The 102339-nt window shown below is 41.2% G+C and overlaps 6 protein-coding genes, 1 long non-coding RNA gene and 2 other non-coding genes across 17 annotated transcripts; 4 read left to right on the top strand and 5 right to left on the bottom strand.

The window, feature by feature from the left end:
* Window positions 1-5498: 5498 nt before the first annotated feature.
* LOC116322707 (neurotrypsin-like) lies at window positions 5499-38393 on the bottom strand. The gene is made up of 14 exons (XM_031742853.2): window positions 38179-38393; window positions 33498-33540; window positions 22400-22642; window positions 20115-20253; window positions 19848-20026; window positions 19546-19693; window positions 14943-15121; window positions 14474-14615; window positions 14094-14314; window positions 12721-12862; window positions 12347-12625; window positions 11537-11659; window positions 11156-11424; window positions 5499-9057 (listed from the first exon to the last, which is right to left on the bottom strand). The coding sequence occupies exons 1-14, from the start codon at window positions 38275-38277 to the stop codon at window positions 8522-8524; spliced, it is 2742 nt and encodes a 913-aa protein (XP_031598713.1). The 5' UTR covers window positions 38278-38393; the 3' UTR covers window positions 5499-8521.
* LOC116322708 (E3 ubiquitin-protein ligase TRIM21-like) lies at window positions 24204-31558 on the top strand. Of its 2 annotated transcripts, none has more exons than XM_031742856.2 (3): window positions 24204-24794; window positions 26224-26328; window positions 28374-31558. In XM_031742856.2, the coding sequence occupies exon 3, from the start codon at window positions 28376-28378 to the stop codon at window positions 30092-30094; it is 1719 nt and encodes a 572-aa protein (XP_031598716.1). In that variant the 5' UTR covers window positions 24204-24794; window positions 26224-26328; window positions 28374-28375; the 3' UTR covers window positions 30095-31558. The 2 variants fall into 2 exon arrangements, with proteins under 2 accessions (XP_031598716.1, XP_031598714.1); XM_031742854.2 differs by having other exon boundaries at window positions 26060-26328.
* Window positions 38394-49080: 10687 nt separating the features above from the next.
* LOC116322713 (cerebellar degeneration-related protein 2) lies at window positions 49081-55189 on the top strand. The gene is made up of 6 exons (XM_031742861.2): window positions 49081-49552; window positions 50224-50336; window positions 51662-51810; window positions 51910-52077; window positions 53426-53645; window positions 53819-55189. The coding sequence occupies exons 1-6, from the start codon at window positions 49471-49473 to the stop codon at window positions 54419-54421; spliced, it is 1335 nt and encodes a 444-aa protein (XP_031598721.1). The 5' UTR covers window positions 49081-49470; the 3' UTR covers window positions 54422-55189.
* Window positions 55190-62542: 7353 nt separating this feature from the next.
* polr3e (polymerase (RNA) III (DNA directed) polypeptide E) lies at window positions 62543-73595 on the bottom strand. Its single transcript, XM_031742850.2, has 21 exons — window positions 73330-73595; window positions 72473-72577; window positions 71122-71172; window positions 70886-70963; window positions 70526-70641; window positions 70360-70442; window positions 70067-70174; window positions 69449-69498; window positions 69245-69364; window positions 69031-69116; window positions 68821-68865; window positions 68633-68724; window positions 68300-68420; window positions 68089-68170; window positions 67942-68001; window positions 67470-67627; window positions 67312-67373; window positions 66758-67218; window positions 65193-65270; window positions 63948-64070; window positions 62543-63868 (listed from the first exon to the last, which is right to left on the bottom strand). The coding sequence occupies exons 2-21, from the start codon at window positions 72509-72511 to the stop codon at window positions 63812-63814; spliced, it is 2070 nt and encodes a 689-aa protein (XP_031598710.2). The 5' UTR covers window positions 72512-72577; window positions 73330-73595; the 3' UTR covers window positions 62543-63811.
* LOC120441466 lies at window positions 68016-68781 on the top strand. Its single transcript, XR_005614127.1, has 3 exons — window positions 68016-68146; window positions 68275-68441; window positions 68646-68781. It is a non-coding gene; the product is annotated as an uncharacterized LOC120441466 (long non-coding RNA).
* A 57-nt stretch (window positions 73596-73652) lies between the features above and the next one.
* Window positions 73653-73734, bottom strand: trnal-aag. The gene has a single exon. It is a non-coding gene; the product is annotated as a tRNA-Leu (tRNA).
* A 1174-nt stretch (window positions 73735-74908) lies between these two features.
* On the bottom strand, window positions 74909-87954 carry eef2k (eukaryotic elongation factor 2 kinase). 8 transcript variants are annotated; one of them, XM_031742863.2, is made up of 20 exons: window positions 87698-87954; window positions 86860-87119; window positions 86280-86345; window positions 85364-85464; window positions 81775-81835; window positions 81650-81687; window positions 80732-80903; window positions 80050-80199; window positions 79826-79958; window positions 79611-79738; window positions 78880-79084; window positions 78054-78112; window positions 77884-77961; window positions 77618-77674; window positions 77334-77399; window positions 76697-76828; window positions 76281-76469; window positions 76057-76181; window positions 75702-75880; window positions 74909-75494 (listed from the first exon to the last, which is right to left on the bottom strand). In XM_031742863.2, the coding sequence occupies exons 2-20, from the start codon at window positions 87106-87108 to the stop codon at window positions 75385-75387; spliced, it is 2298 nt and encodes a 765-aa protein (XP_031598723.1). In that variant the 5' UTR covers window positions 87109-87119; window positions 87698-87954; the 3' UTR covers window positions 74909-75384. The 8 variants fall into 8 exon arrangements, with proteins under 8 accessions (XP_031598723.1, XP_031598729.1, XP_039472141.1 ...); XM_039616207.1 differs by lacking the exon at window positions 77618-77674 and having other exon boundaries at window positions 75355-75494; XM_031742865.2 differs by lacking the exon at window positions 86280-86345 and having other exon boundaries at window positions 75355-75494.
* Window positions 87955-88612: 658 nt separating this feature from the next.
* On the top strand, window positions 88613-88694 carry trnal-uag. The gene has a single exon. It is a non-coding gene; the product is annotated as a tRNA-Leu (tRNA).
* A 365-nt stretch (window positions 88695-89059) lies between these two features.
* tha1 (threonine aldolase 1) lies at window positions 89060-93671 on the bottom strand. The gene is made up of 7 exons (XM_031742849.2): window positions 93279-93671; window positions 91980-92063; window positions 91805-91893; window positions 91533-91718; window positions 90411-90548; window positions 90113-90305; window positions 89060-89838 (listed from the first exon to the last, which is right to left on the bottom strand). The coding sequence occupies exons 1-7, from the start codon at window positions 93565-93567 to the stop codon at window positions 89531-89533; spliced, it is 1287 nt and encodes a 428-aa protein (XP_031598709.1). The 5' UTR covers window positions 93568-93671; the 3' UTR covers window positions 89060-89530.
* Between the last annotated feature and the right edge of the window lie 8668 nt (window positions 93672-102339).

Below are 102339 nucleotides of genomic sequence, written 5' to 3'. Positions count from 1 at the left end.
AATAATGCTATAGTGCTGACCTGTTTTTGACTCTCGGATTCTTTAATGTTGCTAAATTTTTTTTAACCTCATGAAAGTCCCTGTCGAATGGAAACATTTTTGTCCTTTCTCTTAAAAAGAAAAAAAATCTTAGTAGAAAGGTATCCATCGCTTGCACTCCATCCATTCCCAGACAGAGGAACCTGCCAAAAACCCTTTGTGTTTACCCAGTGTGCTTTCTGTCACCATGGTCGCTCATACTTGTCCTGAAATCACCAAATTTGGCGCTAATAGAGATGTAACACACTTTGCAGATTATGTAACACTGCAACATTGATTAGTTATGCCGAAAATCTCTGCTCCCATATTCGCTTTGGGGGAATTTTAGGAAGGATACTAGTTTGTCCCAGGCGACGGTAAGCAAGGAGACACTGGCTTGCTGCAGGAGGAAGATTTTGATTAGAGCAGAGTTAAACAAACTGGCAGTAGGTTGTGTGTCACTGGTTGGCAGGATGCACTGAGCAACAACAGCTGGCATAATATTTGCCCTCTGTACAGGACATCACGAATTCAGATTAAGCCCCGAGTAACACTGCAAAGCCTGCAGGCCATTAACATACATACAGGCTAAAGCAATCGCTGCTCAGCAGCTCCTGCATCTTCCCTTCTCGCCACTTCAGCCTTTACCGTCTTCCAGTGGTCTTTTTTGAGCCGAACACTGAAGTGTTGAGTAATGCTTCAGCTTCGTTTAAAAAGGTTTTGTGCTGTTATTTATGATGGTCCCGGTTATTTTAAGGGTCTGGCTTGTGTGTGTGTGTGTGTGTGTGTGAATCTGGGATGTAGGACAGCTCCCCCTGGTTCCTTTGCTTTCTGTGTGATTAATGAGAAGAGCTCTGCAGTTGGTTAACTTCCACACTTATACTTACTTTATCAAAGACAGAGAAAGGGAGGAACTCTGGAGGGAATGTGTCTTGTTAGCTCTCTCTGACCTCTGACTTTTTAGTGCCAATGAAATTAGGAGAAAAGCCAGAACAAGTCTCCTGAATGTAAATTACTTTTGACTTTGCTGAGGTCTTAAAGGACTTTTCCCCGTCTTTCATTCTTTCATCTCAGAGTTTGTAAAAGTCTTTTCAATCATGCTCAGCTTTTGTGGCAAGGTGATCCTGCAAAATGCTTGTAACTACTTAAAAAACATCATATAAAATCACACATTTTCCACCAAGGCGTGCCGGTATCCAGTCCACAAACCCGCTCCACCCATTTCGGTTGTTGTCAGCCTCGCACAAACAAAATCCCTCAGCCTAAGGTGGTAACCACTGATGTCACTACCACAAGAAACTCACCAGTGAGTCACAGATACAGCCCACAGATTCTATCCACAGTGAGTTTATTTGGTTAGTTTGCAAAACTGGAAACATTTTAAAATATAAGTTTTGAAAATAATGGTGAAAAAAGAGCAAATGTCCCAGCTTCCAACATCAAGTGTCCAGGTGAAATATGTGTGCTCACTGACAGCTGCAAGTCCCAACAGTCAGCACATTTATGAGGTCAAAATGCTTTTAAAGTCCATCAATGGTTTGTGCCCAAAATCCAGCTGTCTTATAACACCTCAGAGCATTTACTGGGGACATAAAACTGAAATCTGCCAAAAACCACTTTAAAGGTTTGCTGACTTCACCCCAAAATAATGTTTTTAAAATCTTTTTTACCCCTAAAATTTAAACTTGTACCGCTATCTTTGCTGTTGCAGAGGTCGCTTTTAGATTTCAGTGTCTCTGGCAGTAGAAAAAGCAAAGTTTCAAAGGCTATCACAGGAAACAGCACAGCTGAGAGGGGTTTTTTGTGTGTGTTAGATTAAATTCTGTATCTTCACACTTTTTACTCCAAATCTTTTGTCTCATAAAGCTTTTAAAGTCTTTGAAGCCCCAAAACTTTTAACAACGCATCAGACTATTGCATCATGCAACCATGAGCATCAGCATTGCAGTTTATTTTGCGTTATTCCTGCACACAGCACCCTGATACACTATATCCTCTCAGTTGTTTATTCTTGTGTAGATTAGCCACGCCACGATGTTAGTCTACTAAAATGGAAACTGTTTGAACATATGAACGTATTACCTTAAGTCTGACAGGACTGAAAGGCAGATTTCTGAACCTTAATCCTGTTAATGTGTAGAATATATATCTTGATATTAAGCTTTTACAAGGATTATAGCCATAGGATCTGTGCTACAGGGTAAATATGGGTCGAGTTCTTCATTCAAAGTCTAGAATGAGTGCAAATACGCTCCTTATCCATCCTGCTAAGCAAGTCCAGAAGAAGGCTGTGATTCTTGTGCATCCTGTGGTCCACAGTGACCTTAAGATTGCACAGCGTGTCTTTCTCTTCAGGCCTTCAACCCTGTGGAGGCTCCAGGTGACTCTCACACAAAGATGTCAGGCATTCAAGGAGAAATTCTGCAAAAGTGCAGTTCTCACAGGCTTCACCTCCATCCGCTGCAGCAGGTTTGTCTGTGCTTCTTTATTTTATTCCTTTAAACTGATCCGAAACACCCTTGCAGTTTGCAAACTAGCAGTGGTCATCATTGTCCCAGCAGGCCTCACAGAAGTTGAGGAAACATTGCAACAGACATGGGCTCAGTGAAGACCTCAGAGGTTGAGCACTGAAACTGTTCTTCACACCAGAGACTGCTGCAGGAAGCCATGGCGGCAAGCTTACGTAAACCACAATGTTACTTCCTGGAAAACAATATCAGCTTTTGTTTTTCATCTCCAAGCTCGTGTTTTCTTTGCCCTGATACTCAAACATACTGAATAAGCCAGATTAACTTGGCTCTAATCTTTCAGTTAAAGGTGAACTAACATATTATCTGGTATCCAACCGAAGACCCACATAACACTATTCAGTGGCTCGCACAGATGCATCCACTCACCTGAGGGTATGAATGCAGCCCATACACGTGCTCTGCAAGCTTAAATTAGAAAATGACACAGCAATTATCCGTGTGCACGCACCACTGTGTGCTGTTTCTCTATAGCTCATCATTATCTGTCTGAACTTTTGCTCTGGTGTTTGTGTCAGTATTACCACTGCTGACCCTGTTTTAGGCAGGCGTGATTAACACTTTGAAGGCAAACGTTGAATGTTGAAACTCCAGAGGATGAAAAAGGCCTGTATGAATACAAAAGTGTTAATGAAAATTTATATCATTTATTTATGTATTTATATTTACCATTTATTTCTTACATTTTACAGATTTATCAGACAATTTAACTTCGTATTAGTTTGTATTATCTGAAGGGGTTTTATCACAATTTTGCTTCATTTCTATCATGTATACACTCATCAGACACATTATCGACTGATTGCTGATCAGATATCTTATCCTCCCATCAATGCATTTACACATGTAGACAGTAAAGATGTCCATCCTTTTATAACCAGCAGAGCGCATTTGGGATGTGGTGGAATGGGAGCAAATGTGTGACTGCTCAGATGCCCAATTTTACCATTTTTTTTCTATTCTTGGCTTTCTATGACATTGGAGGGAGGGGATGTCCCTAATATGGTCATCTGCTGTTTGTGAGGGGCAGCCAATCAGGAGAAAGGCAGTTTAAAGGGAGAGGAGCTAAGGCAGAGGACCCAGTACAAGTTAAATAAGGATTATTTTAAACTGTCAGATTAAGCTACTTTTTTCTTTTTTTTTTGCATTGTAGTATAAATACTCTTAAGTGAGAATAAATTGTAGTATTTCATCCAAGTCTGAAATAAAAGGAATAAAGGGAAAAGGAAGGAAAGGTTACAAGAAGATAAACAGTAAAAAAGATAAAAAGCAAAGATTTTTATACACTTTAATTAAAGTGTTAATCCAATATTCCCAGCCCAAATTTAAATTTGTATCCCAATAATCGCATCCCATCTTGTTCAAATCATTAGCATCATTAGTCAGATTTATAAATAATCAGCCTTGTCCCAACAAAACCATCTCAGTTATACGCGTTATAAATCACTCGTTCTACAGTTTCCAATAGTCTGGTCAATCCAGTCCAGCAAGGGTATCCTCTGATCCCCTTTTATTTCAGAGGGGAGCCCATTGCAACAAAAGAAGAGATTAACAGCGCTCATGGGTGACTGAGAGCAGCAGCTAAGCAGATTTACTTTTCAATTACTTGGACGGTAGAAACGTTTTGTAAGCAATCTCCCCCCTCAGTTTATAAAATCCATGTTTCTAGTATGGAAACCAACCAAGATTATGAAAACCAGAAAGATTTTTTTGTAGTTTAATATTTCTTAGTGGAAAGTGTTGAGACAACATAATCTAATGCAGCGCCATCCCCGGGCCACGGACCGGTGTTGTGCCAAAAACTGATTGTCTGCCAAAAACTGATTGCTCGTATTTAAACTGCTATAAGTAACTTGTTGGGCTATAATATGTGAAATATATGTCAAATGCATCCCTTATGGATGACATAAAGTCATCTTGAGCCACAAACAACATTCGTGTAACAAGGTAGAAGCCGCAATCAGTTTTTGGCAGTTACTTTTATATAACCTTTATTTATGCAGTTAAAAAAATCTCATTAACATTAAAAATGTCTTTTGTAAGAGTAAGCTGGCCAAGAGGACAGCAGAAATGGCAGCAAATATTACAATAGTTCAGTAAAAATATTTTAAGTGGGGATAAAGGAGCGGATTGGTTATAATGTAAGTACAATAACACAGAGTTGTAAAGATACTTGAAAAACAGATCATTTTTTAATTCTATATATAACCCCTTGTTAAACCCTGTTCACCGAAGTCTATTTACGAAGATACGTAAAGATATTACCCATAAAAAAAATACACAGAAACATTGGAAATCACTTTTTGGCAGGCAATCACTTTTTGGCACAACATCGGCACCGGGCCGCAAAGTTGAGGCTCGGGTGTAAAATTGATGGTTGTCAGGGTTTTTATCGTTATTTTTTTTTTATCGTTAACTCTTTTTCCCTGGGCCTTTGTGTGTTATGAATAAATCTTCTTTTTTTTGTTACCGTTACTGCTTTTATTTTGTTGTATTTATCCTTAAAGGACGGTCCGTGAAAATATTGTCAGACAAGGTTGGGGACCGCTGCTCTAATGGACATGAAAACATAGACTGTAAATAAAAGATGGACAAAACCACTAGTTTAGATCTTTTGCAATTTGAATTTTAGCATTTTGGCCACATTTTTCTTTTCTTCTTGGCGTGAGACGTGACCATGTGTAGACTAAAGTGCAGGTGAATTGGGATAGAGACAGACCTGCTAATTAGTGCTAAGTAATAAAATAGTCAATAAAAGTAACCAAACCACCGTTTCAGGTTCTAAACATATTAATTCACTCCCTTTCAGAGCCTCAGGTGGTCATTAGAGGAACTGCATTTCTTAGCTCTTTTCTTGTTTTCTTGCCACACGGGGAAAACAGAGTTCAGGAAAGCTAATTAATAAATATCCGGTGCTATAAAAAGAGACGACAGCAACACTGACTTGTTCTCAGCAGGTACACATTTTTAATACTCAACCATGATTCAGCACATTACACTGAGGAGCAGCTGATGGGTTTAACACAGGTAAAGCAGGAGTAGATCTGAAACCCTTTAGCCTGTCTGCGCCCTCATCGCCCAGCCAGAGACATACAGTATTTACATGAACCAACAGGATCTGCATGGCCAAACATCAAGTCTGTGGTAGCAGGGCTTGAGTTTATGTACAGGATTATAACAACAGGCTTGGAAAAATGTTGGAGTTGAAGGTTACAGGATGCTTCACAACACAATGGTTCACAGTATATTAAGCACAAATCCATACACTTACAGCAGAAACAGTATAAAAAGAACCACCAGGGTCCCTGATGGACCCTGTTAAAATAGAGCAATGTCGCCATCTTCTGGTCAGATCACACATCTGCTCAGAGAACAACAGTTCAGACAACGTTTAACTTCACCAGCTCGGCTATCTAATTCAGTCAAGAATGAATGCAGAACACGTACTATCTAAATGCAGAAGTAGCAGCTAGCTATCTGTCTATCTGAGGACCTGTCTATTTATCTATCTAGAGCCAGTACAAAAAGATATTTATGACCCAACAGTCAGCTTCCAATGGCTTTAAAAGGAGAGTCCTGTACAATTTTAAAGGACCATACCAATGTTTTTGCACATTTTAGCTCTTTAACCAGTACACTTAATGCAACTTTGGACTTATTTCTAAACAAGGTTGTTGTCATTCAGCCACCGTTTCCTTTGTTTTCCTGCTCAGATATAAGAAATCAATGAGCAGACTCCTGAAGCTGTTTGTTCTATGCTGTTATCATAGGATGAGCGGCCTGGTTTACCCCTCAACTACTCTGAGAAAATATCTACAGATAAGACATTTAGTGTGAGGGATTTTGATTTTGTATTGCACAGAAATCACATTAATTAATAACACATTAATCACACTAGCAGGGATTTTTCTTTTTAACCACAGCCAAAAGAAAATCATTGGCATTATTATAAAATTGTATTTTAACCATTTTTTAAAATTGATTTCATTTAACCAAGAATAATATGCATTTTGTTGTTATTAAAGGTTCTGGCATAATAGAAAAATTCATACATTTCTGTCATATAATGTAACACACAGTGATTAAATATCTCATATGTATTTCAATTTTTCTGATTTCCTATTGGTTGTACTGGGTTAGTCTAAGTTTGTGTGATATTTGCGGCTTACTGCAAATATCAATGATCAAGATAAAGCACATAATAATCCCTTACTTTGCACGATTGTACTTTACCACTACATCAGTTTGTTAAGGTACAGGTCTGTCCATAAATATTTGGACAATAAGACTTTGTGTGTAGTTTTGCCTCTGCACACCATCGCAGTGGATTTTCAATCACGCAATCAATATGTGGTTAAAGTGCAGACTCTCAGCTTTAATTCAAGGGGTTTTACAAAGGTATTCCATTAACTGTTTAGGAATTACAGCTATTTTAAAACATATTAACTGGACAAACCAACATTATTTTCAATATAGTGGTTGTTTTTAATTCTTGGATCAAATCCCCGCCTGAAGTCTAAAACCTATGGACAACAACAAATGCTGTGTTTCCTCCCTTGCAAAGCTCTGACAGGACTTGATGAGTTGTTTTTCTCCTTCTTCATGCATTTGTCTTCTCATCATTCTGGCACAAGTTAATCTTGGTTTCATCTGTCCCTCTGTTTTCTGGCAAAGCCTAATCTGGCCTTGTTGTTCTTGAGTGTAATCAGAATGTCCCAGATTGCTGATTTGGCCATTCGTAAAGTTTTTCCTGTCTCTCTGATGGGTTTATTTTGGTTCTTCAGCCCAATGATGGTCACCTTCACTTCCATTGCTTTGTGCCTTAAGTGTTTCAGTGAACAGCTACCAAATGCAGGGTCAACACTTAAAATCAACTTTGGATCTTTTATCTGTTTAATTTATCATAGAAAAATTAGGGAACTGCTTATCTGGTCATGAGACTGTTTCTCAGTCAATCGTACAACAACTTTGTATTAATAATTCCCAAACAGTTGATGCAATAGCTTTTTTACTACAATGATCAGACAGTCGCCTGTAAGTACAATGTTGGCAACAGTGGGAAGGCAGAACTCAATTTTACCAGGAAGAGACCTCCGGGTCAAACAGGATAGGGAGAGACCGTGATTGGTTGAGAGGTGAGTGAAAGGGAGGAAGATAAAGGAGATTACAAGGAGATTGGCTCAGTAAGGCATTAATAAGCGCTTTAAAAGGGACAAATAAGGTTAATCTATCCAAATAAGAAACAAGCTAAAGGAGAACGTGTGTAATGCAAAGTGACCTCATATGTAATAAATGCACTAAAACTTGCTAAATCAGTGGTATGGTCCTGAGTTAAGTAGCTTAGTCATGGGTCCAAATGAACAACTGCACTTTCACCAGTAAAGGTATAAGACAACAGCCTGAAGAGAGAAGCCCTGTTTGAAAAAGAAAACCACATCTGGATTTTTATAAAAACCTAATGTGGGACAAGCCTCACCTGCTGTGAGGAGTTTGGAGTTTATCTACATTAATCATTTCAAAGGGACATTAGTGATGGTCAGTCAGCCTTTTTACTTGATGTTTTGCTCTTTTTCTTAAGCTCACACAATGTAAATAGGTGAAATTAGCATAGATTCTTGAGTGACCGTCTTAAAATTTCCCCCCCGGAATATTTTACGCGAGCAATAGATTCCTTAAAGTACATGCAATTCTGATTTTTTTTATTTTCAGTAAAAGGACCTGATCGGCGTGCTGATAAATCTGTCGACCTGTTAAACTCTAATCGGGCTGAAACTCACACATCGAGCACTGTAAATGACCCGTACAGCTCAGGAAAGCCTGCCCACAGCACACACCCGCGATTCACGAAGACTGAGTTCAGATTTGACAGACGGCCGTTTGCACTGACTGAAGTTTGGGAGCATCTTTCTTTTCTTTTCCTCACCCTCCTCAGGCGGTCACATGGCACAGGTGGTAAGCCAACAGCACGGCCTCAATCAGACCAGAATCTGTGTGTTTGCGTCCTCCGCCCGGTGTGTGTGTTTGTTTTTGGTGTGTGAATGATGAGAGTGTGTGTGTTTAATCTCACTGATTTCATTTGATGGCTGCTGATCGTGTGTGTGTTTGCCGTGCGTGTGGAAGGACGCATCTTTTCCCTCGCTGTGCGTGTGTGTTATGTCGTTGTGCGGCAGATCTTCTTGCATATGTGCGTTTGGCGTCTCCGGGCGTGCTCGCGCGTTGATGACCTCGTCGATCCAGCTCCTGAAGCGGCTGACTCGCGTGTAGAGCGCAGGCGAGGAGGGATCGGCGCAGCCGTAACCCCGGGCGACAACGCCAGTGAGGATCCATCGACCTGTCTCCACCTGACACACTAACCCGCCTCCAGAGTTGCCCTGGCAACTGTCGTCATGGAGGAGGCTGGTGTCTGGAGGACTGCCAGCACACAGGGTGCCGTGACTGGAGAAACTGTTGCCATAGCGCTTCTTACATTGCCATGACGACATCAGAGGGACCCAGGAAGCAAGAACAGAGTCTAGAAGAAGAGAAAAAGGACAACAGGATTACAAATACTAAAGCAAACAGCTGATTAAGGCGATGCTACAGGTGTAAATGTGTTTTTATACTCATTTTGGGCCATGGTGTATAACGTGTTAGACCAAAGGACTCATTAGTGCTGTGTTTAAGCACATGAGAGAGTACCAACAGAGCACGCTCACATCTGCAATCGATAACTTATAAACTGATTTTAGAAACAGAACATAAAGTCATCCGTCTGCCCGGCTGGTCTCATGTTCATCTCTGATGTCCGACCATCTTTCAGGTGTGTGTCTAGAAGAGTCGCATACGGTGGTACCAACCCTTCCTGAACCCCCACCCCACCAAAGCCACTGGAGTAGAGTACCATTAATCTTATAGTCCCTAAAACCATTGGATGAGAGCATGGATAGAGCCAGCAGGAATGTTACCGAGTATATTTATTCAAGTACTTGTACTATGCTGCGTTCAGATTTTACTCCATCCCATTCTGAATGTGAATATTCAACTTCATACTCCATTTATTTAATGTTTTAGTTACTTATAACTTCTCAGATTAATTGCATTATTATAGATCAAGCTGCTGAGGAATATATATAAGTATTTAACATCATCAACATATCACAAATTCAATAATTAATAATAACAATATTATACTAATACTTCACTAAGTTTGGGTTTTGCTGCTGTCTGCTTTAACTACGGTTGGATAAAGGTGTTGTTGGCATTCACTGTATGAACTGCTGATCCTTATAGTAAGAATCTGTTTAAACAAAGTCTTGAAAATTGATGTTGTTCTGTGATCAGTACCTTAATTTTTCAGTTATTCAAAATTATTGTCACATTTTTCCTCGTATGTTATCATAAAAATGGAATCACTTTGTGAAGACCTTCAATTCAAAATATCCCAACAAAATGAAACAATAATTTTGAATATGGCTTTATCCAATATTTATATTTCTGCTTTGGAAAAAGTCTGCAAATTAGAGCATTTTTAGAAAGATTACAGCAGCTCTGTGAAGCCGTGATTATGCGGGGGGGGGAAAACACAAGCTTACAGGCTTAGTTTACCTTGTTAGTATTCTAATGTAAGCCCTAACTTTTGCTAATTAGCACCCGACAGAACAGAAGCAGCTGATGGAAATGCCATTGTTGTACAAGTATTTGAACAAAGACGATGAAACGTGATGGGATCTCCAGAGTTATTAAAATTCATCTTGTGGGAGGGCTTAGATGTGCGTGTGTCATGTTTTGTATCTTTTCGTTGCCTTTTGTGTTACGTAGCCTGATGATTGATGTGCATTTTGCTAATTTTTTTGTCAGTATGAATTAGCTCTACTGCATGTGATAACTGAGACAATTCTTTTTCATTTTCAAGCAGCTGCTGTAACTGGCTTCACCAGACAACAGATACAAATGAACCTTTAGAGTCATGGCTCATTTACAGTTATTTTCCTAGTGGTCAATTAGCACTTTCGCTGTTAATTAAACAAAATCAAATCACAGGGAATTAAATGAAATGCAGTTTCCTGTTAATCCATGTACCATTGAGGTCTAATTTCATCAAACACTGCATGTATTAACCACATGGTGGCGCCAGAGGAAAAGTTAGGAACTCATTGATGTCATTAGGATTCATTTGCATTGGAAAAATGGAAACCTGTATTAAATTTCATAGTAATTTCATAGCAATCCGGCCACATGTTGTTGGGGTCCTGGTCCTGACACTAGTCCAGCTCCTCTGCTCTCTCATTTATATTCTGTCCTCTATAAAATACTGATGTGAAGATTTGCTGATTTTTACTGTTCTATATGTTTGTTTGTTGAATGTCAGACTTTGTCATTAAAGATGTTACTACAGATGTAACTGAACAGATTTTCAGAATGAAAGTGTTTCTGATTTGTGGTCCAGCACCCTCTATAAAACTTGCTAGTCAAAGTAAACCTCAGAAATTCCACAATTCCAGGTTATTCTTATACTTCTGCAAATTTGTGCACCTGTGTTGAAACACACTGTTCACAAACTGGTGATCTCCTCCACCCAGATGTTTCATCTGAAACATATTTTTAGACTTTATCTTTATATAACTGCCTACCTGGACCCGTCCAGCCAGCTGTAACCGTGACCACACAAGAAGATGGAGTACTTCCCCCTGAGTCTGTGTCAGCGGCAGGAAGGCATGCTGCATTGGTGTTGGGGTCAAAGGTCAGACAGTGATTCTTTGAGCTAGGTAGCTTAAGCAAAGCCAGATCGTGTCCTCCGCTCTGACCCTTAAACTTCCTGTGAACCACCACCTGCTCCGGAGTGAGACGTCGCTCCGACCCCCCAACTATCACCACGTACCGGGACGGATCGCCGCCAAACCTTCAGCAGAGAGACAGAAGCAACGTAAGGGTGATTTACACTCGTGTATTACTGCGTTGAGTGGTTCCACTGCAGTGTAGAAACTGATTTATTAATATTGCTTTGGATTTACCTGGTGACACAGTATGCAGACGTCAGGGCCCAGCAGGGGCTGATCAGAGTGCCACTGCAGAGAGGACTGCTGTCTTCTTCCTGAGACCGAAGCCACACAGACACCTGCCATGGCCACGTGGTCCTGAGCAAGAAAAATGAACAGATCAAAACTCCTTCCTGCTTCTCTTTTTGGTCTTCGAAAGTTCAATTTGTTGTTTCCCATTCAAATTAACTTCAGTTCAACATACCGATGTCAGTTTAACCAAAATAACCACAAAACATGTGATGTTTTTGAAACCAGAAGCAAAGGTTTGCGCAAGATTCACCAGCTTGCGAAACGTTTCACATGTCTGCTCTGGGAGCAGTGGGTCAACAGGTCCATGTCAGACACACCATGAAAAGGAGGAGCCGGGGTGGAGGTGGGTTGCAAAGCAGCTTGCAGGCAAGCAAAAGCAATTTAAATAGTGTGTCTTATATGAAATTTATTAACTGGATGTGTAGGAAGAGATCAACTCAGCTATCAGCTTTTTTCTACTTTTTATAAATTGCATATAAATTATTATAAACTAAGAATCTCAGAAAACCTGTTTTTAATAGTATTTGTCCTGTAATCCTGCATGTGCTGTGTGCTGTGGTTTCTGTGAAGGCCACAGGTTGCATGAATAATCCAGCCGGGCTGGGAGGTGAGCCAAATATTTTGAACCCTGTCTATCCAGTTAAGCCACAAATAGAATATTTTCGAGAATATTTTAGAGAAAATGGTGTGAGAAATGAAGTAAAACAGGTTTAAATTTTCATTACTTCTATTTTACCTGACTTTTCTCCCTACCTGAGTATGTTTTCCTCTCCCTGATTCGTCCTCTTGCCATCCTCCTCAGCCAGCTTCCTCAGCCCACAGCTCGGCTCTTCAGGCTTAATCTGTGCCGCTGATTCTCGTGGCGTGACGTCACACCGCACCCCTGCATCCTCCCTTCGTCTGCAGCCCTGGATGCTCTGGCCCAGAGAGGGACACTCGCCTAGGAACTCCTCTTTCCCCGTGCACCTCACCTGGTCCAGGTGGACGGGTCCTTTCCCCTGACCGAACCCTCCAGCTGCGACCGCTCGACCGCTGGGGATGACACACATTTGAGAAGATGTGGCTTTATGGGATGTTTTTGTTTTCACTAAAACTGTCGTCTCTCATTCACCCACACAAACATTAACCTGTGTCCAAGCTGTCTGCACACCACGGCTGCGTTCAGATCGTTCCAGCCTGAGTCGCAAATACTTCCCCAGTCACCATGGAGATACACTTCGACTCGACCTTCCTTCCTGCTGCTGCCACCCACAAGACGCACCAGGGGACCTTACCAAAAAAAAAGAAAACGAACGCTCATTCATATTCATGTATGCGCATCTACAGAGACGGAGGTAGCTGTATGTCCACTGACAGTGTTAAATGTCATCCAGTGTCTCTTTATCCGGCCGCTGTTCTCATTCTAATGGACTGTGTGTGTCGACAGGAGAAGCAGGACCTCTGGAGAACAGAGCCAGTAACATCGCTTTATTTTCACAGCTGTCAGCATGTGACATGTAAACCATTTGGACAGAAAAACACCAGTGTAAACAAGGAAGGCAGGCAGCATGCGAGCAGCGGTCTGCAGCGACAGCTTGCCCTTTTGTGGCAAAATAAACTGCAGCACTACCAAATTTCTGCAGTGCGGTGCATTGATGGTTTAGCTGCGTTATTTCTTCCACTATATGAAAAAGAAAATAAACTCTTTAAAATTATGATTATCTTCTGAGACAGGAAATATATCTTTGTAAATTTCAAGGTATTATTTTTAAAACCTGATCTTTATTTTTGTCCATACAAACATTGGGCATGAGTGGCTTAAAGGGTGAGGAGGAGAGCTCTGGAGGTTCGCCAGTTTGGAAATGAATCTAAGTGGTGAGTGCTGCTGCTGTGATGTCCTTCAGCAAGGCAGCAGTCTCAAGTGGTTCACAGCAAAGACTGTATATAAATGATGACTTACAGTTGGTTTAAACCTCTGCATTCAATCTGCACCGTATGTGTGCCATAACTCCCCTGAAACAGCTGCGACTACTCCGATTGGCCTGTTCAGTACCGCAGATTCCTCCGATGCATTTCTGACTACGTTTTCCTTGCAGTTTTTTTTATCGTTTATCAGTTATTATTGAGAGAATAACAGCCACCGCCTCAATATAAGTTCTCACAAATGTCAGAATCTGTCAATTCCTGGTGGGACACTGCCGAAACTATCAGGAAGGATGTGATGGAATCATAAAAAGTGGAAACACTTGAGTGTCAAACATGTTTGCCTCAAAAGATGCTCATAACACAAAGCAAGGATCCAGCAGCGAAAATTTTCCCAGGAATGTATTTGTCTACTTGACTCCCTCTCACCTAAAAACATCATGTGACACTACCAGAATGTATTAGAGGTGTGTAAAGGGCGGATCCTGAGGACACACCTGAGGAAAATTATCCTGAAACTTAAAAATGTTTCAGAATTTAATAAACTAATCGGCTGATTCAACCTAAACTACCGCATGAAATCATCACCATCGCTCACCTGTGGAAGGTGCAATGACCGGCACCTCATTAGTCTCCTCGTCGGACCTTCCTCTGCAGCGAACACCGACGTCCTCGCTGTGAGAGCAGTCGGTCCGTCCCCAGATACCATGTTGGCAATCCAGCAGCGAGGTTTCAGATCCCTCACACTGGACATCGTCCAGGAGGATCAGGCCCACGCCCTCGCCAAACGTCCCATCGGATACGACCTCAGCGTGACCCCTGGAGATGGAGAAGAGTTTATCGTCTACTTATGAAGTGTTAAAAATGCAAACAGCAGTCTTCTTAGCTGTAACTGTGGCAAGCTTGGGGTGCAAAGAGTGCAGGTGCAGTTTTCACTGAAAAAAGCTGCATGCAAAAAGACTAAAACTGTGTTTATACCTGTAACCCAGCTGTCTGCAGACCACCTCTGCATGCTGCTGGGTCCAGTGGTCGTCGCACACCGTCCCCCAGTCACCGTTATGAAACACTTCGACTCGGCCCTCCCAGGGACTGTCTCCTCCAACCAGACGCACCACACCGTCTGAAACATTTTGTGGTTATAAGCAAAAATCAGATCCTCTTTTCTCAAAGGGAAGATTCTGTTTTATAGATGCTACATCTGAAATTAATATTAAAATGTGTTTTTTGGCTTAATTATTGATCAGAGTTTGGCCACATATATTGATATGTTACTGCTCAGCTCACATGAATCCTGTTCCTACTTGTCACAAACAGGATGTTGCTGCTCTATGCAGTAATGATTTAATGATGTTCGGAGCCCGGCGGCTATAAATAGCAGCTTTAAGCTCATCAGTGTGTACAATGGCTATGTGTGACTGTGTATATGTGTGTGTTTGGGTGTGTGTACCTGTATAAGGGCTGCAGGAGACCCCAGCGTCCTCCATGTGGTCACAGTTGTGCTGCTCCCAGTCGCCATGAGGACACTGATCCAGGAACAGCTCGTTTCCTGTGCATTTCACCGCATCCAGCAGGATGGGACCTGAACCCTGACCGAAGTGAGCCCAGGACCAGGCTTTCGCCACACCGCTACAACACACACACACACACAGAAGGTTTTTACAGAAGGTTACTTAAGATAAGATAAGTGTATTGTCTAAAGGAGCAGAGAGGGCAGACCTGAGAATAAATAGGCCATTAATAAATAGTTAAAAACCAATTACCTGAAAACCTCAGTTTATTTATCAGGTTAACTGACAGAGGGAAAATCTAAATTGATGGCAGTTTTACTTCAACAAAGAGATCAGATCAAATGCCGTCAGCCAGCCAAACAGTGAATAGTACAAAACTGTCTTTCCCACAACATTTGTGTTGGGGTGATTTTGTTAAATGTTCCCATTGTTGTGCTTGAATTTGTAAACCTTGTCTTAAACTGCATGTTTAGATGTTCTTCTGTTCTCCTCCCCCCACATGTAGGATGGTGGAGGAGGTTATAGCTATAGTGTTTAACTGCAGGCACATTCCATCTAAAGGTTCTGGTTTCCTTATCTGGTAAGGGATGGTCACTCCCTGCCATTTAGGGGCTCGCCTATGCTTGTATATGGTGAACCATTAAAGGGGTTAAGCCATATACGGGTGAGGGGAGATGACCTCTGGATAAATAGAAAATGTGGTTAAACAGTTGTAAGCATATATTGTGTGGCAGAAAGTCACATACACACACACACATGCATGCACGCACACACAGTGCCTTAGGTTTTACGATACACCCCCAGGGGTTTTACGGTGAGGGGTTGTGTAACTGAGTAAAAGCTGTGGGGGGAGACTGGAGCTTTGGAGTTGGCTACAGGTGTGCTTGTGTTAGCTCTGTGAGCGCAGTCTCCCCTTGCAAACAAACCTTCGAGTGGATCTTGTGTTCTGTTCGCAGTCTCTCGTGGTCTGATTCCAGCAGGGTCGCGTGTTTAGACCCAACAATTTGCCATTGATAAAGCTACACAGTGTCGCACAAAACGATCAGCTTTCCCAGGAGGACGATTCATTGACACAAAATCTGTCAGTCTACTGGACATAACTCTGAAAAACACGACTATGACAAAAAATATATAATCTAAAGATACTCTTTGAATAAATAAAATCATCCAAAATGCTGCTTTATATAGTGATGTCTTCTTAATGCCAGCTTGCTATAAAAAGCCCTTTTGTGTTTCTGCTTGTGCTAAAACTGATGTTTAACCTAAAAATAGCATGCAGCAGGTTTGTTAAAAAGAAAAGTAAAACATATCAAACTACAAAATGTTGCAGGAAAACCATCAACTAATTAGTGTTATTTATAAATATGGAAAAATAGGAGGAATCAGAGTACGGGAAGCAGGGGGAGGACAGGAAATCTATAAATGATTTTATAAAGTGAAATTTATTCAGTACAGCTTCTTAAATTTTAAAAGATTCTGAACACTTTGCCATCAGATCATAAACATTTTAATTCACAGGCAAAATTATGGCTTGTGTGGTCTTTGTTGCTGTTTTCTGTTTGATCTGATATTTGCATTGATATATTGTGTCTTTAAAAAGCCCAACCAGGGACAAGGTCTGCAAGGTAGCTGTGGCTAAACCTTTTATATGCACTGTATAGTTGCATTTTATTTAAATGCACTCATGTTAACATGTGTTGTTTAAATTTTACAAATAAATATTGTATAAATAAAATACAAATATGGGTGGTTTGTGTATACTGAACATTTGTGATTACAGCCTCTCAGATATAAATTTTAAAAAATATTTTCTTATTTTCTTTCATATGAATCATTTAAGATTCATTAGTGAATTATTTATTATTATTTATTATTATTTACTTTTTTAATCAGTTAAAAAAGGTAAAACCCTGTTTTTTTTTCATTCATACATACATTTAATGTTTTTACGTCTACATTTTCCTCATTATATTTAAAAACTTGCACTTCCAATTAAAGTACTAAATGCAGAACTCTTATTTGTAATTGATTATTGTCACAGATTTGAGTTTTTCTTCTTCTGCTGTTTGTTCACAGGGAGGAGGAGTGTTAGCTAGTGCCAGCATGATAAGTGTCTAAATGTTTGACACATATTCTCTTTCTATTGCAGAGCAAAACAAAAAACAAATACAATCCATGTGGGGAAAAACAAATCGAGTTTGCTTCGTTTCATTTTGCGTGTCAAAACACATCAGCGCACAGCTGTGTACAGCTGTGTGGGAACCTGTGCATCAGTGTCAGGACATCTATTATTTACAGGCACAAACACAGATGGTGAGGTGTCCCCCAGTGTTTCGGGAGATGAAATGCAACCTCGTGTTAAACATGGAGGAAATTCTTTCTCTTTGCAGCTACAAGTTCACTTTCTTCTCCGTAGGGTTTACACTCTGTGTGTGAGGAAGTATTTTCAAGATGAGACAAACTGCAGTCTGCTCTGCTGGAGAATCCTGAACATCTCTAGCTTACTCAACGGCATCTGATTAATAATTCAATTTTAACTCATTTTTTGGATTTTAAAGATACTGGCATCTTCTGTTTGTCAAGTGATTAGTGAAAATTCCAGAGCCGAATGTTCCCTGTATGTGTGTCATCCAAAATGGCCCACTAATTCTGTCATTTTCAGCTGCCACACTGCAAACCTGTAAATCTTGTGTCATTGTGGTTCCATTACAAGTTTTTCCACTGAGAGAGAAACATATAAACACCTGCCAGGTGCAGTCAAAAAGTTGTGCAACTAAAAAGCATAAGCTGGACCGGATTTACATTTGGCTGCTATCCCCCTGAAGGTCGTCTCCTTGAGCAGCCCTGCAACAACTTGCACACTTGGGATATGTTCTGGATCTCCTCCACTGAGTCAAAAAGGCGACACTTTAAGGACAAAGTCACAAGGAGCCAAAGCGGGCATCTAGGGCAGGTGGCGTGATACATTTGCTTTGGCTAATAAAAAGCCTGCATTTCCAAATCTGCCATTCGCTCTTTCTCCATCAGACACTTCAAGCAGTTACAGTAATCTAGATGCAGTCAGAGACCCTGGGGGAGTTCAATACATAGCACACAACCCCATGTTTATATACCATGCTCAAAAAATAAAGGGAACACTCAAACATCACAGTATACACAACGTTAATTAAACTTCAGGGATATCAATCTATACAATTTGGAACCATAAACCACTGTGAATCCATTTCATCTGCTTTAGTGCAAATAAAATTGACAAGAGGTGCACTGGAGAGGCAGCCACAACTGTCCCAAAAAAGGGAATGTGTCATGGTCCGTGGAAACAGTTAGTGTTCGGCTTGCCTCAGTGGCCACGCCCTCGGGTTGGACCGTCCTCCTGCCTGTTTTGCGCGCAAGAGAACTCCCTCAGTCTCCGTGTCTCCCTACTTGGATTTTCCCTCCCCTCCGAGCCCCACGGTCTGACTCTGATTGTAAGCCGCAGCATTCTAATTCTGGTTTAGTTTTGACTCTCTCCTTTCCTGCACACAAGTAATTGTTCCTCTTTCTGTTGCAGCTTCCCACGGTCCAGATCACTGCTTCCCAGGGAATTTCAGTTCCTCAGCTTAAGTTATATTCTTAAGTTGTTCCTGATCATTTATGTTAGAGAAATAAATCTGTACATAGTTGTGAATTTTGTATTGAGTCTGCTTTTGGATCCCCACTGTGTGTATGAACCTTCGATCATGACAGAATGGTTTTGCAGGTGGTGGCCACAGAATACTACACTCTGAGTGTTGTACAGATGGCCCAGTTCCTTCAGGGTGGGGTATCCATACGTCCCGTCACAGGAAGGTTTGCTGTGTCTCCGGGCTGTTACAAGAGGAGAGCTGGGCAAGGCTATGGAAGGGCAAGCCAGCAGCTGAACCAGTATCTGCATCTTTGCTTGAGTACGATTGTACAATCAGGAGGATCACTGTCAGATCGACACAGGGACCTGCAGCGGGCTACTCAAGTTCTTTCATCTAACCTGACTGTCACAAACAGACTTTGAGGGATGCATGAGCACTCATCATCTTTTGGCAGTGCCAGTGGCACCCAGTTCTCTTCACCAATGAGACCAGGTTCATGCTGAGAACGTGACAGACATAAAAGAGTCTGCAGGTACCGCAGTACACATTATGCTGCCTGCTACTTTAGGAGTACACTTATCCCCTGAAAACTGTTAGGCCTCTTATTCGTGAGCAGAGACCGAGCCGGTGACGATCCTTGACATAAAAGTCGGGTCAACTTGCCAGGTGGTGAGAACAGGACATACAGGGAGTGATCTAGAAATAGCAGCAGTTCTGGACCTGGTCCAGAGGTGCACAAGGAGAAGACCTTCAAGGGGATAGAAAGCCAATTTAAAACAGGCATAGTGTTTGCCTTCTTCATTTGTACATTTGTGGCTCTCCTACTACAGTAGGTGTCTCTGTGACCTGAGGCTCATAACGTAACCTTTAAACTTGGACAAAGATCAAAATGTTACCATACATCTGTTAACTAGTTGTGGTGGAGGTGTGAACGTACCCAAAACCGAGCTGTCTGCACACCACCTCTGCATCCCTGTCGTCCCACTGGTCATCGCAGATAGAGCCCCACCTTCCTGCGTGAAACACCTCTACACGACCTTCAAAGTCTTCCTCACCTCCAACCAGTCGCAGAGGAGGGCCACTGCCTGAGAGGAGTTTGAAAGATGGCATGAGATCCAGCAGCATCCACCTTGAATGCTCTCACACACATTTTATTGGAACCGAATCGCTCTGTGCCTCTTATGTATGGGCCGAAACATTCAGGTGCGTTTGCCGCGACATTGTGGAAGTCACACTGACCTTCTGGTGGCGCGCACACCACTGCTGCTTCGTTTCCATGGCTACAGTCACCAGTGACGAACATCCTGCTCCGGCACTTACTCAGGGTGTTCTCATCGCCGCGGCAACCCAGACGTTCGTAGTGAAATAGGCCAGAGCCCGAGCCAAACTGAGAGTGCTGCAACGCTGTGCCGATATCGCTGAAATAGAAACATCACCGGTGAGAATGAACCTTTTACATCAGTCACACGTCACTGTAACTCTTAACAGATGTTTCATCCGACCTACCCCAGACCCAGCTGTCTGCAGATCACACTGGCATCCCGGTCTGTCCAGTGAGAGTCGCACACCGCTCCCCACTGGCCGTTCAGGTAAACCTCAACTCGCCCGCTGCCAGAGATCGAGCTGCCAACCAGACGTGTAGCACCTAAAATCACAAACACGCAAATTTTAATGATCAGAAAACTCAAAAATTCACAATGGCAACGCGAGTAGATAATAAACATAATTTTGACATAATAACCCAAATAAGTTCAGTACAAACTCGTCTTCACAGGCATCATGCATACTGTGAGGTTAGCCACTCATCAAGGTGTTTGTTATGATTCAGTTATTAGATTGTGATCATATCTCTGGCAGAGCTCCACTGTTTGATTCAATATTCAGCACTGAACACCTCTACATCACTTTATCAAGCACTTGTCTGTTGATGCATCCTGCAGACAAACATTAGCATTCCTTTGAAGTTTGGTTTCAGGTGTATCTAAAACCGACAGTCATCCTTTAAACTCGTTTGTCCAGAGGGGGAATATCTGTCTCTTCAAATGCTAATCCCTCCAATACATCCAACAGCTCGTAATCATCTGTGGCTGTCTGTTGTTTCATAGCAAATATATAGCTATACAAAACTAAACTTGTTTTCCCAGTAGGCCACTTGTGCAAGATGACACAAAACCAGTGGCCTGTTTAAAAATAAAAAAAAGATTTACATTTATCAGATAAAATTAACTCAACAGACAATTTGTTAGGTACACCATGTGGAAACAACTAAGTGCATTTAGTCAAAATGACCTGTTGAAGTTAAAACTGAGCAACAGAAAGTGGATAAAATGTGACTTTGAATGTGGCATGGTTGTTGGTATTAGACAGGCTGGTATTTGAGGAGCTGCTGACCTACTTGGATTTTCCCACACAAGCTCTAAGATTTACAGAGACTGGTCTGAAAAAGAAAAAATATGTAGTGAGCAGAAGCGTGGACCTCTGTCCTGCTAGCACTCATTACAACCAAGGTATGCAGAAGAGCATCTCTGAACATACTACATGTAGAACCTTAAAGCAGATGGACTAAAGCAGAAGAAGAAAACACCGAGTGTCCTTCCTGTCAGCTAAGAACAGGAAACAGAGGCTACAGTTTGCATGGGCTCACCAGAAGTGGGCAATTTGAGATGTGAAATACGTTGCCTGGTCTATTGAGTCTTGATTTCTGCTGCAACACACACGTTAGTGTTAGAACATTTTGTAAACAACATGAAAGCATTCCAGCAGGATAACGTGCTGAGTCACAAAGATCAGATATTCTCAAACTGGTTTCTTGAACTGAGTGAGTCCACAGTCACCAGATCTCAGTCCAACTGAGCACCTTTGGAATGTGGTGGAACAGGAGATTCACATCACTAATGTGATGCTATCATGTCAGTAGGGACCAACATCTCTGAGGATTGCTTCCAACAACTAGCTGAATTTGAGCCACAAACAATTGAAGCAGTTGTGAAGGAAAAAGGGGGATCCTCAGAGTCAGGTAAGTGGAAGTAAATACTAAAAGTCCCACAATCACATGGATTTGAAAGTAGTTATTCTATTAAATACATTGAGTTGATAGAAAGACAATGTTGGTAACATTTGAAATAGTTTATACCTGGAACTCTAATGAGTTTAGAAATTGGTTGTTGAGCCAGTCAGTGGCTTAATTTTAAATTGAGTAATACTGATATAGAAAGTTTAGATTTTACATGCCAGAAACCAGATTTAGAAATTATTCTCCATTACAAGAGGAACTGGTGTTCAGTTTGTGACTGTTTTACTGTAAATGGAGCCACAATTTACAAAATGAACATCCTGCTGATTTAAACAACTCTTCAAACTTGCAATTGAGAATATAAACTCACCAGGAAAATGTTTACTAAAATAAATAAAATGAAAAACAGCGTCATATTCTCCTTTTGGACATTTAAAATAATGCAGGTTAAGGAACTTGTCAACACGTTATTGCAGCTCAGTCATTAATCAGTCATGAATGCCAAGTATCAATAGAATTTTATCTTTACACACCAAATTTGATGGGATTTTGAATTGTTGCAGTTGTTCTGCAGATATTATATTTTACATTCAAAGAGTATCTTCCCTTCTTTTTGGTGTGAAAACCTTGTGAACAGCTTAACCAGCAACTAACAAATGTTTCATTTGAATATGCTGGGGGGGAAATGAGTACACCACTAAATGTGGAATGAAATCATTTAAAGGTTAACTCTTGTTTTTAATCATGCATGAACTGTTCTGAGCGTCTGTGGACATACCCTGGTGGCAGTCGCAGTAGGCCCAGCCAATTGCTCCTGAGTTCTGTCGAAAGAAACACCACGGGTTGGACTCACGATCCGGGTTCCTGCAGTAGTTGTGGTCACCCAGGCCGCGGCCCGGGTACTGCATGACATAGTCTGGAAACTCGGTCCATTTCAGACAGGGGGCACCAGAGTCCGTCTGCGACACGGTGCCGTTGTAGTATCCCAGTTCTGTGAATCCCTCAGAGCATGACAGAGGCACTGCACACCAAAGGGAGAGGAGAGTAAGTAAATGTTGAGGAAGATGAGAGAATGAGATGTTTTGGATAAAAGGACGGGTATTTGGGTCAAAGAGGACAATGTGAATAAAAGAGATAGTCTGGGAAAAGAGAGGTGAAATGGGAGTGAAACGGGTATTATTCAAATCACGTTATCCCCGTGTCTTTATTATATCTTAACATAAAACCCTACATGGATGATTCTCCAGTACTGCAGCAGGATCCCCTCTAAGGCATTCAACCACACTGATCCATGGTGAACTGGGGAAATTTCCATGACCCTGAACCTCCTTATTTAACACGGTGGTGGCCAGATACTGCCAGTAATCTTCTCTGAGAGGGAGGAACGGGTGAGTGAAGCTTCGACAGACTGAGAGGGAAACTGCTGACATCAAAGTGTAGCAAAATTAGGCCACAAAATGTAGAGCAGGTTTTGTGCTGCAGCTGATTAACACGCACACGGAACGCGCTAATGAAAAGAAATCATGCTAAAGAATGTAATGGGCAGAGTGGTGCACATACAGGCACTGCACAGCGCACTCAGAGGAGCAAAGTCACTTAAAAAGGTGACTGATTTATACAAGCAGAGTGGCAAATAGGATCTCTCTGACTTTGTTTACTTGATCTTTTTAAATGTATTTCCATATTTGTGGGAATGTTGGTCAGCTGGGCCACACTGAACTATAACATGTTAAACAGAGGATGAACTTATGCTGATTGCGTTAGTCGTTTGCTTCTGTAACAAATGTGGGAAGGGTGGCTGAACTTTGGTACAGATATCCAGGATGTTTGCTAATGATTTTTTTGTTTTTTCTTCCATTCTGTCACAGCAGCAGCACCTCAGACTCGTTTCTGTGAAAGATCAACATCTGCTTAATGTGGCACAAACAATCAGTCACTAAATTTTTTATTCACAGCACAACAGCAAACAAGCTGAAGACAGTTAAGAGGAAAAAAATAAAACAATCCCGGTGAAAATTATGCCAAGTTAATTACAAATATCAACAAAATGTTAACTATAATACACAACATGTCTGTCTGTCTGTTTGTGTTTTTGTTGGCCAACTCAGGCTACATGCTGGTTCTTATCTATATCACCTTTTGTTGCCTAACAACCACCTAGCAACAGACTGAAATGAGCAGTTTTTAGTACTAATGCGCTTACAACAGCCTACCATCTAACTTATATTACATACAACAGGAGCCTGAACTGCTGTTTATGCCATTTTCCTCCTGCATCAGTAAGGCACAATTCTTTGTCAACCCTAGAAATAGTTGTGAGTACATCAGCAGTTTCTGAAATAATCAGATAAGCCCCTCTGGCACCAACAACCACAACACGTTTAAAGTCACTTAAATCACCTTTCTTCCCAATTCTGATACTGAATTGAAGTTCAGCAGGTCATCTTAAACATGTTAACCTAAATGCAGTTTCTGCTATGCGATTGGCTGATTAGGTAGTTGAACAGCAGCTGCATCCAATAAAGTGGCTAGTGAGTGTATTTTTTTTTCTTTGATTTCTTCCTGACTTTCTTCTGTACTTTCTTGTTTCACTTTGGCTGATCTGAAAGTATGAAAACCCCCTAAACCAAAGAAAAAGCTCAACTGAATGTTGTTTTCTACAGATACAGGAGTGTTTTCCTCTTGAGTCGTTGCATCTTCCTCTGAAGAACTTCAGTACTTTTCCCGCACCAAAGCTTCGGGGGTTTCGGAGGCCAAGCGGCTACTAAACCATGATTAATGGTGGAGGTGTATCAGCAACCCCCATCCCTTATCTCTTCAGCACACACCGCTCTGCAACCCTGAAGCTCACCTCACACACTAAACCTGCACAGCCATAGATTTCACTGCAGAGTGACCAACACTGCAACACACAAACACACACAGACAGACTGGAGGCAGATAAGAGGAAAAGCAATTCTGAAGTAAAGCACAAATGTATCCTTAAGAATTAAAAAATTTAAATCACCCTCATACTGGACTCAAAACCTGAATGCGGAGCAAGCAGCAAGAAAAAGGGTGCCTGTCCCTTTAAGGAAATTCGACACCGAGGAAACCAAAAGCAAAATACTTCTGGAGAAAGGGAACTGAGCGATCCTCATTCTTCTCACTCCCCCACCAACGAGGAGCAACAAGTAAGTAGCCACTAGTGACCTAAGCTTTCTTAATAACACATAGCTACTGCCATTAGTATTATTTATGTGCTGTACGGTCATAAACCTCTTTGCTGTTGAAAACTTTTACATGAGAAATGTTGCCACAGCTGTTGTCTCAAAAATATGATCACATGATCTCTTTATTGATATTCCTGATCAAAGATATTTGTTGTCTAAATGTCGGAGTCGAATTTCCCACGTTTCACCATGTTTCCAGTGTCAGTAGTGAACTCTGAACTGCAGCTTTTAAGGCAGAAAGCATGAAAAGTGAAAGTAACAATAACAACATACTTTCCAGCTGCATATGCCAAGGATACAAAGGCCAGGTGGGATGAATTTTATATGAAAAAACTTCTCTTTTCCTTTTTTTTTTTTTTTTTAAAGTTTATCTGATTATGACTCCAACAATAGCATAAGGTTTAAGGAAGTTGCCAGTCTATTTTAAGGTTACTTACTGACAGAGTGGGATGATACCTGTGTACCACACATAGTTGGCCAAATGAGTAATAGTTAGTGGTTTCTCTCATTCATTGCCTCATTGTGTCAAACCAATTCTGGAAAGGTTGATAAAACCGAGTCCATTAATAGAAGTGCTAGAAACTAAAGTTCCTCTAGTGGCCAGTTGATGCTAGCTTTAAAAGAGGAGCATGTTAAGATGCCTAAACTTACAGCCGGAGAAAAAGCATTTGTACAGCCTGGGGAAAAAATAGATTTGGTTCTTATAGATGATTTCCCCCATTCATGGCAGCTGTACAAGGTGTGGAGTTTGTATAAATCATCCTTTTTTTCTACTTGTTCAAAGGCTTAAACATATGGATCATAAACACTGTGATGTGTGCTTTTCTTTTTCCATGAAATAATTTCGAAACCAGACAACAGCGTATACTGTGCTGCGTAGTTTCTAAGTGAAACTAAAATGTGTAATATTCTCAGTCTCACATTGGTCAGCCAATAAAACGAAGCAATAGACTGTTTAGTTTGTGACTTCTTTCACTTTGTGCTGTTTGGCCAGCTGTGCCAATTAAAAAACAACACAAAATATGATATTTTGTCACAGCAGATTTCTTCTTTCTCTGCTTTAATGACATATTTTTTTCCCATAGAGGAAATCTGTCATCTGTAAACCCTCTTTTACCCATATCTGCGAATCTTCAGACTGAGAAGGAGGCAAACGTGTTCGTTTGCTGAGATCAGCGAACTAATAAATGTGTGAAAATGACTCAGCTCTCTAATGTGTTTTACAGCATCATGGACCACAAGTTCTAAATGTGAAAGATGCACTAAATGACAGTTAGATTAGGGATGATTTAACGCAGAAATGTGGTTGCTACCTCCCCATCAGCCCATCACCGCAACTCCATCATCAACTGCAAAGCCAACAATCCGTGCACATAACTTTTCTTCACAGGCGTCCAGAAAGTGACGGTTTCTAACTGCAGAATGTGAGACAGCTGCCTGTTCAGCGATATAAGAAGACCTCACCAGTGTAGGAAATTCTGATGTCAACAATCAGGCGAGTATTTGATATATTTGACACTCTGAATCCTTTTTAATTCTCTTTTATTTGATTAGGAGTAGCGTTTGCTCTAAAACAGCTGAGATCATGCTTTCTGCTAGTCTTCTCAGACTGAAAGTGAAAGTCAATTTTATTTACACTTTAACCCCACTGGGAATTTCTTAAAATTTTAGCAGAGCCAGGGACACGTAGACCAGCCTGATTATGAGGGGTGTAAGCCCTTTGATTGACAGGTGGGTTTGCCCTATTCAGCACTGAGATATAAAAAGAAAAGGAATCGGCTGTTTTTCCCCAGTAGGTACATTTTGTTTCAAGTCTGTTGTTTGGTTGCCAAAATCAGCCTATTTAATATCACAGTGACAGCTGGTAACCATCCACCCAAACTAGTGCAAGCATTAACTAACTTCCAAATATGATCACATGTGATTTAAAAATGAATAAATAAATAAATAATGACGTTCAAGATATCAAACAAGCAGTTCCTCTTAATGCACAACTACAATCATCTTTAATAGCTACTAACTCCTTTTAGTAAGACTCAAGATTAATCAATCAGTCAATCAATCAATCAATCAATCAATATAAGTCAGTATAAATCAGTAAAAGTCATCACATTCACATGGAAAAAAAATGTTGGCCTTATCCAGTTCAATGTGTATTAATTCCCACACTTATTAATTCATCATATATATCTACTTTAATTATACAATCTAAAATATACATATATGCTATAAATATACTTATATAAATATCAAATGCACAGTCCTGTGTTATATTAACATATACACCTTTATACACTGACCTGTAGTTATTTAACTACACCTATCCAAAAGTATTGCTTTATTATAATACGTCATTCTTAATATAAAGATTTAACACCCCACCTCTTCCATATAGTGCTTTATTAGTGTTTTTATATGATTTTTTTTAACTGATTTATATTTGTATAGCCTCCTCCACATTACTCCACAGACTGTTAACTGCATGCTCCTCGCTGTTGTCCTCGCTTTGTGTTTTTTAAAATTTTGCTCCCCTCTCAGCTCATAAACTCCCCTCTCTGTCTGTGAACACTTTTAATAATTAATATTTTTGGTAACAAATTATTTCTTCTTCTGAATATTGTTTGACCAGTTTTAAATTTGACCAGATCCATGAATTTCCACATTTTTGAATTTAAAAATAATGAGTTTGTGTTTTCCAGATATCCGACCTTATTAACTATCCTTACTGCACTTTTTGTGCATGGTGACTGTAGTGTGCTTTTATATGTGTTACCCCACATCTCCATATAGTGAGCTCTCACATTAGCTCATCTAATCAGTCTATTTGTGAATAACATCAGTAGTTATGTTATTAGAGACCTGCAGCTCAAATCTACACAGCCAGGTTTTTAAGTTGGTCAGTGGCTTTAAATTCATAAGGTTAATCAAGTTAATAAAGGTTCATGAAGTTAGCAATTAATACAGGAAAATGCCTACTCAAAAGCAACAAGTAAAAAAAAAAAGGACGCAAATACATAATATGAAAATGAAACGAGAAAGACCGGCGTTTTTTAAAAACCCAGTCTATAAGCATGGATCCACTTAATCCTGAGTCTCGATGATGGTGCAGTTTGGTACTTTTGCTCTGTGGTTTAAGTGCGGACTATTTGGTTATGAACTGATTTGAATGTTATCAGGACGATGCTGGCTGATACAGGAATAATTTGTCCCCGGGCAATACTGAGGCTCATTAAGGTGATCACATGGGTCGCGTCCTGTTCTGCAGCCTGAAAACAACAGAGCGAAACCTGCCATTCGAGTTTAAACTTTAATGTTTAAAGTCAGCGTTAAATCATTACAGCACTAAATGCAAAGATAAGCCTTTTGCTTATATAAGGAAACTCTGTGTTTTTTTACAGAGCTGGGCAAAAATATAACTTCCACTAAAAATGCAGTGACAGCTGCCGTTAAAAGCTCCAGAACAGCTCATGAACTTATTTTAGCTAAAGCAGCTAATCTGAATGTTGGCCTAGATTTAATAGTGTTTGTCTGTTTTCTTAGAAATGGCATCTGGCAGCAGTCTCTTCTCTGAGGACCAGTTTCTGTGTCCCATCTGCCTGGATGTCTTCACTCGCCCAGTTTCCACTCCATGTGGACACAACTTCTGCATGTTGTGTATCAAAACCTACTGGAACGATGTGCAAGTCTGTCGGTGTCCTGTCTGTAATCACACTTTTGAAAGAAGACCGGATCTCAAGGTCAACACTTTCATTTCAGAGCTCGCCTCAAACGTCTTGTCGCTTAAAGGTAAAGTTTTTGACACCTGGAGTGCTCATTCACTGCAGGCCAGCCCTGGAGCTGTGGTGCTATGTGGCATCTGTACCGACACGCCGCAAGAAGCAATTAAATCATGTGTGGAGTGTCAGACTTCATACTGCGACGTTCATCTGGCGCCTCATCACCTTGCCCCTGGACTGAAGAAGCACACGTTGATTGAACCTGTGGCGAGCCTGGAGGGGCGGATCTGTGAGGAACATAACAGGCTGCTGATGTGGTTCTGCAGAGACGACAGCGCTCTGCTGTGTGACGTCTGCTCCAGCTCCCACCACAAGGAGCACTCCGTTGTTCCTGTGGAGCAGGCGTACGACGAGAAGAAGAGCCTGCTGGAGCACACTGAGGGTAAAGTGCAGCGGATGATCCAGGAAAGGCTCCAGAACGTCGTGAAAGTGAAGGAATCAGTCAAGCTAAGCAAGACAGAAACTGAAAAGGTGATTGCCAGCGGCATGCAGGACCTAACAGACCTGGTGTCTGAGATTCAGAGGAGTCAGACAGAGCTCATCGCGGTCATTGAGGAGAAACAAAAAACTGTAGAACAAAAAGCAGGAGGGGTAATTAGTGATATGGAGAAGGAGATCACAGAGCTGCAGTTGACAAGTGTGAAGCTGACTGAGCTAAAGCAGACTAAAGATCAGCTCCATTTTCTCCGGCACTACCCAAACTCCTCTGTCCTGCCTCAAACAATAGATCTGTTGAATCTCAGCTTTAACCGACACCTGGAGATACAACACATAGGCGAATATTTGAGAAACTCCGTCTCCCAGCTGCGAACACTGCTCAATAAAATGAAAACAGACATACAAAAACTGTGCGACAGCTCAGACGTGTCAAATAAAGCCACACTCAGATATATGCAGCGGTACGAAGTGAACGTCTTGCTGGATCCGGACACGGCTCATCCTCTGCTCATGATATCAGACGACTTGAAAGAAGTAAGATACAGCATGCGCTCAGGATGGTGGGCAAACCAAATCTCGAACCCAAACATGTTCACTGAGCATCTTGCAGTTCTGGGAAACAGAAGCTTCTCATCCCGCAAGCTTTACTTCGAGGTTTACGTGGGTCAGAAGACCGAGTGGTGTCTGGGCATGGCTGCTGCGTCGGTCCAGAGGAGAGGGTCACTCAGTCGGGATTCGCGCAGTGGGCTGTGGGCCATGTGGTTCCTGGAAAATAAGTTTGAAACCTTCAACTCTCCGGATGAGCCGGTACACTTTGGGAAAGTGGAGCGGATCGGGGTTTTCGTGGATTACGACAGAGGTCAAATATCATTCTGGGACACGGAGGCTGCAACACTTATTTACTCTTTCTCTGAGTGTTTCTTTACCGAGGAGCTCTATCCGTACTTTAATCCCTGTGACAATGAATTTGGCTCCAACTTGGATCCGATCATAATAGTTCCTGTTGGTGAAAGCGAGTCAGCCGGGCTTCAGAGACTCACTCTTTGAATCAAATATAATATTTTGTTTGAGTCTTTGTGGGTTAAAAGCCAAGTGCCTTACATTTAATGACATATATCCAATATGGAGGACGTCTTTAATAGATATTTATCAGTGAGATAATGTGAATACGTGAGGTTTTCTTGCTAAGTTTGCTAATCGCCTATCCAGGTACAGATTTTTTTTCAGTTTTGTTTGGTTTCTTTTTGCTATTAATTAGCTAGAGAAAAATAGATCAACAATTCTAAAGTGTTTCAGCTCCTCGTCAAACTGACACAACATTCGGGCGGTTTTCTCTCCTCTGAAAATGTTAAGGTACAAGGACTGAAAATGAGTGAAAAATCTTCCAGAAAGTCTGAACAACTATTGCTGCAGACCACTTTAAAATTACAAGAAAGACTGGCTCCTTGGAAAGAAAATATAAAGAAATGACGGTAGAATAAATACGGTTTTGACAAGTAAAAAGAAAAAGCAAACTGATAAAAACAGTGAATGTGGATCTCAATACAAAAGTCTCTCAATGTTTGTTTTAAGGAGGAAAATAATATCCAAACCTTTTAGTTTAGATTTGCATTTAATGACTAATGAGTTATTTATTATCACAGTTTTTCGTATAATAATTAAATTGTTTTGTCTATCACGTTTTGACACATTGCCAGGCAGCTCCATAATTGTCTTATGAATGTAGGATGGTGGCTTCATCTTATAAACAGGCAGCAAACAATAAACACTAATTCATTACACTACAAAAAAAAAAAGAATAAACTATAGAGGGTTTTTTCCTGGTACATATGGTGACGTCAGTTTAAGTGTGAAAGGTTCAAGGCTTGTAACGAGTTCGGCACTTCGTGCACAGAAGATATTACAGCAAGTTAACGAGGGAGGACAATGGGTGGAAATAATACAATTGAGGATTTAACTGAAAAGAAAGTGGGGCTGTAAATGGGAGCAACACCTGTGATTTCAAGTCAAAATATGAATTCACCAGGTGTTCTTACTTATATAGCTGACATGAAAGTACGAGTGGAGTCAGTAAAGTGGTGAAAGGACTTAAAGGATGTGTTTTTGTAAGTCACGAATAGATGCACATTTTGCATGTATTTACGGATTTGTAGAAAGAAATGTTGCTGCTGAGTAGTGTATTCTTTTGTATGTGTTTTTGGGCACTGTGAGCACTGCTAAAGTAGATTCCAGTATATTAAACAGACACAACAGATATATCCACATAGCAAGTCAGAGAAAAAAACTGTCCCTTTAATTTTGATATATTTAATATTATAAATATACCTGATTGAAGATTATCTCATTTAATTTTCAAGTGTCAAACTGGAGTCATTAGCTTATAATGTGTTAAAATGATACAAGTGTAATTCCCTGACTCATTGCAATGGGTTTTTTTTTTTTTGCAATATCCAAATAAATAATATTTGTGAGGAATGAAAGTCAAAATAAATGTCATTTTTTTGCCTACAATTTGTGGATTTTGTAGCTCCTTTTTTCACCTCTCTCACATCCAGCACAGTTTAGAAGTTTTGTAATGTGTACAGAAAGAAAGTGATAGGTTTTTGTGTTATTTGTTAGTTGGCAGTACTCGGCAAACAAATGAGGCTTAAAATACTCTGAGAAGTCAAGGAGGAGCCAAACAATCATGTCCAAGGCAAATTAGTGTTGTTGCACTAAAATCTGGCCAGTACCTACGGAAGAGGATTAGGGCCACTGGAAAAAAAAAAAAAAGTGGGCACGTCTTTTTTTTTTTTTTCTGCTTTTCCAGAATTCTCAGAAAAAACTCATAAGTCTGACTTTAATCTCAGAATTTTGACTTTTTTCTCAAAATTCTGGAAAAGCAGGAAAAAAAAAGACGTGCCCACTTTTTTTTTCGGTGGCCCTAATCCTCTTCCATAAATACCCGAAGTTGAAAAATGGTAAAATTTCCGATAAAGTGACAAACATCACTTTGGCCTTGACCATAACTTGGGTGAAAATCCACTATATGATCACTGTGCTCAAGTACTACACCTGCAGTTCTTGTCCATCTGACACTTATACGTGGCATAAAAACATCAGACATTTGGCCGGATGAGCTAAAAATGATTGAAAATCAAAATAAGTGGAGCATTTTAGAATATCGGCTAGAGAAAAGAAACAATATAGATAAGAGGTCATTTTAGTTACTAGTTTGGTCGCTGGAGAGCGCTGACGTTTTGTTTTGTGTTGATGCTGATGAAAAATAAATGCACAACGTTATCTCTGAGCCATTTTTCCTTCTGTTTAAAGCAGTTAGGCACAAATACAAACAATTATCAAATATTTAAAAAAAACACAGGATGCACTGCCATACGAGAACGACAGAACAGCCGCCATGTTTATCGTTCCCTTACTGCTTTGTAATTCGTAATCTCACCATATAAATCATGTAATATTTTCACATATATATTTTGCGTTTGTTGTGCTGAATGGCAAAAACATGCTTAAAAGCTGCACAGTAGCATTAATCAAACTTTTATCTTCAGCTTCATAAAATTTTAATAAAGTAAAAAAGCGTTACGTAACTAAACAAAAGCAACATTTTTAGCATCCTCAAAACTAACATTTACTATGATTTTTCATGTCTCAATATGATCCCCTAAATTCTCCCCTTGTTTATTTTTTTCACCACTTTAATATTTCACTACGCTCTTTAATGCATTTCACACAATACTCGACACCCTCCTCATTGCCACGACAACCGCACTCTGCCCATCGCCATGGGAACACTCAGTCTCCCTTCTCCCGTAATCCGTTTCCCAGCCACAATGAGTATTTGACACGGTTCACAGTCGGAGGCTGGCTGTATGGGGGGTGGGTGTGTAGCAACAACATCCTCTACACAAAACACACTAATAAATCTGGAAACCTGGGGAAATTTCCTTTTATACCATTTATCCTCATTTCCACCCAATAAAAAGAGGCGAATTTAGCAGTATGAATATATGCAGGTGTTCAGTATTGTAAAAAAGCCACAATTTGGATTCCATATGATGGATGGTGTGTTTCTGACTGCATGCGCTTGTCTGTCAGTGTGTAGCGACTGTTAAAGCCCAGATATTTCACTGCACTGGAAATGAGCCGAGAGGGAGGAGTTCTTTGCCCCAACCCCCCGTCCTAGCTTCATCATGCCCTTCACTCCTCTCAGGGATGCGGAGAAAGAAAGAAGAGGAAAATGAAAGGCAGAGGGGTGCAGGCCAGGATGAGGGGGAGAGGAGAGGTAGGAAAGAGTGGGAGGGGCTTTGTGAGAGTCTGAGTCAGAATGTGGGTTAAACTGGAGGGAATGGAGAAAAGAGCAGAAAGGAGAGAGATGATGTAGGAGGAGAGGACAGATGGGAGGAGAAAGTAAATGCACAGAGAGAGGATGAGAGCGTCACCTCTCGCCTACCTGAGTTCTGCACCTCGTTTAAGTAGCTGTCTTCAGCCACCACCTGCATGCACAAGAGAAAGACAGAGAGTGAGACAAAGGACCAGAATTTCATCTTGGTATAATAGTAAACAAAGAACAAGAAAAAAACATGAAATTCATTTAAAAGCAAACATTCTGCTAATATACCAGAAACTTCTAACCAAATTTGGTTGAAAACTGGTGGAAATTAGGCCACCAGCGCATGATTCATTTTCCACCACAAAGTCTGAACTTTAGTGAGTCGTGACGCGTAAACAACATTCTAAAATATGCATGATGATTAGTTACAGGCCGTATCTGACTTGTCATAATTATGAATTGCAAAATGCTAATGTGAAAGCACCAAATCAGCTGGACTGCAGCTCGATAATAGCGCCTTAACACCCACAAAAAAGGGGGGGAAATCCTTTCATTGAGTCTAATTAGAAACAAATTTAATGGACAGAGAGTCATAAGGTCTCAAGATTATCTCTACAATTACCATCACTGAGCACGAAAGCAACTGTGGCCATTGTTAGAAAATAAGAGAGGTAATTTTCTATCTATAAGGTGTATATTTTAGATAATTTAGTTTCATTTCATGCCTTATACACGGATGCTCGTGTTAAACATGGCTCTGTAAGACGTCATAAGGAGTGGATATATCTGAAGCACAGGTGCCCTACTCACCCGCTGTTCCAGCCTAATACTTGTGAGGGACAGCCACTCAGAATAAAAGTTAACTGAAGAGTAGAGAAGCTGAAACTCTCTATTTCAGACAGAGGATGAACTGAGGGGGTGCACCAAGGCCCAGAATAAGATAAATAAGGATTATTTTGATCTGTGAATCATGCAAAGCTACTCTTGAGTCCTGGAATAAAAAACACGGAGCTAGAGACGAGCAGAAGAGGTCCTCTTTAATGGTTTACCGCACACCGGGGATCTGACTCATTCTTCCACAAATCCCATGAGTACTGCATATATTTAGTTTTTGTACAACTTTACATGCAGGTTCAAGCATTTCCCCCTAAAGTATTCTGATTTGTTGGTATTTATCCTTGAACATGAAGTCGTCTCGATGTACTTTCGATGCATGTAATTAATGAGTTTACTCCCTGACGGTAATTCTCACCACCTGAAGTATGAGTATAAGCAACCCAGGGATGAGAGTACAGCACAGTAACTGCAAACACACACAAAGTACTAGACAGCATCAGAGTTTATATGGCAGCGTTTATTTCATTTCAGATATCAGATACACATTTACACAACACACAGCCCGTCTGCTCTGCTGAGAGGGCAGCGATACACAGCACATTTCACCGTCACACAGGTGAGTTCTGCTCTCTGCTTCCTGTCGCTGTTTTTGGCCACTGCACACGCACACGTGAAACCAACACGCAAACACCTCCCAGACGACTCAGCCTAATGGTATTACATCAGGAACAGGCGACCTGTGATAGCAGACACGGGTGCCGATATCTCCACTCATGTCAATCACACGGCTCAATTACGGCACTAATCTGCTTCGACGCTCTTGCACCTGCGTCCAGTGTTTGGCCATGCAAACAGACGCACCACACCAGATGGAAGGGCAACAAATAAATAAGCAATAAGCGAGACCACTGCAGCACCGAGATAGGAAGATGCTCCAAAGTGATGCTTTTAGTCATAAATGATCATGCTCGTGCGAGCCACCTAGATGACTGTCGCTGGTAAGGTTTCGGGATATTAATGATGATTTTTGTCACTTTTATGATGCGAAACCTTAAAAGGGTCAAAACCTTTAAAGGGTAGAGTGATTTTACTTGGCATTTCCTATTATGTGTTATTACAAGGGAGCCTGGGGACCTGCAGAAGACTTCACGGTGGTGCTGAAAGCATAGTGACACAATGATTGTCAGGCACAGATAAGAAAAGTGAAAGTATTTATCAGGTCTGACAGCAAACCAGCTGCAGAGAGGGGTAGTTTATAACCAGCAGAGCAGGATTAGGGGGATTCTTCTCCACTAACTGACCTGACTGTTAAACTGAGGTTGAATGCTGATGTTTAATATGACAATTTGGCAAAACAGGTGATGTTTTTTTTTTATTCCCCCTTTTGTGCAAGTCAAACAAAGAAATCTTGATTATAAAAAGTTCCTCGCTACAGTAACCTCAACGTTTAGCCAGTGCAAAATCTATCTAAGCATCAATTTATATTGAGGTTCAGCTGATATATACAGATATCCTAGCTGACGTATGAGATGGTAATAGTTTTATAAGATCATTTATTTTGCCCTACACAGCTCTTGGTGACCTCTGTTTGGGATTTTCTAAATGCTTTGCAGTTGCACGTCCATGTTTAAAGTAAAGTAAATCAGTTGATTATAATACATGAGCATGCTTCCACCAAGGCCGAAAGTCCTCTCACACCACACATTCATTGAGTCTTTGGATCCAGATTAGTTTATGACTTTTTTTTTTTTATAATGTCAAGACAACGTCTCCCAGTTTTTCTTCTTTCATTGTGACTATAGTGAAAAAAGGGTTTCAGATCCAGATTAAATTCAAAATGTAATCACTTGTGGGTCAAGCCACACCTTTGGTAAAAAACTAAAACAACTAAAACAGTCTGCAACTTTTTATTAATAACTCATAAATCTTGCACAGAACACTGAACATTGGACATAGGATGGCTGAACGTTCCTTGACAATTAAGGTTTAAAGGGTTCAAGTCCATTGTGACTCTATACATTATGAATGTATCCATACTAATTTGCAGCTTCACTAACGTGCATGTCGTTATGCATGTGTCTACAGGATTTGTGGTAGTGGTGATGTTTTACTCCATTTAACAGTTATGATCTTCTTGGCAATGAACACAGGAATGCGGTCTTGTCCTAAAGCGTTCTGAGGAGGTCCTGAAAACACCACCTATACTCAGTACTCAACTGTTTTTCCTCCACTCTTTTATCCAACCAGTATCCCTGGAGGACTGCAGTCCCTGAAGACATGCGAATGATCATTCATGAATCTGCAGTTCCTCCAACACAAAAGTGATGCAAACACAGGACCTAAAAAAACCCTCATTCCAATCTTCCAATCAAATTCCTTAGATTCCATAGATGACTACAAACAGCTTTGTTCATGCACATGTCCTCACTGACCAATTCAATTTAAGCTCCCAGTTTTATTTCACAGTGGGGGTGTTTTCTGCCACCCTCTGCTGTTACTAGCATCCTGTAGATTTGTGAATATGATTCTTAGTTGGATGTTTCAGTTTGTGTGATAAAATATTGTTCAACCATCCGATACATCAAATAACCTCCTTGGCAGAGGTAAATCATAAAGCAATTTCATCACAGATCCCATTAACTTTGATGGTGTAGCCTCTAATAAGGGTTCATAATCTGCAGAAACATTCATTTTATTTAACATTATGCTACTGTAATATTAATAATATCATTTATGTTAGTAAATCTGCTGTATATTGGCTCTTCATTAAATGAAGCTGACAAAAAAATGTATTTTGTGATGTAAATTGGAGGCTGGTTTCTGCCTACTGTTTACATACACGTATTTTAGTCTCCACACACTGAGCCAGAGGGAAGCAGTTTGCAGGGTATAGAGATCTGCAGATTAATTTTTTGTTTTGTTCACGTTTCCAACAAAATGAAGAGCTTCTGAATTCCAAGAATTCCTGCCAGGGGGGGGAAACAAACTGTCTAATAAAGATGAAAAATTAGGAATTCATCTGCAGCGTGCTCGGTGTGCTCGATGTGCACGGCTGCTTTCAGTGTTAGTGGGTCTAATTAAATCCCGCACACCGCTGTACTCCACTAATGACTTCTACACTGGCTACTCGGCTCATATGCTGCATATTAACGCAACACACTCCAACTGCAGTGAGAGGAAAACTGGACGAGTGTGACGATTAATTGATTGATTGATCATTAATTGATTACGTTGCTTCTGCAAGACACAGAACAAATGAGTGAACCTGACTTCCAGCTGCTGCAGAAACGCGTGTTTTGACCCACGTATGACAGAAACACCTGCTTCCTCGCGTTTCGATTTTAACATATCTGCGCTGACATGCAGTGACAGCTTTAACACCCCGTGCTGGGTCCGTTCCCCAAACACCGCGGGGGCAGAGGAGGCACCGACGGGTTCCTCTCATGATAGCCTGCCGCGGGGGGTGGAGGAAGAGAATGAGGAGCAGGAGAAAAGAGAGGAAGGTGGAGGGGTTGTGTTTGTCACCCAGCACGAATGGGTGTGTGCGACAATGTAGACTCCGCTTAATTGGGCAGTGCACCTTCATGCCACCATTAATTGGCTAAAATGTGGTGCTCTTTAAATTTCTGACCTGCACTTGGATTGTTGGAAATGCGGCCCAGAGAGAAAAAACATGAAAGCATCCTTTCTGTGATCCAGACCTTACAACGTGGCGGCACAGCCCTGAATTCTTCTACAGGCTTATCAATACAACTGTCAGTTTAATCAGGCTGTCGGACTAATTAGGTTTTTTAATGAAATGCAGCAGAGGTCAGCAAAGCGTGACCGTCACGGGACATGGTTTCAAAAAAAAAAAGGAAAGCACACACAGAGAAACACACAAAAGAAAATAATAAATCAGGGCACATTGCACTATAAAGAAAAAACACATTCTCATCAGCAGCAGGCAGGATACAGTACATACCTCGGCTAACAGCGGCAGCCAGAGACAGGCGGTTCCGATCAAGCACAACATTTCCCGGCTGGTGAGAGCCATCCTTCCCGCCCGCTGTGTCCGTGTCATAGCCAGAAAAGCCGCCGCTCCTCTCCCATCTCTGTCGACCTGCCCGTGAGGTGGACCGTTATCCTCCGGCTCGTCCCGCTGCTGGAAGAAACGTGGTGTGTGGTGATGATGATAATGATGCTGTCGGCTACGTGGTGGCTTTTACGCACAGAAGGCAGGGTGCGGCACTATAAACGGGATGAAACACACAGAGATACACACACACACACACACACGCTGAACCAATCCTGGGTGAAATAATGTTGAGCTCTGCAAAAACTTGATGCCACGAGCATGTCGCGCTCACACGCCCGCGCGCGGACACATTTTTTTGTCAGGCTGAATTACTTAACTGAATTTAACTTCATTTTATGTCGTTGGTCTCAAGCTGTAGCAGGTTTAAGACTATGCAGAAAAATTTTCTCAAATACTCTCCAAGTGACCTTTAAAATGTATGAAAATGAATACATTTCTGAGTAAGACATGTCACTTAGGCATGATTGATGATGATGGCTTTTTAACATCTTAAAGGGGGCAAATGGACTTGTGGTGGTAAACACAATGTGGTAAACACATTCGAGGATTACCTGTAAAACATTGCCTGGGACGTTTACTAGCAGCTACAAAGTGAAGCACACTGAGCAAATTGCTTAGATGGGACTTATCTCACTTATTAGTTTCTATTAGGAGCATGGTTCTTCTCAGGTCAGCAGAACAGTGGTGTTTTGCTTCACAGCTCTCAGTTAGTAATGTGTTTTAAGCAGCATTTTTAAGCCAGGGACTGCCATCGGTCCAGTAACCCACTGCACTCACGGTGTCACAGCTTCACTCATCTCTCATGAAGATAAAACCTGAATGTCAGTGATGTGGAAGCTCATCCAGCTTAATATTGTACATAAATCACAGATTATTGTAATGTGTTAAGTACGGAAAAAAGGGGTTACCTCCATTGCACAAACTAATGAGAATTCCACTGATCTGCACCGTCTTAATGTTGGAGTCAACCAACAGGACCATTCCTTATATGATCATGAGAAAAAAGATTCATATAACAGGATGCAACAAGGAACAGGATTAAAGCTATCACATCACTTAGTTCCTCATTTCAGTACAAGGTCTTTATCAATTTGTGCATTGAGAATCTTATGTTAATGAATGGTAAAGGATTTGAATTGAATATTGTTCAGTACATCATGAGAGAGAATGTGGTGAAATTAATAGTGTCCATGAAGATCATCCTGCAAAAATGGAAAAGTACCCATAAAGCGATAAATGTGACCTTGATCTGGGGCACAATTTGGGTGAAGACCCATTAGGTGACCACTGTCCCCAAGTTTGATAAAATTCTGATCAGTGCTCTTGGAAGAGCAGTGATTCTTGTGAATTTGGATGGAGAGACGGAAGACCAACGCCTCCTCATGGCACAAGCTTGTCAGTCCTAAGGCCGGATGAGTTACAAACACAAACTGAGAAACTGACCATCAAGGAACAAACACAGAATCACTTTTTATAATAGAAAATACACAACATTTAAACCAATGTCCATAAGCATTGCTGCTACAAAGCCATATTATTTATTGCAAATGCAGACAGTATGTGTTTTTCATTTGTATTTACTGTTTACTCAGTAGCATTGTGGTGGTCTTTAAAAGTAATTTTCCCAAGTGGAGAAGATCAGTTTATCCAGATATTCCTGGTTGTAATGGCTTTAGCTTACCTTAAAGCTTAGTTTGGATTACATGAATAGACCTTGGTATGTTTGATGTTTTAAATCAGTTTTAAATTACTTAATTGCTTGCATGTCTTTTCCATTTATTAAGTTGCTGTGTCTTTGGCTTAGAAAGATAATAATCCTTTCACTAAATTATATAAAATTTGCAATTAGAGATCACAGGAGTTTGAAACAAAACTAGGACCTGAAGTAATTCTGCTTTTAAATATTACAGGAGTAAAAGTTAACACTAAAACATATAATGGAATTAAGCCTCGTGGATAGAAACATTAAGGTTATTTTTGGACTCTAAACACCAGTTTATAACTTGTATTTGGCTTAAAACGACCCAGGAGTTCATAACCATAAAAATCTTCAAATATATACAGAATTGTGACTTTTTTTTTAATCAGTAAATGAGCAAAGACATTTAAGCACAACTCAAGGAGTCACTGATCATCTGCTGTGAACTTGGACCAACATGTTAGAGCTCCACCATCATCAACAATGGGAAGCTATAAAACATATTTGTAAAACTGATCCAGTGATTTGGAGAATCTATGAGTGTAAGCACTGAAGCAGTTTTTCCAAAGCTGGTTTTAGACAAACCCCTCACCCAGACACTCATGAGTCATTCATCTATAAATATACAGTTTCAATAAAGAGAGCCACACGAGGCCCTGTCCCTGTTTGTGCATGAAAGGTGCTCTTCTTCAATTATTTAAACTGCTGCTGGAAAATACTTTTTTCCTACTATTTCCTTTTTATTGCTGCAGCTCCAGTTTGTAAAGCTAATAAAACATTATCAGCTTTGTAAGAGGAAACATCCAAAACAGAAACTGGCTGCAAAATAAATTCAGCACAGCAGCAGGTTTTGGCTGACGGCGGCAAAAAGTGTTCCAAAACAAAAAAAAATACATGTTTTGATTTGTTGTCGGTAAAATTGTCTGAGTGTGTTGCTTCAGAATGCTGCATTTGAAGCTGATCCAGGAAGAAGCATTTCACATCAGAAGGGATAAAACAGAGCGAGCTGCCAGGCTGGTTTGTCTTCACTCAGCAGTTGGACTGCACCGCACTGCTGGGCAGAAGTGATCTGCTCAGCTTTTTCCAGTTTGTGAGCCTTAAACTTATCAGATACACAGAAATGCAGTCACAACAAGGCTCGGCTTAAAGCAGAGCTGAAACCTGCTTCTATAAGGACTCTGATGCTAGATTTGACCAATATTTGAGAAAAGGGAAATCTAAATGATCAAATAATATCAGGGACAAAGCACATGTAAATTACCACCACTGTGCCAGATCTGTTCTGGAAACCTGATTTTATCTACAACAGCAGTAAAGGTAGGTGGTCTGTGAAGCATGCATGACTTCAACTCTGTGTGCGGGTAGAACACATCAAGTACCATAACAAAATATTCTGCAATAAAACGTTATGATGCAAAATGCTGTTTGTGTTTATCGTGTCCACAATCTCAATTTTGCATGTAAACAAGTAGGCTTGATGGGGATATCATCAGTGAAGATATTTGGTTATAAAGCAGTGTTTAAAATGTAGCCCGATGATCGCTCTAAATTAAGAGGAAGAGTATCATTTGGGTTTCAAGCTTCTACAATCTGAAGGAGTCCTAACAAGACTACATACGTAAATTTTGTGTGTACAAGAAGAAGAAGAAGAAGCTACTTTCAGCTGCTCCCTTATTTACAGAGGGGTCACGGAAATGTTTCATTTGGCAAACATTTAATGCCCTTCGTGACAACCCCAAAGGGATTAGTGTCTCTTCCCAGGATCAAACCAGGGTCTTTTTCTTGTTAGTTAAATATGTAATCGAATAATAAAATTCTTGGTTCCCACCTTTTAACAATGTAAGAAATCTACACCCTGTAAGTTACTGACACATGCAGAATGGGACAGTTTGTTGTTTATACCGGTGAAACCTGAATCAGTTGATGTAAATCAGTTGTAAATGTGTAGCTTGGTTTGGTGGTTTGGTATCTTGTCATATAGAGAAATCACTACAAACTGCATAAAACTGTTCAAAATGTTTCATGGTAAGTTCAATATGGGGCAGGAACAACATACAGGAAGGTCTAGTGGATATGTGGAATGGATTTTGTGGAGATGTCTTGAAGTTAGTACACTGCCTCATGTGCTTCAAAGAAGCTGGTAGCTGCTTGCTACAGTTTGTGCACTCTTTAGTTCTGCTGTACTGTGCTACATACCAGAATGCAAAGCGTACCTGGATGTTGGAAGGCTTTTAGCTTAAACTTGCAGTGTGCACCTGTTATGTGGTTGGGAAGGAGATCAGATTAAGTTCTCACCATAAACAAAAACCAACTGAGACGACTGTCTGTAAAGCAGCTTGTACCAGATAGATGGAAAAGTAAAAAGCCAGTGCTTGAGCCCCTAAAACTGTTTTCTTTTTAACTGCCAGCAGGGGGCGATTAGTTTTAAAAAAGCAGTATAGAGGTCCATAGAAGAAACATCCTCCCTTCGTTTTTATGAATAATCTTTTCAATTGTTACCCTAATAACTCTGTGGTCTAAAATTCTAGGTTCACATGTACTGCACTGAATACAACATGGTGCTAGTTTTCTAAATCATGGTCCCAGAGGTCGAACTGTGGCTACATCCATCTTTCTTGTACAGTCTATGTGGTAGCGCTGCAGACCTCAACAAAATTTCTTGGCCATCCATCAGTTATTCTGATGGGATATTATTCATTGACTCATCGTTTCAACTCTAAACTGGAGGCTTTTTCTCAAACCAACATTTAGCGTCTGGCCTCACACACACCATCCATCATCGCTCCAGTCTGCTGCGTCAGCGCTGCGCATTGATGCAACATCAGCCATGTCGCTTTTCATCTGCAAACACCAGAAAACATCTGAACAGGAGACAGCTGCCAGTCATTATTTTCAACCTTTCTTCTCATCCTCAGACTCTACAGTTTCTCTGGATCTTGATTCAAAAGCAGGGCAAAACCGAACCAAAGCCATGAGATGTCTCTTTTTCATAAAATTTCAGCACCAAATCAGGCACTTGGGCGATTTTCTATCCCTGTGCCTCTGTGATCCCCCTGAAGCTGTGGGAAAGAGATTAGTTAAATTCATCTACTTCATAGAGTTTTGTTTTACCCACGAGCCCCAGGCTGGGAGATTGCTTATGAAATTAACTTTTTTTCTTTAAAGTTTCATAGTTTTCCCAGCCAGCGATTGCTTTGATGTTGCTGTTCAGTGATAACACTTTGTTATCTTTCAGACAAATCCAATTTCTCTTATCGTAATCGTCATCTGTCTCTCCCCATGTTATCTCTCCTTCTCTTTTCCCCCTCATTTCTCCCATTTATCATTTTCTGTTTATTGCATCCTGTCCGTGTAAACAACATGGAGGAACCAGTGTAATATAAAAGTAATATCTTCTTTAAACACACGCGCGGATGGCTTCTGCCACCGTCTTTGTCTTCCCATATGCGATCCTGCATGAGAGTTGGCATCATGGTGATTTTTTTTTTTTTTTTTTGCAAACGCCTTGTTGTCACGGCAACAGTCCTCTCCGCACCAGTATATCTCCCCATCCTTGGCTGTTTGTGCATGTGTCCAGAACAAAAGGCAAGAAGAAAGAGGAAGCGGAAAAGAAAATAAGAAATCACAACAAATTAAAATCGCTGCAGGCTCTCTGCTCTCTCCGCCTGTCAGGGAGGATTTCTGCTGAAAGCCAGAGCTTTGAAGATTACCTTAAAACAAGCACACGCGCACACACACACACATGCACACAGTCAGCATACAGTATGTATTATATGTGTGTTTTTGTGTTGAGGTTCTTCCCACAAGCACTTCCTCAAATCCCATTACACCCCCCACTCCCAAAGACTGAAAGGATCCAATCCCCACAGCCAGGACAGTTGGTATGGAAACGGATCAGTAAAGCTCCAAATCTCTCTTTTAACGACTCATTACTGTTTGCTGTCGCCCATTAATGTCACTACTTCCACGCTGTGGCAGCAAGAAACATCATTACTAACCCAGATCGCTGCAGGGATGAGGAGGAATATGTGAATGGGGTGGTGAGCACAGTGGCAATCATCTTGTTTGCCTTCACTCTTGACTGTAATATTTCATCCCCCCCCCCTCAACCCCATTAGTTTATCTGACTTTCCTTTATTTGCGGAGCTATTATTGTGCTGCTTCCCTTTACTGAAACACAGAAAACATGAGTGGAAATCTAGTCTGAGATGCTCTTCTAATCGTTTTCTGCCAGGGAGATAAGACAACAGGCCAGGCTGAACGAGCGCATGGGGTCCCATTCTGCTGTTCTGATATTTCACACCCCATAAAATGTAAAAGGCAGTACGGCATCAACATAAAAGTAAAAAAAAACACGGGTGTAAGTGCAGATTGGAGAAACACAAGCCGTGTTGATTTTGCAGAAAGGAGATCACAGCTTTTGTATCACTCTGAGCATCCGAAGCCCCGCCGAGAGCCCCTGCTTCCTGCTCTGCCGTTGCTCTCATCTCGCTGACAGCCACAGAACAGAGACACAGAAATCAGGAGGATGGTGGAGGCTGGATGGGGAGAGAGGGAACATGCTGAGGGTGGAGCGCAAAAAAGCGAGAGCACGTTGAAGATGAAAGGGCTGGAGCTAAGAGGCCTTAAAGGAAAAAGCTTATGATGTTACTGCAACTAATCCTCAACCTGCATGAATAATCTTGCCTGGGGTTGAGGAGGCACTGAGACGTGACAGTGTGACTTCTGCTACGACGGCTAGCACAATCAGCGAGCTCTCCGGCCTCACGACTGCTCACACAATCTTGGAATAAAACTTCCTCTGACTCAGCTGCCTGGCTAAAATGACACGTAGTAATTAGGATGTTTACTCATGGATAGTATTGTGCAGATGGCTGATGAATGAATTGCACTGTCAACATGAGAGTTTTATTAGAATTTTTCTCAGTTTACTTGTTAAACTTACACCCATGTGCTAATTACCCTTAGCATTTGAAGCCTAACATCTCACTCACGATCTTTACCTCAACAGAAGCAGATGCTGCAACTGACTGAATCTCCTGTTGCACCACATCCCAAAGGTGCTCCACTGGATTGAGAACTGTGGACTGTGGAGGCCATCTGAGTACAGTGGACTCATTGACATGTTCAAAAACCAATTCTGAGATCATCTGAGCTTTGTGATATTTGATATCCTGCTAAAAGCAGGAAGATGGATACACTGTGGTCATAAAGGGATGGACATGGGCAGCAACAATACTCAGACTGCCTGTGGCGTTTAAAGGGTATTAAGGGGTCCAAAGTGTGCAAAGAAAATATCCCCCACACCATTATAAATCAGCAAAAGGCTGAACAATTTATACAAGCAATGGTGGATCCTTGTGCTTCTTCTGACACCACCTTCCAAATGTTGCAGGAGAAACTGAGACGCATCAGACCAACATTTTTCCAATCTTCTGTTGTTAATTTTGATGATCCTGTGGAAAATGTAGCCTCAGTTTCCATTTCTTAGCTGAGTGGCATGCAGTGCTGCTGTAGTAGCCCATCTGCTTTAAGGTTTGACTTGTTGTACCTGGGTTGTAACGATTTACTTTTGCTTTCCTATTAGCTCTAATTAGCAGCTTAGCCATTCTCCTCTGACCTTTGACATTAACAAGGCATTTTTGCTCAGGGAACTGCTGCTCACTGGATATTTTTTGTCTTTTTTAGATCACTTTCTGTAAAGCCTGGAGATGGTAGTGTCGGAAAAATCCCAGCAGATCAGCAGTTTCTGAATACTCCATGTCTATATGCGTAAATGTATTCAGTGCATCCATGGGATTGGCTGATTAAATATTTAGGTTAACAAAAAAAAGATTTCCTGACAAAGTGACCTGTGGGTGTATGTATAGATATAATACTATAATACAATATAATCAATATATTGTTCCTTGTACAGTGACCAAGGTTCCCCTCACCGACACAGAAATACTGAAACCAGGTTTGTTTGGTTATATCTAAGTTCAAAGAGCTTTGTATAGAGGAAGCTGCAGAGCAAATCTGTGGATTACTGTTAGCTGTTTCTGTCATGCAAATTGGATCTTATTTAATGTAAACTAGACACTAAAAACATAAAAGGTTTATCATGTCTGTTCCTTCGTCTATGTACTTTGGTTTGGAGCTATTTTCATGATTACATAATAAGTGTCTACATATTTTATTTGGCTGTGCTTATACTTTTGGGCTTAAGGTGTACTTCTGATTTTTTTTAACTACATTATAATATATTGTGCAACTGTCTGCTGTTATTGGCTTGTTACAACATATGCAATGTGCATAATATTGCTATACAGCCATAAAAAAGAATCCATCTGAGGTCTCAAAGTCATTCAGCATATACTGTTGTTTCATCTGTTTTATGCACAATAGTAGAAACAGTGATTAAACAGATGAAAGATTCACATTATTTTACTAAATAAAGAGAAAACCTGTTTGGATAGGAGGATATACAAGGTGAAGGCGCTGAAGCTGTACTCGTCATCATCATCTCACATCAAACTATTATTTATAACCAGCTGGCAGGATGGTTCCCAAAAGAAATCATGGAGAATGTTTCATCCTCTGCATCCAATAACAAAACTGATTTTTGACTTCAGGGCTGATCAAATGCTTGTTTTGTGTACACTGTGGATCAGCTCTCTGTGGTGTGTTCATTTATTAGAGCTTGGTTAGTTCATTTGATGTTTTCAAATAAACAATTTATTACAAATCAGCGTGCATGTATCGTCTTTGTCTGGTTTAAATGAGGACTTTCATGTCTGGTATATGTCATGCTTGTCAAGCAAGGGATTTAAACTAAATTATGAAACTACACTGCCACCATCTGATGGTAAGAAACAGGACACTCAGTGAGATGTAGAGTAAAAAAGTCAGATGCTTCTATTTGAAATGAACAGTTTAAAAACATATTTACTCACAGTGGACTTATGTTTTATGATAGCTAGGCTTAAGGCTAATTTATTTAGTTTTCTGCGGTTTTACAGGAAAGTTTTTGTTTGTTTGTTGACAGTTGTAAATCGGGATTTTCTATAACACACACAATCAGCTTGTTAAATGGGATGAATTAAAGAAATGGTGAGGATAAACACTCCTACACTTGGTGGAGCTTAAATGTTAAATACTGCATATTTTTCATCATTATCAAGATTTTTTTTTAATATCACTGACTAACAGAATGCATTTTTAATTGCAGCACTTTCAGTTGTAATGGATTAGTTTTATGTGATATCATCCATTAATCATCCATTAAAATAAATAAATAATAATAACCTTCGACTTACAAGAAGAACCTTTTTTTTTTATTAATTAAACAAATGTAACAAGTATAACAAATATGGCAACATTTTCAAAGACTTTTTCCAACTTGAGAAAATACCAATACAGGCTGTATTTCAATATATAAAAGACAGATAATGAAATTAATATAAACATAAGTAACTAAAGAAATGAATAAATAAAATTAATAAAATTAAAAGGAAAAGACAAAATAAAATTATAAGAACCGTTTTTCAACCACTTCAGTTAAACCACAATGGTACGGTCGGTTCTGGTTGCTATGGAAACGCGTAGCTGCTGGTCAAAACAGCGCAGGCGCAGAAGCTGATCTCCTGGGGGGTTTTGCCAACCTTTATTTCAAGATTAGTACAATAAAAAGTAGAATTAAACAGTATTACATAAAAGGTGTTGTACTTGCAGAAATTGTAAACCATAAGCAAACAAACAAACAAACATTATTCAGAACCTACATTACACATACGCTAGGGGGAGAAGTTTTAACTGATTAAGCCAAAAAGCGAAGAGATTGAAGGATCTTCATCTTTTTACATACATACATAGTTTTTATAGCTTTAGGGTTAGAAGAATTCTTAATTGAATTTAGATATTGCAAAAGCTCACAGGAGTATACATAAAAGGAGGGATGTCTTCCTAAACATCTGGATTTATGAATATGAAATTTAGCCATTAAGATTAACACATTAATCATATACCTGTTATCATTGTTGAATTGTCTTTGGTTTTTGTGGAGACCAAATAATACATATTTCCAAAACAGAGCAAATCCTTTAAATACATTTTCTGAGATAAAAACACATAATCTCTGCCAGAAGTCTTGTACAAGAGGACAAAACCAAAAAAGTTGTACAGTGGATTCCTTGCAAGTCTTACAAAAGCTACAGTTTGCATTAATGTCTAATTTGAATTTGCTTTGAAGATCATCTTTAGATGGGTAAATTCTGTGTATTAATTTATTTTATTTTTATTCGTTCCACATAATATCATCAGTCAACCGGTTCCAGAAAAAAATTACATATGGTAGCGTGGTTATACTATTCTGAAATAAATATCTGATAGATTTATTGTTGTTTTTTGAATGCTTAGAAAAGCATATCTTACCAACAGTTTGTATTGGAGATGCCAATGGCCTGTGGTCTGATGGGATATTAGGTTTATTCTTAAAAAGCATACAAACCCCTGAAGGTATAGAGCCAAATACGTTAGTATAATCATCACGATTTATAGCTAAATTGAAATGTAAATAAAATTCTTCATTGGAGAAAAGCATACCATTTGAATCGAATAACTGGTTAACTAAAATAATATTGTTCCTAAACCAACTATCTAAGAAGAGAGATTTTCTTTTATATCGGACTAAAGTTATGCTTGTAAATAAGAGTCCATGAGATCTGCTGTTCAATGATGACCGCAGATCATTAACCTACGGTATTTCTGCGGTTCTACCTTCGTGCTGTCATGTTTCTGCAGCGCCCCCGTGTGGTTGTTGTTCATCTTTGGCGGACCAAACTCGGAGTAGCAGGTGTGGCGACCTGATGCCGGAAATCACGGGTGCTAATCTTCACAATAAAAGCACAATTTTGTTTTACCTTTGTTAACCAGACATTACTACGCCACTGACGTTTAAATATAGAGGAATCATTTTTTCTCAAATTAGTTAACATCCAGACCGCACACGTTCCTGTTGCTTTTTCATCTGTTATTGACAGATTCCACAATAACAAGATTTAGTTTTTCAACCCAAATTTATAAGTTTCTGCTAAAGGTCATACCTGCTGATCATGAGCCCATTACTGTACTTTAGGTTTTACTTTTTATCTTTTGTTCTCTTGCTGTTTATCTGTTTCTTCTTTCTTTCTTTAACATATTTGTATTTTTACATTTTATACGCTGTCGTCTTCTTTTTCTGGTGTCTTGGTGCAACACTTAATCTGAAAAGCCAAACCGGAAAGCGGTCCTGCGCGCAGACGATTTCATGAGCGGTGAGCTGGAAGTAAGACTGTCCTATGATGAGCGCGCACCGGTACCGGCTGTAGGGGGGAGAGGACGCTGACTGAACCGGTTATCTTCGTATATCAAAATCCTTTTTCATAGTGTTTCATGTTTTTAATGTAGATAAATCCTTAAAGAGTTTGACTGATTAAATAGATTAAAATAAAATCCCGAGGATGCTTACAGACATGATTGTGGAGGAAGAATTTGAGATAAAGGAGGAGGAACCGTGGTACGACAAGCAAGACCTTGAACATGGTACAGTTTCCTTTCAGTCTTTGTGTCTCAGTGCTTAAAGATAAAGATTCGCACTTAGTCTTTATTTACCCTGCAGGCAGAGAATTACAGGGCTGTTACAGCTGATAATGATGCGCGGTGTTTAATATATGAATGGCATTATAAGTAATTTTTAAAATATGCACGGGCAATATTTTCATCAATTTCTGTGGGTTTTAAGTCGGGGTGGTTTATTTAGTCTGAAGTCTGATTTAGTGGAAATTTTGCGAGTCCTGGAAGGGTGCGAGAAAATCCAGGAGTCAGCAGCACACTCACATATGCGGCAAAGTGGGGGGAAAAAACAGAAACGCTCTGCCTGAACGTGCCTTTGACTTTATTCATCCTTTCTGCCTGCACGGGCTGCTTTTACGCTAGTGGCCGTGGGTTTGTGTGCCTGTGTGTGCAAAAATTACCTTCACATTTTATCGTGGTTTTGTCCAGGTAGAGTGAAAAAGAGCTTCGCGTGTTAATGTAAAAGTGCATGCCTTTATCGTTCCCTTAATTGAGTTTCTAAAGAGACGCTTTGTGTTACTGGATTGCTGCCAACACCAACAGCACCTCTGAAAGCTGCTTGTCAGGTCTCCTTCACCATTAGTGCTGAGCCATGAATGCTGAAGGACTTGTGGTTTCACCTCTCTTCATGTCTCCTGCAGACCTGCAGCTGGCAGCCGAGCTGGGGAAGACCCTTCTGGAGAGGAACAGGGAGCTGGAGCAGGGGCTCAAGCAGATGTACTCCACCAACCAGGAACAACTGCAGGAGATCGAGGTAAATACCTCCCTTCTCTCACGAAGTATACTCCTAAACAGAGCTCTCATTAGACCAGGCTGTGGTGAAAACATCAAGAGATGAACCTGCTTCTCTCACGCAGCACTGATTTCCTCTTTAATGCTTTCAGGGTGTTACTTAAAACGAAACATGTTGCTGTACACAGCCATTTATTCTTCTGGGGATGGACAGACATGTGCCCTTTGACCTTCAAACTCCCTGAAGGCTCGCTGAACTCTGGTCCAAAACAGTACAAGCTCAGAGTCAAAACCTTTTCTAAGAGACTTCTGACTTCCTGCTAAACATAAGTAAACAGGCTTAGTCTGGAGGGAGTCTGCCTCTAAATCCATCCCTGCATTAAACTGCTGACATACACAATTAATCTCTTAAGACCTGCAGCAGACACATCAATGTTGACCAGTGCTAGGATCGATTCACTGATTTACGCTCGCTGTTCGCTGGATTGAAAGGCGACTAATAAAATGAAGCACCATGAAAACCACATTTTAAATGTACAGCTTGCCTTGTTGACTTTGGACTGTTTATGTTAGCGTGTCCGGGCAGAGTGAAGTTACTTATCAGCTGGGGCTTTTTTTTCTGTCTTTTGATTTTACGCCAACTGATTACATGACGAAAGTTTCCTGGCTGTGGCGCCCTGTTAGATAATACGTCCTCAATTAATCCGGGACTTAAGAGAGGCATTTAGGTGTTACTGGGAAATAAAATTGTCGGGCTGTTAACCTGCAAGAAAAATGCTCAAATAGCAGCATGTGGATAATAATAGTAGTTAAAGGTTTATGTTTACACTGTCTTACTTACTGTTGGTCCTCACATCAAACATGACCAAAGTTTAAATATTGAGTATCTGCTCGAAGTGCTTGGTTAAGATTTTTTTTTTTTTTTTTTTTTTTTTTTTTTTTCAAATCTACTCTCGACTCTGTTTGAGTCAGTGAGAGAAGATTCCTTAAAGGTGCAGAAGTTTCACCTACAAGCTGTTCAAACCTTTTGTTTGTGAGGGGCAGCCAATCAGATGAAAGTGGGCTTACAATAAGGGGAGGTTGGAAAAGAACTTCAAGCTAGGCTTTAAAGGGAGAGGAGCTAAAATATCTGTCAGCGGGATAATGAATTATTTTAAACACTGAATCATGCAAAGCTACTGTAGAAGACGGCGAACATAAAAAGATGAGTTATCAGCGATTTTGTAATGATTTAATCATTAAAAATAGCTGCTCATTTGACCTGCTAATGACTGATAGTGTAACTGTTAACATTAATAGATTTGTCCCTCCTTTTAAGCCCTTATCACCTTGTTCTCTCGCCTCCAGTACTTGACAAAACAGGTGGACCTCCTCAGACAGGTTAACGACCAGCACGCAAAAGTGTACGAGCAGCTTGACCTGTCGGCCCGAGAGCTGGAGCAGAGCAACCACAAACTTGTTCTGGACAACCGGGCAGCCCAGCAGAAGATCCAAGGGTGAGACATTTATCTCCAGTTTCTTAGTAGAAAATAAAAAAAAAAAAGCTAGTTTTTAATAACTTTGTTTTCATTGATTTTTATGTTTTTTCTGTGCAGGCTTACAGAAACAGTGGAGCTACTGCAGATGCAGGTGGAGGAGCTGCAGCATCAGGTGGAGGAGCTGAAGCTGAGTCCCTTTCCACCTCAGAAACCTTTGCACAGAGAGAGCTGGCCTCGCAGCACTTACAGCGTGTCCTGTCTGCAGGAGCTGCAAAACACACTCAGGTGGGTAATGCACAAACACAAATTATCACAGATCAGTGGCGCTTAAATGAGGAGTCGAGAGAGCTGACTTCAGACAGGCGGGTCTGAAGCTTACATGTGTTTACATTGATGTCGTTTTCCATCTTCCCCGCCTAATGTTACACGCTCACAGTAAAAGGGGCCAAAACCTCCAATTATGAGGTAAATGTAAGTAAAAATAAACACTGTTGCCCAAAATTGACGACTGATATAACGATATCTCTGCACTGATTTCATTACACGGTCATCTGCTGCAGGCACAACATGCTCCATGATCAACAGATAGATCAACACCCGTAGTTTCAAACTCTATAACAGGTGAAATTTTATATATTCTGGAGACTGTGGACGGTAATTTGTCAGCTTGTTGCTGTGTTTTTGTATTTTACTCTGGTAAAATCACCTTAATTGCTCTTTGTAGGTCTCAGGAGGAGATCTAAGCCAATCCCCTCAGCTTTAGCTTTAACCTATCTGTGCTGATCCTGCTCTTCCTGGCAGCGGGTCGTGTCTATCTTGCAGAGGCCTGCGTGCTTCATGCCCCCGTCACTTGTTCTTGATCTGTAGTGTGACGCGTTCATTCACAGCCTCAGTTTAGTCTCTGTGGTGTGTAATCCTGTTAGCAGGGCTTCTTCACAACATGCAGGAAGTCTCAGTGAAAAAGTCAGAGTGCAGTGCTGTGGTTGAGGTTGGAAGAAAGGAGGTCAAAGTCTCAAGCTGAGAGAACAAATCTGTCTCAATATCTGTCTGAAGTTGATGAACTCTCACACAGGCTGCCCGGTGCTACTGATAAGGTCTTGATTCCTTGCTTAGTGTGCTTTCTTTTCACCGGTCGTTATTTATTTATTTGTTGATTTCAGCTCTTTATTATCTTGGATATATGTAAATTTTCACCCACACATCAAGACAAATGGATGAAGCTGCAGATTCGGTTTAAATCGTCAAAACGCTTAAATGGTCACTTTAAATGCCAGATTGAACAACCTGGCTGCTGACCTTTGACCCTTCTCCCAATTGCATTTACTGCCACCTTTTAAGTTGTTAAGCAACATTTATCAGTAAATGCATCACAGATGAAAAAGAAGTGATAATGGATGAGATTAGCTGAGGCAATAATCTCATTAGAGATTCTTTCACCGGGTTCCTGTGGAGCTTTTAGCCAAATCACATGGTCTCTATCAGCCAACAGGGTGTTCTCCTGGGAGTCACTGCTTTGGTCAGGACTGTAGCCAACCATCTGCTGGCTGTAGCTTCATATTTAGTATCCACACATCAGTTCTTTTATTTAAATACTGTATATGGAAATCAGTCTAAAATGCACCTGTTTCTGCAGGTACGACTACGATCCCGACAAACCCTCAAAGGATATCGAGCCGTCTACCACATCATGGCAGGAAGAGGAGCAGGACTCGCTGCGACAGTCCCTCCATGCTCTTCAGACACAGTTTGCCATTGAGCGTGCTCAGAGGGAAGAAGCAGAGCGAGAGGCTGAGCTGCTCGCCAGAGAAAATGCAGAGCTGGAGCAGCAGCTGGCCGGGATGGCAGGATGTCAGGTAAAAGTGACACCAGTATCTCTCGCTCTTTATCACTTCTGTCCTTAAATTTGTTTCTGACTTGCATCCATCCACTTTCTTGATCACTAATCCAATTTAAGGTCACGGGTGGCGGGTAGCACCCTGGACAGGTTGCTAGTCTAAGAGTTTGTCCAACTGTCTATCTTCATCAGGCCAGACTGTCTGAGCTGGAGCGCGAGGCGGAGGAGCTTCGCCAGCTCTGGAAATCAGAATCCTCTACAAGATGCAACAGGCCGGACGTCCTCCGCGGCCTGCTGCCGCACACAGTGTTCCTCAACCCAGAGGAGGAGAATGACGGAGAGGCATCTTTGGCTAAAAGCCCCGCGGTCCTAAAGCGCTGGAGAAGTGAGCGGCTGATGAAGGCGACGCAGATGCCAGACTCTCCTGACAGGGTCTATGACCACGAGTGCTCCTGTGTGCGCCGAGCCGAGGTAGTGAAATATCGCGGGATCTCGCTGCTCAACGAGGTTGACGCCCAGTACAGCGCCTTGCAGGTGAAGTACGACGAGCTGCTTCGGCGCTGCCACTCTGAGGAAGACGAGCAGGACAAACTGAGCCACAAGTCAGTGCAGACTGCATCCCTCATCGCCACCACATTCCCTCCTCTGACAGACAGGGAGGACTTTGAGGATGACTTTCACCAGCCGGAGTACAAGGAACTCTTCAGGGAAATTTTCTCCCGCATCCAGAAAACCAAAGAAGACCTGATTGAAAACCGGGGGAAACACTCAGCTGGGAAAGCTCTGCCTAATTAAACACTTGTAAAAAGTTAAAAGGGGAAAAAACAAGAACAAAAATGAAAGACTGATAAGCTTTTGAAAAGCTTCAACATAGGCTTCAACATAGCAGCCTATCGGTGCTCCACCAGCCTCTAGTTAACGGTGCGTCTCAGAGGTGCTGAGCAGAAAGGGAACAAAAGCAATAAAAGTTGTTGGCCAGGCAGCTAAACAATGACTGCATCTCGTCTCAGCTCTGTGGGGTCATTATCACATGATCACAATCGCTTTTATATATTAACTCCAAATGGCGTTGCTGTTTCTGGGAAATTTCCTACATCATTATTAGGAAATTATGGACCTGTGAAACAGAAGACCATCTCTGTTTTGGGATTTTTTTGTTTGTTTGTTTTATTTCAGCTCATGTGAGCTGAAATACTTTATAATTTATAGTTTTCCTCACCACTGTAGCAAAAAAGTGAATTTCTCGATGGTAGTTTTCCTGCACTTGTTAGAGTCACCATTGCAAGATTGACTAATTATAGGTATACAATGAATGACGTATTTGTGATGGAGTTCAGAGGTGATTTTAGGTGCTCTAATATATTAGGATTTTGTAACTGATGCATTATCCTCCTGAATTTATACTTGATTGTCTTATGGTAGTTTAGATGGCTGTAAGCGAATGTTATAATAAAGTTTACCAAAATATTAACTGTGTACTTGATAATATAATCTGTAACAGTGTCTTGAAGTATGATTAGCTTTTTCTTAGCAGCAGTTCTGTTGCTTCTGCTGCCCGATGTTCACGAGTCCTTGTTTAGCTTAATAACTGTGCACTGCTGTATCTGTATCTCTTTTTTGCCTGTTTCATGGTTAATGTTACTTCAATGAGCGGCTAGGCAATGCATTGTCAATTAGATGTCCCCACAAGGGTATGAAAACACAACAAACAGTTTATGGGTTATGTAAACATCTTTAACCAGCAGCACAGTAGGCAGAGACATAGTGGGATTTTTCTAAATGCTTAATTTTAATAACAGACCATCCAAGAAGTCTGTGCTTACAGTAGGTTGAAGGTGCAGGTGTGCATTAGGCTACGGATCAGAAAGGACATCCTGTGTTTGTTTGCTTTGCATAAGAAGAGAAACTATGGAAGTTTTATTATGGTCAAATAGTCTGAACGTTTTGGCATTAATTGCGTAAATGTTTATTAGGTTTATCTAGATTACAAACAACCAACAAAAGAGGGAGGGCAGCTCGCTTCCACGGGCTACCTCCCTCCCTACTTACCTCGGAGCATCTACTTCCTTGGAACAATCCTTGTTCCTTTGCGTCCCTAGAAGGTGAATGTGACTTTTCCCAGTAACCCCCCCACCCTGCATGGTCCGGACCAGGGCCGTTGCTAGCCATTTGGGTGCCCTAAGCACAAATGCTTTATGGTGCCCCCCCCCCCGCCACTTAAAAAAAAAAAAAAAAAAAAACATTAATACTTTTGAATTTCTCAGTGGAATTTGTTTAATTAAATAACAACAAACATGACAGTTAAACAAATAAATAAGGTTAAAGGAGGTTAAAAATACTGTTACAAATAAATACTCAGGCCCCTTTGGAAAATTAAAATCAGAGCTGACATTAAAAGGACCTCTCCGCACAATTTCAACACGATCAGCATCTACAATGTGAGCTGGCCAAAGAGCAGGATCGGTTGAAGGGGCACACATGTCTCCACAGTGTCACTTTCTGATAGTCTCTCAGTGACAGGACTCTCAGTGGTACTTGTGTATGGAACTGTACCTGAACTGGTGGTTGATGGTTCTTGTTCTTCTTGGCTAGGGATTGTTGCAGGGTCTACAATGGCTGGTGGTTGATGTCCAGGGATGGCACTACTACTGGATGGTTCATCCTGTCCTTGAGATCCTCCTTGAACATATTTAAGCATTGACCCTGCATACAAGAGAAAATATTCAGGGATTTTACAGAAATACAATTTTGAATTACAGTAGGCCTACGAAAAATTGCATTATAAGACTAATAAATTAAGTAAGTCACTGGTACATTTAAAATTACTAACTATATTTTACATGTATAGATTTTCATAATGGCAAATGGCAATATAAACATGCTGTACATAATTTGATATAAATGCGCAAGTAGGAAATATATATTACTGGAAGATATAGGTTTCATATTACACTGTAATATGAAACCTATATCTTATTTATGCCGCATAAATAAGATATGCGTCTTTATAGATATCCTGAAATGCAGCAACATACAAAGTAATCTTGTCTAATCTGATAATAATACTTGACTGCATCACTGACCTATCCCAAAGTTAAGGTTAATCAGTAGCATGCATGACGTTAGCCAGCTAGCAACCTGAGGAGGGAAATGCTAGTCTCACGATTGCTAACGTTATCTGAAAACCGTCAATTGAGTGACCATGATGAGTTGCTTTTAGTAGTCCATTCTATATTCATATCCACAACGTAAACAAACTACCCAACATCAATCATTTGCAACATTTGCGAACACAGTATGAACACTGCTAACAGGAGCTATCACAGAGTTGACGGACATGAGCGTGCAAGCAAGGGCTACAATAATGAACTTTTTCTTATTGTTATTATTTAAACATTGCCTTACCGGCAAGCGACGCCTGAGTTTCATCACGCTTCCTCTTCTTCTTTCTTTTCTCCGCTCCCGACTCCTGTTGCCGTTTCGAGGCCATGTTCAAACAGGTGTTTACCAATACCGAATTGAGGCATTATAGAACAGACCACTGGGAGTGGGGGGGGGGGCACCAGGAGGAGACTGGAGACAGGGCACAAAGCAGATTCACCCCTTTTCTCGGGAAAATTGTTTTATGTTGCTTTTGTATTGTTTAACCATATTAATGCATATGATATTTATAGTATTAATATGGTTTACTTTTTTTATTTTTTACGACCCTGATTTTTTTGGTGCCCTACCGGCCATTTGGTGCCCTACGCAGTGTGCGTTATGTGCGTTTGCGGAGCTACGGCGCTGGTCCGGACCAGGGAGGCCCTCCGTAACGGGTGTGAGGAGAGCAAGGGCCCGGAGCGACCCCTGGCTTTTTTCGCTACAACGGACTCGCTCCCCACTCCGTAGCGGCAAATTCCGCTTCTACGGGCTTTCCTACCTCCCTGGTCCGGAGCACTGTTCCCCTCCGTAGCGGGTGTTTTGGCCTGTGAAGAGAAAGTGAAGAGAGACATGAAATTCTCAATTTCCACTGCAACTCCGAGCAGCATGGGACTCGAACCTGCGATCTCTGTATTTCGAGCCGGCTATAAGGCCCACCACCACTTACCGCCAAATGTAGCTATTTAAATTTTAAAAAAACCACATTCTCCACATTCAAAGCTTTGGAGCGTGATGTCACGTTAGGGGGCGTGGCCACGATTTTTGGTCGAGGCGCCATCTTAGTAGGCCAAACAAAGGGCTACAGGAGCGAAAGCACACGGAAACATCAGCTATTGTCGGTTGCAATGTTAGATCGCACGATCGGGAAGGGAATAAGCTGGAAAATGGGCTCTCTTTTTATCGTTTCCCCTCCTGGAAGCAACGTGAGGGATCTCGTGTATCTGATATTACCAAACGAAGACGTCAGGCTTGGATAGCAGCGGTGAGACGAGCTGATTTCGAGTCTCTGCCATCAGGCAGGGATGTTTTAAAGTGCTTTATAAATAAAGTTGGATTGGATTTGAGTAGAATTAGATATAAGGAGAATATAATATATTCAATTCAGCGTAGCCTCCTAGAAGAGTCTGATAGACCGAGTGCAGTTCATGATTCAAGGTAAGATTTGAAAATAACCTTTGATTATTAAATATCTTATTTGCGTCTTAACTTGCATCATTTCTTTAAGTTAAACAATTACAAAGGTATTTTTGACTAAGTTAAAATGCACAATCACAGCATAATTTTCTCTTGTAACTCTGTGCACTTGGGTCAGATGTAGTGCAGTGGGGGGGACTGTGCTGATCAGTGCATGTGTGAGTTAAGGGTGGTTATGGCTTTTGGGAAGAAACTGTTCTTTCGTCTGTCGGTCTTTGTGCTGATGCACCTGTAGCGCTTTCCTGAGGGAAGCGGGTTGGATAAGTTAAAACCAGGGTGGGAACTGTCTTTGATGATGTTTGTTGTTCTGTTGAGGCAGCGGGAGGAATAAATGTCCATCAGGGAGAGGAGAGGGCAGCCTTAGTGCAGCTGCAGTATGTCAGCAGGCTCTCAATGGATGAATGGTAGAAGGTCAGCAGCAGGTTGGAGCTCAGTTTGTGTGTTCAAATGTGAGAAAAATCTGTTATGTTCTGTGTGTCTGAAACAGTTTTTAAAAAATTGCAATTTTGACGATCTCAAGATATCAGTTGTGGTCTGTACAGAATATACATTTTATGTGTGTTATCTACAGCTACACCAAATGGATGCACACTGAGATTTAACATGCTACACTTGCAAAATGGAGTATGTCGAACCATTGGCAGGATGTTGTCTACAATAATTGTGCAAGGTGGAGAAGCACCTGCACTCCTCTCTCCACATGTAGTAGAGTCCATTGTGTCAGGAGACATTCTTCAAGTACACCTAACACCGGGTGATATAAGTGACCCTGAGTAAACAGAGAATCTGAAAAATGTGATTTACAATATTATAACAAGAATATTTGACTGTTTAATATAATGCATTGACAAGTCTTCTTTATCACTCCTGAGAGAGAATCCCAGTTTGCTTGTTCTGTTTGACCAATCGGGGGAGGGCAAAGATCTGACAGCCAGTTTCTTTGCTGGTGTTCTCAGGCCAAGCTGTTCTATTGGGAGCAACAGAAGAGTTAGGGAGGAGCTGATGGCGTCAAATTTGGGGAATTTCTCCAGTGTGTCTCCAGCAGAAATTCACATATGTAGTATGTCCATGAGATAATCCAGGACATTGAAGTAAAACTTAATTTGTCTTTTTATGTGACACGGACACACAAAACAAGAGTATAGAATCTATACTCTAGAATCTACGTGGTTTTGTTCTTCCTGTTACATGGCAGTTGTTGTTTTTCTCATCATCTTGACATCCTACAGCACCAGGTTTGAACTTTGTAAATTCTCACATCATTCTTTGACATATTTAAACAAACTAATTTGAAAATTTTGAATTTGTAGCCAAAGGGACAACACTTCTGTTATCAGACGTTTCCTGGTTTCTTTGCAGAGTATTGATAGAGTATTGATCATGTGCTGAAAAACTAAATTCAGTGGTCAGGCTCAAGTCAGGCCCGAGGCCCTTTGCAGCATGTTCTCCTACTTGCTCGCTCCGCTGTCCTGTCTCCTCTTCACTGCACTAACTACTGAAGACCCAAAAATAATAATAAAGAAAAAACCTTTTTATAGTAGCTCAAAAACAAAAAAGAGGGAGGCGCCATCTACTGGCACTATTCTGCAATTGCACTTTGTAAGATAACTGCCTCTCTTATGTATCATGTGGCCTGAGAATGCCTCGGGATCCTCTAGGAGGAGCTGAGAAGCACTGATGGGGAGAAGGATGTGTGGGATATCCTGCTTAGTCTGCCTCCAGCACAACCAAACTGTGTGTAAGAGGGAGATGATGGATGTTTAGAAGTTATTATGTAGATGTTCAGATAAGATGTCCACTAAACCAGACTCCAGATGTTCGGCTTAGCCATTTCTACTCTGGCACAGCAACAGCCAAAACATTTCTGTGATAATTTTGTCAGAGCAGTCAGACCAGGAACAGGACCTGAATCAAAGAAGAGTCTATAATTAAACGGACATACGCAGAGTAGGTGTTGGTTTCATCATAACCCGTGCCGTCCACATTTAGGGCGATTTGCTCTCCTTTACTACGACAGTAGTTTGGACTCACTGTGTCCATGGATATTTCCAGCTCCACCTGTATAAGGAGCCGTACATAAATGATAAACAAATACAAAGACCAGACTCTGGCTTTGTCCAAACTTTCAGCTGCACATTTCAACATTTCTTAAAACTTATAATACAAAAAATATATCAATTAACTTGAGAATTTGGTGATATCCAATACTTTAATATTTTATCCTGTTCACACATCTCCCCTGAAACTGAAACACATTTTCAACAAAACACAAAATACATCAACATCAGGTTTCTGGTTACACTTTGCTGCTTGGGTTTGATCTTAGCCGCCAAGTGTGTGACAATTTTATGACTGTCAAACTGTGTTATGTTTGGCATTTTTCACAGATTCAACGAGAGAAATGAGAACAAATAAATATGTTAAATCAAAGATATAATTTAGAAGAGGTTCTTTCCTCGAGTTTGACACATTTTTATGCTTGAATGATTCCTAGGTGAATGTTAAGTGGTCAAAAAAGAAAAAAAAATTTCTGAACATGGTCAGGTAGAAGGACTGGACTCTGAAATGAGTGGAAAGGTAGCCAGTGTCCAAAGAAAAACTCTGAAAGAGCTTCAGAGAGCCAGGGGAGCTGTTGCTCAAGACGACTTGAAAAACAATCCAACAAACTGGGACTCCTTGGAGACAAACTGTAAGAAGGAGTTTTGTAAAGTACTGTACATACTGAGTTTTTTCCAGATAATATTTTTGACCAAGCATGTGTCGGCATTCTGTCGATCTGATCTCATATTTACTAACTTTTACTACAAATAACCTTACGTGTTACAAATGTCCTCTGACAACAGGCTCATCTCTGTGCTTGTCCTGTCAGACCTCAGTGCACTATTCAATACTGCTGCAGTACGTCATTACATTTTTGTGGAGTCCTTATTTTACATTATAAAGTGCTTAGAGCCAACTGTTGTTGGGGTTTGGTGCTATATACTATATAAATGAACCTGAATTGAAGTAAAATATCAAGATTCAGTCTTTCCACAGTTTCGGATAAACTGTTTTGTGCAATCAATGACTTTGCACCAAACAAATAATATTCCATCCATCCTCTTCCACTTATCCAACTCATTTTCTCTGCTTTGTCTAACCTCTGCAGAGCCTCTGTCAAGAAAAACATATCTAAGCATAGAAGATGTAAGATATACACTTCATAACACGGCACTGGACAAACCTTGGCTCAGTTGATTTCCTCTGTGCAGTGCAAAAAAGCATCAGTCAGCAGGTCAGGGTGGTGAGATGAACTCGTGCCGTTTGTGACTCTGGTAGTTCTTCTGAGGAAACACCACCGTCTCTCCACACCGTCACCATCCATGAGCACAAACTGCTGCTCTGCCAGCATGTAGAAAATCACATATCACACACACACACAGGTGAAAAATATGACAGCTATGAAACATTATAGCTCAAGTTTGGATCATTTAGATCTAGAACAGATCAAACTGACTTTTCATTTCAGCAATCCAGTGAACAGACAGGCAATGATACCATACAGACTCTCAGAGTTACAAGAGAAAATTATGCTTGTTTCATAATCTTAACAGAGCCTTAATATCTCCTTATATTAATTCTAGTGAAAGTTGGACACATATTCCTGCTTGGCTGTAATCACCTGTGATTATCTGTAAACATTAAAATCAGACACATTAACGATGCCCTCGTCAAACAAACCCCCCAGGAATTATGTTCATACTCAGCAGTCACAAAGTCTAACTGGTCATTGAGTTTAAAACCTCAATAAGTTTTCATTCAGCGTACTCTCCATTTTCATTTTTCAGACGTACCTGATCTTTTCTGGCAGACTGGACTTTCAAAGTCACCATCAGAAAGCTCCTCTGGTTCCTCCTGAGGGAAAAAAGCATGTTCTGCATCAAATCTAATCCAGTTGCACCAAATCCCCGGTAACACAGAGCCACATGCCTGCACTAAAAACTGTTTACACCAGATAAAAGTGCAATATTAATTATGAAAAATAAGTTAAAGGAACAGACTCACTCACTCACACACACAAAAAAAAAAAAAAAGTGAAAAATCAAATGCAAAGCCATCAACTGCGTTAAAGTGTTCCCACCAGCTCTGTAACTTGTGTTAAAAGAGCACCTTCTGCATCAAATGTAAATTTTCTGTATTTTCAAATAAATGAACCAAACATATTAAAGATTTGGATTTGGTACCTGGAAGAAATCCATATACAGCAATGCCTGTTCCACATTTCACAAAAAACTACAGCAATAATGACAAAAGGCATCAAACATTTAAAGTGTTTATTGAGCAAAATAACAAACCAATAAAAAATAATATTACTTGGAATATTTGATGATGGAGGAAATCAGATTTGGCCTGAATTTCAGCTCATATGTCCACAAATACAATGTGTTGGAAATCAAAGCGTTACCTCATATGAAGGGTTGGAGTTTGTCCTGAATGCCTTGTGAGGCAGAGGCACTTTAGACGGAGGCTCAAGATAGCAGCACGTGGCGATAACATGGGCGTATCAGCTGCATCGCCACTTAGGAAGGTCCAGTGTTTGCGTGCTGGACTGGTGTTTGCACAGAGACAGATCTACATCTTATTCCAAATCACATCTTTATTGGTTCTCATCAAGAAATCGGTCACTCAAAGTTCTTCTCAAAGAAAGGAAAATCTGAAACTCTATATTTAGCCAACAAAAACCTCGACATTCATTAAAAAGTGTAGAAATCAGTACGTGTGACTGAATAACAGAAATGTAGGAAACCATATTTGATGAAGCAGCTTTCAGGTCCACGATTGCCAAAGATATCAGAGATTTCAGTTCATTAATACTTTAGCTTGGTTTGTTTTTGTTTTCCCTTTTTTTTCTTACAGTATTCGGCCATATTTTATCTAAGCATTGAAGCCATTAAACCCAGCCTTCCTCTTTTATGCAATAAATAAAAATATCATACTCGGCTGATACACCTTAAAGTCAGATTGGTGAAAGTGTAAAAACTAACGGAGAATTTTGGTGCCTAAAAGGCCTTAAACAACATTTGCCTTGTTGGTGAAGCAATAAAGTAAAACGTGTTTTTTCTCCGAGGGAATTTACAACCAGGGGTGAAGTGAAAGCACTCTGAGCCACAGCTGCTTTCAATTGTAAACAGCAAACTGATGTTTAAAAGGTTTAACTAAAGAATAATCAAATTTCAGGTCATAAATGCAATAAAACAAACAAAAAACTACCAATAAACCGCAAATATTCATCTTTCGAGTTCTTCATTTTTTTCCTCCCTCTCAGGCTTTCGAGCTGTCAGAGTACGTGGGGAGCTTCAGTCCTCCCACTGAGTCGGGGCGCTCACACGAAGATCAGAAATGCTTCAGCTGAAATGAGAAAAGCTTCTTGTTCTGAGCACAGCTGACCATCTTTGTCCTCTAGTCGCCCACTCTCAGAGCGGGGCGAGCTGCTGTGATTGGCTCTCATCTCTCCACTGCCCTCCCATGGGACACCTGAGAGTGGATATGATTGGCTGGGGGTGACTGCATGGGGGGAGGCTCCCGGGGTCAGGACTGTATTGTTCCCTTTAGGTACCACATCCCTGCGTGGCTGCTGCAGCACTCCTGAAAACCAGACAACAGGTTAGATCAGTGGACAACATCTGGTTGAAAGGCAGACGTTGAGACTCAGAACTGGGCTCACATTAAGCAGCCGGTCGATGTCGGCTTTAGACACGTCTCCAAGCTCCTGAGCCAGTCTGGCCTGGATTATGTTCCTCCTGACCCGGTAGTTCTTCGTGAACACATCATAGAGCAGCCGGCGGTGCTGCAGGGAGAACAAAACCACACAGAAGTATGAATTCAACTCTGCAGACTGCAGCTGAAACACGTGAAGTGAGCAGACTACCAACATATAACAAGGTGGTAAATACATCAGAGGGTTGCTTGGGCACACTGGTGGTATAAAAGACGTACAGAGCTCCTGGGTCTGAAGTGTGAAGCCGCACACAAGTGCCTTAAATCTGCATTCCTTCTAATGGACACTGACTTCCAGTCCTATACAAGTTTCAAGGAAAATGCCCCTCTGCCCCATGTAATCATGTTTTTAGTTTAATGGGCTCAGTCACTCATCTGAGGTCATCTTGCATAAAAGAAAAATATGGTTCACTTTGGGAAATTCTGGTCATACTATGTCTCAGACAGGAGGCTTATCCGTGGGATTAGCTAATCACTTATGGGTGACAAGACGTGAGCCAATGAGACCGTGAGCCAAGATGGGGATGGCAGAAAACAAACAAACAAGATACGGTGACCAAAATGCTAAAACTGATCCCCCAAACAGGATTTTACAAACCAATGCGTGGCACAGTGGCTTCACCCATCTTTTATATACAGTTTGTAGTTAAATCGTAATATCACTAAATCAGCACATTAGGAAATATGGATAAATTGCAAGACTGGGTCAGTAGCAGCTTGTTTTTCAAATATAATTAGTGTTTTTGTAACTCCTGGCAAAAGAAATTCTTTCACATGTAACAACACATAAAAGCATAACTTGTTTGATGTAATCGGCTAAATTTGATGGGTGGGTTGTTTTATTTCTCCTTGTTTCCAAATGCTGAGCTGAGCCAACTAAGTAGTGACTGTATTATATTTATTGGTCCTTTTTAATTCTGCACTAGCCCTTTAAATAAATTAGCAATGCCACACACTGATTGTAAAGTCATTTGATCAAAGGAAGTCTATGTCAGAAATCGAAGAAAACAGTTCACAGAACTGCATCTTACTTTAGTGTTCCAGTGAAACGATAGCAACAAACCAATCGTGACCCACACTGAAACATCACTGATTCGTATAAAAAAATAATAATGATAATAATAATAATAATAATAATAATAAATTATTTTTCAAATTCTTGTAAAATTCAGTGATTGCTGTGAGTGTTTACCTTATCGAAGTCCTCTCCGGTCTCCCACAAGCCAAACACCTTTTGTTCATCTGGGGCTGCTTTGGTCTGAGCAGGAAACTGAAGTTAGAGGGAAACAGAAATGTTAGGCAGGAGGATTTGATCCTTAAACCTGCTCCTAGCTCAACTGTCTGCTCAGCCTGAGTCTTCTGAGATTGTCTGGACTGTTTGGAGTGCTACACTCTGTAGCTGAAAAATGAAACAACAGTTCCTCTAATGATCATCTGAGTCTGGCTTCACAAACTAGCAAAACACAAATACTGAAGCTTCAAAGTACAAACTGCAGAGACCAGCGGGTGGCTGTGCCCATCTTTGTGTACAGTCTATGTTTTAGCCATGCATCTGAGTATCATGTTATGAAACAGTGTTGTTTTTCTCATCATTTTGACATCCTGCAGCACCAGGTTTGAACTTTGTAAATTCTCACATCACTCTTTGACATATTTAAACAAACTAATTTGAATATGTTGAATTTGTAGCCAAAGGGGCAACACTTCTGTTATCAGAAGTTTCCTGGTTTCTTTGCAGAGTACTGACAAATCATGTTTGATCAGGCTTTGGTTGTATGCAAGTGAGAACTTTGTGTGGAGGGCAAAGGAAGAGCTGCAATTGCCAAATAGCATCATAAAACCATCTGCTACTAACTACTCTTTTTTTCTTATTCTTATCTGCATTTTTAAACAAACAAAGTCTTGGCCCAGATTACTCATAAACTACTCTTGTTGCTCATAAACCCCTGAAAATGTTGTCATCACCCTCAGTGGTCAAGTCTAGATTCTCTGTGGGTCAATAATAGGTGAGACGAGCTGATGAGTTCAACTGTAGCTAGACACTGGTTTACAGATTGTTGCAGCTTTAAACAAAGTCTCTAGTTAATAGCCAAATGTCCTATTAAAAGCCATTTTAGCAGCATGGGTCAGTGACATGTTGTTTGCTGAGTTCATATAAACTCTTCTCTCTGCGGTGCTGATGTGCCTCACAGATTGATCATATGCTGAAAGACTAAATCCAGTGGTCCAGGCTCAACTCAGGCCCGAGGCCCTTTGCAGCATGTTCTCCTACTGGCTCGCTCCGCTGTCCTGTCTCCTCTTCACTGCACTAACTACTAAAGACCCAAACACCCAAAAATAATCATAAAGAAAAAATCTCTTCATAGTTGCTCAAAAACAAAAAAGAGGGAGGCGCCATCTAGTGGCACTATTCTGCAATTGCACTTTGTAAGATAACTGCCTCCCTTATGTATCATGTGGCCTGAGAATGCCTCGGGATCATCTAGGAGGAGCTGAGAAGCACTGATGGGGAGAAGGATGTGTGGGATATCCTGCTTAGTCTGCCCCCAGCACAACCAAACTGTAGTTAAGAGGAAGATGATGGATGGTTAGAAGTTATTACGTAGATGTTTAGATAAGATGTCCACTAAACCAGACTCCAGATGTTAGGATTAGCCATTTCTACTCTGGCACAGCAACAGCCACAGCCAACTGCTTGTGGTCTAAAAACATTTCTGTGCATTTTATTCCAATATATGACATACAAAAAAGACTCACAGGCACCATTATCTGTTTGCACTGTTGGCTGAGCAGTATGGCGTCCTGTAGCATGTGATCCGAGATGGAGTGGAAGACGCTCTGGCCGACCGGCATGGACGCCACGTGGAGGTTAAACAGCCTCTTCAGCTCATTCAACGTAATCACAAAATGCTTCCGGAAAGTCTTTATCACAAAGTCCTGCAGCTCCGGGGACGCCGTGTTGGCAGGACTCCCTCCGTTGGTGTGATCAAAGTCGGGGGAGGTGGCACTGGGGTAACCATTGAGAGAACCATTGGGGATTGAGGAGGAACAGGATGTGTCCATTGGCTCGTCTTCCCTGTCGCTGACGGGCTCCTGTTTGATGTGGATGCTGCTTCCTGCGCGTCTGGCCTCCAGGTCCTTCTGCAGGGTCGACTGGTTTTCTTGCGCTCGCTCCTGAGCCATCTTCAGACGCTGTTCCCCGCTGATGTGGACAGGATCTAGAAAACACCGCACAGATCTCTTGAATAAGCTCAGCAGAGTATACCGATATCATTTGAGGGGTATTTGACAAACTGTAACTCAGTACAAACCAGGCTGAGCGGACTTCTTTGGCACAAAATCTTCTTTAGAAAAATTAAACACCTTTTCCAGCCTTCAAGAAAATAAACAAGCCAGATTATTCCACTGCAGCAAAAACATTTAATAGCGCGAAACTGCTGATGTGCTGCCCTTTCAACGTGTCGCTTACTTGCTCTGGATGCCAAGCCACAGCATGTTCTGCCTGTGGGCAACATCTGGGTGTTTCTTAATAAAGTCTACATCAGTAGGCAACAGGAACTCCCAGCCCCGGTTGGCCCGAGGAGCCGCCACGTGTTCCAGGAACTCTTTCACGTCTTCTGGGGGAAGCTGAAGGAAGCAGAAGGAAGGAGGTGTTAGTTCTCTTTACCTGAAACTGCAGCCTCCAGGTCACAAATGCTAAATAGAGCAATACACTGAGGGACATTAAAGATCCAACAACAGCATCCTTCCACATCCTGATTGTTGAGGATGCAACACAACTTAAGGGACTAATTCAAAGTGCAATGAACCTCTAATAAAAAAATAAAAATATAAATAAAAACATGCACCCTCAGTAATTAACTCTGCTACTTCTGAGCCATTTCAGTTACTAACAAACAGAAACATTCAATCAAGCCATCTCATTTTGGTCTTGTCCTTACTTTGATGACGGATGCAATCTCCTTTCTCATCACAGAGCGCTCCAGAGTGAACCTCCACATCTATAAAATGAAAAGACGACTTAAACTGTGCCTGTCAAGCATTATGCTGCAGCTTCATCAAAGGAGAAACAACAGAGAGAAGCTCACCACAAAGTCTCTGCCACGACAGAGCACCTCAGCAGGAACACCGCTGTGAGCACTGAAGGTGTTTTTGGGATACAGAACATCACTGTGGAGGAAAAATTAAAACCCACATCAGTCATTTCTCACTCAATATAAAAACATGGAATTAGAAAAGGCCTACTTGACCTGTGGTTCATTTTAACGTTTCAGTTAGATCAAAGATCCCTGGTCCTACCTCTTGACAACCCAGTTCCCCTGAACCAGCAGCGCCACCTGTTGGATGCAGCGCAGCACTGAGGTCGAGTCTGTGCCAGAGGCGAGCAGGCCCATCAAATTAGCAAATGGCATTACCTTCACTGGAGAGGAGAGACAGTGAAGTGAGTGAAATGAATGGGATGATGATGATGTTGCTGTTTATGCTTTAGTGCCCCCACGTGGCACAAAGAAAAACTGCATGGGAAATGTTGACTACCATGGATGTTTGCATGTGTGTTAAAAATAATAATAATACATTGTTTAAAAAAAAAAAAAAAATTATCAAAAGCTGTTCTTAATCATGTTATCCTACCATTCTTCATCAGAGTCTTGACTTGCTCTCCGAGTGGCAGAGTGCGGAGCTGGGCCATAGAGAGCACATTACTGGGACCCACAGGCTTCACCCTGACACAGAGAGGAAAGCGAGTTAATGACACAATTCCCGGACAGTCACTGAGTTTACATGCAGATGTATGGGCCAGAAGAGAGGGGCACACTTACACTTTCTCCTCTGCAAGAGGCGGCATCAGCATCGCCAGATACTCCCTGAGAAAATGAGAGAGGAGTGAGAGAGGAGAACAACAGAACAGCAGCAGAACTAAAACTGCATCAATATACAGCTCATCAGTGCCTAAGAAATAAACTACACATCCCATTTAATTCAGATAATAAAAAAGCGTAAGTATCAAGAAGCTATTTATTTGTACTCACTTTGGAGTTTTGACCAGTTCAGAGTTCTCCGAGGCGTCCACTGACTGACAGAACAGGTACTGCCTTTCATGATCCGAGCGCCCGTCCTGAATTCGATGTTGCAAACACAAAGCGCTTCATGATGATGCATAACCAGCACAATACAAAACATCTCATAACGTTAGCGCTCAAGAAAGGAGAAAAATTCATCCTTAATGATGAATACTCCCTCTACCTTGACTCCGTGATAGGTCAGGTGAACCCAGGGCTCCTCCGCCTGCTTCTTCTGAAGGAACTCGTATGACTGGATCCTCCTCTGTCGGGCCTGTTCCGACTCGGGACGAGCAAACCTCACCTGGAGCACGAGCAGGAGAAACTTTAAGACTTAAATCAGTGTAATTATGAGCTTGTATGTAAGCGCGTGTGTCTAAGCATTTACCGTAATAGCCTTGACTTCCTCCTCAGCTTCATCCTGGGAGGAGTCTCCACCTGTACACACAAGACTCTGGTCAAATAACTGTAATCATACCTGCTCCTACCATGATGTTTGAAGAAACATCTAAAAATAAACATAAAATACTTTAAAGTGGGGATGGGCAATTAATTTCTCCAAAGGGCAAATATTAAAAAACTGGGACTGTTGTGGAGGGCTTATTGGTGTGGACCTCCACAACAGTCCCAGTTTCATATAACTGCCCCTCGGAAAAATGTAAAGAACAGCTAAAATCTGATTTTAAAACAATCTTAACTCCAGTAAGGATGACATTTGGCAACCTCCCTTGTACCCTAATAGAAATGTTTAAAACCTCGGTGAAGAGTTTCTGGGGTTTTCCCCAAGGCTAGCTGCATAGGCAGAAACTATCCTTACTAACTTCTGATTCACTCACAGTCAGTTTGTTCTGTAAGCAGGTGTGGAATGTGACAAAAATCACTCAGTTCAAGAAAGATCAAGGTTTTCTAGGAGTAAACAATTAAAGTTTTCAAACAAAAGATAAACTGTGTATACTAACTAATCCATCTCAGAATTTAATCTGGAAAACAGGAAAAGCAGGCACACCTTCATTGGCCGCCTCCCTCTCTCTGGTTTTGTTGTCAGCCTTGTCCAGGTAAGAGAAGCTGGGCCTCATCTGAAGAATTCCAGTCAGAGGTGTGACGTGAAGCTCACCTGTTAACGCCATCAATAAAACAACCAGATCATAAATCCTACTCTGATTGGAGTGGACTCATCATAATATGTGTGGTTCAATGGCTGATTGTGACCTCGCACCAAAAGATAAAAACAAAGCCAAAACACAAACATGGTGCCACAATGAACTGCACAGGCTGCTGAACACGTTAATCAGGTCAGACCTTTGCGAAACACAGCAGCTGCGTATCTGGAGGTGTTGGTGGTGGCCTGGATGGAGGAGAAGGTCTGCTTGTCCATCATTTTACTAAAAATGGGGGGGGGGGAATGAACAGTCAGACCAGAAACAGGACCTGAATCAAAGAAGAGTCTATAAATAAACGGACATACGCAGAGTAGGTGTTGGTTTCGTCATAACCCGTGCCGTCCACATTTAGGGCGATTTGCTCTCCTTTACTGCGACAGTAGTTTGGACTCACTGTGTCCATGGATATTTCCAGCTCCACCTGTATAAGGAGCCGTACATAAATGATCAACAACTACAAACACCCGATTTAATGACTTTCAACATTTCTGAAAACTTCCAATACAAAAAATCTTATCTTATAATTTAACCTGATGTAACCAATTAACTTGAGAAATTGGTGATATCCAATACTTTAAAAATTTATCCTATTCACACATCTCCCCTGAAACGGAAACATATTTTCAACAAAACACAAAATACATCAACATCAGGTTTTTGGTTACCCTTTGCTGCTTGGGTTTGATCTTAGCCGCCAAGTGGGTGACATCATCATAGGTCATGGTGGCTGGTCGCACAGGGTACTGCATCAAGGGAAAGCGGTGAACTCAATTAGTGACTCTTTGAACATTACACATCAATCCCACCCCAGACGGTCCAGATAAGTTAGAGAAACTGCTCACACGTGGGCTCGTGAGGTCGTGCTCATCAGCGCACGGGTACTACAAAGGGACAAGCTCACCTGGAAAAGATACAGCTTATCTGCAAGGCTTTTGGCGAGGTACACGTCGATCTAGAAAAAACACAAACGTAGATCAAAGTCAAACAGGCTGACGTAAGGAGCCAACAGCCAAACCAGACTTTCCTCCAAAGTTCCCCAACTCAGGGTCATAGCAGGGTGAGAGGTTGGGTACACCCTGGACAGGTCGCCAGTCTGTCGCAGGGCTAACACAGAGAGACAGACAAGTAGGGCTGCAGCATTTGAATATTTAAGTAATTCAGTTTGCATTGATCCAAAGTGTTTGTGCTGACTTTATGGTGATGTAGATGTTAATAATTTGTGTTAATTATAATTCAGTGTCCAACCAAACAGCCACAGGTCATTGGCTCAGAGTTTTCCTGGCCATTGTATGTTATAAAAAAGCTTTTGTTTTTATATTTTAAATATTCATAAAATTTAATTAATGCAATCTTTTTTCCTTGATTCTAAAAATTTTTGTTAGGAGAGCCCTTAAATAAATATGGCTCAGTACACCCCATGCCCTCTTTAGATTCCCCTCTGCATGCTGCAGGTATCACTGCAATACAAAGTATGAAAGTTGTCTTTAGCAAGTTGCCTGATTTAAACATCGTATCAGACTTAGTTAGCAGTTAATCTCCATAGTTTAATGTAACGCCTGTAATCTCTTTGTGGTGTGTTTATGTAGACAGAGTCCGGGCTGAGGGTCGAGTACTCTGAGAGAACATGCAAAAACCACAGTAAGATACTAAATTCGAACCCATGACCTTGTTGCTGAGAGGCAGGAGTGCCTCATAGCTAACCACCGTGCCACCAAGTAAATAATAGATTATTAAAATCAGCTGTCTCCACTTAGCTCAAACAAATCCTTTTTGTGCTGACAAATCAGCTGCCAGAAGTAGTCAAGCCATGATCACTAATGAGAAGTTAATGAACCTTGTCCCTGTCAAGTTAAAAGGCACTGTAGAACCTTCAGCACCAATTACTAAAGTACATATTTAAAGTAATTAAATATGTATGCTGTACAATCATTCCACGCTGGAAAATGATCACTTCAAAGAAATAATTAAAAGCCAAAAATTGCCACGACAGTCATGCCGATGACGACTGTATGTAAACTTCTCACTACAACCATGAGTATAAATGCTGATATTTGCTGCCAGGTGATTTTATTACCTGTTAATACACCTAACAGAGACTATGCATGGGAAACACCTGGGAATTGTTTACTTCCCGTGAGGCTGTGTTTATCAGAACAGCAATAAAAGGTGCACAGGGCAGAGAAAATGCTGTATCATACTTGATTAGGTCAGTGAGACGTCTAATATCCTTTCACTTAAGCCTGTAAACATACCTCCTCTATAATGGGGTCGTCATCATCACCGCTGGCCATGTTGATGTGATCAGAGCAAGAAGGTGAGAGGGGCAAATCTTGGGGGAGAGGGGAAGGGGGTGCAACCTGGAAAAATAAAAGACAAACTGGGTTACAGGAGCTCGATGTCCGGCTACACATTCCTGTTACTGTTATGGAGTGGCTACACCCAGACTGGCAACAGAGGCACCAGATGACAGGAACTTAGTTATCCGGCACATTACAGTTACATCACAGTTCAATCAGGAGGTGTCAGTATCGGTAATAGCCGATACTCTTCAATTAACCCAACAAGTAAACCATAAGATGCTAAAGTAGTCAACTTCCTATGGTAATTGTGCCGCCTGTCATGTGATGCTTTCAGGGACACACAGGTAAAATCCACATGATGCAACACAGCAGTAAAAAATTCCTCCTCGTAGAAACATAACCCTATCAAACACTGTGTCAAGCTAATAAAAAAAAAAAAAAAAAAAAAAAAAACGTATGACGCCAATTTACTGGCTGCCTATATAGAGTGTTTATGGTTAAGTTAGCTCCATTAGCAGCAAACCCTGTGAGCATTTATCACAGGCCTACACAACACACCGGGTGATTTTTTTTATTCCTATGTAAAAACAACACCAAAAGAAGATAGGATACAAAGCACTAAGTTGAAGATCTCTGTTTCCTGCAAACAAAAGTACAAGCAACGACATTAGCTACCAAGGCGGTAGCTAGCAAATGTAGCCTAGCGTGAGCTAGCTTAGCATGGCGTGCTTAGTTAAAATAAGACAGATTCAATCAGCGGGCCTGATTTTAAATGTTCTTTATGTAAGAATAGCAGATTCCTCCCTCACCTGCACACTTCACCGTTCAGCTTTAGCTATCTCATCCGGGTGTAGCTAGCCCAGGAACGTGATGCACAGAGCTGCCGCTGAAGTGGAGTTTAACTCAAGACAGCTGTAGTCTACTGCCGATGTGATACCATGTTGACTCTGCTCCACACAGACACGTGGGGAGGAGCCCGCGCCCATAATGCACAGCGAGTCCGCTATGCGCTTGTGTCATTATTTTTGTACGCTTTTTTATTCACTACCAACTACCCCTAGGTATTATTTGTGGACAATTTAAGTTTTCAGATGAGATTGTTTCGTGAATAGAACGGGAAAAAAATGTATCCTGGCAGCGGTGGGATTCGAACCCACGCCCCCGAAGAGACTGGAGCCTTAATCCAGCGCCTTAGACCGCTCGGCCACGCTACCGTTGTGATACGATGTATCGAAACAGAGGCTAATAGCGAATATGAAGCCCCCTGACTATAAAGTTTGGGTTGTACCCGTTTTAAATGGACTTGAGACAAAAATAATGTAATATAAAATCCAAGGACATGCAAAATATACCCTGAAATCTCCTGGGCAATTAAAAATAGAAAGTTTCTATTACTGCACTTCTATTGAGTTCTTTTTTTCAGACTGCAGCAGCAAATAGAGGATAAACGTGTCCTCAATAGACAGAGAGGAGTCGTTACAGACTTTAACTTCAAATCACGTCTGCAGCACAGAGTCAGCCTTCCCAATCAGCTTCTTCAGCTTCCTAGTGTGAGTGGATCTGCTGTTAATACAACAAAAAAAAAGTGTAAAAAGGTAGAAATTTTCATCGGGGTTGAGGTTGGGGCTTTTGGGAAGGCTTTTCCAAAAGCGTAAAGTCAGTTTTAATGTGTGTTTTGGATCATTTTTCTGCTGGAACATCCAGTTGTGTCCGAGTTTAGTTGTTAATTTCAACTGAATCTAAAGTAATTATTCATTATTTCATCCACTTTGTGCAGTATACCCCAGAGCATGATGTTACCTCAAACATGCTTGACAGTTTGCATGTCATCTGTTTGAAAACCTCATGTTTATTCTGAAAACACGCCTCTTGCCATTGTGGTCAATTAATGACATACTGCAGCTCGATCTTTTTCTTAGTTGACCATCAAATTTCTTTCAATAAGGGATTTGGCTTGCCCATGTGGGACACTGCAAAATTCTATCAAGCTGATTTTGGGGGCTTCTTTCTTCCTCTCAGTTCATGATGTAAAACCTGCACTGCAGCAGTTTGGAGTTCATGGCAAGCTTTAAATCTGGTGGTTCCCGACTACACCGACCAATTTTCCTCTCATCTGAGGATAATAATGTGGGTCTTCTTCCAGGACTTGGCAAAGTGGTGACATACCTCTGAGCTCTGGGATCAGAGAAAAGTGCAAAGAAAAACAAGACTAGTGAGCTGAAGCATTTCACTGTTTTCTTTTGTCCCGTAACCAAACTGACTGCAAATTAACTTATTTTAGTTAATGGTGCGAAAAACTAAGGTAAATCGTTTCTGTTATGATACAATACACCCTAATTTTAGGTTACAAGAGTCCTTCCACTAGTTAGAAAAAAAATCACAACAGGATCATGATTGGTAAAAAGAAAGGCAAACTTTTATTTTACAGTTTCATATTCCAAGCACTTTTCTTTATCACATATATTCTCTTAAACATAAACATGTTAACATCTGGGTCAAAATAAGTAAATCTTTTTTGATAGGTCAGACCTTTTCATTCATAGAATCACATTAACTTAACTCTAAAGGTTAATATAGACATGAAATGAAAGAAATGAGGAGCCAGGAAATCTAGCTTTACAACCATACAGAAAGAATTCTGAAGATAAAAGTCTGATGCTGAATGGCTGAACACACACCAAACGCGCACACAAACAAACCACCAACAGCAAAAAAAATCTGTCATAAAAACAGTAATGTAAACTGAAGTCATTCAGGTTTTACCCAGAATGTGTTAAAAAAAAAACCGAAAAAAAAAAACCAGCCACACATCAAGTCTCGTGGCCTTTTTGGAGGTTAAAATTAATTTCTTTTATGTCGTGGAGTTACTCCTCCATTTGTGCCCAGGCTTCTTCGGCTTTCATGTAGTACTGGTTAGCCAGTCGACCCTTCATGGCCGCCATGGCAGCTTCTGCAGCTTCAGTAAAAAGGTCACCTGCAGGAGAGAGACAGCATGAGATGTTACGGGCAGTCGCTCCACCAAACAGAAATGAACACCAACCCCACGACCATCATGTGAAACTAAAGCTTCTCCGTGCCACAGATCAAAATCACAAGCCCTACTGCTTCACTGGGAAAACAACGGTCAGACAGAAACTGGTGCAGGATTTCTTGAAGTTAAAATTCTGCACTCGGGTTGAACCTGCTCTCTGTGGGTCTGCAGCGAGGTTGTGGCCTCCCGCCTGGTACATCTCTGCCTCTCTGGCCAGCAGAAGGTGGCGAGGCTCGTCCTGGGTCCCATCGAACTCTCCTCCCTCGTCGTAGTCCATCATGTTCAGCGCACTGTTGTACCAGTGAACCGCTTCGGCCCAGTCCTGCTTTCTGTGAAGGCAAGAGGATAAAATGCTTTAACTCACAAATCACCACCAATTAAAAAAAAGAAACTGTAAAAACCCAACCGGCCACAAGAGGGCAGTACTATCGAGTAAAGTCATCCCCTTGGAGCAGGATTCCTATGTCTCACCTGAAACATCTGCTTTGAATGAACCTTCACTCACCTGTCAGCAGACAGATTGACTCCAGTATCAAAGGCTCTGGCCACTATGATCATAGAAGATCTGTCGCCAGCCTCAGCAGCCTGCAGCAGATACTTGAAACCTCTCATATTGTTTCCTGCATTATCCTGCCAACAACACACACACACACACACACATCAGAATATAAAGCCACACTTGTGAAGTTAAGCTGAACAGTAGAAAGGAAAATAGATGGCGCACAGTACCTCTAGCTCCATGTCTGGGAGTATATGATGAGGTAGCTGCAGAAGGCACTGTCCCAAGGCTACGATGGCCTCCAGCTCTCCACACATGGCGGCTCTCTCCAGGTGGTACATGGCCGACTCCTGGTCCCACTGCTCGTCCTTCTCGCAGAAACGACCTGCTTCGTGGTACCGCACCATCGCCAGGTGGACCTGGGTGGGAGATCCAGAATATAAGCGCGTGAAACATGTCGAGCTGCCTCATTGTGTTTGATTTGCTATAGGAGGAGTTTGGACTGAACAGAATGCTTTGCCTTTTATTGCTGGAATCAAAGAAATATATCAAAAATGGTAACAATGTAAGTGTTTTTAGTGTTGATGGGACCAGAGTTAAATAGCGGCACGGAAACATTAAATTAACTAATGTTTCCTCCTCTTACTTTTCCAAGAATCGACTGGCCGATCTTCTTCTGCAGCAGGTTGTTGAGTCGTTCCACCTCGGTGGCCACACAGGAAGGTCGGTGGACGTGAGCGCGGGATGAGTGATAGAAGGTCCACTTCTCCTCTGTCAACTGAACAGAAACAGGCGCCAAAGATCCAAGACAGAAAAAAGTTACCATCTGATATTCATTGCATGAAATATATTATGGTTGAAAAGTCACACTGCAGTCTCAGAGGTGTACCCGTCCAGGAAAGTCTGCTTTGAGCTCAGAGCTGGAGGAGTACACCCCTGTTAATGCAAAAGGAGCGCACACACAGACACACACAGTTACAGAGGTGAAAATAAGCGGGATGGCAGAGCAGGCGAAGGTAAAGGAGGTAGATGGTGTTTCAGTTCCAAGTATCACTTTTTATCTCCAGTTATTCTGTATTTTCAGATCGTTTTCGTTCACTGAATAAATAAAGCAGGCGTCAACAGGAAAATAGCGACAGTGAGTTCAATCCACACAAATCAGAACCGTTTGAAAAGCAGAGCCATCATGCTGGAGGCAAGGATTATGCTTCACGGCCAAAAAAAGACTGCAAAGCGCTGCACAGGGAAACACCTGGCTCAGGAGCTTCCATGCAAATAATCACCCATTCGTTGTCAGGAGTGTTTGAATTTAAGTTTGCAGAGACTCTTGGAGGAGCTACCATCTTCCTCTAGTGAGGGGAAACAAAGAGTAGGAGGAGTGGAATTAGAGGAGAGGTGAGGAGGGGCTTTCATGATTAAATAAGTGATGGGAAAACAAAAGTAAAGATGATGTTAAAAGGGAAATTAAAGTAGTGTTATTTGATTACAGTGGTGATGATGATGATGATGATGATGATGATTAAGAACGAGGTGAGGAAGGGATTTAGGGATATTTATGTTTCTTTACCCGTCTGATACTTTCCTCATCCGACTCTGAATATTGCCTGTTGTAGCGATGATGGATCTATGTGACAATATGACATGGACTGTAAAACCAGCTGTCACGAAATCTAACAAGTGTTGAATAAGTGCATCAATGAGGCATGTCGAAGCTTGTAAGAGGACGTTCACAAACTGGATCCAAAAACGGGATTTAGATCACAGGAAAAATACATTTATTTAACTAAAAGCTTCCTCTTTCCATTCCTGTTGAACAAAGACAAAAATCTTTACCCCGTCTATGTGGTCATTTGGGTCTCCTTCACTCCTCCTCTCGCTCGGGTAGCCGCTGTCCCCGCCGTTTTCTGATTCCTAAAGACAAAAATTAAGACAAGAAATTCTGATGTGTTTTCTTTAATTGTCTGTGCTGTTTAGAGCCACTCTCACCGTCAGTTTTTACTTACCCTGTGTTCGCTTGTGTTGCTCATTCTGTCGTGTTCATACATTCCGGTAAAAGACGAGCCTGTAAAATGGAAATAATATGCAAAACCACACCATTTTAGCTCCTCAGCATGTAAGTGATGTCTGAATACTCATGTATCTCAATCTAGATACCTTATAGTTAGCAAATTTCCAGTAACATACAACAACATAAATGTCTACAGTAATCGACTCAACATGAGTACTGTCAATGCTGAAATCCTCCTTCTTGCTTAAAATGGATTATTGGTTCCTCTTGTTTTGCACCAAGTACTCTTAGTGCACTTCATTTACATGTAGCTGTCTGTGTGAATGCTTCTATTCATTCAAAATAGCGAGAAAATGGGAAAATACCAAATCTGAGAATGAATCACAACATAGACTGTATATGAAAGATGGACATGGCTACTGCCTTATCCTGCCATTCTTTATACTAGCCAGCAAGGGCGACTCCTCTGGTTGTAAAAAACTTTCCAGTTATAAAGAAGTCTCTGCTCACATGATTTGTGATCTCAGTAAACACTTTCCTGATGGGTTTAAGGACTCTATCACTACTTTTAAGCTTCATTTAATAAACCAAATAAAACATGTGGTTTCAGTTAGAATCAAATAGAGTGATAAGGAACGATGCGTTTTATAGTTTTCCTTGGTTTATGCATTTGATTCACTCCTCGCTCATTACATCCCGTTTTAAAATACCAAGAGCTTCATGACTGGACGTTACTAACCTACGTCCATCTTTTATATACAGTAACATTTTTGCGTGGTATTGTAGTAAATTGGTCTTGCATGTACTGATTGCTAACTTGCCTACAGAGCCAGCTGCAGTTGGGGGGGAGCAGGGAAGGATAAGAGGGGAGCAGGGGATAGATTCCATGTCGCTCATGCTCTCATCTGCAGACGAGGTCTCAGACAGGCGGGATAGGAGCGGAGGCGCCCGGCTGGCCGACATGGTGCGAACACGAGGAGAACCGCAGTGCTCCTCTGAGCCTCTCAGCACAGTCTGGGCTGACTTCTACAATGAAAAAAAAAAATAAGGAAGAAATATGAAAATTAAAAGAGGAAGAACTCAGAATTTCTCTTTCTTTTTTTCTCTGCTCTTTTAAGCCGCAGACCAACATCTTCTACCAGGAAATAAACTTTCAGCAGACGTTCATGCCTAAATATGGAAACTGTGAACAAAGTGAGATACAGCTGCAAGCAGCAATGAGGAAGCCACGCAGCTCAGCAGGACAAGTGCAAGAGGAAGCTTTTGTGAGTTTGGCTTTCCAAAAGAAAGAAAAACAAAAAACCTGAACCAGTCCACACAGGAAGTGATTCGCTCTCACATCACTTTGCTACTGATGGTTGTTTCCAGGTAATAAACCAACCAATAAGTTGGTTTATTACCCAATGAAAGTCAAACAAAAGTTTCTTTCACTTTCATTGTTATTTAATTTAATTTAGGAAACTATTCCTACTGCTACTGCTGCTACTTCTACTTTAAAGGCTGCTGATTTCAGTCCCTAATATTTAAAGCATGATTTAAACATTATAATTACGAGCAGTTTGTTGGTGCCGTCCAGCTGGGACATCTCCGCAGGGGAAAGGTCGAAAGGCGTCAGGCCCATGCTTTTGCAGATCTTGTTACACAGGTGCGAGTGGAAGAACAGGGCCATGCCTCGCACACCTGAAACACAGGTGTGATCAGGTTGAAGCTTTTTAAACACTTACTGATCTAAGTTTGTAGCAGCAGTTTGCCGAAAGGTAAGCGTACCCAGATTTCCGTCTCCAAAGTCGGTCCCCTTCGCTGTGTGGATCTGAGGGTCGGTGTAGAGGTCACCAACTCCCTGGATGTCCACCACGATCAGCTGGTGGCCCGACCGCTCAAAGCTGAAGTGACTGAAGGCCTGATGGAGAAAAGAGGGAAATTATATTTAACTGTGTCTTCAGCTTGCGTCTTTAGCATGTATTCATACCACTCCACAGGTGACCACTCACCTGTGGAGTGAGGCGGATGTTGTCGTCCCTCACAAAGCCGGAATTGGAGTTGTATTTGATGTACTTGCCCTCGATGTAATGCTCCAGGTGGAAGAGAGGTTTATTGGGCCGGTTTGTCATCTCCACCACACACATCTGCATGATGTCCACCTGAGGATTTAAAACGGAACGAGGATTACAAGGAGGCATCATCTGATTCTGATACTGGGGGGTGAGGGTGATAAGAGATGACAGGAGGCAACTTAAGATAAGACCTGGATCTTTTAAAAATATTGGTAAATGTACAAATATATACCTGCGAGCCAAAACTGCAGGCTCCAGAGTTCGCTAAATACTCCGTTAGAGACAGTTTTTTCTGGTCTTGGCTCTGTATGATGTCACTGAGAGCCGATATCCCTAATATGGTCATCTCTGAAGCCCCACCCACCTGCTGTTCAAGTCTTCTGTGAGGGGCAGCCAATCATAAGAAAGTTAACTCAAAGTGGGAGCAGCTAAAGAGTCAGTATAAGATAATAAAAAGAAAATAATTTTGAGTTTTGAATAATTTTCACGTTTGAGTCTTTTCTCAACCGCTTATCCGAATAGTGTATAAATATTTGGAAAAAAAAAAGAAAAGCAATCAAAAGAACTCTTTCTGTTGACTTCCCCTGATTTTATCGTTACCACCTCATTTCTCCCGTACCTGTTTGGGAGGTCGGTGGCGATTGTACTCCTCGCCCCAAAGTTTGGCCTCCATCTGCAGCCTGACGTCCTCAAAGTAAACATTTCTATCCACCGTCTCCATGTAACGCTTGGCCACATAGTTGGACGCTGACTTCCAGTTGCTGCTGTGTGAGAAATTCGACAACTTCTTCCTGCAGGGTAAAGGAGTCACAGTAAATCTACATAACTTTAAAGATAAAGAAACTCCCTCGCTGCTTTAAACCTTAATAAAAATACATGAATAAAGCCTTTTTCATAAATAATAGATATCAGATGTGCCCCAAGTGATCCTGGGTCACAGAAGAAAAACTGATTTAAATCCACATGTGTATAAATCCAAGAGGAAAAACATACCACACTACAGAATTTCTTTTTTTAGGACCTTTAATGTTTGCGCTGGTGGATGCTGGGAGATTTATTTTTATGCTCAGAGGACGTTTTCTGTGGGATACTGCAAACGGAAAACAACTAAAGTGGGAGGGGGGGTGTTGATGGATGGCTCTCTTACATTCCCAACATAACAGAGGATTAACCTTTAACAATTAGAGTGTTAGGCCTTTTCTCTGGGATTCTGCAATGCCATGCAAAAGCCAGTGCAGCCGTGATGGTGCCGCCCACTGCGATTTTAACCAATTAACATTCAGGGAACCAATCCTATGAGAAAGAGTTAAAAATGAGCTCCATGTCCCGCCACAGGAGACTTCACAGAGCCTGTTTAGTGTGTTTCTCAGAAAATAATGAACATGTCAGCTGCTGCTATCCTGACTGAGAAATGTGAGGAATGTGGACCTGCGCTGCTTTCTAATCTAAGAAAGACATGTTCCTCTGTTTTGTTTACAAAGAGACCAGAACGTCATGAGGGCAACAGTTGTTAGATAAGAAGCGAATATAGACTCACGCTCTGAAGCACTCCCTCATGGCCCCTTTCCCAAAAGGCTGTGAGAAACAAGACAAGGGGACATAAATTAGATGAGAGAGAAAGACACTGTTCCTAAAGTACACTTTTCCACTGAGGTGTAGTACCTGTGTACCCATCTTCATGTGGATCTGGTCTTGAACCCATTCCCCTGTAACAGCATTGTACCTGTGAAGATGAACAGCTATATTAATTATCCATTTAATTACATAATATTAAAAATTTAAAAGAGGAGGTGACATCTATGTATTTTTTTAAAAACTCAAATACTTCAATCTAACCCAATCAGAACGTCTGCATTTCAAAGAGGCAGCAGGATTTCATTAATGGGCGACTTCAAAATAGCGTATATAGAACGGGTGTAATTCTGAGAGATTTTGAGTAGTTTTGAGAATAGGACAGAATAAAAAACAGTATCCAAATTTTTCAGGGAGATTTGAAGGGGAGATGACACACTAAAAAAAACAACAACAAAACAAAACATTAAAGCTACTTCTTTCTGCAAATTTTTCTTAAACTTTCAGCATCACGATTTTACCACTTGGCATTTTGAAATTTACATTAGTTTGTCTCCACCACAGAAAAACAAATAAAAATAAAATAAAATAAATTAAAATATCTATCTTGACATTTTAAAAAGACAGTTGCAGAGACAAGCTTCCATACAAATGTGTTCTTTAAGATTTTAGTGGTTAAATAAAGTTTACGTTAACTCACTACGCCATCTGCTGGTCTAAACTGGTATAACATGAAAATACAACCCAGGCCTAGTTCAACTTCTGTTAACATCTCTTCCACACAGCACATCTTTTGGATATAAAGTTATACCATTTGTTTCTTTACATTATTTTGACAGTTGTAGATCATTTTGTAAGGTTTTAAGGGAATTTAAGACACAACAGGCCATAGTAGAAGTGTTGTATAATGTATAGTGAATGCAGTAGAAAAAAAACAAAACAAACAAAGATGCGAGGATCACTGTTTTGTTTTGCAAAACAAAAATCAACTATAAACTTGTGTTTTTCTTTTTCTACATGCTAATAATATGAGTTAACAACATTTAGGCTTAAGGCTTTTTAACGTTTAAAGCATTAGCAGCTACTAACACGTTGTTCAGCTGACTTAACAACGTGCACAGCACTTCTGTGAAGAAGTGGGTTTGGTGATAATGTAAAACAGGAACACTGACATTTTGCTTCTGTAACCTGATCTGCACCTCCCTGTAAATATAACTATTCATCACACTGGCAACTGGACAGACATAAAGGCTAGCAATGATCTCAGCCATTAACTGGAGATTAGAAAAAATGAGGTGGACATTTCTTTTTAATAATTAAATGAAGAATGAATTGAGGAAAAAAAAGTGAAAGTAGAATAAATTTTAGGTGTAGCCAAATCTATCAGCGTCTGCTAAGGTCTGCTTGTCTCCAAGTGGTGTAAATTTCATCGAGCAGCTTTAAAGGACTACAAAAGAAATAAATACTCGCTCGTGTATCTGCAGCTGCCCGCGTATGAGCCCCGCCTGAGTGTACTTCAGCTCTGCAATCGTGTCTTCTCGCTGTGACACATCTGTGGCTCGTGTTTTTTAAGTCACAGAGCAGCACCTCGGACCCGGCTGTGCCAGGGAGAAGATGTCCGTGTTTATTTTCTCAGATTGTTTTCCACCTTTTACTTTGTTAATCATTCACAGGTTCATCGCCTCGCTGACCTGCCTTTTTAAAGCCATTCCCCTCCCTCAATCAATAACCCAGCACACCAAGATAACAGAGATAAAACTATTCATCACAGACGTTATTTGAGCTTCTTACTTCTGTTCATGTTTGCCCAGTGCAGTCTCTCCATCAGCAGCCCATTAATTATTCTTATCAAGGAAGCACATACAAGCATCGAGTTTCCTTTGCACACAAAGACAACAAGGAGAGAAAAATGTAGCAGGGAGGGAACGACTTTTCATTAAAGGTCATTTTGACCTCTCTTACCCATTTTGTTTTGGACTGACGTTATTTTGGAGTGAAGGGAGTTGACTATAGTGATATAAATGTGGGTATGAACACTATCAGACAGGATCAGACTGTCTGTTTGGCCCGTCTGGGCGTGTGTCCCGAGTTAATGTATGCTGGGTGTACTAAAAGTGCAGCTGCACGTCCTAAAACTCTAAACTCTGTTTTTCCGCCCACGGAAGCACGAGCCCTGTTCCCTTTCCAACATCTAATCTCTGCTTTAGGAACGCAACGTACTATGACTTTCATCCCACTGAGTTCCTCCTGCAGGGGGGCAAAGAGGAGTGAGGCTACACGAGGGTAAAATTAGCACATGTAATGGGAGCATGAGGGCAAATCCCACCTCCTGACGATCCCCTCCGCCCCCGCAGTCAAATGCAAGCTCTCCGTCTGGTTACGTAACGGGATTTTTCCTCCTGCTTTTTGTCCGCACCCAGTGAACTCATGTGTGCTTCTGCAGTTTGGACTGTGAGAGCTGTTCATGCAGCAGCCACAGGATTCTGTGGTCATAATATCTGGATGCACATTCAGCATCACACCCAAGTACTTGAGATAATAAAAATAGAAGCGCATGGGGCCAACAGATGCCAGAGGCTCGTGTCCCCATCAACGGGGCACAAATGTTTGTGTACAGTTAACAATAGCAGAGCATCACTGACCGAGATATGAGCAACAGAGATTAAACGAGGTCTGCTGTCGGTTCAAGACGAGCCCAAACGACTCATCGAAATGATTTAAAACTACTCTTTTTTTTTATACTTTTACAGATATACACAAAGGCAGAGATCACTTTTTCCTCGTATCTATAAAAACTGATGCTCTACTGCTTTTCATTTCCACAATAGGCAGTTATTTTCGGTGGAAAAACTAAAAAGAAGACAACACTGCACACCACCAGCTCACCACCAAACTTAACGACTAGGAGAAGAACATAAACCACTGAAGGATTGGATATCTTCCTCAGCAGTTACTGCAGACCACAAACTGAGCCAAAGGAGGGCAAATATTACTCACATGACTGTCACATTTTTGCTGTATACGTCGATAAGCAACAGTATGCGAACATTTCAGTCATTTCAACTTCATTTAAAGCTTGTTGCACTGGCTCCTGAGTGGCTAAAATATCAGTTAATGCAGATTTAATTTGAATTTCCTGGTTGACAAACAATGTTATGACATTGTTTAGAGACTGGCTGCATGCTAAATATAATAATGGAGGGATATTAGGTTAAGATTCGGCTGTTTTTCCTGGCACAGAACATGCTTTTGGGGGGATATTACACTTGCATGTACAATCTGTAAAAGCAGATTTATTCACGTATGATTTCTGACCATTTGCTGAACAAAAATGTCTATTTATCTCTGTAAATGGAATCTAAATCAACAGAGATTACATTAAAAATGTGATTTTGTATCAGTTCTGTTTAATTTTCTTGTATTCAGGCCAAAACCTCTTGGGTGGAGGGCCAAAAATACCCCCATTCAGAAAAAAATAAGCTGCACACAGCAATATTCTCACATAACAGGAAAAACACTGCTGTAACTGATGATCTTGTTCTGGTACTGTACATGCTGGAACAAGCTCTACTTAACTGACCACTTGTTGAAGCACAGCGTAAACACTCAAAGGGTCAAACAGAAGAGGTCAAATCTGCTGTGAAAGAGTTTCATCTTTGCCACAAAGTCAAAGTCAGACCTGTAACGAATGCAGGGTTCAGTCGCTATCTCCTCCAGGTGAAACTGCGCCCAGGGGTCGGGCATCGCTTTCGCCTTTTCGATGGCGTGCAGCCATGTTGCCTGGTAGAAAAACAAGAGAGAAATATAAAGAGCAGAATAAAAGTCAGTTTCCCACATCAGGATTTCTCGAACACAGAAGAAAGAGGGGAAGCCCTTCCATGCAAAGCTGTTTAATCTGCACAATAAAAGCAGTTCTAAGCCAGTCTGTTCTCTTTATGCAACAATGCATGCACTGTTTTCTTGCAATTATAATCAGCTCTCTAATTGAAATCTACAATGTCACGATTTCTGCATTAGAGGGCTCTCCCTCTCAATTTAAATCGTGCTTAGGGGGTCAAAACAACCACACGGCTCACAACGAAGCACACAAACATGAAGCAGACAATCACTGAAAACAAATACCACAGGAGAATGAATACATGGTGACATTATGAGTGGATTTCTGGGCTGTAAGGTCGCCGTAAATAAAATAATTTACAGCTACCTTAAAGTGAACATGTGCAGTTTTCAAAAACATAACTTGAATCAGGTGTCACGAGTAAGCTAAATCTGTTAGCAAGTAACCCAAGCCTTGGCCCAACCTACGCTGCTCAGCAGCACGTCCTCCTCGTGCGCCACTGCTCACAGTCCAGCAGATGTCTTTCTATTTAGAGTGAGGAAGGAGCAGCACTTATGTTGAAGAGGAGCAGGTGACACGTTTATCAATTAAAAAATTTTTTTTTTTTAAAAAAAAGAACAAGATCCAGGAGGGATGAAGTGGTTAAAAGTAAAAGCAGGGAGAGGCAAATTAAAGGGCAGAGTGAAGAGTTGGAGGCGTGGATGGTCAGTGGTATAAAGGGAGAGAAGAAAAAAACAAGATTTGGATCCAAACATACCCGTGCACTCTCAGACAAAACCTTGTACGGTCGATGTTCTGCCACTGTATCTGTTTCTTTTTCGTTCTATGCAAAAAAACAAACAAGAAAACGGATCCTTTATCATTAACAGGAAATGTATGCAACATCACTTTAGATAACAATTACAGCCTGGAGGCTCTGAAACAACAACACCACCACACAAAAACTGAAAAGGCAATTCATCCCAACAGTGCACAGCAGCTGTGATAAAGAGCCGCGCGCACTGAATCGAGCTTTTGTTGCAGCTCCCTGCTGATGTGGAGAGAGGGAGAGAGAGAGGGAGAGCCGTGTTTACACACATCATAATCACGAGGTGAAACCGCTCTCTGCTGCTTCCTGTCAGAAAGTACATTTAAATAAAAGGTGGGCTGACCAGCGCTTCACTCGAGCAAACACATAAACACACGTGTTGAAATACCAGACAAGCCACACAGTACGTGTGCGCAGGCATGCGCGTATCATCACACCTTAAAAGGCAAACAGAAACATTGCAGAACTGAGAGGCGGGGATGATGCATCAGCACAACAAACTGTCATATCCCCACGTCTTATATCTCACCCTGTACATGAAGTTGGATTTAGGGAGCGAGTTTGACAGCTGCCGTGCGTAAACCAGGTTTTTAAGGTGGCTGCACACTTCTTTGGCCGAATCGTCCAGGATGGGGCAGATGAAGTGGTCTTCGTCGTCATCCTCGCTGGCGTTGGACTCGCTGAGGGAGGATGCTCTGTGTTTGAGGGCGCTCCGCTGGGCAGAGGGTCTCTTGGCGCTGCCGTCCTCCTCCATCCTGAACATGAGTTCATCCTCCATGGTTTCTGTTGCTGTTTTGACAACAGAGTGTGAGAATAGACTGGAAGTAGGGAAAAAAACAGTCACATGCAGAGTGCACAGTCAGGGAACCAGGTGGCAGCCATGTTAGTGTATGTCCAAAACAAGCATGGATCATGGCTGCACAACTCTTACACCGAATGTGAGGACTTCAAAGGGGGCTAGACCTTCACATTTGAGTTACAGCCATAGATTTCATTAAACAACACACATCATGGGAGTTCTAAGTTATCAGTAAGGCCACCAGCAATCAAAAGCATTTCATTCATTTTATCTGTGTTATCTAGCAAGTCAGTCGGTCGATGTAATCAAAGGTTACTGTGCTCTGAGAGTTTTAAAGTAGGAGCACAGGAATGCACACCCAAGCACATGCTTCTGCAGGTTCAATGTGCCCCCCCACGTTGTAAAACATCTAGCAGCAGCCATTCCGGTTTTACAACTACAGCATGCAGCAGTGGAGTTTCCTACAAAGAATCATCTTCTAATTTAATCTACCGCGACCTGCTGTTAGATATGTTATAGTAAAAGTATTAAATGACCAGCCAATGTATAATCGGATGTAAAGACACACCTCTAATCCCTCAATCTTGACAGACTGTGACAGCAAATCCAGTCACCTCGGTCTTCTTCCGTCTCTCGGTATTGGTTTGCACTTAAATAGTCAGGACTCCAGGAGCAGGAGTTCACCCCTCCTCTGAGACCAAAACAAGAGTGGATGCCTCCTTGTTCTCCGCGGTATCCTCAAGGTCCGGGAACGTGCCTGGCTCAGGGCTTCTGTTCTTGTTCCGTCCACCACGGCGGAGGCTTCCCTCCGCACGTATCACAGTGTTCTCTGTTGGCCACGCCCCTGCGTCCTGCTGCTTTCAGGACGGTCGGAAATAGAATAATAACACGGAAATGAGTGTTTAGCGATAAGGAAGAAAAGACTTCTGACGGGTCTCAAATAGATCTGGTAAACAAATAAAAACAGCATAAGTAGCAGTGGTTAAAATTATTATCGTACAGCCAGGCCGCAAAAAAAGCAAAATTGTGTACTTTCACAGGAGTATTTGACAGCACCACGAGCTGAACAGTTTGTACCATCCTCCAAAGTGCCACTCCAAGCAATGGTTGTCTGGCTAAACAGGCCACGTGGGGCAACACGGAGCTTCATCGGGAAGCTTTACGACCGGACTTGCATGGCATTTAATAGCTATAGTGCAGGTGACATGCCAAACATCCTTGCAAATATTTACTTGTATAACAGGGCTCCAAAATGGCTTTAGCCTTAACACTGGGTTAGGAGTACTAAATTTAGCTCTTATTAAAAAGATTAGCAGTGCCTTATCCATCCAGGGCTTCAATGATAACTACAAATATAATTATGTGCTTGAAGAGAGTTATTAGTATTAGTGTTAGTGAAATCCCATCATCAGTCGTATAACGTGAATAATAGAATGATGTTTCCCGTCATATAAATAGATATGTGTCCGACGTGGGATATCACGGTAGCGTGGCCGAGTGGTCTAAGGCGCTGGATTTAGGCTCCAGTCATTTCGATGGCGTGGGTTCGAATCCCACCGCTGCCAGAACTTTTTCTTGCCTTCTTCACCACGACAAGTATCGACAAATTGAATATGGTTTTTCTTTTTTTGGTTATAAAAACCAGATACCAGAATGGATTTCCACTTTTTTGCTGTTGCTTATAGTCATAAAAACTCGAGGTCTGATATTGTAGTGCCATCTTGTGGCCAAAAACAAGCTTTGAGAATTTTGGAGGACACCTTAAACAGACAGTCACCCACCACCAGGACATTTGAATGTTTTTTTTTTATTATTATTTCTTTAATTTCTGATGGTGTTGTGCCTTTTCTGCACCACTTTATGATGATGGAAACACCTGTGAGTAAATAAGAACATAAAAATGAGGTGACAAATGCTTCTTAGAAGCTTCTTTCATGTTTTTATTATTGCTTTTATTTACGTTTGATCAAATAAAGAAAGTCAGCGATAATAAAAGTTGCCAAAATTGTTGACAGATTTCTAAAGTTTGCTAAAATTTAAGCAGTACACAGAAATATCAGCCATTTTCCAACAGAGTCCTCAATATTATATTCATTAATATAATATAAAGAATGTATATTAATGATTTAAAAAAGCATTAATATAAATTCTTACAGTCGAGAGCTGCACACATGCACAGTTAAAATGGACCAAGGTCATCATCTGTGCCATTTGTTGTATTTGCACACATCTCTTTAATAAAAGATAAATCATAAGGGCGCAAAATAAAATTCAAGACACTGTTCTTAATTAACATTAACAGATTTACATCCTTAGTGCTTTTAGTAGTGTTTGTCCCATTTTTCACAGTCTACATTACTCTGTAATCATTCTAAGATCAGGTTTCATCCTGACTTGGGTTTCACTGGGCCCTGATATTTTCCATCACATGCTGAGAAACCACAAACTGCATTTTCTGGATGGCCAGCTGAGTGTCCTCAGGAGAAATCCCAAGATGCCACACGGCCCTGACAGAGTTCCCAAAATGAGGGTACATGAGAACTTGTATCCCCTGCCCGAGTGCAGCCTCCTCACTCTTGCTAACCTGAGCCATGCGGTCACAGAACTCGCAAGGACTCAAACTGAGATCCTGCAGGCGGAAACGCAGGATATTTGTCTCCACGGCAGCCAAGTCAACAGCGAACAAGTTAGGATTGCAGTCGAGAAGAGCTGAAGGTGGAGAAGAAACAAAGTAATTACACAAAAGAGTAAAGCGGGAGCCAGTAAAGCATTTAATTTTCATTGAAGGGTATTCATGTAAAATCAATCAAATTCCAGTAATTTGAGCCTCTAGAACTCACTATATAAAAATAAATTCACTATATAAAGGTAAGATTTTGCATGGCTTCATTAAACAAACTAAAGTTGTTGCACAAAAAAAACAGCAGATCCTGAGGAAGTCACGTGGACTGAATTTTCATGGAATAACCAGGTAGTTACTCACCTTGAGCAAACGTTTTTGCATTGCGGTGATCCTCCTCCAGTCTTCCAACCATATTCTGTAAGGAGAGTTTTCCAGCTGCTGCGAGTATGCCGGCCTGCCGCATTCCCCCACCGAGTGCTTTGCGACACCGTACCGCTCTGGATATGAAGTCCTGAGGTCCAGCCAGCATGGTACCAACTGGGGCACCCAAACCCTGATACACACCCAGGATTTTGATTGTTACGTTAATCCAGTTTCACCTTGGTTAAGATGAATCTTGACTTCTTTGTGTGTGTGTTTTTATATCCCTCAAACCCACCTTGGAGAGGCACACACTAACAGTGTCTGTGTGCTGCAGTATGGCAGATGGAGGCACTCCCTGAGCTACAGCGGCGTTCATTATCCGGGCTCCGTCCATGTGAACGGACAGACCATATCGATCTGCTAAAGCACGCACCTTAAACATGGAAACAAACCATCCAAACATGATCGCATCACGTCATTAAATTTTAATACGCCACGAATCGCTATTGCTTTTGTATCAAAATGTGGCAATCAGCATGACTCTGTAAATAATACATTTCAATGGGAATTCTTCCTGCTGGAGACTACGAGTCTACAACAAAGTCTCGGGGGATACATCCCCATGTCAACCAAGAAAAGCTATCTTTAATAATAATTGAAGTAATTTAATTAACAATGTATTTCAAATGATAACAAAATGTATATGACCCAAACTGTTGTGTCTGCTGCGAGCAGTGAAATGATTCACTCCACCGTACGTCCATACTACTTTGGCTAACATGCTGTACTGAACGAGGAGCACAAGGAGAGATCATTTTTCTCCAATATTAGCTTTTCTGTTCTGTTAAATACAGAATTTCATTTAAAACTTTCCCTTTAAACACAAAGTTCTAAATGATAAGACCCCATCATAGCCTTAAGACCTCATAGTATCTTATCATCCCAGTGGAGCACTTTAGTCTCGACCTGCAGGCTTACTTGAAGTTCCTGGAGGCTGTAAAAGCTTCTCCTGTGGAACCAGCTCCCAGTTTGGGTTCAGGTGACAGACACCCTTTCTATTTTTAAGATTAAACTTAAAACTTTCCTTTTTGAAAAAGCTTGTAGTTGGGCCTGGATCAGGTGAGCCTGAACCATCAGTTAAGGAGCTACTTTGCTTGTGATTTCAGGCAGCACTGTGTTAAAATCAGGCATGAGTCACCGAAAGCACTGCATGGGCTCAGGAACATTTCTAGAAATCACTGCCTATGAACGTTGTGCCATCCACAAAGGCAGGTCAAAACTCTATCAAAGAAGAAGCCATATGGACACATAATCCAGAAACACTGACATCTTCTCTGAGACAAAGCTTGCTTAAATTGAACTGATGCAAAGTGGATCTGGGGTCAGACTAATCAAAGTGAAAGTCATGCACACACACCTCCTGCAGAAAAGCCAGAGGTAGCACACGTCCTCCTTGAATGTTGTGCGTGTTTTCCACACATACGAGCCGTGATCGTGGGTAATGGGGGTCTGGGTAACCGTGGCGGATCTTTGACTCCAGCTGCTCCAGGTCAAACGTCCCATCGGGGAGCGTGGTCACCGTGGTGGAGTGCACGCCAGCCAGCTGTATCAACACAACAAATACACACACACTCTTGTCTAGTTACAAACCCCCCCCCATCATAGATAAAGGTGCTCCGGCACACTCACCTGAGCGCTACCTCCTTGCTCATAGATGTGTAAATGGGACAAGTCCCCCACGATTACCTCGTCGCCCCGCTCCCTGCAGTGCACCATCACTGTTGAATGAAATGCAGGCATGTTTGCGACAATCCAGGACTAGTTAAGACTAAATCACACACTGCCAGGTGAAAGCAAAACTGACCTGCAATGAGATTACTCATCGTTCCAGAGGGGACGAAAAGGGCGGCCTCCATCCCGAAGATATCCGCTGCAATTTTCTGTAACTCTGCAGACATCACGCTTTAGGTTTGAGCAGCATTTCACAAATAAAGATGCAAAGACTTTAGAACACTGCAGTGCAGTAAGTCATTTCTCTAGTCAAGGTTCAAAGGACAGAGAGGATTGTATCATATAGACTGCAAAGTCAGCATAAAGACCTTTGTTTTACTTGGAGAGAGTTTTGTCTGCATGATAGTTGATTTAAGTGACTTTGAACGTGGCAGACAGGCTGAAACTGCTGACCTGGTGGGATTTTCTCACACAATGATCTCTAGAGTTTACAGAGAGTTGTCTGAAAAAGAGAAAATGTCCAGTGAGCAGCGGTTCTCTGACTGAAAATGCCTTGTTGATGTCAGAGGTCTGAGGAGGTTTTATTGTTTGGAAATGTTTCGTTTTAGTTTAGTTCTTATCAGTTTCAGTGATACTTTTCTTCTTTTTAAGTATTACTGTATGGAAGAAGCCTCATCAGGCAGGCACCAAACTGACAAAGACTAAAACGAAGGATATTTTTTCTATATTTTTATTTTATTTTAGTTCAGTTTCCAAGTTCACAAACCATTTTAGTTTTATTTTTCAAAAAACCAAAATTTTAAAACTTATTTTAACTTAAGTTTTTTTTTCACACATCACAATCAATTTTTAAGCTGTTAAACAATGTTGCAAAAATGTAGCAAATATGACACAAATTAAAAGTCATATATGGAAATTTTAATGTAATTCTTTTTTTTCTTTTTTTCTTTTTTTTTCTTTTTTTTTTTTTTTTTTTACAATTTTTAGATGGTTCAATAAACTTTCAATTTTTTAAAAAGGAATTTTCTGTCAATAATCTGATCTTTTTTCTTTTTTTTTTTAATTAATGTAAAAGTAAGGCATACAGAGCTTTTCTCGGGAATAGCACACTTTTGGGATGTGACCACCTTATAGAAGAGAAGAGAATAACTTTTTTTCTTTGTCTATTGGTGTCTTGGTTTGTCCTCCAACTGTGGGGTTAATTTGGATTACTGGGTAATCCGGTATTGGATAATCCAAGTGCCCAGTGCGTGAATGTGGATTCTCTGGCATGTGGTCGGCTATATATTATTAAGAAGTAACTAAGAGGTACCAAACTAGCCTAAAGCAAATATACAAATGCACACACAGACCAGTCAAGAGGTCAGTAATAATTTAAAGAGAATAGAAAAAAAAATTAAAAGCAGAATTTAACTCTTTCTTCGACTCTAACCGTTAACTGTCGGGTCTTCTCCCATCACATCGTCTCCCACCTTGGCCTCCGCCATTGCCTGGCGCATGGCCGGACCCGGCTTGGTCACCGTGTCGCTACGGAGGTCCACCACCCGGACGTGGGCCGCCCCTCCGGCTCCAGCATAACTGGGCTTTCCAGAGTTGTAGTATCCCCTCGTGGAGCTCCATCCCAGCACGGAGCGGAGTGCGTTTTGGCCAGCGAGCGGTGCCACAGCACCTTGATGGATGAATTTAAATAAAAGCCTGCAGGAAGATGTTTTTAACGCCATGATGGTCCCTTTTCAATCATTTTCACTGTTATTACTGAACTTTGTATTGGTGGAGTTGTAATCGATAATCATTGACTGCAAGGGGAGTTAATGGATGACCTATAGGCGCATCCAAGTGCGCAAAGCGGCCTGGACCTCGAGATGGCGCTAAAATTCCAGCAAAGAGTATTATTATTATTATTAGTAGTAGTAGTAGTAGTAGTAGTATTATCATTATTATTATTATTATTATTATTATTATTATTATTATTATTACACACGTGGTCACTGGTTAGGTTAGTCCTGGTGAGGATGAAGGGCTCGTGAAAGACATATAAACTCCATTTTATCTGAAGCAGCTTTCCTGACACTTTGTGCTTGTTAAGCACAAAAGAAAACTGAAGTTTGTTTGATGCTTTTCTCAAACTCGGCCTTTTTCTTTTCAAAGCACTTTTCAAACCGTGAGCTGTCATTTTAGCCACTGTTCTGTCAGGTTATCAACATTATTTCTGCAGGGATGCGTCTGCGGAGCAGCACATTGCACTGTCTCACTTCATGTTTTTCTCCTTCCTCGTGTGAAATTGAAAAACAAGGGTCAAATATGCACGTCTACTTTAAGTAACTGCATTTTCTGTCTTTTTTTCAGCTTTTGCATTATTTTTGATAATGTGTGCAGAAAAAAGATATTGGCAGGTGCCATGTTAAACTGCACTTGATGTTTGGTGATTGCCTTCCTTGCTTAAAACATGTGGGACGTTGTCTGAAGAGGATGAGAATCTTCATGAAGCTTAAAGAAGTCCAGTCATTTTCTTTCCAAGCTCATCAGACTATCACGACCTGGAGAACCTACACATTCACGGGTCTGACTTGATTTAATTTCCTTGATTTCTGATGCATTTTATACTTTTTTCCACAGTGGTTTAAGATTTTCTTTTTTAAGTAAAGGAAAACAAAAAAATCCAACACCAGGTGGCAATTCAACCACACTTGCATGCTTGTTTTCCTAAGTAACTTCACTGCTTCTTTCATGTTCTCACTGTAAATGCATGTGTTTCAAATAGTCGGGGTGGTGTGTTTCCTTTATGCTCATAGATCTAGATTTCATGGAACACAGGAAAAGTTTTGCCTACAACAAATGCATTTTTACTCCCAATAAAAACATGAACCAAACAGAGAATGTATTTAGGAAACCGTCAGGGCAGTTGATTCCTTTTTATCATAAATTGAAGCCATAAATCTACAGAATTCCCCAGAAGTCAAGGAAATTACAAAAATGCCCAGGGAAAGACCTGATCCCTGCTTATGAGTCTTCCCATTACCCAAAAAAAACCTACGCCCACACCTTCTTCTTCTAAGAAATCTGCATCTATGTTCAAAAGCGTTCACAGGGTGAATCAGCAGTCTAAAAAAAACTTTTTTAAAACCGTGTTTATATTGTTTGTAAAAGACTTATGAGGCTATAGCTTGTGGTGCATATATTGTACTAAACTACACAATAAACTGAGCTTTACAGGCTTCAAAAAAATGACATTTATTGGGAGGTTATTTTACAAGATTACAGGTAACTCTTTAACTGTGTCTGTCCCTTGTATGTTTAGTTTACTTTTCTATACTTAGTTTAGTTTTGTTCTTTATTTTTCAGGCCCCACACACAAAAACATTGATTTGATAACATAAAAAAGTCTTTGAACCACATTTGGCTCCTAGATAATTTCTATCTGCAGTTCCTTGGAAGGTAACGTAATATATAATGAAATATGCACACACAGTCCCACACACACATGTTAACTCTTTAATCTGTACCACACCTCATTTAACAAGCAATCTATCCCATCAGTATATATTTTGCATGACATGGAAAGATATGAAAATCTACATATTTTCAACTCGTTCTGGATTTGGGGATTGTGCAAAGGCAAAGCTTCTTTTAGGAGCACTCGGCCCCTTTCAGCTGTCGTCATTGTCTCTGGGTAAAGTTGGAGGCATTGCGAACGACTTTAAAGCAAAGAAGGTGCATCTGAGTACAAAATTATGTTCTGAAAATTGAATATTTTGGGTTTAATATGAATCTCACTGCAATGGTACTGCTGGGATTTCTTATGCAGAACTTTTAAGGCTTGCTTATATCTTCTATTTAGTATGATTTACACAGAAATAACTTTTTAACAGCTCTACACACATAATGCTGCTTTATCTATGACAGACATCTAAAATGTCTGTTATCTAATACTGAAAAACCAAAAACACTGTGCGCTAGTATAATGTAAACATCAAAATCTAGATGAATGGGTGAAAATTAAAGTTTTCCCTCCTGGTCTGTGAGTGAGTTTCTAATAATAATCTAGAAACAGATCAATCGTGTCCTGTGTAGCGCACATATTGAATTTGAACACATTTGCCTTGTAACTCTCGGCACGGACTGCAGTTTGTCCGGCATGTGTTTCGTAAATGTGTCCGTGCACCTGTGCGCGTTTATCTGTCTGCTCCTGTGCCACTTTGCACGATTTGTTTATGGCGTGTTGTAGCCACGAACACTCTGGAATAACTATGACACCTCAAGATTCTTCAAGGGTCACACACCCACTTTGGACCTGACCTTTATCCCCACGCTGAGCTGAAAGGCTGAGACTGACTGGCGTGACATTTACGGTGTGGTGGATTGTGAGGACCCTGAAAGAAATGTATGTTTTTAACGTTATAGCCTTTAATTTACAAGTAATTTGTAATTTAGTAGTAATTATTCCACAATCAGGCATCTTATTTTGAGTGATATTTTCAGATATTTCAGCAATCTAAAAGATTTGGAGTGTTTCTGAATCAAATATTTTAGATATCCCACATTTATAAGTAAGATTGGTAGCGTTTGTGTGTCATTCTGTCTGTAAAAGCGATAGCTCGAAAGGTTTTGAGCTAACTCTGACAAAACCTTGAAGGGGGGTGTAGACTGGGCTTGCATCCACAGGAGTCTTCAAGGTCAACTTTATGATTTATTGGTCAAAAATTGGGGTAAAAAAACTCATAATTTAGAAAATGTGGTTCTAACAAGCGTGGTGCGCATTTTCAACATATAGAAAATATCATATAAAGATTAGAAATATCATGTCATGTGACCTCTGACCTCACTTTTACATTTTATATCTGCTTTTTCTTTCAAGTTGACCCCAAAATGTGTTTTATCTTTAAAAATAAAGTATCATCAAAAGAAAGAGAATGAGCTGCCTGGTTAGTTCGAATATACCGCAGTATAATATTAAATAATAAGCTCAAGTTATTCCACCCGTTTACGAATCAATAGCTATTATCCATTATCTACATACTGTTTGTGTAATCAAAGTAAACCTCTGTCATGCTACCATTAATGGATTTTTACTGCACTACAAACTTCTACAAGTAGGTTTAAAAAGAAAAGAAAAAACCCCCAAAATGAATATTTACAAAGTACAAAACTATTCCTATTAAAGTAAATACTCCCCACATAGTGGAGGTTTGCACTCTTGGATTACTTCATCCTAATCTGTGGTTACAGAGTCAGCAGATATTTTAAATACACTTGCCTGAAGTTTAAAATTAACACAACGAAAATAGGTTTATAAGAAGCGACATACAAGGATTGGCTAAATAAATATAATTTTACTCATATAACCTTTTAAAAAGGTTCCTTATTGGATAAAAAAAATATTGAAAACGATCCAGTCCTCGCTTCACTTTCTAAACTAACTCGGTGGCTTGAGTGTTGAAGCTCTGGTACATTTCCACACTGGTGCTACGATGAGGCTCGGGCCCAAACTAAACTGGCACTATCCTGTGTTTTTATCTGAAACAAAGCCCCAGTTCCCTCACGTCCCTGAGACTAAGTCAATATTTGGAGGTGAAGGTTTGTGGGAATTTCTCCACCGTTGATCAAAACTGGCTGGGAGGGAGGCGTGCCTATTACAAAACACCTCTCTCCTCCCTCTGACACTGACTTTTGCTCTGTGTGCTGCAATTGTTAGGGCCACATTCGCATTACAGGCACCAGCGCCCTCCCTACCCCCACCCTCACACACATTTCCCACTCACACGGATGGCCTTACTGTCTTTTCTGATTTTAATCACCTGATAAGGACCCCAGTGTGTGCCATCAGCATGGCACTGTACTGTAGTCAAACTTGATAATGCCAGTAACACAGCCAGGTTTTATGAGCCATAACCAGTCATCATTAAAAGTCATTAGCAAACATCAGCCTTGTAAAAAGGCCGCAGTCGGTCTCGAGAGCCCCACAAGAGCCATGAAGAGAGAGAGATAAAGATGCATCAGTAAGCAAGACAAGCAAGCAGTGATGGATAAGTGTGATAAGACAAAGGAAGTGGGAAATGTCCCGAGTTTTTACGGGATCCCTGTTGGCACCGCGCTCTCGCATTCTTGTCTGCGTGTGCGCAGAGCTGCGTGCCTTTTGCTCGTGTTTTGTTTCCCTGCGAGTGCCTTCCAGCATTCCTTGCCTGTGCACGGAGGGGAGAGAGTGGTGTTTTGGAGAAAATATTGAATTAGAGAAAAAGAGGCAGAGAGGGAGAAATGAAGGAGAGGGAGAAATATTGACTCCTTCTGGGAAGGAGCGAGACGGCAACGCCTTTCCAATAACCATAAACCCACTGGGCTGAAAATAGATGGGCCGAATGAATAAACAAATGTGTTCATCCCACATGAGCTCTTCTCTTTCAGGGACGGCAGAGGAATGGAGGTGACCCCCCTCCGCAACACCACAACAACCGCCGCCACCACCACAACAACCTCCTTCCCTCTCTCTCTAACTATCTATATCTCTCCTCTTTCATTTATTCACGATGACGAGAGATATTAACCGGAACAAAACAGGTGTTTATGGGAAGCCGCCACTTGAATGATGTCTTTCAAACACACACAGACACACTCTCACTCAACACATACCTCTTTTTGTAAAGGTGTCGACATCAGTGCCTGTGAAACAAGAGTAACATCTGTTTCACATTTCACACTACCCCCCCCACTTCATATGTCACGGGCCATGTGGACATGCTTTACTTCACACACACACACACACACACACACACACACACACACACACACACACACACACACACACACACACACACACTCCTGTTTCCTTAACTTTAGAGGACATTACATTGACTTGCATTCATTTCCTGGAGACTTACCGTAACCAGCACTTTCCTAACCCTTATTACCGAAACACTAACCAAGGCTTAACCCTTAAATCTGATGCTTTCCATCATGGGACTTTCTTTCTGTCCCCACAGGGGGACTGTGTAAACAACCTCTTGTCCCCACTATGCAATTTAAAAAAGAACATGTTGCTCTTAGGAAGCAGGGGAAGCGTGATGGTGTAAATTCTTTCTTTCCTTTTTGTTTTTTTTTCTAAGCATTTCATTGGGGAGTCCTCTGTGCTTGTTTCTTTTCTTAAAGCGCAGGTTCTCACATTTCTTCTCTTCTACCTCTCCTCTCCCTGGTGATTTATCACCACACAGATCCACTCCGTGCCCAAAAATACACAGACAGCTGAATATTACAGCCATATGTGACAGCTGAACATCTCATTCCTGAACTGTGGGCATTAATCTGCTACTATATCTGGTTTACTTAGAAGGGTTGCATTTGCGGGTTCAGGCACTGATTGTTATGTGGCAAGGTCCGACTTGTAGGTGTCAAATGGACTCGAGGTCAGTGCTCTCTGTGCAGGCCTGCCCCGCTAAACTTGGAAAACTCTTTCTTTTAGGGGGCCTGCATCCTATGTGGGCAATGATGTGTTGAAACCTTCCCACAAAGCTGGGAGAACAATATAAAATATTATGGCAGTCTGAAGCAATAAGAGCAAGTCACTGGGCCTGAGGGGCCTAACCCAAACAGTGTACAGGGGTGTCTGCATGCTTTAGTCCCATACTGTTTACTTTTGGTTGTATTTGCAAAGTTTTGAGATGTCCTGTCTCCACCCTGGTTCTACTGAGAGAAATGGAATTTAGTTTGTGGCTGAAAAATGACATTTTAAAAACTCAAAGTGCATCACAGTTTATTTCCAGAGAACTCGCTGTGAACAGTTTTCACTGGGAATGTTTTCGAGACCCAATGAGTACCAAAGAAAACTCATAAAAGTGAAGCCCGTTGATTAGATTGTTTCCACCGTAGCTTAAAATTGACATATCTTACCCAGAAATGATGATGTAAAGAAGAAGATATCTTAGATTTTCTGCATTTTGTTTTGGGTGAACAGTCACTTCATGCATTGCGGTGAAGATAGTTTGACAGTGTGAGACGGGGTTAACCAGACCATCAAGATTACCCACTGTAGTAATCAGCTGCAACCACTATCGCCTGTGTGTTCTCATTCATCTGATCCTTCATTCAGCTGCTCGCCGGCTTCTCGTTTCAGTCAGTCATTTCTCACTTTGTTCATTCAGCTGTAATTACAGACCCCGACCAGCCTGCACAGTCTCGCTTCCGAGAACCGTCACGTCGCTCTCTTTTTTTCCTTCTGCTTTATTCATTTACCAGACCTTCAGCTCACCCCTCGCAGCGATCCTGTCACCCTTCTGACCCTCTTTTCACTCCTCCTTCTCCTCAATCTCCTTTCCCACATTGCCCACTCCTCTCTCTCCACCTCGCTCGCTGGGAAGTCATGTGACTTCTCTGAAGCTGAGCCCTATAAACCAGCAGTACTTGGGGGGCTCAGTGTCTATACCGCTCTGTGATTGGCTCTTGCATTCACACGCTGTTCACACACACATACACACTGCAGACCCCCTGTGTACCTCTTTCAGGAACAAATGTGATCCCTCACATTAAGGAGTGGGGGTGCTGCCGTGCATCTGTGTTTGTGTGTGTGCAACGTTCCCTTTTGATTTTTGGTGTTTAATGAGTGGGAACTTCTCACAAGGTGAAATTAAGTATGCACACACATAAGCCCGAGCAGTGCCATTTGTTTTATGTTGGGGGTGTGCATGCTGCTGCAGGCCAGTGGCTGAATGGAGTCGATTCAGAGGGCTCGGCATTGGGGCTTTTTTAATCCAATTGGATCCTTGTTGAGACAAAACAGAAGAGCCTGTCAGCTATTGGCAGAAAAGTGCCACTGTTCATATTCAAACTCCCCGGTTTGGATTGAAGGCTCCTGTCGAGTTTAATTTGCAATGAGAGCCTGTAAAATGTATACTTTGAAACGAGCCACAGAGAGTTGTTTTGGGCTTTTCAAGATCCCAGGTTTTCATCCTGCTCTGATATTCCATCTGGCACGGCTGGTGTAGTTTCAGGAAGTGAAGTGGATGGTTAATGATTTAATTCAGTGTTGAAACAACACTAAAGAGAGCTGATAAAGAAACAAAGGAAATGTCGTTGATGGTTTAACGCCTTATTATGTAACTGACTGACAGGCAGAGGCTGACACCTTTTTGCGCACATTTCCTTCTGCTGTCAGTTCATTCTCTGCGGTGTGTGTGTGTGTGCTGGCAGGTAAAAGTTTAATAGTAAGTGCTGGTTGGTCCACCTCTTTTGCTTCAGACTCAAATCCCAACAGCTATTGGATGGATTCCCCTGAAATCTTCATCGAGAAATTCACGATCACTGGAGGATCAATAACAACTGCTCTGGTGATCCCCCTGCCTTTCCCTCTGCACCGCCGCATGAGTCATTTATCCCGCGAAGCGCAGTATCTGCATTTACAAAATGAGTTGGCATGCATTTTTCTACAGATGTTCATATGCCTTAGAGGATCGATCCTAATCACTTTGGTGATCCCGCTTTTCTGAGAGAGCTTTAGCAATGACATATTTTTGGCTCTGGTGCTGCCTTAAAAAAACCCTTGCTATTTTCCCATATTTCATCTACTGCTTGCCGCTTTGAGTGACAGAAGAATGAAAACCATAATGTGCATTACATTTTACGCACTTCCATGAAAGATGAGGACAGGCCAAGTCCAGGAGGTTGTCTGTAAAACAAAGCCCACTTAAAAACTGCAGTTCCTGGCATGGCCCCTTGAGGCTCCTCCAAAAGGAATCCCCTCAGACTCCCCATAAAGAAAACTACTGAAGTTTAAAATTTGATCGACAAGTGTCGCGAGCAGTGTTGGGAAGGTTACTTTTAAAATGTATTCCACTACAGATTACAGAATACATGCCCCAAAATGTATTTTGTAACGTATTCCGTTACGTTACTCAATGAGAGTATCGTATTCTGAATACTTTGGATTACTTAATATATTATCATTCCTTTTGCAACTACATGAATGTACTATTGCTGTGTGATTTATTACTTTTACTGAAGGTTACTCGCCATACCAATACCAACTAGATTTTAAATCTTAATATAACTTTTAACCATGTAAAGCACTTTGTGCTACAGTTTTTTTTTGTATGAAAAGTGCTTTATAAATAAAGATTGATTGATTGATTGATAAAATGAGTAACAGTAGGTTGACATTAGGTAAGGCTGCACTTTTTGAAGCGATCTCATATAGAAAACTGTTCCGCACCTGTAAAACAGGTTCGCGGCTCCGAACCGTAAAGGCGTAAAACCGTAAAGGGACCTCTGGCTAATATGTCGAGTTCCATGTTGGGCTCGTAGCTGAAAACTAGCTTTACTTTGTTGTCTGGGTCAACTTTGCTAGCGGGAAACAGAGAGAGGCGTTGAAAGGCTGCTCCAACGGAACTTACTGTTTCGGAGGAAAACACGAACACAGCGTACAGTCGAGTCTTAATAGCTTACTTACAACTGGGCTCCTCAGGCACTCTTTTTGGCTGCAGTGGATATTATTATATTTACATGCTTCCATT

The sequence above is a fragment of the Oreochromis aureus genome, linkage group 8 (assembly GCF_013358895.1).
Source record: "Oreochromis aureus strain Israel breed Guangdong linkage group 8, ZZ_aureus, whole genome shotgun sequence".
In the NCBI taxonomy this organism is placed as follows: Eukaryota; Metazoa; Chordata; class Actinopteri; order Cichliformes; family Cichlidae; genus Oreochromis; species Oreochromis aureus.
This window is presented reverse-complemented; position numbering and strand designations above follow the sequence as displayed.

Excerpts from the sequence above, each read along its gene's own strand:
- LOC116322708 (XM_031742856.2), top strand. The coding sequence starts at position 28,376 with ATGGCATCTGGCAGCAGTCTCTTCTCTGAGGACCAGTTTCTGTGTCCC.
- LOC116322707 (XM_031742853.2), bottom strand. The coding sequence starts at position 38,277 with ATGACACGGACACAGCGGGCGGGAAGGATGGCTCTCACCAGCCGGGAA. Across the intron at positions 33,541-38,178 it reads GGCTGCCGCTGTTAGCCGAG|GTGGTGGCTGAAGACAGCTA; the intron begins GTATGTACTGTA and ends TTGTGCATGCAG. Across the intron at positions 20,254-22,399 it reads CTACTGCGACTGCCACCAGG|GTGCTACACGTCTGGTTGGC; the intron begins GTATGTCCACAG and ends TTGTGATTTTAG.
- LOC116322713 (XM_031742861.2), top strand. The coding sequence starts at position 49,471 with ATGCTTACAGACATGATTGTGGAGGAAGAATTTGAGATAAAGGAGGAG. Across the intron at positions 49,553-50,223 it reads CAAGCAAGACCTTGAACATG|ACCTGCAGCTGGCAGCCGAG; the intron begins GTACAGTTTCCT and ends TGTCTCCTGCAG. Across the intron at positions 50,337-51,661 it reads AACAACTGCAGGAGATCGAG|TACTTGACAAAACAGGTGGA; the intron begins GTAAATACCTCC and ends TCTCGCCTCCAG.
- polr3e (XM_031742850.2), bottom strand. The coding sequence starts at position 72,511 with ATGGCCAGCGGTGATGATGACGACCCCATTATAGAGGAG. Across the intron at positions 68,421-68,632 it reads CAAGACTCTGATGAAGAATG|TGAAGGTAATGCCATTTGCT; the intron begins GTAGGATAACAT and ends TCTCCTCTCCAG. Across the intron at positions 67,219-67,311 it reads AAAGAAGTCCGCTCAGCCTG|ATCCTGTCCACATCAGCGGG; the intron begins GTTTGTACTGAG and ends GGTGTTTTCTAG.
- eef2k (XM_031742863.2), bottom strand. The coding sequence starts at position 87,108 with ATGGAGGATGAACTCATGTTCAGGATGGAGGAGGACGGCAGCGCCAAG. Across the intron at positions 81,836-85,363 it reads GAACCCTGCATTCGTTACAG|GTACAATGCTGTTACAGGGG; the intron begins GTCTGACTTTGA and ends TCATCTTCACAG. Across the intron at positions 75,881-76,056 it reads GTCAATCTGTCTGCTGACAG|AAAGCAGGACTGGGCCGAAG; the intron begins GTGAGTGAAGGT and ends TTGCCTTCACAG.
- tha1 (XM_031742849.2), bottom strand. The coding sequence starts at position 93,567 with ATGGCGTTAAAAACATCTTCCTGCAGGCTTTTATTTAAATTCATCCAT. Across the intron at positions 92,064-93,278 it reads AGAAGACCCGACAGTTAACG|AGTTACAGAAAATTGCAGCG; the intron begins GTTAGAGTCGAA and ends TGATGTCTGCAG. Across the intron at positions 89,839-90,112 it reads TGCAAAAACGTTTGCTCAAG|CTCTTCTCGACTGCAATCCT; the intron begins GTGAGTAACTAC and ends CTCCACCTTCAG.